A 144,179-nucleotide genomic window follows, 5' to 3' on the forward strand; every position below is an offset into this window, starting at 1 on the left:
TCAGCAAAGCACAGGAAACGACTACATGGCAGACAGGACTAGCCTTCCTGGTATGCTAATTCAGAACAGGGAAAATAAAACAGCTCAGTGCCGAGGTATAGAGGGAGAAGAGGAGCGGACCCAGGAAGGAGCCCTGTGGAATCCCCACAGACAGTCGGCAGGTTGATGAGGAGAATCTTCTGAATGACGCACTGAAGGAGGGACTGGAGAGTATTGGGTATTTTACGACATCAGCGTAGTCCCACTGAACTCCATGGAACTGCCCAAATGTTCAAAGAGAAGCATATGCCAAAGTGTTTCTAGGATGAGGGCCTCAATTTGCACCAAGATGAACTCTCGCCTGGGATTCCTTCTTTTTGGTGCTGCTTGTTAAAGAGATGGTAAGTATGGTAGGTGGGGAATTGAAGGAGACAAGGAAAGGAGATAGTTGGTTGCAAGTAGGTAGCAGTGATAGGAGCCTGGCACAAGGGAAGGTTGATCAAAGCAGACTTTGACTCTCTCAGGGAACTGATGGGCAGGATCCCTTGGGAGTATAACATGAGGGGGAAAGGAGTCCAGGAGAGCTGGCTGTATTTTAAAGAATCCTTATTGAGGTCAAAGGGACAAATCATCCCAATGTGTAGAAAGAATAGTAAATATGGCAGGCGACCAGCTTGGCTTAACAGTGAAATCCTTGCTGATCTTAAACACAGAAAAGAAGCTTACAAGAAGTGGAAGACTGGACAAATGACCAGGGAAGAGTATAAAAATACTGCTTGGGGATGCAGGAGTGAAATCGGGAAGGCCAAATCACACCTGGAGTTGCAGCTAGCAAGAGATGTTAAGAGTAACAAGAAGGGTTTCTTCAGGTATGTTAGTAACAAGAAGAAAGTCAAAGAAAGTGTGGGCCCCTTACTGAATGAGGGAGGCAACGTAGCGACAGAGGATGTGGAAAAAGCTAAGGTACTCAATGCTTTTTTTGCCTCTGTCTTCACAAAGAAGGTCAGCTCCCAGACTACTGCACTGGGCAGCACAGCATGGGGAGGAGGTGGCCAGCCCTCTGTGGAGAAAGAAGTGGTTCGGGACTATTTAGAAAAGCTGGACGAGCACAAGTCCATGAGACCGGATGCGCTGCATCCGAGAGTGCTAAAGGAATTGGCGGATGTGATTGCAAAGCCATTGGCCATTATCTTTGAAAACTCATGGCGATCGGGGGAAGTCCCGGACGACTGGAAAAAGGCTAATGTAATGCCCATCTTTAAAAAAGGGAAGAAGGAGGATCCAGGGAACTACAGGCCACTCAGCCTCACCTCAGTCCCTGGAAAAATCATGGAGCAGCTCCTCAAGGAATCAATTCTGAAGCACTTAGAGGAGAGGAAAGTGATCAGGAACAGTCAGCATGGATTCACCAAGGGCAAGTCATGCCTGACTAATCTAATTGCCTTCTATGATGAGATAACTGGCTCTGTGGATGAGGGGAAAGCAGTGGATGTGTTGTTCTTTGACTTTAGCAAAGCTTTTGACACTGTCTCCCACAGTATTCTTGCCAGCAAGTTAAAGAAGTATGGGCTGGATGAATGGACTATAAGGTGGATAGAAAGTTGGCTAGATTGTCAGGCTCAACGGGTAGTTATCAATGGCTCCATGTCTAGTTGGCAGCCGGTATCAAGTGGAGTGCCCCAAGGGTCGGTCCTGGGGCCGGTTTTGTTCAATATCTTCATAAATGATCTAGAAGATGGTGTGGATTGCACCCTCAGCAAGTTTGCAGATGACACTAAACTGGGAGGAAAGATAGATACGCTGGAGGGTAGGGATAGGATACAGAGGGCCCTAGACAAATGAGAGGATTGGGCCAAAAGAAATCTAGTGAGGTTCAACAAGGACAAGTGCAGGGTCCTGCACTTAGGATGGAAGAATCCCATGCACCGCTATAGACTAGGGACCAAATGGCTCGGCAGCAGTTCTGCAGTAAAGGACCTAGGGGTTACAGTGGACGAGAAGCTGGATATGAGTCAACAGTGTGCCCTTGTTGCCAAGAAGGCCAATGGCATTTTGGGATGTATAAGTAGGGGCATTGCCAGCAGATCGAGGGACGTGATCGTTCCCCTCTATTCGACATTGGTGAGGCCTCATCTGCATTACTCTTTCCAGTTTTGGGCCCCACACTACAAGAAGGATGTGGAAAAATTGGAATGAGTCCAGCGGAGGGTAACAAAAATTATTAGGGGACTGGAACACATGACTTATGAGGAGAGGCTGAGGGAACTGGGATTGTTTAGTCTGCGGAAGAGAAGAATGTGGGGGATTTGATAGCTGCTTTCAATTACCTGAAAGGGGGTTCCAAAGAGGGTGGATCTAGTCTGTTCTCAGTGGTAGCTGATGACAGAACAAGGAGTAATGGTCTGAAGTTGCAGTGGGGGAGGTTTAGGTTGGATAGTAGGAAAAACTTTTTCACTAGGAGGGTGGTGAAACACTGGAATGCATTACCTAGGGAGGTGGTGGAATCTCCTTCCTTAGATATTTTTAAGGTCAGGCTTGACAAAGCCCTGGCTGGGATGATTTAGTTGGGGATTGGTCCTGCTTTGAGCAGGGGGTTGGACTCGATGTCCTCCTGAGGTCCCTTCCAACCCTGATGTTCTATGATTCTGTGATTCTATGAGAGGGAAGAGGACTGAGTCGCAAAAGCTAAGAGAGGACAAGATTTCGAGAAGAGCCTGTACAACAAACGGCTTGAGGAGGTTGTGCAGTTAGTACTATTTGCTCTCAAAATGGAGCAAAATCTGCAATCTATTTTTTTGTCCTTATGTGAGTGTAATTCAGCCTAGTGTGCAGGGCCAATACAAGGCCTGCTAAACTATTTAAGCCCCAAAGCAGGGGAGGTGCTGGCAGAGTGGCCAGGGAGGAGGCCTGTGGAGTGAGACTCTGACTCAGCCTTGCGTGGATGGCAAAGCAAGTATCTGCTTTTCAGTACATCCCATAGCTATAGCAGTATGGTTTTTCACTTCCCTTTTTTTCTGTATTAGGCTGTCCTGTAACTGGGACAGAGAGCTTAATTTATTCAATTTAATTACCTCCAGGTCTACAGTATTTATAATTTCTGCTCCAAAACCTAGTATGGTGTCTGCTACCTGAGGATGTTTCCCTGCAGTATTCAATACACAACAGTACTAACAACAAGACAAACAACACAAGACAAAACAGAGAACACAAAACACAATTTCGATTGTGACAGTAGATTCATGGTATTCTGGGTTGCTCTTCAGCTGGTATCAGCTTTTCTGAAAGACAGAAAGAACATGTTTCTACCCCTTTTGGGGTGGCAGATTATTACTTAAAATATCCATTTCTTTTACAAATACCCTTGCTGATTGCAGGCAAAACAGAGGAATTACCCGCATACTTTCCTGTGCTTATTCTATAGGCAGGCCAGGTTTCAATGGCTTCTACCTTTTAAGGGTTATGGAGAAATTATCCCACTGTTTAGTCATTAAATCCATGAGGTGGGGTACTTCAGTTTCCCTTTGTATACAGCAGACCAAGTTATAATGTTTTTCCTGCTGTGTTAAGCTTTAAGTTTCTTTACAGGTAATAGCTGAGAAGCATCATTACCATATGACCTTAAAGGATTTTTTTGTTTGTTTTTCAAAAATCATACACACTACACATTGTTACAGGGGTACTTATTAACATCACATTTACTTCAATGTTTAATATTAACAATAACATAAGCATGAAATCTATTAAAGGTATCTTGTTATACCATGCCTTTTATTTAGACAATTTGTTTGCTGACCAGGTATGTCCTTTATCGGCAGCTCCTTTGTGCTGTGAAAAATGCACATTCCTTCTGGCATGGGATGGCAGCACCTGAGACACAAGAGAGGGGCCGCAGAGTGAGAGAGCGAGACGACAGCCTGGGGAAGTGCAAGAAGAGGGTGTTAGGCTGAAGGAGCTAATCCTCAGAGCAGCCAGGAGGAGGCACCACCTGCGGTGAGGAGAGGTCCCTGGGACACTGTGCCCCACCTCTTTAGAGTGTAAACACTTAGGAGTAGGGACTGATTCCTCGTATGTGTGTGTACAGTGCCTAGCACAATGGGGCTCTGAATCTTAACTGGGACTTCAAGGTGTCATGGGTATAAAAATACTAATCTATGCACTTGATTTCAGTGTCAGTTCTTTCTGAAGTTCTGCCCGCAATGAATAATCTTCACCGGTACATCCTCCAGTTCCACTTCCAGAGTGACAAAGAAGAAATAATGAGCTCTAAAATATAAGCAGCAGTTCCTGGAGGAAATATAGGATGGGACAAATGGAGATGAAATGTGTGACCCTGTGGTTTGAATTGCTTCCCTAGGCTGAGCGCATTGCACACACCAGTGGGTCCTTGCATTCCTCCATTCCTTTCCATAAGCCACCCTCCTATCCCCCTCTAGTTCAGGACCACTGCAAACCCTCATTCTTCTCTCCTCTCCAGGCCAGAGGGCTGGGGCTCCCTGTCCCCCATTCTCCCCTCCCCTGCTACCAGGGTCCGCCATTCTCCTTCCCTCTACCTAGGATTAGCAACTTTGAAATGCAAAAAAAAATGGCACCTCCGTCCCCAAGACAAGCTCACTGCAATCCCAAATACAAGGCAATTCTGCAAAGCTCCTGCCCCCTTCAACAGCCAGTATAGGATCTAGAGAGATAACACATGTAGATAAGACTGATAACATTGCATGGTCGGCTTCACTCTTATATGACTCAAACCCTCTCAGATACACGTGTGGTGCACTTGCGTGTTGGTGGGCAGACAGCTGCTGTATTTTCAACAGTTTTGATCTGTTATCACTTAAACTGCAGAAGTGGGAACACTGCAGCATCTTTAGCTGGACACAGAAACAGTTAACATTAGATATCCCAGTGTATTGTTATTTTGTCCATTGGAAATGGGTGTCCCTCTTTATCTTAGCTGCTACAGACATTCTGTTTCCAGCTTGCTGATTCATTTTCCTCCCTATTCCTGTCATCCAAGAAATAAGACCTCATCCATCTCCAATGACTCATGTCAAGCCTGGCCTACAATGCTACACAGACATTACAAGACAGGAAGATAATTTAAAACACTGTAAATTCTTAATCCCCCATTTGATGCTACTGCAGTATTTGATTTATCTTGCCCTGAACACTTTCAAGTGTTACAAAAGAGAATACAGAGGGACCTAGACAAATTGGAGGATTGGGCCAAAAGAAATCTGATGTGGTTCAACAAGGATAAGTGCAGGGTCCTGCACTTAGGATGGAAGAATCCAATGCACTGCTACAGACTAGGGACCGAATGGCTAGGCACCAGTTCTGCGAAAAAGGACCTAGGGGTGACAGTGGACGAGAAGTTGGATATGAGTCAACAGTGTGCCCTTGTTGCCAAGAAGGCCAATGGCATTTTGGGATGTATAAGTAGGGGCATTGCCAGCAGATCGAGGGACGTGATCGTTCCCCTCTATTCAACACTGGTGAGGCCTCATCTGGAGTACTGTGTCCAGTTTTGGGCCCCACACTACAAGAAGGGTGTGGATAAATTGGAGAGAGTCCAGCGAAGGGCAACAAAAATGATTAGGGGTCTGGAACACATGACTTATGAGGAGAGGCTGAGGGAACTGGGATTGTTTAGTCTGCAGAAGAGAAGAATGTGGGGGGATTTGATAGCTGCTTTCAACTACCTGAGAGGTGGTTCCAAAGAGGATGGTTCTAGACTATTCTCAGTGGTAGAAGATGACAGGACAAGGAGTAATGGTCAGAAGTTGCAGTGGGGGAGGTTTAGGTTTGATATTAGGAAAAACTTTTTCACTAGGAGGGTGGTGAAACACTGGAATGCGTTACCTAGGGAGGTGGTAGAATCTCCTTCCTTAGAAGTTTTTAAGGTCAGGCGTGACAAAGCCCTGGCTGGGATGATTTAATTGGGGATTGGTCCTGCTTTGAGCAGGGGGTTGGACTAGATGACCTCCTGAGGTCCCTTCCAACCCTGATATTCTATGATTCTATGATTTGAGCTAAAGGTTATGCTCCAGTTGAGCTCTGAGATTATTTGGCAGTGCCATTTCCTCATTATATCCAAGGTAGCCTCTGGTTCTCTTCCACTGCCAAACCAGCTCTGGGGTTGCCAGCCTTTCGAAAAATAGCACGGCTTTTCCCATGGCCTTTTTGAAAAGCATGTGTGCACCTTCTGTGCACACACACGACTCTAATGGTGTCCAAAGCAAACGCAGCCTGTGGAAGCAAACATTAGTTATTAGTCTGGCTTTGCTCCTCACTCCCCTTTGCTGTGCACCCCCTTTTCCGACCTGCAAGCTGTGGAAATGAAGTGAATAACTAGGCTGACTCTGCTGCACCCACATCCTTGTAGATGCCTTTAGTCCACCAGCAGCCTGCTAGCGCTGCACCTTTGATTTATTCTCTCCTTTCCATTATGTGGTAAGATCAGCTCCCTGCCAGCACCCACACGCCCACGAGTCATATGCCGTGTAGGAATCATTTGAAAACATCTCACCACGTCAAGCTCAACCCAAGACTGGGAAAGAGTCCGTGGGAATGGAATTCCAGAACTGAGGAAAAAACATGTTAGCACTGTTGACACGGATACGACAAATTGAACAATAACTGCTTGTCCTTGTCATTACCCAGACTGTGAAAATCAGGCCCCTGGTGACTGCTGAAAATTAAGTCCCTATGGTTTCTTGGCATAAAATATATATATAAAGAAAGAAATAAGGATTATTCTGTGTGAAAGAAGTTAAGGGACTTAACTAATGTATCCAAACTCGAGAAGAGTACAGAGAGAACTGCTCAGACCTTCCTTTATGCCCTGTCCCATGACATGGTAAGAAGAGGTCAGCTGGTAACATTGATGGCCAATAAATTCTGAAATAAATAAAAGGAAATCCATGGAATCACAGTAGCAATACCACAGAGAAGGTTGCATGAAATATTCCATTCTATTTGTTATCCCTTTCCCAGCATTTGCAAATTCCTTTTGGCTTAAAATTTCTCAAACTATCTCCTGTCAGAAATGAGTGAGAAAGTGAAAGCTTCGAAGCACTATAATGTTGATTTTGATGCTGTAGAAGAAGTAGTCACTGATGCTGTACTGAAATTTTTAAATGAAAATTGCCTGCAACAGCCCAGATGTGGCCATGATAGTCATAGGCAGGCTGGCCGCGGAGCAGCATGTTGTTTAGTCTCTATTATTGGGATTTTGAAGGTCTCATATTCATTCTTTTAAGATCTCACAACAATGGGTGACACGTAAGCTATTGTTGTACAAATGCTGAATAAGAGCTGTGACGTAACTGACATAAACTGTGACCGTAGAGATCACTGTTGCAACCAGGGTCCCATGGTTCCACCAGTTCTTGTACAGAGGAGGCCAAGTGGCGTGTCGATGGAAAGGTTGTAGTTTGCTGGTTATGATTATGCTGTCTGTCTGTCTCATTTTTGTATTTGAAGTTATGAATATTGGCTATGCATTTGTTTGATTCTAAGTAGCCTCAGTGAAGCATTTGGTCAGCTTCTTGAGAAAGGACTATTCTCAGTAAGTGCCCAATCAAGAAACACTTCACTGACAATGGACTTTGGGAGACGCCACTCCACACCTGAGCTTTCCTAGACCCATTCAAACTAACGTGTAAACAATGGCGTTGGACTGCAAAAAGCTGAATAGTTCATAGACATGTGACCCATGCAAAGGAGATCAGCCCCTGAAGTCCTTTTCCACAGCTCACCATCAGATGACAGGGTAGAGCTCATTCTGACGCTGCTTACGTCAAGGAAAAAAACCACACCCCCATAAAACTCCAATCAGGTTGCACACCAGCTGTAAAGAAAGTATTCTCCTGTTTCTAGGAGTGAGTATCAGTCTTGTTTATTCAAGTGGAAGGCAGGAGTGTGGGCTTGTGTCTTGGAGCAGCAGAAATAGAGCAGAGAAGGTAAATATTATTTTTTTATATATTACTAAAACATCTCCATCAGTAAATCTGTGAATGAATTGAATATCCTATGAGCTTCAGCAGTCAACTGTATGCAGTGGAAATATTTTCCATCGCTGTTCGTTGGCAATAAGCTGAGTGGCATGGGAATCTGATCCTCAAATGCTTTTTTTGGTGTGGTTATCCAACAAAGAAGTCACAACACCAGTGTGTGTTAAAGAGTTGACTGGTGAAAGTAAATGTAATCTAAGCCATCGTTTGTTTTACAGTATCAGCATGACGATGAAGCTTTCAACTGGCAATGGGTAGTTCCTGCTGTGTCAGCAGAGGTGGGTGGAAAAGTTAAGGGAGAAATGGGTTTGTGTAGGAGTACAACTGTTGCACCTGGCTGGCCTGATTCCATTCTACACATCAGTGCTGGAATTTGAGATTTGTAGAAAGGTTATAACTCCTGTACTCCTGCATATGAGTGACCACCCTAGACCAGCCCTTTTGCAGTGTCCATCAAGCTGAAAACTTCTGTAGAGCTTGTAGTGCAGCCTGAAGGGTAAAAGGAAGTTGAATTTTTTTAAAAATTGAAAAAAAGAATGCAAGTAATAAAGTCAGCAGGGGGGCTGATTGCATTCAGAAAGCAGGAAAGGGCAGAATCTTCAAGGTGACTGCAGCCCTGCTGGGTGAGAGCATCTCATTATTTGAGAGCATTTCTAATTTATATAGGAGACTGAGGTTTGTTTGATCTTAGGACCCAACTATTTTATCACATGGTGCTCTTCCATAGACACATCTACCTGTAAAAAAATATTATTCCTCAATATGATTTAAAAGCTCCATTATGAAACATGGAGATTAGCAGATTCATTGGGCAAAACCAAAAATGTAGTATTAAATTGAACATTTTATGGGGTCCCCAAGAGAAAGGATTCTCTGGGCACTGCGCATTGGTATGGCTCTGCCCCTAGTGTGCACTTAGGAAGCAAAATGATGAACTCCCCAAGACTGGTTCTTGCACGAGTAGATGAAGCTGGTCGCTCCCCAGATCTTCTTGCTGCTCACCTTTTGCTTTCTCAGCTTGACAGCTTTGGGCTGAGTTTAAAGAGATACAATAACAGCTTTGCTATCTGGAGTGTTGGGGGAGTGGGGGGTGCCGGAAAGTCAAACATTCTGGTTCACGAAGAGGGAGGGAGTTTGGGTGCAGGAGGGGGCAGAGGGGTGGGGGTTGAGGTGTGAGGGAGGGCTCTCCTTCCCTGAGAGTTTCATCCTCCTCAACAGCACAGAAGCTGTCAGACCAGGGGTGGGACTATTCTTCTGTGTCCCGGAAAGTCTCATCTATGTACTTCTCTGTCTCCCTTAGCTCCTCCAGCTGAGTCACCGTGGTCTCCAGAGTCCATACACTGTCTCTGAGGGCCAGGAGCTCCTTGCACTGAATGCATACATACGCCACCTGCCCACAGGGCAGGTAATCATACGTGCTGCATTGGGTGCAATAAACTGGGTAGCCCCCACTCTGTTGCTTGGCTTCTGCCTGCATTCTCTTTTTACTCCTGCAGCTTGTTCCTTTGTTGTTGTTTTGTTTTTAACTGAGCTGGTGTTTTTTGCCTTACGTTGAAAGAAGTTTAAGGAATGGTACGTGGATGTAACCCACCCCCACACCGCCCCCCCCCACACACACCAGGTAACTTAATCGACTTCTCAGGCCCTCATCAACTCTATCAGGGCTGGTGTGGGGTGCACACCCCATCACAAAGTTGTAACGATGCTGGCACTGGTGGGACCCAACTGAGAGTGTCAATTAAGGACAAACTGCTTAAAGCAGGGCAGTTACAGCCCAAGCTGGGGTTCCTTTGCACACCAAGGAAAACCAAAGCAGCCAAACAAAGAAGACTTTGCTTTTACCCCACTGGCTAACCATAAGTCACACAAACAATTCCCTTAGACACTCCAGTTTCCCAGTATCACCACCAGGGCCACTCGTTACGGGGACAAATGGTTATGAAAACCAATACCCCAGTCAAAGAAAAAGGTTCTCTCAATCCCAAAGGACCAAGCCCCAGACCCAGGTCAATATACAAGTTACAATATACAAATTACGCTGTTGCCAGTCCTTTAGAATCTAAAATCTAAAGGTTTATTCATAAAAGGAAAAAGAGAGAAATGAGAGGAGAGCTAGAATTGGTTAAATGGAATGTATTACATACAGTAATGGCAAAGTTCTTGGTTCAGGCTTGCAGCAGTGGTGGAATAAACTGCAGGTTCAAATCAAGTCTCAGGAGTACATCCACAGCTGGGATGGGTCAAGCAGTCCTTTGTTCAGAGCTTCAGGTTGTAGCAAAGTCCCTCCAGAGGCAAGAAGCATAGCACAAGTTTGAGATACAGACGGTATAGAGCCAATAACTATGACTTTAAATACAGAAATGAGACATGCATACCGATGGCATAATCATAACCAGCAAACCATAACCTTGGTTTAGACACTTTACTTGAACCCCCTTTATACAAGATTTGGTGCCATTACAGGTCCTTGGCAGCAAGATTCATCTATATGGTCCCAGTTCATATAATAATGTCACAAAAGTCATACAGGAGATGTCTTGTTTTCTCATTGGATGATGAGAAGGGACACGACTCATCTCCTGGTTGGACTCTTTGCCAGAACTACAGGCAGAGGTGAAAGTAAGCCGGTACGGTCCAGTACGGGTTACTGGCAAGAGCCAGTACACAGCTGACCTTACCCGTGGGCCGGATTAAGACCTTTAGAGGCCCTAAGCACTGAAAAGATTATGGCGCTCCCCCATATGTAATTCAAAATAAAAAGAATACTATACCGTAAAATAAAATTTTATTTTTCGAAATGACACAAAACTTACATGTATGCTGAAATTAAAACAGCTTCTTTCTAGATTTTCTGACTGCAAAATCTGATCGCAAAATTCTGGATAAGTTCATCGAAGCTGACTCGATGAACCATGTCTGCTTCCGTACACAATAGGGAAAGTGAATCAAGTCTGTCCTGACACATTGTTGTTCTCCGAGGGGTTTTTATTCTTTTCAGCTGAGAAAAAGAGCGTTCTGCGGAGCAGTTAGTAATCATCAATGTTAGAAAAATACGTAGTGCGATCTCTACGTTTGGAAATACACATCGTATTCCGTCTTTCAGTGTTGTGTCATGAAGATCAATGTGACTGAATTTCATTTTTCCTGTTTCATTAAACTTTGCACGCATATAACAGTGGAACTGCCGTACTTCTCCACAGAGATTCATGTTCAAGTCAACAGGGTGTGAGTCAACTAGCTGTTGGGAACCTTGTGAATATTGTTCGTCAGATAAGTCCATATCGTTTAGAAAAGAAAATCTCCTTGATACTTCTTTGTACACTTCACCTCTCCTCTTCATATTAGCTTCCAGTGTATCAATTATAGCATAGTAAGTAGATACATGAAATTTGTCTCTAGGATTCAATGCTGTTTCTGTTGCACAGCTACCATTTGCTTGTTTTTTCCTGATTCCCTTGCGGGACTGGGCTTCTTTGTAATTAGTATCAGGCAAGATACCTTTTGATATGTCTTCAAATCTTTCAAAATCATTCCTCAAAGTGGTCTGCTAATGATTGACAGTGGTCTGCACATGTTTTCAAATCCAATTCTTTTTCTTGGGGAGCTTGACTTGTGTGGTCAAAGTGTTGTAAAATTTCATTCCACATGATCAACATGAATACAAACTCCAGTTCTTGCATCTTGTTTGCAATGTTTTCTGCCTCTCGTACAGTTTCTCCCTTCTGTGATTGGTCTTCAGCTAGACTTTCTAATGCATCCACAATCTTTGAGTAGGACTCCAGAACTGCACTTGTTGCCACTGCATGTGCCTCTCAGCGAGTATTAGAAAGAGATTTAAACACACGATCATTGCCCAAATATGTTTTAAGGACTGCCCATTGGTGTGTTGAGGCAGAGAAAAATGTATAAAGTAACTGGACTGTTGAGAAAAAACTTACTGCCACCGGACAAGAATCAACAGCACTGCGGCCAACAAGATTGAGAGAGTGGGCAGTACCTGGTATGAATATGGCATATTTCTTCTGTTCTAAAAGCTTCTTCTGCATTCCTTGATAACGCCCTGACGTGTTGGCCGTGTTGTCATAAGATTGACCTCTGCACTTTGAGAAATCTATTTTGCAAACTTGGCACAGATAATGCAGTACTTGATTTGCCATTTCTTCACCAGTGTGGCTTTTCAAATTGAGGAATGTTATAAATCGTTCAACTGGTTTTCCATCTGTGGGAGACACATATCTTTGTACAATACTCAATTGATCAATATCTGAAAGATCAGGAGGAGAGTCGACAGATAAACTGAAGTACCCAGCAGTATTTATTTCATCCACAATAGCTCAACGAACTTAATGAGACCACTCATGAGACCAATGAGTTCATCACATATTGTCTTGGATAAGTGTGATGGGTTACCTTTGCCAGCCTTCCCATATTTTGAGATATGGCCTGCCAAATATGGGTCAAACTGAGCCACAAGCTCCAACAATCCCAAGAAATTTCCATTCTGCAATGACCAAATGTGTCATTTGATCCCTGGAAAGGCAGACCACGTTCAGCTAATGTTTGAATAACAGCTATAACACACTGCAAGATATGTTGCCAGTATTCACGCTCCCCTTTAATTTGTTCTTCCACTTTTTGCGTCAGTCCAAAGCCCTGTCTTCGATTTAAATATGTCAACATTGAATCTCTGTGAGTAGTGCTATTTTCATGTTGTTCAATTAAAACAGTATTCCACCAGTCACTAAATCCATCTGCAGCAAACCGGGATGTTGAAGTTTTATGTGCAAAAAGTTTGCAAACAAAACAGTACACAGACCCTGTTGATGGTGAATACAGTAGCCATTCTCGAGTGTATTTCTCACCATTTGCTTTCATGCTGAAAAATATCTTTTGTGGACAATATCTTGCTTGTTTGTCACAGATAAAAGTCCGACGTGATTTCTCAAATGGCCCAGTGTGGTGTTGCCAGTCATTTGGTCCACGATCTACCCAGTAAGCTACATCATCGGTACTGAAATCAACCCACATATCATGATCTTTTCTCCTATTATTTACAGCATGAGCAGTTCAGTCTCTGACACATCCACCCCTTCTAGAACAATGTCTGTTTTACCACCAGGAGTAGGATGATCAGTTACAGTCTTTGACACATCCACATGTTCTGGAATGGTGTTTGTTTCACCAATAGAAGAAGGGTCAGTCTCTGAAACACCTACAGGTTTTGGAACGATGTCTGTGCTACTGAGAGAAGATGTTGCTTCTGATGGATTTGCTTTGAAAAATGATGTCAGCTTTGGAAGATTTTGGAAAATTTCACTAGTTTTTGTTTTTTTCTTCTGCTAGATTATGTTTCTGTTCTCCACTCAGCTGGTTACGTTTCATCCTGCCCCTTATCTCAGTTATCTGAACTTAAAAAAAAAAAGAAATTACACAACATACACTACTTTTATATATATATATATATATATATATATATATATATATATATATATATATATATATATATATATATATATATATATAAGAAAGAAAAAAGCGAATCAAGTACGTATAACTCAGAAGAATATATCAATAATAAACCATAAATTTATTACAATACATGACAGAATCTGATTTCCTCGCATTATTTTGATGCCTCCCTGGTTTAGGTGGGGATAAGTAATAAAAAGAGAACAGAAAAATGGGGGAAGAGTGTGGAGTGGAGTGTAAGGAATCTAACAAAGTTCTGATTTTTCCAATGATGACTACTTTGATGCGTTTTCTGAAATATCAAATATCAAATTTTTTCCAAAAATAAAATCTCTTATTTTTGGTCCCCCACGCTTTGCTAGTGCCCTAAGCACCTGCTTAGTCTGACAATTGGGTAATCCAGCCCTGGGCAGGGGCAGCTTCCCCAGATCAGTAATTTATAAGGGCTCTGGGCTCGTGGCAGTGGCCAGAGCCCCTGGCCCTTTAAGTCGCTGCCAGAGCCCGGCTGTCAGAGCCCTGGGGTAGCGGCGGCAGCCAGGAGCCTGGGGCCTTTAAATCACCACTGGAGCCCCACTGCTGGAGCCCTAGGTTACCAGTGGCGATTTAAAGGGCATGGGGATTTATAGGCCACGCCCCTTCCGCCTGAGGCCCCATCCCTTCTGGTTGAGTCCCCCCTGTCCCTGCTCAGGACCCCAGCTCTGCATACCAGAAAGTCCCTTAAGTTACTTTCACCCCTGAGTGCAGGTCACTTTCGGATTGGGCTGCATCAGCTTTGCCAAGAAGAACCAGGTCACCCCATCCACCAGCAAATGTATAAAACACCCAGTGTTGTTCAACTTGCTGCTCCTTGAAGCTGAAACAGCTGGATGAGAGAGATTGTGAGCAGGACTGTAATCTCCTGGCCAGTGACTGCACCTCCTGCTTGGTAACAACTAAGGCCATGACCACGCGGCAAACTTACGTCGATATACCACCACTGCAGTAATTGCTGCACTTTTTTTATGTCCCCACTACCCTCCTTCTGTCTGTGGGGCACGTCCTTACCAGGAGAACTTGCTCTAAGTTAAGAGGGGGAGTGTGGAGGTTTGAGAGCACCGGACTCTCAGCTCCAGAGGGAGCTCCCTGCTGGGAACCCGTCTGCCGCCAAAGTTCCCAGATCCCCACTCCAAGGACAGCTGCTTCCCAGGCTCCCAGCTCCCTGCTCCAAGCCCAGCTGCTGCCTAGACTCCTTGCTCCTCGCTGGCTGCCATCTGGGGAACAGGGAGCCAGGAGCCCAGGGAGCAGAGCACCGAGGGCCCAGACAGCAGCTGGGCTCCCAGTGTGGAGTCAGGAGCCTGGGTGGCAGCCTGGCCAGGAGCAGGGAGTTAGGAGCCCGGGTGGCAGCCTGGGTCAGTGTGGGGAGCAGGGAACCCGGGCAGCAGCCTGGTTCAGAGCGAGGAGCCCAGGTGACAGCTGGGCTCCAGCTGAAGCCCCACACCTGCCGTGGGGTGACAGCCTAAGTTGTGAGCTGGGCGTTGGATTTACCGCAAGGAGCCTACCAGCCTTTCTTGTCAAAGCTGTCAGATTGACAAGAATGACAGCCAACAGCGGATGTAAGGAACACAGTGCTACACAGACTCTGCATCGCCCTAGCGACACCAACATAAGCCCTGCGCCTCTCCTGGAGGTGGAGTTATGAGGTCAGTGTAGTAGGGCACTTACGCTGGTGGGAGCAAGGCTGTCGTCTGTACACTGACAGAATTAGTTTGCCATACGCTCATAGGCGCCAATTCCGTGGGTGCTCTGGGGCTGGAGCACCCATGGAAAAAAATATAGCCTCTGCATAAGCCGCCTTACGTGGAGTCTAAGTCTGTCGTGTAGGCCAGGCCTAAGTCATGTCACTGACCTTGCATGTGCAATTACTCTTATTGAGCCTTGTATGCTGTCTAATGACACTAACAAGGGCTTTTTCCCCACACACCAACTCGTCTTTGTTAGTTGTATACCACAAAAAAGGCATCTTTTATTGGAAAGCCTTAAAGAGAGAGACCTGGGTATCAATTCACTTATTCTGATAAACTATGAGGTGAAATCCTCTAGACGGTCATTTTACACCAATTTCATTGTCTCTCTACTCTCTGTTGGAAGGACGTAGCCAATGTGCTCCACTGGCACGTATGTGGCATGATGTCACTGATTGACAGGTTAGGGACCTTATAAAATATAATGGCCAAAAATAAAATTATCAAAGAAAACTCTTGAGAGGAAAGAAATTTCCTCTCCCTCCCTCCAATTTTCCTGAACTTATGTTCCTAGACAAGAAGGGACTGGGAGAAACATATTGAACAGGGAAATATGAGAGAGAGAATCAGAAATAATAAGATGGTGTGAACAAAATTCCAGACACAAAATTAACTGGAATGCAGCCTTGTTCCTCTGGTTGTGCACAAGGACTAAGTCATCGCTCATAGAAAGCACTGAACTTCATGGTGAGCTCCTTGAGTAGCTCGAACTTTAAGTGCCCATTGACATGGATTCTCTGGCGTTAGATAATTCATGAAAGCAATATTGGTGCCTGACAATACCAGACACTTTGTACAAGTAAAGAACCCAAAGACAACGTATTACACAGCACTTTTACCTGCCAAAGATATTCTGTTCTCATGCCAGTCCCTAAAAGTGCCATTTCTATGCTGTCATTCAGTTTGCTGTTTTTCTTAATATACATTTTGCTATCAAAAAGGGATCTGTTTTGTTTATGTTGTCCTGAAAGTTTTGTCCTGAAGGATAGATAACACTAAAATAAAAAGGATATAAAATTATATTTTCTAACCTGCAGATTCTTGACATATGAGTGAAACGGAGTTAACAATGGAGCCATCAGAAGAATTTTTGTTCAAACATAAAGGAATTTATTTCCAACCACACCTTGCTACACCTGAATACATAGATTCACTGGAGGATTTTGAAATCAGAGACAGTGATGTATTTGTAGTTACTTATCCAAAATCAGGTAAGACTGATTGCTCGATTCCCTTTAGGAAAATCATATCTGATTTTTGTCTGAAACCTTTATTGACCCTCCCCGCCTCTTCCGCCGAGCTTATTGACCACCATTATGACCTATTTTTGGTGGTAGCAGTGTAAAATCTAATAACTGCCAATAGTTTATTGGAGACATTATCTCAGTTTCATCCCTATGTTTAAGCAATGGCAGAAAGTTAAAGCTTCAGAGGTAATCTGCAAAGTATATTTGAACTGGGCAAATATTGCCCAAAGCTATGCACAAATATGTATTACAATAAACTGCATCTATTTCTTTCTGTAGTCGACCAATATTTTTATTCTCCTTTGTGTGTAAACATTTATGTCAGCAATATTTTGGAAACAATAAGTTCATGGAAAGGGAAGGTGGTGTGAGTGCTCAGACTAATGAATTTAGACACAAATACAAAACCTCAGACTCCCCTGAGACAGCTATCTTCTAAACACCCCCGCCGCCCCAGATTGATCCCAGGCCTGTCACAGAGTATTCAAGGTGAACTACCAACTACCTGTACTCAGGTGATCAGCATTTTTGTTCTCAGACTTTGCAGTGATCTATTTTCTTCAAACAAGAATAGCACCTCTTCCAGCCTATGAGGTTTGAGAATTACTTGCAGCTGAAGAGTTATAATATAGCAGAACCAACTCCTCTGTGAGGAGCTCAGAGAGAAGGACTCTTTACCCCATTGGATACTAAACATTGTAACACAGCTTTTGGCATGTCCAGTTCTGGTCACTAAAGTACCCTTGGCCCTTCTTAGTAGAGAATTCCTTGTATCGCTGACAGGTCATGTAACATGCACAGACAGGACAGACCAGTGTGAGCCTTCTGCATGAGCCCTAAAGTAGCACTGATGCTCTTCCACTGCGGGAGTGGAATAGGGGAACTTAAAAACTCTCAGAACAACAGTATACAGGGTGCTTTGGATAGGGCCAGTGAATCCACTGGTTATTACTGGAATGGACAGTCGTGCTGCAGCACTGAGGCTACATCAGAGGGAGAAAAACTGTGTGTCGTAATCACCGTTTCCATGGGGAACCTGAATAACCTAGGTAAAAATATTTGAAGATTTAGTTATTGACCAGCACATAGATAGATACAGGATTTTTTATACTAAAATGTACAAAAATATAATGCCATTTGGATTCCCATCCCTGCTGCATTAATGGATTCCCTTTAAGACAAATTTTTGTACTTCATTTATAAAGTAAAATGAGACACAGCTTTGACGAGATTGTGATTATGGCAGATTATTACGTGACATTACAAATCAAATTAGCATCAAAGCTGTTTCAAAGAAGGCTATTTTCTTTCCCAGGGACTGTGTGGACTCAGAATATTTTGAGCTTGATTTATCATGAAGGCCATCGAGATGGAACAGAAAATATGGAAATAATAGACAGAGTCCCATGGCTGGAGTATAACATACATAATATCGATAATGTCCATCGTCCATCACCTCGTCTCTTTGCTACTCACCTGCCTTACTATTTAGTTCCAAGAGATCTGAGGAACAGAAGAGCAAAAGTAGGTGATACTGTTTTTATAATTTAATTAACATTATCCAGAAAAACTTGTAGCTTTCACGAATAAATCAGTCTAAATCCTCTGGGCCAGACTGTCTGCCCTCCCCACAATCACCCTTCCAAAAGCAAATTTCCCCTGCATGGAGATGGGGCTCACTTCCTCCAAAGCCCCATTCCATGTCCTTAGACCTAGCCAAAGGGGGGAAAACAAGTTCAATCAAGACCTCAGGACTTCAGTGTCCAGTTTCAGTGGAGATCCCATTTTTCATGGAACTGCTGTGCTTGACCTCTGGGCCAAGAAACGGAGCTGCTTCTTCCTCATCATGACAGCTCACCCTAAAAGGGGCATTATTGATGGGTTAGGATCATTACAGTCTGCATTTTATATTGTACATTACAGTGGTTTTGTTGTGATGTATGTAGCTATGGAACTGTATGCTCTTATGTTATCCATGTAATTGTAGAGAAAGTGTGAGAACTCCCTTGTGGGAGCGATGCCAATCTCTTACACTGCTACCTGGATCTCCCATGAAAGGTGGCATGTGCCGTGCACCCACTTCCCCATGAGACTCCCTTCACAATCACCCTTGCAGCTTCCTTCTCTCTGTTGCAGTAACACCTATAATAAGACGAGCAGATGCACGGTGCAGAGCTTGCACCACATGAGCTCCATCACTGCAACCTCTCAATCCATAGGAACCTTCCTCCTGATTGGCTTTTTAGCTCAGCCCCGTTTCCCATGCAGAAAGACTCCTTAAAGTTACAGGGACGGTAAAAGTAAATGGAACAAGAACATCTCCTAAGCTGCACAGAGCACAATTTTAACTACAGACATTGGGAAATCTAGTATTGCTTATGTATATTTTACAGGGCTTATGAAGGTTTTCACAATTTTAAGACCATGTTGATGGTGCAGGGAGTTTTTCTCTTCATGGCTTCTGGCTGGCTGTTCTTCCGGTGCACCACCATATGGCTCAGCTGTCTGTGTGGTTTTCCAGAAATTCTCAGAAATTCTCAGCTCCAAATTGTTGGAGAAATTGGTTGTGCTGTTCAGCAATGCATTTTAGCATTGCTTTTTAAACATTGTATCCATTATAATTCTCTAAAAATATCTCCAGCTGCAATTTTTTTTGAAAGAGCAGTAAATTCATGCTTACTAGGATTCTAGTTGAAGTTTTCACTGAAATACTTTAGTAATATACCAAACACAATACACACAAATAGATATCTGTTTCTCACTTAACTGTGTTTGTATTAAAAAGGAAATCAAAATCAAATGTATTTATTCCAGTCTACATTCTTTTCAGATAGTACACTGCAACTGCACTCCCTGTTAATTTTTGTGCTGCTTATTGTCACATTTCCCATGATTTTTAAATGGTTTTGCTCCTCTCTTGCTGTGTGAAAGACCCATATAAATAACTGGACATAACGTGAAGACCTGATTCTAAGTACACTTACTCATGTGCATAACCTTACAACAGTGAGTAATCCCCTTGAGGTCAAGGGTATTATCATATGTAGACAGTTATGCATGTGTATGACGGTCTTTACAATTAAGGAAGCGCAATAACGCCACTGAATGTACAGGAAATGCTGGCAAAGACACAAAAAATCCCATTCATTTAAAGCAGGATAAACTACTTACTAAAGTACTTATTCTAGCCCTTTTCAGATATAATGATTTTAATGTTACTTGCAGCAATAGCAATTTTATAAAACCACCGATTTGTAGGTTAATGGTGTCCCTTTAATCTACCTGAGACTGTCACTCTTTTTACCTTGCAGGTTATTTATGTAGCCAGAAATCCAAAGGACGTTGTGGTTTCCTATTTTCATTTTTCCAGCCTTTCAGTCCTACTTGAGACAATACCAGATTTTAATATTTTTCTGGAGAGGTTTTTAGCTGGGAAAGGTAAGGTTTCATTTACTGCTAAAAGGCCAAACCCTGCTCACTGACCACAGCCTGAGTAACCTATGTGAGTGGTTTCAGAGTATCAGCCGTGTTAGTCTGTATCCACAAAAAAAAAAGGAGTACTTGTGGCACCTTAGAGACTAACAAATTTATTTGAGCATAAGCTTTCGTGAGCTACAGCTCACTTATGCTCAGATAAATTTGTTAGTCTCTAAGGTGCCACAAGTACTCCTTTTCTTCTATCTGAGTGGGTAAATTACTTAGACGGTGGAGCTGCTCAAAATCCTGGCCCCCACCTCACAACCTGGGGTCTAAGGTTGCAATAAATGCAGTATCATTCACAGCTCACAATAGAGATTTTGTGCAAAGGTAGTCCAGGGGGGCTGCATAGGCACATGCATTGCACCAATAAAGTGCAAGGAGCCTCGTGTATCACAGCTGGATGGTCACTCTGAAACGTATGAAGATTTCAACACATTTCAACTCCACTTAGACACTCAGATAACACCGGGGAGGAGATGAGGATAAGCGCTATACAGAGAACACACAGAAGTAGTTTTCTACAACTAATTTTCTGGTTTAGTAGTTTTCCACAATTATTATGCCTATTCCGCAATCCCAAACCACTATTTCTACCTTCCAAAGAGCCAAAAGACTCAGCTGTAACCTATCTAGCTCCTGGCATCTCTCTTAATATATCTGACAATGCAACATTCTCACTAAGGCAGCTTATGGCACACTGAAAATTTCAGTACATAGTAAAATATATTCTACACATTCTTCTATTATGGGAATTAGATCTGCATAGGAGCTTTTGGGCCTGAATCCAGCCTCTTCTGCCCTAAGCTTTCAATCCACTGCCTCTTTTGTCCTGTTTAGAATCACACTACAGATGATTTTCCCTACAACAGAGAGTAGTGTGACTCCTCTCCAGTTATTGCCGTCAGTGAGATCACCCTTTTTAGGTACTCTGCCAATGATTCCATGTTTTCACTTGTCAGGAGGGGTCTCTTCTCCCCAGAACTTGGAACCGTTCTGTCAGTTTTATTAGGGTAGTGGGGTCCAGTTCTTTTCGCTTTTCTGCTGTCATTTGATCATCTCCTGCCATTTTGTTGTTTTTCAGCTCCTTAATTGCAGCCTGTATTGCTGACATCTCTGTTGCATCAGTGTTAATGCCAAGTAGTTTAGGTTCACATGTTTCATCAATATCTGGGGCTGAGTCTGTTGACGACTTGTCTGACATGCTCTGCCCATGTGTCTTTCTGTTACACCTCAGTTATAAGCCTTTTTTCATCTTGGCTTTTTATTGGCCCATTTCCTGTATTGAAATGTCCGCACTTCTCACTGCTTTGTCTGCTTTCTTGTACTTTCCCTTTGCTTCTTCTAATATTTCATTTGTCTTAGCATTCAGGAGTTTTCCTTTCAGTGCTTTTCTTTCCTTGTTGAGATGAGAGGTCTCTTGGCTTATTCAGTCCTTGCTCTGTGTGTGTGCTGATACCAGGCTGTGACTGCTGCAGCTTGAATCACGTTGTCTCAGAGCACTGTGTGCATTTTTCTTCAGGTCCAATCTCTAGCTCACCTTCCTCTGCCTCTGTCAGCACTCCAAATCTGTTCCATAGTTCACGCTGGAATTTCTCAGAGCACATTTTTGTTTTCAGTTTTAGATTATTGATTTCTTTACCGCTTTCTGTTTAACGTTGGTCTTTCTCAGTTTTAATTTCAGTTTGGCAATGCAAAGGTTTTGGTTGCTGTTGTCATCTGTGGCTTGATGTGCCCTTGCATCTTGGACAGATGAGCTGAATCTCCAACTCATGCAGATGCAATTGTTTTCCTTTTTTGTTTTGCCATCTGTCAAATTTCATGGTTCCTTGTGTATGTCTCTAGAAGGGAACAGGGTGCTTGCAGGAACTAAGTCATACACCAAGCACAATTCAGTGAATTCCAGGTATCCTCCATCATTGATATCATTGACTTTCAAAAGGTATTTGACAGCCAGCATGGGCATGCATTGCGGAATATTCTTCAGTCCTGCGAAATTCCCTCTAAATCCATCAACACCATACCAGCCATGTACAGAGATGCAAGGTTGCTCTATCAGAGTGAACAACCTGACAAGAGAGTGGTTCATTGTGGACACTTATGTGAAACAGGGCCACATTTTATTTTTGCTCTTGTTTGGCATTGCCATAGAAAGGATAATGAAGAAGTGTGTTAGTAACAGAAAACCTGGTACCCAGATGGCAAAAGCTTAGAAGACCTAGACTGAGACACTACTGAGCAATACCCTGGAAAAGCTACAAAGAAAGAAAGACAACCTGGCAAAACCTGCAGGTCAAACAGGGCTCAGAATCACTTACAGACATCCTTGAAACTCAGATGTCAAGCGGTAATTTCATATTAGAAGGCAAATACATCAAGAAAGTGGAACAATCCATCAGCCTGGGCAGTACCATTCTAGTCAACAGGAACATCAAGAATAATGTGACAATAAGGTTAAGAAAATATCCACCTCATTCACTAAACTCCACAACACACGGACATCAAAGATATACGGCAACAACGCAAAACTGAGAATTTTCAACTAACCTCTTTGTGCTAACGTATGGCATTGATAGCTAAAGATCTACTAAAATGTTCAACAGAAAATCAGATGTCTTTGAAAATAGGCGCCTACAAAGATTCTGGACGTTGGATGGAGAGACGTCATCACCAAGAAATATAACCAAGAAATCACTGGCCAGCAGCTTATTTCCACTAGAATTAGAAGGAAGGACTGGACTATATGGGGCATGCACTTCAGATGCCAACACACAGAGTCGCACATGAAGTCGTCAAGAGGAAACAAGGGTGGGAAATGAGGGTGCCCAGGAGACCTTAAAAAGAACCCTTCACAGGGAGATGAGAATGGTTGATCATAACACCATCGAGTGGATGGAAGTAGTATCAAATGACAGAGAGGAATGGAAGAGATTAGTTTCACCCTGGGCATCAACACTGACATGATTATTTTGCCTCTGTATTTGGTACTGGTGTGACCACTGCTGGAATATCGTGTCCAGTTCTGATGCCCACAATTGAAGAAGGATGCAGATAAATTGGAGAGGGCTCAGAGAAGAGCCATGAGAATGATTAAGGGATTAGAAAATGTGCCTTCTAGCAAAAGATTCAAAGAGCTCAATCTGTTTATTTTAACAAAGAGAAGTTTAAGGGATGATTTGATTAGAGTCTGTAAGTACCTACATGGGGAACAATCTAGCAGAGAAAGGTATAATACAATTCAATGGCTGGCTGTTGAAGCGAGACAAATTTAAACTGGAAATAAGGCATAAATGTTTAACGGTGAGAGTAATTAACCACTGTAACAATTACCAAGGGTCATGGTAGATTCTCGATCAATGACAATTTTTAAATCAAGATTGGACGTTATTCTAAAAGATATGTTTAGGAGTTATTTGGGGGAAGTTTAATGGCCCGCGTTATACAGGAAGTCAGACTAGATGCCACAATGGTCCCTTCTGGCCAGAGAATCTATTAATCTAGGAATCTATCAATTTAATTCTAAGTTTGTGATCACTAATCCATCAAAAGCAATGGAAAATATTATCTATGGGTAAATAATCCAGGACAAAAAAGGGCAAATATGTTGTGCTGGGTGCAAGTACCATGCTATGGTGCCAGTGGATTCTAGAGGTAACAGTGCAATGTGTATTAGTTATCATGTAATGGTCTGTCTGTTTGTGGAAAAGACAAAACTTGGCCTCAGATCCCTAGATGAGAAGCTGGACTTGGCCTGTCCTTTATCTCATGTTTAAGGTGAAAGATAATCCAGAATAAGGCTGTGAATAAAAACAGGAACTGGAATTGTTATTCCAGTTACTCTGTGAGCCCAAATATCCCCCCAACAGCAGAGGGAAGAGAAGCTGAAAAATGGAAGTCTGCTCCATCGATTCTGCAGCCATGCTTGGGAGATTATTAGGATGCAAAAATGTCAATAATTGAACGGTTTTTCTGTTTGAGATCATTAACGTTTATTTCTGTAATTTTTCTCCTTCATAAGTACTGCCTGGCTCCTGGTTGGATCATGTCAGTGGCTGGTACACCCACAGGGATGACTTCAATATTCTCTTCCTCACCTATGAGGAGATGAAGAAGGTGAGACCAGTCAATCACTTTGTATCTGAAAGGTTTCAGAGTGGTAGCCATGTTAGTCTGTATCAGCAAAAAGAACGAGGAGTAGTTGTGGCACCTTAGAGACTAACAAATGTATTTGGGCATAAGCTTTCCTGGGCTAAAACCCACTTCATGAGATGCATGCAATGGAAAATACAGAAGGAAGATACATATAGAGAGAGAACATGAAAAAATGGGGTAGGGTATCTTCCTACTGTATTTTCCAATGCATGCATCTGATGAAGTGGGTTTTAGCCCACAAAAGCTTATGCCCAAATACATTTGTTAGTCTCTAAGGTGCCACCAGTACTCCTCGTTCTTTTTATATCTGAAAGAAACAGAAAATAAAATGCCTCCATTTTTCAGTGAGATTTTGCCACCTTTACCCTTTTTGAGCTGTACTTTACTCTGTGAAGAGTCTCGTTGATTTCACAGAGTAAGGTACATTGGTCTCATTGATTTCAATGTGAGTACTTGAAAAAGTACTTCTCAGTGTGAGTAAGGGTGGAAGAATCAGAACCATAGGGTGAGATGTTCAGAAGAACCATAGTAAGTTAGCCGCTTAACTCCCGTTAACGTTCAATAGCACATAGGAACCTAATTCACTTCGTCACAAGAGGTATCATTTGCTTCCCAGTGAAGAATATCTGCTGGATCTGAGTACACTTAGAAAAGATAATAATCTTGCTTTACTTCATTTCTTTTCCTGCATAGCAGGATGGCAGCTACACAACCCATCCCATGAGGCATCCTAAAGGGAAAGGAGAGGTTTTGTTACATATTAGAACATCTCAAACTGCTTTTAGAACAAAAGATGTTTTGTCAAAATGGCCTCTTTTTTTTTGCAAAACTGAAGATCTTCTTGTAATTTTTTGCGAAAAATGATATTTTATTGCAATATCTATTCAAAACTAGGTTTTTAGTAAATAAAATATTTTAAGAATTAGTTTGATGTTTTCAATTAAGATATCTATGTGAAATCTTTGAAAAGTACAGAACTCTTCAAAATTTCAATTTTTTTTAGAAACTAGTATTTTTCACTTTTCTACCAGCTCAGCTAGCTTTTGGCTCCTTAACAACTTCACCTAGCTTAGCAGAAGTCAGCTTTAAACTACTTTGAGTGTCCATACATGGGTTTGTTCTGGTTGAACTAAATCCATTTTAAACTGATTTTAATCACACTTTCTAAACAAGATCTGGAGTGTCTGAGTGCACCTCTTAGCTAAATAGGTAGAGATGCAGCAGCATCCCCTCTGCTGACTTCAGCAGGAAGCATGTTGCTAGTACCAGCAAGCCTGATTAACAAAGTGAGGAAAGACCCTTCCCATTAAGAGGTCCAAATCCTGATATATATATTCATAGATTCCAAGGCCAGAAGGGACCATTGTGATCATCTTATCTGACCTCCTGACCTCCAGACCGCAGAACTTCTCCAAAATAATTTCTAGAGCAGATCTTTTAGAAAAATATCCAATCTTGATTTAAAAGTTGTCAGTGATGGAGAATCCACCATGACCCCCTGGTATATAGTTTCAAAGGTTAATTACCCTCACTGTTAAAAATGTACACCTTATTTCCAGTCTGAAGTTGTTTAGCTTCAACTTTCAGCCTTTGGATTGTGTTATATTTTTCTTTGCTCGACTGAAGAGCCCATTAATAAAGATTGTTCCCCATGGAGGTAGTTGTAGACTGTAATCAAGTTACCTCTTAACCTTCTCTTTGTTAAATTAAAGAAGTACATAAGAACAACCATACTGGGTCAGACCACAGGTCCATCTATCCCAGCGTCCTGTCTTCTGACAGTGCCCCATGCCAGGTGCCACAGAGGGAATGTACAGAACAGGTAATCATCAAGTGATCCATTCCCTGTCACTCATTCCCAGCTTCTGGCAAACAGAGGCTAGGGACACCGTCCCTGCCCATCCTGGCTAATAGCCATTGATACACTGAGCTCTTTGAGTCTGTCACTGGAAGGCATGTTTTCTAAAGCTTTAAACATTCTTGTGACTACTCACTGAACCCTCTCCAGTTTATCAACTACCTTCTTGAATTGTGGACTCCAGAACTGGACACAACAGGGGTCCTTCTGCTTCCAAAATAGGTTGCCACAGACAGACCAAAATACAGATAGCCAGAAAATTATGACAAACTTTGTCTTACATGGTGCTAGCAGTTGTAATCACAGTCACAGAAATGAGCCTTTTCATTCTTCATTAGGCCACGAGGATGGGTTGGCTAATGACGAAGGAATTTGCAGTGGCTTAACTTGCTACTCACCTGTCAGTTTTTAATGCTCCTTTAGCCTCTTAGAGGGAATTAAAATCTTGCTTATGAAGTAGTGTAGTAAGACTGATGGTCCCAAATAAGAAGTCAACTTTATTCTTTAGTGCTATACCCCTATGCTGAGTTTCCCTTTCTTTAAGTATCCCATTATCCTTTACTCTATCGTTTTATTCAGTTAGTTCTTTTATTTTCCTTATTTGGGAAACTGTTACTTTGAAATAATGTTCATTTCAGGATCTCAGAAGCACTGTGCTGAAAATCTGCAGATTCTTAGGAAAGCAGCTAAATGAAAAAGAGCTGGACACTGTTGTGGAAAATGCTACATTTGATAAAATGAAAACTGATCCCAGGGCAAACTATAATTCCATGGAAGGCAATCTCCTGGAACGAGGCAAAGGGCACTTTCTTCGCAAAGGTAAGGCAGAAGCAGCCAAATCTAATAAATATTTAGTCCTGCAGATCCTGGCATAGGACGTGTTGAAGCTCGCTGCCTAGGACTTCCAATCACAACTTTCTGTCCCCAGGAAACAATTGGCTGTGGGGCACTAGGACTGCTGAGTGAGGGTGTATCGCTGTGTGACAATGCATCAGGCACCATTTCTCACAGATTAAAAGAGAGCTGCACTCCTTTGCTCAATGCAATGTCTTAAATGTTTGCTGAGCAAAGTAGTGCAGCTGTCTTTTGATCTGTGAGAAAACAGTGTCCATATATTTTAAAAATGAAAATGTTCAATAAGCTCTCGTGGAGGGTAACATTCATTTTGTGCCACTTGTAAAAGGGAAGGGTCGTCTTCGAGAAATTAAAACATGTGAACATTAGAGAAAACTGAAAGCATTTCTGTCTAGTGCTTCTGGGAAACTTCACACATGGTGAGTATTGGAACTGATTTTGTCTCTACAGCTTCCAGGGGTTATTTAGAGTATGAAATTAGCCAAAGAAATAAAATCTGTGGGTCAATTCTTGTGGCTGAGAGGAGAGAGGTATTTTTCATGTTGTAGCCCTTATACAGGAGAGTCGTGAATAGATGTCTGGGGTTTGTGGTCTTCTTATACTGCTGAATAGGAGGGGGACCCAGCTAGATGGTAGTGGGCACTGTGGTATGGAAAAGGGAGAGAACCACTGCAAGCTCTTAAGTACAAGCATTGCCTGAAAAGGATGTTCAGAGAAGCTCATATTTCTCTTAATAGTAACTACTTCCTTTTCTTCTAAAATTTGCAGTGAAATAAATCAGTACAGGAAGATGATAACTGAGATGTATAAAACCACTGGTTCCTCAAACAAAATTAGTGACATTGTCTAGAAATACTGGGTCAAACTAATTGCACTGCAGTCAAAGTTATTATTTGACCCACACCTTCAGGACTGGAAATGTTCCACCAAAGCCCTAGAGAGCTACGTTCTGGGGAGATGAGAGAGGAAGGAACTGAGGAGAGAGGGAACTGCACCCAACTAGCAGCATTCACAGCCTCTTACCCGCACAAGCGATATTCAAATTATAATCAAATGTCCAAGTGGCAGCAGAGCATCTAACCACCAATGCCTCTTCTGTGTCTCCTGCCCCAGGGACCGTTGGAGACTGGAAGAACACAATGACTGTGGCACAGAGCGAAAGGTTTGACAATGTTTTTAAGGAGAAAATGAAAGACCTGTCTTCCACGTTCACCTGGGATATTAATGACGACATATAGGCTGGTTTCCAGCTGGAAAGAGGTGAAAGTGCGCTAAAGAGAATGAAAATACGTTTTGTCTCCAGTATTCATAAAAATCCATCATTCTGTGCACATTAAAGATTTTAAACCTGCAATTTTTTTCCTTCTTACACATATTTGCACATCACCATAGTACCCCAGTTCTAAGATATGAAAAGGTGTTACAGACTGTCATGTTCTGGGGTGCAATCCAGGCCAGTCACGGCTTATGTCCTGACATGACCTATAAACCTGGGTGCCTTAACTGCCCTGAGGCTATGGCTGACAGCCTGGACACCAACAGTCAGCAGACATACAGTATCCTGAGTGTCTGCTCTGCAGCCTTCGTTAAGAGCTCTGACCCCAGCTGCCTGCCTACAACAGAACAGCCCCTCTCTAGTCTCAGTCACTCAATTACCCCATGCAGCGGTGACCCAAAAACACTCCCAGTCCTGAATTTTCCCCACACTGCATGCTTTCCAATATCTAGCCCTTTCCTGGACCATTCAGAGATATATCAAGATTCATTTGTTCTTTTAAAGATACACTACCCAGCAGCCTACCACATTAACTGGAGTTGATATTCACTTTAAATCAAACACAGCCAGGGTTGGGTTTGGATTAAAAGTAAAGCAAGTTTATTAACCAAAGGAGTTTGGATTTTAAGTGAGTTCAAGTACAAAGGATAGAGTTAGAAATGGTTAAAAGCAAAACGCTTTCTAGAGACTAAGACTTAACAAAACAACCTACAGCCTCTCTTCAGGATTAGATTCTTACAACACTACTTCCAGCAAGATGGCTGACCACCCTTCAGGTCAGGACCTCCCACAAAGTCCAGTGTGCTTGGTTCCTTTGCCTTCTTACATGAAACATAACTTGGGGTTCTTTGCTCCTTTCTTTTATAGTCCAGTGTACCTTTAATATGAATTCTTTTGAAGGTTACCCCGCAACATAAGTCGTAAAGTTTATTCAAACTATGAGGAATGTAACATGGAGTCTCCTGGCGAAGGAAATTCCATGCTGATTTCTTCCCCTGCTGGTATTTGCAAAATGCAAATTGATCTATTTCCTGCAATCTCCTCCTGCTGTAATGCTTGTGATTATCTTCTCCCTTTGTTGGCTTGATAGTCCTGTTCACCTTCTATGTAAATTGCATTCCCACTGTCTCTTAATGTACCTTCTGGGTGGCAGAACCACATTCCTTTGTCTAGGGTGGGGTAGCTTCAGCCCTGCACTGCCTGGCAGACACATTTTAATAACATAATTTCCAATATGTTTGTTATTTTGAATTTGTCCCCCGTATCCACATCACACAATAAAATCATTGATCAGTATATGTGATGGGGTGTACCAACCCTGCACTGGCCCACCAAGGGTTAACCATTCACTTTGGGCCCGGGAGGTCACGCCCTCTCATTCTTGCTGGGCATGCTCCAGGTGGAAGCAATATGTAAAGGGGTGCAGCTCAGTTCAGTCAGGGCTGGCAGATGGAGGAGAGTGGATGCATGTTACAGGCTCCTGTCAGGAATCCAATCGAGCCCCAGACTATCGAAGCTGCACACACGCAGAGGATGAGGGAGATGGAAAGCCACTTGCTCTGGAGGAGCTGCAGGATCCGGAATCAATGGTAGATAGGAAGCAGCCCAGACAACAGGACTATTGAGAAAGGAACCTGAACCCGAAACCAGCGCTACTGGTTCCCTAGGGACCTGGATCAGGACCTGGTGGAGTAGGGCAGTCTGAGGTCCCCCTACCACTCCCTGTGCCTAACACTAGGCCTCTCTGCCCTGAACACAAGAGCAGCTCCATAGACTCTGGCTGCTAGGCTTTGCTATCCTGAAGGCGAGGAGCTACATTGACTAAAAGGGGGTGTTTTTCCCTTTCTTTCTCCCCTGATGGCCTGATACCCAATGACAGTGTGTTATTAGCTTTTCATTGCTCTTACATGACACCGTCTAGCCACAGGTTATGACATTAGTGAGTTGGGGTCCATTCAGCTGGTCAGGCCAGTTGAAACTCACTACCACATACCAATGTAACCTTTGCTGTCTTGCACTGGGATGCTGTTAGGGTCACATATGCAAAACACTTAACTACACACAATGCCCACCCCTGCACCCCCGCCATCTCTACCCCTGATATGTAGAATAAGTGTTAACAAAACCCTGCTGGAATCGTAGTATCTCAGTGAAGTAGGATGTATTTTGGTAGGATTTATTTTAAGAGCTAAACAAAGTTATGAGACTTCTATAGACACATATTTCTTTTTTTTCATTGCAGTTGTATGTCTAATCCACCATGCATGGAACTTGAAATATACCCATTACTGTCATCTGAGTAGCTGGTGAAAGCCTTTGTTGGTATGACTTGCATATTGCAGATTTCAGCAGTCTTATCAGAGAATGCTGCACTTGTTTTTAAATACATGCCCATTGGTCTAAACTGTGAATTCTCGAAGTACCGTCATGGAAAATCATAATGGCCCAAATTCATCCTTGATCTAACTTTGACTGCAATGAGTATTTCTAAATAATTTCACCAATTCTGTTTTAGGCACCCGTAGTACCAGCTCAGGTCCTATCATCGTGTAGTGATTTTTTTCCATCACAAATGTTAGAGGGAAACCTGGGAGTAGGAAGTAGTTACTGTTAAAGGTAGTGTGAACTTCTCTGAACATCCTTTTCAGGCAATGCTCTATTTGATACAAGACAGTGGTTTTCCCCTTTTTCCTTTCCCCTTTCTTCAGTTTTTGCAGATTGTTTTGAATTTTAATCCTACCCTCCAAAGCACTCGTAACCCCACCCAGCTTGGTATCGTCTGCAAACTTTATAAGTGTACTCTCTATGCATTATCTAACCATTGATGAAGATATTGAACAGAACCGGACCCAGAACTGATCCCTGCGTTATGCCCTTCCTGCATGACCCCACTCGTTATGCCCTTCCTGCATGACTGTGAACCACTGGTAACTACTCTCTGGGAATGATTTTCCAACCAGTTATGCACCCACCTCATAGTAGCTCCATTTTCCATTTCTCCAAAATGATAATCAGACTTGAGAAATCACCAGACCTGGAGCATTTCCTGGAGAGGTTTTTATCTGAGAAGAGGAAGATTGCATTTTTTGTTTAAGCAAGCAGAGAAAGAATTACACTTTTTAAAAAGCTCTTTTTGTCATTTTATAAACCAGTAACACAGAAAATGGAATTAAATGCTTGTGTAAAGAAGCCTTAAAGTTTTCCAGGGTGCACATTCAGCAGTTTACATACTTACACTTTGGATGTGCCTTGTGTGGCCCAGTGTAGCCAATTGGTGCACATTGGGTGTAGACTGGAGTGTGTTGTTGCATTTATTAAATGGTTAAAAAACAACCCATCTAAAATATACTTGGCATTTATCTCAGAAAAAGTCTAAAAAGATATATAAAAACCAACAAAATATCAGAATACGTTTGAAATCCTTTTGTAATCTTAAATTTTCCAATTCCTCCTCCGTTTTCTCTCCTTCTTGCCCATCTTCTTGCCCATCTTTAGAATACCCTCCTCTCCCCTCGACTTCTTTCCCACACCCCCATCTTCAAACAATCATCATGCTGCCAATCTCCAACCTCTGAACAGATCATCACTGGTGCCTGTGATCAGGGCTGTGAAATAATAGCCTCTGCCACCAGCCCTGCTTCCCTCCGGTGTTGGTCAGGAGGCATCTCCAAGGAACAAGCAATGTTTGAGTGAGTCAGTTATTCTTTGTAGCCCCGAGAGGAGCACAGTCAGAAGGAGTAGCACTAGCTTCCCTTTTACGGACCTGGTTAATTTTCCTTGGTGGCCATGGCTGAAGTGGAGTGAAGTGGGGTGAAGTGGAGATATTGTTTGAAATCCTGCTTCAGAAAGGGGAAAAGAGGGGAAAGAAAGTGAGGATGGAAAAACAGAATGGGGGAAGAGACAGGGTAGGAGAGAAGGAGGGTGTGAAAGATGAATGGCAGAGCATTTCTGAATACATACAACATATTTTGTATTTTCATTTTTCCATGAACATTTACAGCAGGCTTGGGTGTAGCATTTTGTGATCTGAATGGGGAAAAGGTTTCATAATCCCAGCATGAGTGCAATTAAATTTGGAAAGGTAATTACATTAGCTGAAATCAGCCAATTAGTTCACAACTTCCAGCCAATCCAGTTTATAAACCCAAACATCCCACTAATAGCGCATGGAATAGGCAGTGGTCAGATTGTTTATGAACATCTGTTTCTGGGTTTGTTTCTCTAAGAGTTATGGGAAGCTTATGGTTTGACTATGTCAGAGGGCGGTACACACACTGGGATGACTTCAATATTCTCTTCCTTTCCTATGAAGAAATGATTAAGGTGAGGCTTGTCAATATCCTTACAGCTAATGTATGGAACCATAAACATGTCCAAGCAGATCATATCTAGTCACACCATAGAACTACACTGAGATGTGAAGTGCTGGCATCAATGGAAAGGAGCCTGGTCTTTCACAATATTAACTAGTCTCATGTGATATACAATAAATTAATTAAACCTAGGCAAAGCTTTCATAATTAAACCTGTAAACAGGACACACCTGCTCTTAGCTTTAGGTGGTTAGGGCAATCACTTAGCAAATGGGAAACTCAGGTTTGCAGGCCTGTGTTTTCCACAACCCATGTGTATGCCCAAAGTACCAGATGGGCTACTGGTTATGCTGGGGTTTCTCTCTCTCTCTCTCTCTCTCTCTCTCTCTCTCTCTCTCTCTCTCTCAGACACTTTTAATGAAAAATATTGAATATTCATTTCCTTTCCTCATTGGAATGGAAACAACATTTCAAAACCTTGACACTTTTTGTAAGATGGAATTGTTGCTTTCTGGCAGTCCCTAATGAGCATACACAGGTTTTACCTCTGTTACCCATTTTGTTCTGCACTCTTCTGAAAAATGACTGACATGGTGGCATTTTCTGCCCTTTGCATTCAATGCTGGATAGTCGTTCCTGTATGTGTGAGTCACAATAGTTCCATGTCCATGGTGCTGCTTCTGAGTGCCGTCTGCACAAAGGGGTTGTGTAAGTTTATTTTGTTTGCTCTCCTTCCTAAGTTAAGAATATCAATAAGCCTTTTTAGTAGTCTCTTGACTAGCTACTGGGCTTTTAATCTTTTTTAAGAGCATGCCATCTCAAATGCATTCTGGAAGGCCAGATCAAATTTTGATGGCTTCTTCTTCTCTAAAATCCTTTTAAAAAATGTCGGTTAATTTTCTGTTCCAAATGTGCTTGTTTTTACTGGATGCAAAGTCTCTGTTGCACTAGAAGGGGCACATTTCTAACACATACTTTGGCTTATTCTCTAAGCTTTTGACTGTGTGGGTGAAAACAAGCTCCACCATGGATAATACTTTGTTCAGGCACAAAGTAATCATTAAACTTCTGAAGGACTATCTCAAAGTCATTCATTTCTGCTCGCTTCTCAAACACACAAGCTCTGAAAATGTGTTCATCTTCTGTGGCATAAATGAGGGCTCACCTGGGTGGCACCTTCCCCCTCTTTGAATTTGATGGCAGACTGTTGTATCCATTTTGCCATTCTGTGGCCTCCTAAAGTTGAAAAACTCTGGGGCAACAAACTCAGGTATAGCTACGCTAGCAAGTTCTCTAGCTAGCCTTGTTCTCTCTCAGGTTTATGTCTGACACTAAGCCGTGATATATACAATCACAGTTCTTCTTAAACAAGAGATATTAAAGGAAACTTCTACGACTACAGACAAACAAACAAGTTTCCACAAAGGTTTAGTTCCAGTTTTCCCTGTTGTTTATCAGGGACTACACCCTATCTAGAACTCTGTACAGCACACAGAAACATCTAGCATATGTCTACACTGCAAAGAAAAACCCATGACACTAAATCTCAGAGCCCAGGTCAAGAGCAGTGTAGACATTCCTGTTTGGAAGCTGTGGCTCCGATAGGATACTTTCAAACCCCCACATTTTACGTGACCCTCCGAACACTCACCTGAGCCATCCGTCTCCTCTCACTATGATCAATCTTGCCTTGCGCCAGGCTCCTACCACTGCTACTCACTTGCAACCAACTATCTCCTTTCCTTGTCTCCTTCAATTCCCCACCTACCACACTTACCACATCTTTTACAAGCAGCACCAACAAGAAGGAATCTCAGGCGAGAGTTCATCTTGGTGCAAATTGAGGCCCTCATTCTTCAAACACTTTGGCATATGCTTCTCTTTAAACATTTGGGAAGTTCCATGGAGTTCAGTGGGACTAAGCTGATGTGCCAACATACCCAAGTGCCAGCTCTCCTAGCCTCATTCAGCAGCTGGGCCATTCCTAGAAAACGTAATTCTGAAAAAAGATCAAAATTCCATGTAGTTGTTCGAGGTTTAAAGTCTGGTGAATTTGATAAAATTTGGAAAAGAAGTAGTGCCAGTAGAATTGTCGAAAGGAGTACTGTGGGCCAATAAAAAAACATAAGCAGAAGGGAGATCAAACTTTCAACACTCTTTCTTATCAAGATTATACCCCACTGACCCCTCCAAGTACAGACCCTAATTCAGCAAAGCACAGGAAACGACTACATGGCAGACAGGACTAGCCTTCCTGGTATGCTAATTCAGAACAGGGAAAATAAAACAGCTCAGTGCCGAGGTATAGAGGGAGAAGAGGAGCGGACCCAGGAAGGAGCCCTGTGGAATCCCCACAGACAGTCGGCAGGTTGATGAGGAGAATCTTCTGAATGACGCACTGAAGGAGGGACTGGAGAGTATTGGGTATTTTACGACATCAGCGTAGTCCCACTGAACTCCATGGAACTGCCCAAATGTTCAAAGAGAAGCATATGCCAAAGTGTTTGTAGGATGAGGGCCTCAATTTGCACCAAGATGAACTCTCGCCTGAGATTCCTTCTTTTTGGTGCTGCTTGTTAAAGAGATGGTAAGTATGGTAGGTGGGGAATTGAAGGAGACAAGGAAAGGAGATAGTTGGTTGCAAGTAGGTAGCAGTGATAGGAGCCTGGCACAAGGGAAGGTTGATCAAAGCAGACTTTGACTCTCTCAGGGAACTGATGGGCAGGATCCCTTGGGAGTATAACATGAGGGGGAAAGGAGTCCAGGAGAGCTGGCTGTATTTTAAAGAATCCTTATTGAGGTCAAAGGGACAAATCATCCCAATGTGTAGAAAGAATAGTAAATATGGCAGGCGACCAGCTTGGCTTAACAGTGAAATCCTTGCTGATCTTAAACACAGAAAAGAAGCTTACAAGAAGTGGAAGACTGGACAAATGACCAGGGAAGAGTATAAAAATACTGCTTGGGGATGCAGGAGTGAAATCGGGAAGGCCAAATCACACCTGGAGTTGCAGCTAGCAAGAGATGTTAAGAGTAACAAGAAGGGTTTCTTCAGGTATGTTAGTAACAAGAAGAAAGTCAAAGAAAGTGTGGGCCCCTTACTGAATGAGGGAGGCAACGTAGCGACAGAGGATGTGGAAAAAGCTAAGGTACTCAATGCTTTTTTTGCCTCTGTCTTCACAAAGAAGGTCAGCTCCCAGACTACTGCACTGGGCAGCACTGCATGGGGAGGAGGTGGCCAGCCCTCTGTGGAGAAAGAAGTGGTTCGGGACTATTTAGAAAAGCTGGACGAGCACAAGTCCATGAGACCGGATGCGCTGCATCCGAGAGTGCTAAAGGAATTGGCGGATGTGATTGCAAAGCCATTGGCCATTATCTTTGAAAACTCATGGCGATCGGGGGAAGTCCCGGACGACTGGAAAAAGGCTAATGTAATGCCCATCTTTAAAAAAGGGAAGAAGGAGGATCCAGGGAACTACAGGCCACTCAGCCTCACCTCAGTCCCTGGAAAAATCATGGAGCAGCTCCTCAAGGAATCAATTCTGAAGCACTTAGAGGAGAGGAAAGTGATCAGGAACAGTCAGCATGGATTCACCAAGGGCAAGTCATGCCTGACTAATCTAATTGCCTTCTATGATGAGATAACTGGCTCTGTGGATGAGGGGAAAGCAGTGGATGTGTTGTTCTTTGACTTTAGCAAAGCTTTTGACACTGTCTCCCACAGTATTCTTGCCAGCAAGTTAAAGAAGTATGGGCTGGATGAATGGACTATAAGGTGGATAGAAAGTTGGCTAGATTGTCAGGCTCAACGGGTAGTTATCAATGGCTCCATGTCTAGTTGGCAGCCGGTATCAAGTGGAGTGCCCCAAGGGTCGGTCCTGGGGCCGGTTTTGTTCAATATCTTCATAAATGATCTAGAAGATGGTGTGGATTGCACCCTCAGCAAGTTTGCAGATGACACTAAACTGGGAGGAAAGATAGATACGCTGGAGGGTAGGGATAGGATACAGAGGGCCCTAGACAAATGAGAGGATTGGGCCAAAAGAAATCTAGTGAGGTTCAACAAGGACAAGTGCAGGGTCCTGCACTTAGGATGGAAGAATCCCATGCACCGCTATAGACTAGGGACCAAATGGCTCGGCAGCAGTTCTGCAGTAAAGGACCTAGGGGTTACAGTGGACGAGAAGCTGGATATGAGTCAACAGTGTGCCCTTGTTGCCAAGAAGGCCAATGGCATTTTGGGATGTATAAGTAGGGGCATTGCCAGCAGATCGAGGGACGTGATCGTTCCCCTCTATTCGACATTGGTGAGGCCTCATCTGCATTACTCTTTCCAGTTTTGGGCCCCACACTACAAGAAGGATGTGGAAAAATTGGAATGAGTCCAGCGGAGGGTAACAAAAATTATTAGGGGACTGGAACACATGACTTATGAGGAGAGGCTGAGGGAACTGGGATTGTTTAGTCTGCGGAAGAGAAGAATGTGGGGGATTTGATAGCTGCTTTCAATTACCTGAAAGGGGGTTCCAAAGAGGGTGGATCTAGTCTGTTCTCAGTGGTAGCTGATGACAGAACAAGGAGTAATGGTCTGAAGTTGCAGTGGGGGAGGTTTAGGTTGGATAGTAGGAAAAACTTTTTCACTAGGAGGGTGGTGAAACACTGGAATGCATTACCTAGGGAGGTGGTGGAATCTCCTTCCTTAGATATTTTTAAGGTCAGGCTTGACAAAGCCCTGGCTGGGATGATTTAGTTGGGGATTGGTCCTGCTTTGAGCAGGGGGTTGGACTCGATGTCCTCCTGAGGTCCCTTCCAACCCTGATGTTCTATGATTCTGTGATTCTATGAGAGGGAAGAGGACTGAGTCGCAAAAGCTAAGAGAGGACAAGATTTCGAGAAGAGCCTGTACAACAAACGGCTTGAGGAGGTTGTGCAGTTAGTACTATTTGCTCTCAAAATGGAGCAAAATCTGCAATCTATTTTTTTGTCCTTATGTGAGTGTAATTCAGCCTAGTGTGCAGGGCCAATACAAGGCCTGCTAAACTATTTAAGCCCCAAAGCAGGGGAGGTGCTGGCAGAGTGGCCAGGGAGGAGGCCTGTGGAGTGAGACTCTGACTCAGCCTTGCGTGGATGGCAAAGCAAGTATCTGCTTTTCAGTACATCCCATAGCTATAGCAGTATGGTTTTTCACTTCCCTTTTTTTCTGTATTAGGCTGTCCTGTAACTGGGACAGAGAGCTTAATTTATTCAATTTAATTACCTCCAGGTCTACAGTATTTATAATTTCTGCTCCAAAACCTAGTATGGTGTCTGCTACCTGAGGATGTTTCCCTGCAGTATTCAATACACAACAGTACTAACAACAAGACAAACAACACAAGACAAAACAGAGAACACAAAACACAATTTCGATTGTGACAGTAGATTCATGGTATTCTGGGTTGCTCTTCAGCTGGTATCAGCTTTTCTGAAAGACAGAAAGAACATGTTTCTACCCCTTTTGGGGTGGCAGATTATTACTTAAAATATCCATTTCTTTTACAAATACCCTTGCTGATTGCAGGCAAAACAGAGGAATTACCCGCATACTTTCCTGTGCTTATTCTATAGGCAGGCCAGGTTTCAATGGCTTCTACCTTTTAAGGGTTATGGAGAAATTATCCCACTGTTTAGTCATTAAATCCATGAGGTGGGGTACTTCAGTTTCCCTTCGTATACAGCAGACCAAGTTATAATGTTTTTCCTGCTGTGTTAAGCTTTAAGTTTCTTTACAGGTAATAGCTGAGAAGCATCATTACCATATGACCTTAAAGGATTTTTTTGTTTGTTTTTCAAAAATCATACACACTACACATTGTTACAGGGGTACTTATTAACATCACATTTACTTCAATGTTTAATATTAACAATAACATAAGCATGAAATCTATTAAAGGTATCTTGTTATACCATGCCTTTTATTTAGACAATTTGTTTGCTGACCAGGTATGTCCTTTATCGGCAGCTCCTTTGTGCTGTGAAAAATGCACATTCCTTCTGGCATGGGATGGCAGCACCTGAGACACAAAAGAGGGGCCGCAGAGTGAGAGAGCGAGACGACAGCCTGGGGAAGTGCAAGAAGAGGGTGTTAGGCTGAAGGAGCTAATCCTCAGAGCAGCCAGGAGGAGGCACCACCTGCGGTGAGGAGAGGTCCCTGGGACACTGTGCCCCACCTCTTTAGAGTGTAAACACTTAGGAGTAGGGACTGATTCCTCGTATGTGTGTGTACAGTGCCTAGCACAATGGGGCTCTGAATCTTAACTGGGACTTCAAGGTGTCATGGGTATAAAAATACTAATCTATGCACTTGATTTCAGTGTCAGTTCTTTCTGAAGTTCTGCCCGCAATGAATAATCTTCACCGGTACATCCTCCAGTTCCACTTCCAGAGTGACAAAGAAGAAATAATGAGCTCTAAAATATAAGCAGCAGTTCCTGGAGGAAATATAGGATGGGACAAATGGAGATGAAATGTGTGACCCTGTGGTTTGAATTGCTTCCCTAGGCTGAGCGCATTGCACACACCAGTGGGTCCTTGCATTCCTCCATTCCTTTCCATAAGCCACCCCCTATCCCCCTCTAGTTCAGGACCACTGTAAACCCTCATTCTTCTCTCCTCTCCAGGCCAGAGGGCTGGGGCTCCCTGTCCCCCATTCTCCCCTCCCCTGCTACCAGGGTCCGCCATTCTCCTTCCCTCTACCTAGGATTAGCAACTTTGAAATGCAAAAAAAAATGGCACCTCCGTCCCCAAGACAAGCTCACTGCAATCCCAAATACAAGGCAATTCTGCAAAGCTCCTGCCCCCTTCAACAGCCAGTATAGGATCTAGAGAGATAACACATGTAGATAAGACTGATAACATTGCATGGTCGGCTTCACTCTTATATGACTCAAACCCTCTCAGATACACGTGTGGTGCACTTGCGTGTTGGTGGGCAGACAGCTGCTGTATTTTCAACAGTTTTGATCTGTTATCACTTAAACTGCAGAAGTGGGAACACTGCAGCATCTTTAGCTGGACACAGAAACAGTTAACATTAGATATCCCAGTGTATTGTTATTTTGTCCATTGGAAATGGGTGTCCCTCTTTATCTTAGCTGCTACAGACATTCTGTTTCCAGCTTGCTGATTCATTTTCCTCCCTATTCCTGTCATCCAAGAAATAAGGCCTCATCCATCCCCAATGACTCATGTCAAGCCTGGCCTACAATGCTACACAGACATTACAAGACAGGAAGATAATTTAAAACACTGTAAATTCTTAATCCCCCATTTGATGCTACTGCAGTATTTGATTTATCTTGCCCTGAACACTTTCAAGTGTTACAAAAGAGAATACAGAGGGACCTAGACAAATTGGAGGATTGGGCCAAAAGAAATCTGATGTGGTTCAACAAGGATAAGTGCAGGGTCCTGCACTTAGGATGGAAGAATCCAATGCACTGCTACAGACTAGGGACCGAATGGCTAGGCAGCAGTTCTGCGGAAAAGGACCTAGGGGTGACAGTGGACGAGAAGCTGGATATGAGTCAACAGTGTGCCCTTGTTGCCAAGAAGGCCAATGGCATTTTGGGATGTATAAGTAGGGGCATTGCCAGCAGATCGAGGGACGTGATCGTTCCCCTCTATTCAACACTGGTGAGGCCTCATCTGGAGTACTGTGTCCAGTTTTGGGCCCCACACTACAAGAAGGGTGTGGATAAATTGGAGAGAGTCCAGCGAAGGGCAACAAAAATGATTAGGGGTCTGGAACACATGACTTATGAGGAGAGGCTGAGGGAACTGGGATTGTTTAGTCTGCAGAAGAGAAGAATGTGGGGGGATTTGATAGCTGCTTTCAACTACCTGAGAGGTGGTTCCAAAGAGGATGGTTCTAGACTATTCTCAGTGGTAGAAGATGACAGGACAAGGAGTAATGGTCAGAAGTTGCAGTGGGGGAGGTTTAGGTTGGATATTAGGAAAAACTTTTTCACTAGGAGGGTGGTGAAACACTGGAATGCGTTACCTAGGGAGGTGGTAGAATCTCCTTCCTTAGAAGTTTTTAAGGTCAGGCGTGACAAAGCCCTGGCTGGGATGATTTAATTGGGGATTGGTCCTGCTTTGAGCAGGGGGTTGGACTAGATGACCTCCTGAGGTCCCTTCCAACCCTGATATTCTATGATTCTATGATTTGAGCTAAAGGTTATGCTCCAGTTGAGCTCTGAGATTATTTGGCAGTGCCATTTCCTCATTATATCCAAGGTAGCCTCTGGTTCTCTTCCACTGCCAAACCAGCTCTGGGGTTGCCAGCCTTTCGAAAAATAGCACGGCTTTTCCCATGGCCTTTTTGAAAAGCATGTGTGCACCTTCTGTGCACACACACGACTCTAATGGTGTCCAAAGCAAACGCAGCCTGCGGAAGCAAACATTAGTTATTAGTCTGGCTTTGCTCCTCACTCCCCTTTGCTGTGCACCCCCTTTTCCGACCTGCAAGCTGTGGAAATGAAGTGAATAACTAGGCTGACTCTGCTGCACCCACATCCTTGTAGACGCCTTTAGTCCACCAGCAGCCTGCTAGCGCTGCACCTTTGATTTATTCTCTCCTTTCCATTATGTGGTAAGATCAGCTCCCTGCCAGCACCCACACGCCCACGAGTCATATGCCGTGTAGGAATCATTTGAAAACATCTCACCACGTCAAGCTCAACCCAAGACTGGGAAAGAGTCCGTGGGAATGGAATTCCAGAACTGAGGAAAAAACATGTTAGCACTGTTGACACGGATACGACAAATTGAACAATAACTGCTTGTCCTTGTCATTACCCAGACTGTGAAAATCAGGCCCCTGGTGACTGCTGAAAATTAAGTCCCTATGGTTTCTTGGCAATAAAATATATATATAAAGAAAGAAATAAGGATTATTCTGTGTGAAAGAAGTTAAGGGACTTAACTAATGTATCCAAACTCGAGAAGAGTACAGAGAGACAACTGCTCAGACCTTCCTTTATGCCCTGTCCCATGACATGGTAAGAAGAGGTCAGCTGGTAACATTGATGGCCAATAAATTCTGAAATAAATAAAAGGAAATCCATGGAATCACAGTAGCAATACCACAGAGAAGGTTGCATGAAATATTCCATTCTATTTGTTATCCCTTTCCCAGCATTTGCAAATTCCTTTTGGCTTAAAATTTCTCAAACTATCTCCTGTCAGAAATGAGTGAGAAAGTGAAAGCTTCGAAGCACTATAATGTTGATTTTGATGCTGTAGAAGAAGTAGTCACTGATGCTGTACTGAAATTTTTAAATGAAAATTGCCTGCAACAGCCCAGATGTGGCCATGATAGTCATAGGCAGGCTGGCCGCGGAGCAGCATGTTGTTTAGTCTCTATTATTGGGATTTTGAAGGTCTCATATTCATTCTTTTAAGATCTCACAACAATGGGTGACACGTAAGCTATTGTTGTACAAATGCTGAATAAGAGCTGTGACGTAACTGACATAAACTGTGACCGTAGAGATCACTGTTGCAACCAGGGTCCTATGGTTGCACCAGTTCTTGTACAGAGGAGGCCAAGTGGCGTGTCGATGGAAAGGTTGTAGTTTGCTGGTTATGATTATGCTGTCTGTCTGTCTCATTTTTGTATTTGAAGTTATGAATATTGGCTATGCATTTGTTTGATTCTAAGTAGCCTCAGTGAAGCATTTGGTCAGCTTCTTGAGAAAGGACTATTCTCAGTAAGTGCCCAATCAAGAAACACTTCACTGACAATGGACTTTGGGAGACGCCACTCCACACCTGAGCTTTCCTAGACCCATTCAAACTAACGTGTAAACAATGGCGTTGGACTGCAAAAAGCTGAATAGTTCATAGACATGTGAATTGCCAGGTGGCTGCAGACCATCCTGTTGCTGTGATTTTGCGGCAAGGAGAACAAAGGAGTTTCCGCTCACAAGAGGGGGAATATAAAAGGCCCTGGGAATCCCTCCATTTTGTCTTCAGCTGGCTCCACCCTGAAGAGATGCCTGAAAGAAACTGGAACAAAGGACAGTAACTACAGGGGTGTGAGTGATTGCTGGACCCAGAGTAGACAGGAGTCTAGTCTGTGAAAGAAGCTTATTGGAACATCTCTGAGGGTGAGATTTACCTGCATTTAGTTTCCTACTGTATTAGGCTTACCCTTGCATATAAGGGCGAGTCCCTCCGTCATAAAATGCCAAGTACAGTTCTACTGTTCTTGATTCACAGAACCAGGATAACAACACTTTATTACTCCTGCCCCAATAACAAAGAGACTGAGGATCCCGTGACCATTTGGGCAAGCAGTCCCATCATGCTAGGCAGGGTGGGTGTGACCCATGCAAAGGAGATCAGCCCCTGAAGTCCTTTTCCACAGCTCACCATCAGATGACAGGGTAGAGCTCATTCTGACGCTGCTTACGTCAAGGAAAAAAACCACACCCCCATAAAACTCCAATCAGGTTGCACACCAGCTGTAAAGAAAGTATTCTCCTGTTTCTAGGAGTGAGTATCAGTCTTGTTTATTCAAGTGGAAGGCAGGAGTGTGGGCTTGTGTCTTGGAGCAGCAGAAATAGAGCAGAGAAGGTAAATATTATTTTTTTATATATTACTAAAACATCTCCATCAGTAAATCTGTGAATGAATTGAATATCCTATGAGCTTCAGCAGTCAACTGTATGCAGTGGAAATATTTTCCATCGCTGTTTGTTGGCAATAAGCTGAGTGGCATGGGAATCTGATCCTCAAATGCTTTTTTTGGTGTGGTTATCCAACAAAGAAGTCACAACACCAGTGTGTGTTAAAGAGTTGACTGGTGAAAGTAAATGTAATCTAAGCCATCGTTTGTTTTACAGTATCAGCATGACGATGGAGCTTTCAACTGGCAATGGGTAGTTCCTGCTGTGTCAGCAGAGGTGGGTGGAAAAGTTAAGGGAGAAATGGGTTTGTGTAGGAGTACAACTGTTGCACCTGGCTGGCCTGATTCCATTCTACACATCAGTGCTGGAATTTGAGATTTGTAGAAAGGTTATAACTCCTGTACTCCTGCATATGAGTGACCACCCTAGACCAGCCCTTTTGCAGTGTCCATCAAGCTGAAAACTTCTGTAGAGCTTGTAGTGCAGCCTGAAGGGTAAAAGGAAGTTGATTTTTTTTAAAAATTGAAAAAAAGAATACAAGTAATAAAGTCAGCAGGGGGGCTGATTGCATTCAGAAAGCAGGAAGGGGCAGAATCTTCAAGGTGACTGCAGCCCTGCTGGGTGAGAGCATCTCATTATTTGAGAGCATTTCTAATTTATATAGGAGACTGAGGTTTGTTTGATCTTAGGACCCAACTATTTTATCACATGGTGCTCTTCCATAGACACATCTACCTGTAAAAAATATTATTCCTCAATATGATTTAAAAGCTCCATTATGAAACATGGAGATTAGCAGATTCATTGGGCAAAACCAAAAATGTAGTATTAAATTGAACATTTTATGGGGTCCCCAAGAGAAAGGATTCTCTGGGCACTGCGCATTGGTATGGCTCTGCCCCTAGTGTGCACTTAGGAAGCAAAATGATGAACTCCCCAAGACTGGTTCTTGCACGAGTAGATGAAGCTGGTCGCTCCCCAGATCTTCTTGCTGCTCACCTTTTGCTTTCTCAGCTTGACAGCTTTGGGCTGAGTTTAAAGAGATACAGTAACAGCTTTGCTATCTGGAGTGTTGGGGGAGTGGGGGGTGCCGGAAAGTCAAACATTCTGGTTCACGAAGAGGGAGGGAGTTTGGGTGCAGGAGGGGGCAGAGGGGTGGGGGTTGAGGTGTGAGGGAGGGCTCTCCTTCCCTGAGAGTTTCATCCTCCTCAACAGCACAGAAGCTGTCAGACCAGGGGTGGGACTATTCTTCTGTGTCCCGGAAAGTCTCATCTATGTACTTCTCTGTCTCCCTTAGCTCCTCCAGCTGAGTCACCGTGGTCTCCAGAGTCCATACACTGTCTCTGAGGGCCAGGAGCTCCTTGCACTGAATGCATACATACGCCACCTGCCCACAGGGCAGGTAATCATACGTGCTGCATTGGGTGCAATAAACTGGGTAGCCCCCACTCTGTTGCTGGGCTTCTGCCTGCATTCTCTTTTTACTCCTGCAGCTTGTTCCTTTGTTGTTGTTTTTGTTTTTAACTGAGCTGGTGTTTTTTGCCTTACGTTTAAAGAAGTTTAAGGAATGGTACGTGGATGTAACCCACCCCCACACCGCCCCCCCCCACACACACCAGGTAACTTAATCGACTTCTCAGGCCCTCATCAACTCTATCCTGTGGGGTGCACACCCCATCACAAAGTTGTAACGATGCTGGCATTGGTGGGACCCAACTGAGAGTGTCAATTAAGGACAAACTGCTTAAAGCAGGGCAGTTACAGCCCAAGCTGGGGTTCCTTTGCACACCAAGGAAAACCAAAGCAGCCAAACAAAGAAGACTTTGCTTTTACCCCACTGGCTAACCATAAGTCACACAAACAATTCCCTTAGACACTCCAGTTTCCCAGTATCACCACCAGGGCCACTCGTTACGGGGACAAATGGTTATGAAAACCAATACCCCAGTCAAAGAAAAAGGTTCTCTCAATCCCAAAGGACCAAGCCCCAGACCCAGGTCAATATACAAGTTACAATATACAAATTACGCTGTTGCCAGTCCTTTAGAATCTAAAATCTAAAGGTTTATTCATAAAAGGAAAAAGAGAGAAATGAGAGGAGAGCTAGAATTGGTTAAATGGAATGTATTACATACAGTAATGGCAAAGTTCTTGGTTCAGGCTTGCAGCAGTGGTGGAATAAACTGCAGGTTCAAATCAAGTCTCAGGAGTACATCCACAGCTGGGATGGGTCAAGCAGTCCTTTGTTCAGAGCTTCAGGTTGTAGCAAAGTCCCTCCAGAGGCAAGAAGCATAGCACAAGTTTGAGATACAGACGGTATAGAGCCAATAACTATGACTTTAAATACAGAAATGAGACATGCATACCGATGGCATAATCATAACCAGCAAACCATAACCTTGGTTTAGACACTTTACTTGAACCCCCTTTATACAAGATTTGGTGCCATTACAGGTCCTTGGTAGCAAGATTCATCTATATGGTCCCAGTTCATATAATAATGTCACAAAAGTCATACAGGAGATGTCTTGTTTTCTCATTGGATGATGAGAAGGGACACGACTCATCTCCTGGTTGGACTCTTTGCCAGAACTACAGGCAGAGGTGAAAGTAAGCCGGTACGGTCCAGTACGGGTTACTGGCAAGAGCCAGTACACAGCTGACCTTACCCGTGGGCCGGATTAAGACCTTTAGAGGCCCTAAGCACTGAAAAGATTATGGCGCTCCCCCATATGTAATTCAAAATAAAAAGAATACTATACCGTAAAATAAAATTTTATTTTTCGAAATGACACAAAACTTACATGTATGCTGAAATTAAAACAGCTTCTTTCTAGATTTTCTGACTGCAAAATCTGATCGCAAAATTCTGGATAAGTTCATCGAAGCTGACTCGATGAACCATGTCTGCTTCCGTACACAATAGGGAAAGTGAATCAAGTCTGTCCTGACACATTGTTGTTCTCCGAGGGGTTTTTATTCTTTTCAGCTGAGAAAAAGAGCGTTCTGCGGAGCAGTTAGTAATCATCAATGTTAGAAAAATACGTAGTGCGATCTCTACGTTTGGAAATACACATCGTATTCCGTCTTTCAGTGTTGTGTCATGAAGATCAATGTGACTGAATTTCATTTTTCCTGTTTCATTAAACTTTGCACGCATATAACAGTGGAACTGCCGTACTTCTCCACAGAGATTCATGTTCAAGTCAACAGGGTGTGAGTCAACTAGCTGTTGGGAACCTTGTGAATATTGTTCGTCAGATAAGTCCATATCGTTTAGAAAAGAAAATCTCCTTGATACTTCTTTGTACACTTCACCTCTCCTCTTCATATTAGCTTCCAGTGTATCAATTATAGCATAGTAAGTAGATACATGAAATTTGTCTCTAGGATTCAATGCTGTTTCTGTTGCACAGCTATCATTTGCTTGTTTTTTCCTGATTCCCTTGCGGGACTGGGCTTCTTTGTAATTAGTATCAGGCAAGATACCTTTTGATATGTCTTCAAATCTTTCAAAATCATTCCTCAAAGTGGTCTGCTAATGATTGACAGAGGTCTGCACATGTTTTCAAATCCAATTCTTTTTCTTGGGGAGCTTGACTTGCGTGGTCAAAGTGTTGTAAAATTTCATTCCACATGGTCAACATGAATACAAACTCCAGTTCTTGCATCTTGTTTGCAATGTTTTCTGCCTCTCGTACAGTTTCTCCCTTCTGTGATTGGTCTTCAGCTAGACTTTCTAACGCATCCACAATCTTTGAGTAGGACTCCAGAATTGCACTTGTTGCCACTGCATATGCCTCCCAGTGAGTATTAGAAAGAGATTTCAACACACGATCATTGCCCAAATATGTTTTAAGGACTACCCATCAGTGTGTTGAGGCAGAGAAAAATGTATAGAGTAACTGGACTGTTGAGAAAAAACTTACTGCCACCGGACAAGAATCAACAGCACTGCGGCCAACAAGATTGAGAGAGTGGGCAGCACCTGGTATGAATATGGCATATTTCTTCTGTTCTAAAAGCTTCTTCTGCATTCCTTGATAACGCCCTGACCTGTTGGCCGTGTTGTCATAAGATTGACCTCTGCACTTTGAGAAATCTATTTTGCAAACTTGGCACAGATAATGCAGTACTTGAATTGCCATTTCTTCACCAGTGTGGCTTTTCAAATTGAGGAATGTTATAAATCGTTCAACTGGTTTTCCATCTGTGGGAGACACATATCTTTGTACAATACTCAATTGATCAATATTTGAAAGATCAGAAGGAGAGTCGACAGATAAACTGAAGTACCCAGCAATATTTATTTCATCCACAATAGCTCAACGAACTTAATGAGACCACTCATGAGACCAATGAGTTCATCACATATTGTCTTGGATAAGTATGATGGGTTACCTTTGCCAGCATTCCCATATTTTGAGATATGGCCTGCTAAAAATGGGTCAAACTGAGCCACAAGCTCCAACAATCCCAAGAAATTTCCATTCTGCAATGACCAAATGTGTCATTTGATCCCCGGAAAGGCAGACCACATTCAGCTAATGTTTGAATAACAGCTATAACACACTGCAAGATATGTTGCCAGTATTCACGCTCCCCTTTAATTTGTTCTTCCAATTTTTGTGTCAATCCAAAGCCCTGTCTTCGATTTAAATATGTCAACATTGAATCTCTGTGAGTAGTGCTATTTTCATGTTGTTCAACTAAAACAGTATTCCGCCAGTCACTAAATCCATCTGCAGCAAACCGGGATGTTGAAGTTTTATGTGCAAAAAGTTTGCAAACAAAACAGTACACAGACCCTGTTGATGGTGAATACAGTAGCCATTCTCGAGTGTATTTCTCACCATTTGCTTTCATGCTGAAAAATATTTTTTGTGGACAATAACTTGTTTGTTTGTCATAGGTAAAACTCCAATGTGATTTCTCAAATGGCACAGTGTGGTGTTGCCAGTCATTTGGTCCACGATCTACCCAGTAAGCTACATCATTGGTACTGAAATCAACCCACATATCACGATCTTTTCTCCTATTATTTACAGCATGAGCAGTTCAGACTCTGACACATTCACACCTTCTAGAACAATGTCTGTTTTACCACCAGGAGTAGGATGATCAGTTACAGTCTTTGACACATCCACATGTTCTGGAATGGTGTTTGTTTCACCAATAGAAGAAGGGTCAGTCTCTGAAACACCTACAGGTTTTGGAACCTAACTCTGTCATGTAGGCCAGGCCTAAGTCATGTCACTGACTTCGCTTGTGCAATTACTCTTATTGAGCCTTGTATGCTGTCTAATGACACTAACAAGGGCTTTTTCCCCACACACCTACTTGTCTTTGTTAGTTGTTTACCACAAAAAAAGACATCTTTTATTGGAAAGCCTGAAAGAGAGAGACCTGGGTATCAATTCACTTATTCTGATAAACTACATGGAGATTTCTGTTCCAACTCAAATACTGTAAGAGACATATGAGGTGAAATCCTCTAGAAGGTCATTTTACTCCAATTTCTTTGTCTCTCTACTCTCTGTTGGAAGGACGTAGCCAATGTGCTCCACTGGCACGTATGTGGCATGATGTCACTGATTGACAGGTTAGGGACCTTATAAAATATAGTGGCCAAAAATAAAATTATCAAAGAAAACTCTTGAGAGGAAAGAAATTTCCTTTCCCTCCCTCCTATTTTGCTGAACTTATGTTACTAGACAGGAGGGACTGGGAGAAACATATTGAGCAGGGACATATGAGAGAGAGAATCAGAAATAATAAGATAGTGTGAACAAAATTCCAGACACAAACTTAACTGAAATGCAGCCTCGTTCCTCTGGTTGTGCAAAAGGATGAAGTCGTCGCTCATAGAAAGCACTGGACTTTGTGGCGAGCTCCTTGGGTAGCTCTGACTCTAACAATACCGGATACTTTGTACAAGTAAAGAACCCAAAGACAACGTATTACACAGCACTTTTACCAGCCAAAGATATTCTGTTCTCATGCCAGGCCCTAAAAGTGCCATTTCTATGCTGTTATTCAGTTTGCTGTTTTTGTTAATATACATTTTGCTATCAAAAAGGGATCTGTTTTGTTTATGTTGTCCTGAAAGTTTTGTCCTGAAGGATAGATAACATCAAAATAAAAAGGATATAAAATTATATTTTCTAACCTGCAGATTCTTGACATATGAGTGAAACGGAGTTAACAATGGAGCCATCAGAAGAATTTTTGTTCCAATATAAAGGAATTTATTTCCATCCAGACTTTGCTACACCTGAATACATAGATTCACTGGAGGATTTTGAAATCAGAGACAGTGATGTATTTGTAGCTACTTATCCAAAATCAGGTAAGACTGATTGCTTGATTCCCTTCAGGAAAATAATATCTGATTTTTGTCTGAAACCTTTATTGACCTTCCCCGCCTCTTCCGCCGAGCTTATTGACCACCATTATGACCTATTTTTGGTGGTAGCAGTGTAAAATCTATTAACTGCCAATAGTTTATTGGAGACATTATCTCAGTTTCATCCCTATGTTTAAGCAATGGCAGAAGGTTAAAGCTTCAGAGGTAATCTGCAAAGTATATTTGAACTGGGCAAATTTTGCCCAAAGCTATGCACAAATGTGTATTATAATAAACTGCAGCTATTTCTTTCTGTAGTCGACCACTATTTTTATCTCCTTTGTGTAAACATTTATGTCAGCAATATTTTGGAAACAATAAGTTCATGGAAAGGGAAGGTGGTGTGAGTGCTCAGACTAATGAATTTAGACACAAATACAAAACCTCAGACTTCCCTGAGACAGCCATCTCTACTGGAAAAAAATAAAGCACAATCTTCTAAACACCCTCCCTCCCCAGATTGATCCCAGGCCTGTCACAGAGTATTCAAGCTGAACTACCAACTACCTGTACTCAGGTGATCAGCATTTTTGTTCTCAGGCTTCGCAGTGATATATTTTCTTCAAACAAGAATAGCACCTCTTCCAGCCTATGAGGTTCGAGAATTACTTGCAGCTGAAGAGTTATAATATAGCAGAACCAACTCCTCTGTGAGGAGCTCAGAGAGAAGGACTCTTTACCCCATTGGATACTAAACATTGTAACACAACTTTTGGCATATCCAGTTCTGGTCACTAAAGTACCCTTGGCCCTTCTTAGTAGAGAATTCCTTGTATCGCTGACAGGTCATGTAAGATGCACAGACAGGACAGACCAGCGTGAGCCTTCTGCATGAGCCCTGAAGTAGCACTGATGCTCTTCCACTGCGGGAGTGGAGTAGGGGTACGTAAAAACTCTCAGAACAACAGTATACAGGGTGCTTTGGATAGGGCCAGTGAATCCACTGGTTATTACTGGAATGGACAGTCGTGCTGCAGCACTGAGGCTACATCAGAGGGAGAAAAACTGTGTGTCGTAATCACCGTTTCCATGGGGAACCTGAATAGCCTAGGTAAAAATATTTGAAGATTTAGTTATTGACCAGCACATAGATAGATACAGGATTTTTTATACTAAAATGTACAAAAATATAATGCTGTTTGGATTCCCACCCCTGCTGCATTAATGGATTCCCTTTAAGACACATTTTTGTACTTCATTTATAAAGTAAAATGAGACACAGTTTTGACGAGATTGTGATTACGGCAGATTATTACGTGACATTACAAATCAAATTAGCATCAAAGCTGTTTCAAAGAAGGCTATTTTCTTTCCCAGGGACTGTGTGGACTCAGAATATTTTGAGCTTGATTTATCATGAAGGCCATCGAGATGGAACAGAAAATATGGAAACAAAACTCAGAGTCCCATGGCTGGAGTATAACATACATAATATCGATAATGTCCATCGTCCATCACCTCGTCTCTTTACTACTCACCTGCCTTACTTTTTAGTTCCAAGAGATCTGAGGAACAGGAGAGGAAAAGTTAGGTGATACTGTTTTTATAATTTAATTAACATTATCGAGGAAAACTTGTAGCTTTCACCAATAAATCAGTCTAAATCCTCTGGGCCAGACTGTCTGCCCTCCCCACAATCACCCTTCCAAAAGCAAATCTCCCCTGCATGGAGATGGGGCTCACTTCCTCCAAAGCCCCATTCCATGTCCTTAGACCCAGCCAAAGGGGGGAAAACAAGTTCTATCAAGACCTCAGGACTTCAGTGTCCAGTTTCAGTGGAGATCCCATTTTTCATGGGACTGCTGTGCTTGACCTCTGGGCCAAGAAACGGAGCTGCTTCTTCCTCATCATGACAGCTCACCCTAAAAGGGGCTTTATTGATGGGTTAGGATCATTACAGTCTGCATATTATATTGTAAATTACAGTGATTTTGTTGTTCTGATGTATGTAGCTATGTAACTGTAAGCTCTTATGCTATCCATGTTTTATGTCTCCTGCATCTTTAAACGACAGGAAACTTCTTGCTAATGATAGGGGGCTGGACTGTGCCAGATGCAGCTCAAGAGGAAGGATCTCCCAGGGCCGGGGATTCACACTAAGCTCGCCTTCATGGAGATGGCTGCCCTGCCCTCCTGTGTTGCTTTCCTTAATCTAAACAGAGAGTCATTCACACTGAAGGTGTGCAGTGCTGGCCTGCCGTAATTTGAGAGAAAGTGTGAGAACTGCCTTGTGGGAGCGATGCCAATCTCTTACACTGCTACCTGGATCTCCCATGAAAGGTGGCATGTGCCGTTCACCCACTTCCCCATGAGACTCCCTTCACAGTCACCCTTGCAGCTTCCTTCTCTCTGTTGCAGTAACACCTATAATAAGATGAGCAGATGCACGGTGCAGAGCTTGCACCACATGAGCACCGTCACTGCAACCTCTCATTCCATAGGAACCTTCCTCCTGATTGGCTTTTTAGCTCAGCCCCATTTCCCATGCAGAAAGACTCCTTAAAGTTACAGGGACGGTAAAAGTAAATGGAACAAGAACATCTCCTAAGCTGAACAGAGCACAATTTTAACTACAGACATTGGGAAATCTAGTATTGCTTATGTATATTTTACAGGGCTCATGTAGGTTTTCACAATTTTAAGACCATGTTGATGGTGCAGGGAGTTTTTCTCTTCATGGCTTCTGGCTGGCTGTTCTTCTTGTGCACCACCATATGGCTCAGCTGTCTGTGTGGTTTTCCAGATATTCTCAGCTCCAAATTGTTGGAGAAATTGGTTGTGCTGTTCAGCAGTGCATTTTAGCATTACTTATTAAACATTGTATCCATTACAATTCTCTAAAAATATCTCCAGCTGCAATTTTTTTTGAAAGAGCAGTAGATTCATGCTTACTAGGATTCTACTCTAAGGATATGTTTTTCACTGAAATACTTTACCAATATACCAAACACAATACACACAAATAGATATCTGTTTCTCACTTAACTGTGTTTGTATTAAAAAGGAACTCAAAATCAAATGTATTTATTCAAGTTTACATTCTTTTCAGATAGTACACTGCAACTGCACTCCCTGTTAATTTTTGTGCTGCTTATTGTCACATTTCCCATGATTTTTAAATGGTTTTGCTCCTCTCTTGCTGTGTGAAAGACGCATATAAATAACTGGACATAACGTGAAGACCTGATTCTAAGTACACTTACTCATGTGCATAACCTTACAACAGTGAGTAATCCCCTTGAGGTCAAGGGTATTATCATATGTAGACAGTTATGCATGTGTATGACGGTCTTTACAATTAAGGAAGCGCAATAACGCCACTGAATGTACAGGAAATGCTGGCAAAGACACAAAAAATCCCATTCATTTAAAGCAGGATAAACTACTTACTAAAGTACTTATTCTAGCCCTTTTCAGATATAATGATTTTAATGTTACTTGCAGCAATAGCAATTTTATAAAACCACCGATCTGTAGGTTAATGGTGACCCTTTAATCTACCTGAGACTGTCACTCTTTTACCTTGCAGGTTATTTATGTAGCCAGAAATCCAAAGGACGTTGTGGTTTCCTATTTTCATTTTTCCAGCCTTTCAGTCCTACTTGAGACAATACCAGATTTTAATATTTTTCTGGAGAGGTTTTTAGCTGGGAAAGGTAAGGTTTCATTTACTGCTAAAAGGCCAAACCCTGCTCACTGACCACAGCCTGAGTAACCTATGTGAGTGGTTTCAGAGTATCAGCCGTGTTAGTCTGTATCCACAAAAAGAAAAGGAGGACTTGTGGCACCTTAGAGACTAACAAATTTATTTGAGCATAAGCTTTCGTGAGCTACAGCTCACTTATGCTCAGATAAATTTGTTAGTCTCTAAGGTGCCACAAGTACTCCTTTTCTTCTATCTGAGTGGGTAAATTACTTAGACGGTGGAGCTGCTCAAAATCCTGGCCCCCACCTCACAACCTGGGGTCTAAGGTTGCAATAAATGCAGTATCATTCACAGCTCACAATAGAGATTTTGTGCAAAGGTAGTCCAGGGGGGCTGCATAGGCACATGCATTGCACCAATAAAGTGCAAGGAGCCTCGTGTATCTCAGCTGGATGGTCACTCTGAAACGTATGAAGATTTCAGCAGATTTCAACTCCACTTAGGCGCTCAGATAACACAGGTGAGGAGATGAGGATGAGCGCTATACAGAGAACACACAGAAGTAGTTTTCCACAATTAATTTTCTGGTTTAGTAGTTTTCCACAATCATTATGCCTATCCCGCAATCCCAAACCACTACTTCTACCTTCCAAAGAGCCAAAAGACTCAGCTGTAACCTATAAGGTAGTGGGGTGAAGTTCTTTTCGCTTTTCTGCTGTGATTTGATCATCTCCTGCCATTTTGTTTTTTTTCAGCTTCTTAATTGCAGCCTGTATTGCTGACATCTCTGTTGCATCAGTGTCAATGCCAAGTAGATTAGGTTCACAAGTTTCATCAATATCTGGGGCTGAGTCTGTTGACGACTTGTCAGACATGCTCTGCCCACGTGTCTTTCTGTTACCTTTCAGTGCTTTTCTTTCCTTTTTGAGATGAGAGGTCTCTTGGCTTATTCAGTCCTTGCTCTGTGTGTGTGCTGATACCAGGCTGTGACTGCTGCAGCTTGAATCATGTTGTCTCAGAGCACTGTGCATTTTTCTTCAGGTCCAATCTCTAGCTCACCTTCCTCTACCTCTGTCAGCACCCCAAATCTGTTCCATAGTTCATGCTGGAATTTCTCAGAGCACACTTTTGTTTTCAGTTTTAGATTATTGATTTCTTTGCCTCGTTCTGTTTAAGGTTGGTCTTTCTCAGTTTTCATTTCAGTTTGGCAATGCAAAGGTTTTGGTTGCTCTTGTCCTCTGTGGCTTGATGTGCCCTTGTATCTTGGACAGATGAGCTGAATCTCCAACTCATGCAGATGCAATTGTTTTCTTTTTTGTTTTGCCATCTGTCAAATTCCATGGTTCCTTGTGTATGTCTCCAGAAGGGAACAGGGTGCTTGCAGGAACTAAGTCAGACACCAAGCACAATTCAGTGAATTCCAGGTATCCTTCATCATTGATATCATTGACTTTCAAAAGGTATTTGACAGCCAGCATGGGCATGCATTGCGGAATATTCTTCAGTCCTGCGAAATTCCCACTAAACCCATCAACACCATACCAGCCATGTACAGAGATGCAAGGTTGCTCTATCAGAGTGAACAACCTGACAAGAGAGTGGTTCATTGTGGACGCTTATGTGAAACAGGGCCTCATTTTATTTTTGCTCTTGTTTGGCATTGCCATAGACAGGATAATGAAGAAGTGTATTAGTAACACAAAAACTGGTACCCAGCTGGCAAAAGCCTAGAAGACCTAGACACATCCCTCAATCTGCTGGCAACGCCCTTACTTATACATCCCAAAATGCCATTGGCCTTCTTGGCAACAAGGGCACACTGTTGACTCGTATCCAGCTTCTCGTCCACTGTAACCCCTAGGTCCTTTTCTACAGAACTGCTGCCGAGCCATTTGGTCCCTAATCTGTAGCGGTCCATGGGATTCTTCGGTCCTAAGTGCAGGACTCTGCACTTGTCCTTGTTCAACCTCATCAGATTTCTTTTGGCCCAATCCTCTCATTTGTCTTAGGGCCCTCTGTATCCTATCTCTACCCTCCAGCGTATCTATCTTTCCTCCCAGTTTAGTGTCATCTGCAAACTTGCTGAGGGTACAATCCACACCATCCTCCAGATCATTTATGAAGATATTGAACAAAACCGGCCCCAGGACCGACCCTTGGGGCACTCCACTTGATACCAGCTGCCAGCTAGACATGGAGCCATTGATCACTACCCGTTGAGCCCGACAATCTAGCCAACTTTCTATCCACCTTATAGTCCATTTATCCAGCCCATACTTCTTTAACTTGCTGGCAAGAATACTGTGGGAGACAGTGTCAAAAGCTTTGCTAAAGTCAAGGAACAACACGTCCACCGCTTTCCCCTCATCCACAGAGCCAGTTATCTCGTCATAGAAGGCAATTAGATTAGTCAGGCATGACTTGCCCTTGGTGAATCCATGCTGACTGTTCCTGATCACTTTCCTCTCCTCTAAGTGCTTCAGAATTGATTCCTTGAGGAGCTGCTCCATGATTTTTCCAGGGACTGAGGTGAGGCTGAGTGGCCTGTAGTTCCCAGGATCCTCCTTCTTCCCTTTTTTAAAGATGGGCACTACATTAGCCTTTTTCCAGTCGTCCGGGACTTCCCCGGATTGCCATGAGTTTTCAAAGATAATGGCCAATGGCTCTGTAATCACATCCGCCAACTCCTTTGTGTGCAGCGCATCCGGCCCCATGGACTTGTGCTCGTCCAGCTTTTCTAAATAGTCCCGAACCACTTCTTTCTCCACAGAGGGCTGGTCACCTCCTCCCCATGCTGTGCTGCCCAGTGCAGTAGTCTGGGAGCTGACCTTGTTCGTGAAGACAGAGGCAAAAAAGCATTGAGTACATTAGCTTTTTCCACATCCTGTGTCACTAGGTTGCCTCCCTCATTCAGTAAGGGGCCCATACTTTCCTTGACTTTCTTCTTCTTGCTAACATACCTGAAGAAACCCTTCTTGTTACTCTTAACATCTCTTGCTAGCTGCAACTCCAGGTGTTATTTGGCCTTCCTGATTTCACTCCTGCATCCCCGAGCAATATTGTTATACTCCTATTGTTATACTGTTTAAGATCAGCAAGGATTTCACTGTTAAGCCAAGCTGGTTGCCTGCCATATTTACTATTCTTTCTACACATCGGGATGGTTTGTCCCTGTAACCTCAGTAAGGATTCTTTAAAATACAGCCAGCTCTCCTGTACTTCTTTCCCCCTCATGTTATTCTCCCAGGGGATCCTGCCCATCAGTTCCCTGAGGTTGTCAAAGTCTGCTTGTCTGAAGTCCAGGGTCCGTATTCTGCTGCTCTCCTTTCTTCCCTGTGTCAGGATCCTGAACTCGACCATCTCATGGTCACTGCCTCCCAGGTTCCCATCCACTTTTGCTTCCCCTACTAATTCTTCCCGGTTTGTGAGCAGCAGGTCAAGAAGGGCTCTGCCCCTAGTTGGTTCCTCTAGCATTTGCACCAGGAAGTTGTCCCCTACACTTTCCAAAAACTTCCTGGATTATCTGTGCACCGCTGTATTGCTCTCCCAGCAGATATCAGGGTGATTGAAGTCTCCCATGAGAACCAGGGCCTGCGATCTAGTCACTTCTGTGAGTTGCCGGAAGAAAGCCTCGTCCACCTCATCCCCCTGGTCTGGTAGTCTATAGCAGACTCCCACCACGACATCACCCTTGTTGCTCACACTTCTAAACTTAATCCAGGCTCTCAGGTTTTTCTGCAGTTTCATACCAGAGCTCTGAGCAGTCATACTGCTCCCTTACATACAATGCAACTCCCCCACCTTTTCTGCCCTGCCCGTTCTTCCTGAACAGTTTATATCCATCCATAACAGTACTCCAGTCATGTGAGTTATCCCACCAAGTCTCGGTTATTCCAATCACATCATAATTCCTTGACTGTGCCAGGACTTCCAGTTCTCCCTGCTTGTTTCTCAGGCTTCTTGCATTTGTGTATAGGCACTTGAGATAATTCGCTGATCGTCCCTCTTTCTCAGTATGAGGCAGGAGCCCTCCCCTCTCACGCGCTCCTGCTCGTGCTTCCTCCCGGGAACCCACTTCCCCACTTACCTCAGGGCTTTGGTCTCCTTCCCCCGGTGAACCTAGTTTAAAGCCCTCCTCACTAGGTTAGCCAGCCTGCTTGCGAAGATGCTCTTCCCTCTCTTCGTTAGGTGGAGCCCGTCTCTGCCTAGCACTCCTCCTTCTTGGAACACCATCCCATGGTCAAAGAATCCAAAGCCTTCTCTCCGACACCACCTGCGTAGCCATTCGTTGACTTCCACGATTTGACGGTCTCTACTCAGGCCTTTTCCTTCCACGGGGAGGATGGACAAGAACACCACTTGCACCTCAAACTCCTTTATCCTTCTTCGCAGAGCCACGTAGTCTGCAGTGATCTGCTCAAGGTCATTCTTGGCAGTATCATTGGTGCCCACGTGGAGAAGCAGGAAGGGGTAGCGATCCGAGGGCTTTATGAGTCTCGGCAGTCTCTCTGTCACATCGTGAATCCTAGGTCCTGGCAAGCAGCAGACTTCTCGGTTTTCCCGGTCAAGGCGGCAGATAGGTGACTCAGTCCCCCTGAGGAGAGAGTCCCCAGTCACCACCACCTGCCTCCTTCTCTTGGAAGTGGTGGTCGTGGAACCCCAAACCCTAGGACAGTGCATCTCATGCCTTCCAATCGGCGGAGTCTCCTTCTGTTCCCTTCCCTCAGATGTATCATCTAGTCCACTCTCCGCATTAGTACCTGTGGAGAGAACATGAAAACAGTTACTTACCTGTATCTAGAAAAAAGAAAAGGAGTACTTGTGGCACCTTAGAGACTAACCAGTTTATTTGAGCATGAGCTTTCATGAGCTACAGCTCACTGTATCTGCGTTGCTGGTACATGGATGCTCCCCTTTCTTCTTCTGGAGGTCACATGCTGCCAAATTTCTTCACCATCCTCCTTTCCCCGCAGTGCAGCCTGCTCTGAACCTTCAGAACGTTGTGTCCGTAGAAGCATATCCTGACGTCTGTCCAGGAAATCTTCAGTTTCTCTCATGCAACGCAGGATCGATACCTGTTGCTCCAGACCTTGAACCTTCTCTTCCAATATGGAGACCAGCTTGCACTTTGTACAGACAAAGTTGCTTCTGTCCTGTGGAAGAAAGACAAACTTGGCACATCCAGTGCAGGTCACAACAGCTGAACACTCCCCATTCATATTACCTTCCTTCTACGAGCTTCCGCAGGAGTTGTAGTAACTACTCAGAGAAGCTGGCAAGATGTAAGCCTCAGTGGGCTCTCCCCAGGTGAACTCCCAGGCAAACTCCCTCTGTTAGCCTCTCTGCTGTTTGCCACTCAGCTGATTCGCAGCTGACTGGCTTTTTATAACAGTCAGGCCCACTCAAGGCTCACCTGGAACAAAGTACTCCCAATTCACACTTTTCAAACAACCAATCAAGCACATGGTCAAACTGTCAAACTGTCTCCACAACAGACACTGAGATACTCACCAACACAGCCTCCTTAATGCATCCCTTAGCGTACCTCCTGTCAGGCAGATCCCAGGCAAATGCCCTCTGTTTTGATTGAAGAAGGATGCAGATAAATTGGAGAGGGCTCAGAGAAGAGCCATGAGAATGATTAAGGGATTAGAAAATGTGCCTTCTAGCAAAAGATTCAAAGAGCTCAATCTGTTTATTTTAACAAAGAGAAGTTTAAGGGATGACTTGATTAGAGTCTGTAAGTACCTACATGGGGAACAATCTAGCAGAGAAAGGTATAATACAATTCAATGGTTGGCCGTTGAAGCAGGACAAATTTAGACTGAAAATAAGGCATAAATGTTTAACGGTGAGAGTAATTAACCACTGCAACAATTTACCAAGGGTCATGGTAGATTCTCGATCAATGACAATTTTTAAATCAAGATTGGATGTTATTATAAAAGATATGTTTAGGAGTTATTTGGGGGAAGTTCAATGGCCCGCGTTATACAGGAAGTCAGACTAGATGACCACAATGGTCCTTTCTGGCCAGAGAATCTATTAATCTAGGAATCTATCAATTTAATTCTAAGTTTGTGATCACTAATCCATCAAAAGCAATGGAAAATATTATCTATGGGTAAATAATCCAGGACAAAAAAGGGCAAATATGTTGTGCTGGGTGCAAGTACCATTCTATGGTACCAGTGGATTCTAGAGGTAACAGTGCAATGTGTATTAGTTATCATGTAATGGTCTGTCTGTTTGTGGAAAAGACAAAACTTGGCCTCAGATCCCTAGATGAGAAGCTGGACTTGGCCTGTCCTTTATCTCATGTTTAAGGTGAAAGATAATCCAGAATAAGGCTGTGAATAAAAACAGGAACTGGAATAACATCTCTGTGAGCCCAAATATCCCCCCAACAGCAGAGGGAAGAGAAGCTGAAAAATGGAAGTCTGCTCCATCGATTCTGCAGCCGTGCTTGTGAGAGTATTAGGTTACAAAAATATCAATAATTGAACGGTTTTTCTGTTTGAGATCATTAACGTTTATTTCTATAATTTTTCTCCTTCATAAGTATTGGCTGGCTCCTGGTTCGATCACATCAGAGGCTGGTACACCCACAGGGATGACTTCAATATTCTCTTCCTCACCTATGAGGAGATGAAGAAGGTGAGACCAGTCAATCACTTTATATCTGAAAGGTTTCAGAGTGGTAGCCGTGTTAGTCTGTATCAGCAAAAAGAACGAGGAGTAGTTGTGGCACCTTAGAGACTAACAAATGTATTTGGGCATAAGCTTTCATGGGCTAAAACCCACTTCATGAGATGCATGCAATGGAAAATACAGAAGGAAGATATATATAGAGAGAGAACATGAAAAAATGGGGTAGGGTATCTTCCTACTGTATTTTCCAATGCATGCATCTGATGAAGTGGGTTTTAGCCCACAAAAGCTTATGCCCAAATACATTTGTTAGTCTCTAAGGTGCCACCAGTACTCCTCGTTCTTTTTATATCTGAAAGAAACAGAAAATAAAATGCCTCCATTTTTCAGTGAGATATTGCCCCTTTACTCTTATGGAGCTGTACTTTACTCTGTGAAGAGTCTCGTTGATTTCACAGAGTAAGGTACATTGGTCTCATTGATTTCAGTGTGAGTACTTGAAAAAGTACTTCTCAGTGTTAGTAAGGGTGAAAGAATCAGAACCATAGGGTGAGATGTTCAGAAGAACCAAAGTAAGTTAGCCGCTTAACTCCCATTGACATTCAATAGCACATAGGAGCCTAATTCACTTCGTCACAAGAGGTATCATTTGCTTCCCAGTGAAGAATATCTGCTGGATCTGAGTACTCTTAGAAAAGAGAATAATCTTGCTTTACTTCATTTCTTTTCCTGCATAGCAGGATGGCACCTACACAGCGCATCCCATGAGGCATCCTAAAGGGAAAGGAGAGGTTTTGTTACATTTTAGAACATCTCAAACTGCTTTTAGAACAAAAGATGTTTTGTCAAAATGGCCTTTTTTTTTTTGCAAAACTGAAGATCTTCTTGTAATTTTTTGTGAAAATGATACTTTATTGCAATATCTATTCAAAACTAGGTTTTTAGTAAATAAAATATTTTAAGAATTAGTTTGATGTTTTCAATTAAGATATTGATGTGAAATCTTTGAAAAGTACAGAACTCTTCAAAATTTCAATTTTTTTTAGAAACTAGTGTTTTTCACTTTTCTACCAGCTCAGCTAGCTTTTGGCTCCTTAACAACTTCACCTAGCTTCGCAGAGGTCAGGTTTAAACTACTTTGAGTGTCCATACATGGGTTTGTTCTGGTTGAACTAAATCCATTTTAAACTGATTTTAATCACACTTTCTAAACAAGGTCTGGAGTATCTGAGTGCACCTCTTAGCTAAATAGGTAGAGATGCAGCAGCATCCCCTCTGCTGACTTCAGCAGGAAGCATGTTGATAGTACCAGCAAGGCTGATTAACAAAGCGAGGAAAGACCCTTCCCATTAAGAGGTCCAGCTCCTGATATAAATATTCATAGATTCCAAAGCCAGAAGGGACCATTGTGATCATCTTATCTGACCTCCTGTATAACACAGACCGCAGAACTTCCCCAAAATAATTTGTAGAGCAGATCTTTTAGAAAAATATCCAATCTTGATTTAAAAGTTGTCAGTGGTGGAGAATCCACCATGACCTCCTGGTAAATAGTTTCAATGGTTAATTACCCTCACTGTTACAAATGTACATCTTATTTCCAGTCTGAATTTGTTTGTCTTCAACTTCCAGCCTTTGGATTGTGTTATATTTTTCTTTGCTAGACTGAAGAGCTCATTAATAAAGATTTGTTCCCCATGTAGGTAGTTGTAGACTATAATCAAGTCACCTCTTAACCTTCTCTTTGTTAAATTAAAGAAGTACATAAGAACAACCATACTGGATCAGACCACAGGTCCATCTATCCCAGCGTCCTGTCTTCTGACAGTGCCCCATGTCAGGTGCCGCAGAGGGAATGTACAGAACAAGTAATCATCAAGTGATCCATTCCCTGTCACTCATTCCCAGCTCTTGCCAAACAGAGGCTAAGGACACCGTCCCTGCACATCCTGGCTAACAGCCATTGATACACTGAGCTCTTTGAGTCTGTCACTGGAAGGCATGTTTTCTAAAGCTTTAAACATTCTTGTGACTACTCACTGAACCCTCTCCAGTTTATCAACTACCTTCTTGAATTGTGGACTCCAGAACTGGACACAACAGGGGTCCTTCTGCTTCCAAAATAGGTTGCCACAGACAGACCAAAATACAGATAGCCAGAAAATTATGACAACCTTTGTCTTACATGGTGCTAGCAGTTGTAATCACAGTCACAGAAATGAGCCTTTTCTCTCTTCATTAGGCCACGAGGATGGGTTGGCTAATGACGAAGGAATTTGCAGTGGCTTAACTTGCTACTCACCTGTCAGTTTTTAATGCTCCTTTAGCCTCTTAGAGGGAATTAAAATCTTGCTTATGAAGTAGTGTAGTAAGACTGATGGTCCCAAATAAGAAGCCAGCTTTATTCTTTAGTGCTATATCCCTATGCTCAGTTTCCCTTTCTTTAAGTATCCCATTACCCTTTACTCTATCGTTTTATTGAGTTAGTTCTTTTATTTTCCTTATTTGGGAAACTGTTACTTTGAAATAATGTTCATTTCAGGATCTCAGAGGAGCTGTTCTGAAAATCTGCAGATTCTTAGGAAAGCAGCTAAATGAAAAAGAGCTGGACACTGTTGTGGAAAATGCTACATTTGATAAAATGAAAACTGATCCCAGGGCAAACTATGAGTCCACGCTAGGCAATTTCCTGGAACAAGGCAAAGGACATTTTCTTCGCAAAGGTAAGGCAGAAGCAGCCAAATCTAATAAATATTTAGTCCTGCAGATCCTGGCACAGGACGTGTTGAAGCTCGCTGCCTAGGACTTCCAATCACAACTTTCTGTCCCCAGGAAACAATTGGCTTTGGGGCACTAGGACTGCTGAGTGAGGGTGTATCGCTGTGTGACAATGCATCAGGCACCATTTCTCACAGATTAAAAGAGAGCTGCACTCCTTTGCTCAATGCAATGTCTTAAATGTTTGCTGAGCAAAGTAGTGCAGCTGTCTTTTGATCTGTGAGAAAACAGTGTCCATATATTTTAAAAATGAAAATGTTCAATAAGCTCTCGTGGAGGGTAACATTCATTTTGTGCCACTTGTAAAAGGGAAGGGTCGTCTTCGAGAAATTAAAACATGTGAACATTAGAGAAAACTGAAAGCATTTCTGTCTAATGCTTCTGGGAAACTTCACACATGGTGAGTATCGGAACTGATTTTGTCTCTACAGCTTCCAGGGGTTATTTAGAGTATGAAATTAGCCAAAGAAATAAAATCTGTGGGTCAATTCTTGTGGCTGAGAGGAGAGGGGTATATTTCATGTTGTAGCCCTTATACAGGAGAGTCGTGAATAGATGTCTGGGGTTTGTGGTCTTCTTATACTGCTGAATAGGAGGGGGACCCAGCTAGATGGTAGTGGGCACTGTGGTATGGAAAAGGGAGAGAACCACTGCAAACTCTTAAGTACAAGCATTGCCTGAAAAGGATGTTCAGAGAAGCTCATATTTCTCTTAATAGTAACTACTTCCTTTTCTTCTAAAATTTGCAGTGAAATAAATCAGTACAGGAAGATGATAACTGAGATGTATAAAACCACTGGTTCCTCAAACAAAATTAGTGACATTGTCTAGAAATACTGGGTCAAACTAATTGCACTGCAGTCAAAGTTATTATTTGACCCACACCTTCAGGACTGGAAATGTTCCACCAAAGCCCTAGAGAGCTACGTTCTGGGGAGATGAGAGAGGAAGAAACTGAGGAGAGAGGGAACTGCACCCAACTAGCAGCATTCACAGCCTCTTACCCGCACAAGCGATATTCAAATTATAATCAAATGTCCAAGTGGCAGCAGAGCATCTAACCACCAATGCCTCTTCTGTGTCTCCTGCCCCAGGGACCGTTGGAGACTGGAAGAACACAATGACTGTGGCACAGAGCGAAAGGTTTGACAATGTTTTTAAGGAGAAAATGAAAGACCTGTCTTCCACGTTCACCTGGGATATTAATGATGACATATAGGCTGGTTTCCAGTTGGAAAGAGGTGAAAGTGCGCTAAAGAGAATGAAAATACATTTTGCCTCCAGTATTCATAAAAATCCATCATTCTGTGCACATTAAAGATTTTAAACCTGCAATTTTTTTCCTTCTTACACGTATTTGCACATCACCATAGTACCCCAGTTCTAAGATGTGAAAAGGTGTTACAGACTGTCATGTTCTGGGGTGCAATCCAGGCCAGTCAGGGGTTGTGTCTTCACATGACCTATAAACCTGGGTGCCTTAACTGCCCTGAGGCTGTGGCTGACAGCCTGGACACCAACAGTCAGCAGACAAACATATAGTATCCTGAGTGTCTGCTCTGCAGCCTTCGTTAAGAGCTCTGACCCCAGCTGCCAGCCTACAATAGAACAGCCCCACTCTAGTCTCAGTCACTCAATTACCCCATGCAGCGGTGACCCAAACACACTCCTAGTCCTGAATTTTCCCCAAACTGCATGCTTTCCAATACCTAGCCCTTTCCTGGACCATTCAGAGAGATATCAAGATTCATTTGTTTCTTTAAAGATAGACTACCCAGCAGCCTACCACATTGACTGGAGTTGATATTCACTTTAAATCAAACACAGCCAGGGGTGGGTTTGGATTAAAAGTAAAGCAAGTTTATTAACCAAAGGAGTTTGGATTTTAAGTGAGTTCAAGTACAAAGGATAGAGTTAGAAATGGTTAAAAGCAAAACGCTTTCTAGAGACTAAGAGTTAATAAAACAAGCTACAGCCCCTCTTCAGGGTCAGATTCTTTACAACACTACCTTCCAGCAAGATGGCTGACCACCCTTCAGGTCAGGACCTCCCACAAAGCCCAGTGTGCTTGGTTCCTTTGCCTTCTTACATGAAACATAACTGGGGTGTTCTTTGCTCCTTTCTTTTATAGTCCAGTGTACCTTTAATATGAATTCTTTTGAAGGTTACCCCGCAACATAAGTCGTAAAGTTTATTCAAACTATGAGGAATGTAACATGGAGTCTCCTGGCAAAGGAAATTCCATGCTGATTTCTTCCCCTGCTGGTATTTGCAAAATGCAAATTGATCTATTTCCTGCAATCTCCTTCTACTGTAATGCTGTGTGGTTATCTTCTCCCTTTGTTGGCTTGATGGTCCTGTTTACCTTCTATGTAAATTGCATTCCCATTGTCTCTTAATGTACCAGAACCACATTCCTTTGTCTAGGGTGGGGTAGCTTCAGCCCTGCACTGCCTGGCAGACACATTTTGATAACTTAATTTCCAATATGTTTGTTATTTTGAATTTGTCCCCCATATCCACATCACACAATAAAATCATTGATCAGTATATGTGATGGGGTGTACCAACCCTGCACTGACCCACCAAGGGTTAACCATTCACTTTGGGCCCGGGAGGTCACACCCTCTCATTCTTGCTGGGCATGCTCCAGGTGGAAGCAATATGTAAGGGGTGCAGCTCAGTTCAGTCGGGCTGGCTGATGGAGGACAGTGGATGCATGTTACAGGCTCCTGTCAGGAATCCAATCGAGCCCCAGACTATGGAGGCTGCACACCCGCAGAGGATGAGGGAGATGGAAAGCCATTTGCTCTGGAGGAGCTGCAGGATTCAGAATCAGTGGTAGATAGGAAGCAGCCCAGACAACAGGACTATTGAGAAAGGAACCTGAACCCGAAACCAGCGCTACTGGTTCCCTAGGGCCCTGGATCAGGACCTGGTGGAGTAGGGCAGTCTGAGTTCCCCCTACCACTCCCTGTGCCTAACACTAGGCCTCTCTGCCCTGAACACAAGAGCAGCTCCATAGACTCTGGCTGCTAGGCTTTGCTACCCTGAAGGCGAGGAGCTACATTGACTAAAAGGGGGTGTTTTTCCCTTTCTTTCTCCCCTGATGGCCTGATACCCCACGACAGTGTGTTATTAGCTTTTCATTGCTCTTACATGACACCGTCTAGCCACAGGTTATGACATTAGTGAGTTGGGGTCCATTCAGCTGGTCAGGCCAGTTGAAACTCACTACCACATACCAATGTAACCTTTGCTGTCTTGCACTGGGATGCTGTTGGGGTCACACAAGCAAAACACTTAACTACACACAATGCCCACCCCTGCACCCCCGCCATCTCTACCCCTGATATGTAGAATAAGTGTTAACAAACCCTGCTGGAATCGTAGTATCTCAGTGAAGTAGGATGTATTTTGGTAGGATTTATTTTAAGAGCTAAACAAAATTATGAGACTTCTATAGACACATATTTCTTTTTTTTCATTGCAGTTGTATGTCTAATCCACCATGCATGGAACTTGAAACATACCCATTACTGTCATCTGAGTAGCTGGTCAAAGCCTTTGTTGGTATGACTTGCATATTACAGATTTCAGCAGCCTTATCAGAGAATGCTGCACTTGTTTTTAAATACATGCCCATTGGTCTAAACTGTGAATTCTCGAAGTACCGTCATGGAAAATCATAATGGCCCAAATTCATCCTTGATCTAACTTTGACTGCAATGAGTATTTCTAAATAATTTCACCAATTCTGTTTTAGGCACCCGTAGTACCAGCTCAGGTCCTATCATCGTGTAGTGATTTTTTTCCATCACAAATGTTAGAGGGAAACCTGGGAGTAGGAAGTAGTTACTGTTAAAGGTAGTGTGAACTTCTCTGAACATCCTTTTCAGGCAATGCTCTATTTGATACAAGACAGTGGTTTTCCCCTTTTTCCTTTCCCCTTTCTTCAGTTTTTGCAGATTGTTTTGAATTTTAATCCTACCCTCCAAAGCACTCGTAACCCCACCCAGCTTGGTATCGTCTGCAAACTTTATAAGTGTACTCTCTATGCATTATCTAACCATTGATGAAGATATTGAACAGAACCGGACCCAGAACTGATCCCTGCGTTATGCCCTTCCTGCATGACCCCACTCGTTATGCCCTTCCTGCATGACTGTGAACCACTGGTAACTACTCTCTGGGAATGATTTTCCAACCAGTTATGCACCCACCTCATAGTAGCTCCATTTTCCATTTCTCCAAAATGATAATCAGACTTGAGAAATCACCAGACCTGGAGCATTTCCTGGAGAGGTTTTTATCTGGAAGAGGAAGATTGCATTTTTTGTTTAAGCAAGCAGAGAAAGAATTACACTTTTTAAAAAAGCTCTTTTTGTCATTTTATAAACCAGTAACACAGAAAATGGAATTAAATGCTTGCGTAAAGAAGCCTTAAAGTTTTCCAGGGTGCACATTCAGCAGTTTACATACTTACACTTTGGATGTGCCTTGTGTGGCCCAGTGTAGCCAATTGGTGCACATTGGGTGTAGACTGGAGTGTGTTGTTGCATTTATTAAATGGTTAAAAAACAACCCATCTAAAATATACTTGGCATTTATCTCAGAAAAAGTCTAAAAAGATATATAAAAACCAACAAAATATCAGAATACATTTGAAATCCTTTTGTAATCTTAAATTTTCCAATTCCTCCTCCGTTTTCTCTCCTTCTTGCCCATCTTTAGAATATCCTCTTCTCCCCTCGACTTCTTTCCCGCACCCCCATCTTCAAACAATCATCATGCTGCCAATCTTCAACCTCTGAACAGATCATCACTGGTGCCTGTGATCAGGGCTGTGAAATAATAGCCTCTGCCACCAGCCCTGCTTCCCTCCGGTGTTGGTCAGGAGGCATCTTCAAGGAACAAGCAATGTTTGCGTGAGTCAGTTATTCTTTGTAGCCCCGAGAGGAGCACAGTCAGAAGGAGTAGCACTAGCTTCCCTTTTACGGACCTGGTTAATTTTCCTTGGTGGCCATGGCAAAAGTGGAGTGAAGTGGGGTGAAGTGGAGATATTGTTTGAAATCCTGCTTCAGAAAGGGGAAAAGAGGGAAAAGAAAGTGAGGATGGAAAAACAGAATGGGGGAAGAGACAGGGTAGGAGAGAAGGAGGGTGTGAAAGATGAATGGCAGAGCATTTTTTAATACATACAACATATGTACAGGTTATGCTACTGGTTATGCTGGGGTTTCTCTCTCTCTCTCTCTCTCTCTCAGACACTTTTAATGAAAAATAGTGAATATTCATTTCCTTTCCTCATTGGAATGGAAACAACATTTCAAAACCTTGACACTTTTTGTAAGATGGAATTGTTGCTTTCTGGCAGTCCCTAATGAGCATACACAGGTTTTACTTCTGTTACCCATTTTGTTCTGCACTCTTCTGAAAAATGACTGACATGGTGGCATTTTCTGCCCTTTGCATTCAATGCTGGATAGTCGTTCCTGTATGTGTGAGTCACAATAGTTCCATGTCCATGGTGCTGCTTCTGAGTGCCGTCTGCACAAAGGGGTTGTGTAAGTTTATTTTGTTTGCTCTCCTTCCTAAGTTAAGAATATCAATAAGCCTTTTTAGTAGTCTCTTGACTAGCTACTGGGCTTTTAATCTTTTTTAAGAGCATGCCATCTCAAATGCATTCTGGAAGGCCAGATCAAATTTTGATGGCTTCTTCTTCTCTAAAATCCTTTTAAAAAATGTCGGTTAATTTTCTGTTCCAAATGTGCTTGTTTTTACTGGATGCAAAGTCTCTGTTGCACTAGAAGGGGCACATTTCTAACACATACTTTGGCTTATTCTCTAAGCTTTTGACTGTGTGGGTGAAAACAAGCTCCACCATGGATAATACTTTGTTCAGGCACAAAGTAATCATTAAACTTCTGAAGGACTATCTCAAAGTCATTCATTTCTGCTCGCTTCTCAAACACACAAGCTCTGAAAATGTGTTCATCTTCTGTGGCATAAATGAGGGCTCACCTGGGTGGCACCTTCCCCCTCTTTGAATTTGATGGCAGACTGTTGTATCCATTTTGCCATTCTGTGGCCTCCTAAAGTTGAAAAACTCTGGGGCAACAAACTCAGGTATAGCTACGCTAGCAAGTTCTCTAGCTAGCCTTGTTCTCTCTCAGGTTTATGTCTGACACTAAGCCGTGATATATACAATCACAGTTCTTCTTAAACAAGAGATATTAAAGGAAACTTCTACGACTACAGACAAACAAACAAGTTTCCACAAAGGTTTAGTTCCAGTTTTCCCTGTTGTTTATCAGGGACTACACCCTATCTAGAACTCTGTACAGCACACAGAAACATCTAGCATATGTCTACACTGCAAAGAAAAACCCATGACACTAAATCTCAGAGCCCAGGTCAAGAGCAGTGTAGACATTCCTGTTTGGAAGCTGTGGCTCCGATAGGATACTTTCAAACCCCCACATTTTACGTGACCCTCCGAACACTCACCTGAGCCATCCGTCTCCTCTCACTATGATCAATCTTGCCTTGCGCCAGGCTCCTACCACTGCTACTCACTTGCAACCAACTATCTCCTTTCCTTGTCTCCTTCAATTCCCCACCTACCACACCTACCACATCTTTTACAAGCAGCACCAACAAGAAGGAATCTCAGACGAGAGTTCATCTTGGTGCAAATTGAGGCCCTCATTCTTCAAACACTTTGGCATATGCTTCTCTTTAAACATTTGGGAAGTTCCATGGAGTTCAGTGGGACTAAGCTGATGTGCCAAAATACCCAAGTGCCAGCTCTCCTAGCCTCATTCAGCAGCTGGGCCATTCCTAGAAAACGTAATTCTGAAAAAAGATCAAAATTCCATGTAGTTGTTCGAGGTTTAAAGTCTGGTGAATTTGATAAAATTTGGAAAAGAAGTAGTGCCAGTAGAATTGTCGAAAGGAGTACTGTGGGCCAATAAAAAAACATAAGCAGAAGGGAGATCAAACTTTCAACACTCTTTCTTATCAAGATTATACCCCACTGACCCCTCCAAGTACAGACCCTAATTCAGCAAAGCACAGGAAACGACTACATGGCAGACAGGACTAGCCTTCCTGGTATGCTAATTCAGAACAGGGAAAATAAAACAGCTCAGTGCCGAGGTATAGAGGGAGAAGAGGAGCGGACCCAGGAAGGAGCCCTGTGGAATCCCCACAGACAGTCGGCAGGTTGATGAGGAGAATCTTCTGAATGACGCACTGAAGGAGGGACTGGAGAGTATTGGGTATTTTACGACATCAGCGTAGTCCCACTGAACTCCATGGAACTGCCTAAATGTTCAAAGAGAAGCATATGCCAAAGTGTTTCTAGGATGAGGGCCTCAATTTGCACCAAGATGAACTCTCGCCTGGGATTCCTTCTTTTTGGTGCTGCTTGTTAAAGAGATGGTAAGTATGGTAGGTGGGGAATTGAAGGAGACAAGGAAAGGAGATAGTTGGTTGCAAGTAGGTAGCAGTGATAGGAGCCTGGCACAAGGGAAGGTTGATCAAAGCAGACTTTGACTCTCTCAGGGAACTGATGGGCAGGATCCCTTGGGAGTATAACATGAGGGGGAAAGGAGTCCAGGAGAGCTGGCTGTATTTTAAAGAATCCTTATTGAGGTCAAAGGGACAAATCATCCCAATGTGTAGAAAGAATAGTAAATATGGCAGGCGACCAGCTTAGCTTAACAGTGAAATCCTTGCTGATCTTAAACACAGAAAAGAAGCTTACAAGATGTGGAAGACTGGACAAATGACCAGGGAAGAGTATAAAAATACTGCTTGGGGATGCAGGAGTGAAATCGGGAAGGCCAAATCACACCTGGAGTTGCAGCTAGCAAGAGATGTTAAGAGTAACAAGAAGGGTTTCTTCAGGTATGTTAGTAACAAGAAGAAAGTCAAAGAAAGTGTGGGCCCCTTACTGAATGAGGGAGGCAACCTAGTGACACAGGATGTGGAAAAAGCTAATGTACTCAATGCTTTTTTTGCCTCTGTCTTCACAAAGAAGGTCAGCTCCCAGACTACTGCACTGGGCAGCACTGCATGGGGAGGAGGTGGCCAGCCCTCTGTGGAGAAAGAAGTGGTTCGGGACTATTTAGAAAAGCTGGACGAGCACAAGTCCATGAGACCGAATGCGCTGCATCCGAGAGTGCTAAAGGAATTGGCGGATGTGATTGCAAAGCCATTGGCCATTATCTTTGAAAACTCATGGCGATCGGTGGAAGTCCCGGACGACTGGAAAAAGGCTAATGTAATGCCCATCTTTAAAAAAAGGAAGAAGGAGGATCCAGTGAACTACAGGCCACTCAGCCTCACCTCAGTCCCTGGAAAAATCATGGAGCAGCTCCTCAAGGAATCAATTCTGAAGCACTTAGAGGAGAGGAAAGTGATCAGGAACAGTCAGCATGGATTCACCAAGGGCAAGTCATGCCTGACTAATCTAATTGCCTTCTATGATGAGATAACTGGCTCTGTGGATGAGGGGAAAGCAGTGAATGTGTTGTTCTTTGACTTTAGCAAAGCTTTTGACACTGTCTCCCACAGTATTCTTGCCAGCAAGTTAAAGAAGTATGGGCTGGATGAATGGACTATAAGGTGGATAGAAAGTTGGCTAGATTGTCAGGCTCAACGGGTAGTTATCAATGGCTCCATGTCTAGTTGGCAGCCGGTATCAAGTGGAGTGCCCCAAGGGTCGGTCCTGGGGCCGGTTTTGTTCAATATCTTCATAAATGATCTAGAAGATGGTGTGGATTGCACCCTCAGCAAGTTTGCAGATGACACTAAACTGGGAGGAAAGATAGATACGCTGGAGGGTAGGGATAGGATACAGAGGGCCCTAGACAAATGAGAGGATTGGGCCAAAAGAAATCTAGTGAGGTTCAACAAGGACAAGTGCAGGGTGCTGCACTTAGGATGGAAGAATCCCATGCACCGCTATAGACTAGGGACCAAATGGCTCGGTAGCAGTTCTGCAGTAAAGGACCTAGGGGTTACAGTGGACGAGAAGCTGGATATGAGTCAACAGTGTGCCCTTGTTGCCAAGAAGGCCAATGGCATTTTGGGATGTATAAGTAGGGGCATTGCCAGCAGATCGAGGGACGTGATCGTTCCCCTCTATTTGACATTGGTGAGGCCTCATCTGCATTACTCTTTCCAGTTTTGGGCCCCACACTACAAGAAGGATGTGGAAAAATTGGAATGAGTCCAGCGGAGGGTAACAAAAATTATTAGGGGACTGGAACACATGACTTATGAGGAGAGGCTGAGGGAACTGGGATTGTTTAGTCTGCGGAAGAGAAGAATGTGGGGGATTTGATAGCTGCTTTCAATTACCTGAAAGGGGGTTCCAAAGAGGGTGGATCTAGTCTGTTCTCAGTGGTAGCTGATGACAGAACAAGGAGTAATGGTCTGAAGTTGCAGTGGGGGAGGTTTAGGTTGGATAGTAGGAAAAACTTTTTCACTAGGAGGGTGGTGAAACACTGGAATGCATTACCTAGGGAGGTGGTGGAATCTCCTTCCTTAGATATTTTTAAGGTCAGGCGTGACAAAGCCCTGGCTGGGATGATTTAGTTGGGGATTGGTCCTGCTTTGAGCAGGGGGTTGGACTCGATGTCCTCCTGAGGTCCCTTCCAACCCTGATGTTCTATGATTCTGTGATTCTATGAGAGGGAAGAGGACTGAGTCGCAAAAGCTAAGAGAGGACAAGATTTCGAGAAGAGCCTGGACAACAAACGGCTTGAGGAGGTTGTGCAGTTAGTACTATTTGCTCTCAAAATGGAGCAAAATCTGCAATCTATTTTTTTGTCCTTATGTGAGTGTAATTCAGCCTAGTGTGCAGGGCCAATACAAGGCCTGCTAAACTATTTAAGCCCCAAAGCAGGGGAGGTGCTGGCAGAGTGGCCAGGGAGGAGGCCTGTGGAGTGAGACTCTGACTCAGCCTTGCGTGGATGGCAAAGCAAGTATCTGCTTTTTAGTACATCCCATAGCTATAGCAGTATGGTTTTTCACTTCCCTTTTTTTCTGTATTAGGCTGTCCTGTAACTGGGACAGAGAGCTTAATTTATTCAATTTAATTACCTCCAGGTCTACAGTATTTATAATTTCTGCTCCAAAACCTAGTATGGTGTCTGCTACCTGAGGATGTTTCCCTGCAGTATTTAATACACAACAGTACTAACAACAAGACAAACAACACAAGACAAAACAGAGAACACAAAACACAATTTCGATTGTGACAGTAGATTCATGGTATTCTGGGTTGCTCTTCAGCTGGTATCAGCTTTTCCTGTTTTTCTGAAAGACAGAAAGAACATGTTTCTACCCCTTTTGGGGTGGCAGATTATTACTTAAAATATCCATTTCTTTTACAAATACCCTTGCTGATTGCAGGCAAAACAGAGGAATTACCCGCATACTTTCCTGTGCTTATTCTATAGGCAGGCCAGGTTTCAATGGCTTCTACCTTTTAAGGGTTATGGAGAAATTATCCCACTGTTTAGTCATTAAATCCATGAGGTGGGGTACTTCAGTTTCCCTTCGTATACAGCAGACCAAGTTATAATGTTTTTCCTGCTGTGTTAAGCTTTAAGTTTCTTTACAGGTAATAGCTGAGAAGCATCATTACCATATGACCTTAAAGGATTTTTTTGTTTGTTTTTCAAAAATCATACACACTACACATTGTTACAGGGGTACTTATTAACATCACATTTACTTCAATGTTTAATATTAACAATAACATAAGCATGAAATCTATTAAAGGTATCTTGTTATACCATGCCTTTTATTTAGACAATTTGTTTGCTGACCAGGTATGTCCTTTATCGGCAGCTCCTTTGTGCTGTGAAAAATGCACATTCCTTCTGGCATGGGATGGCAGCACCTGAGACACAAGAGAGGGGCCGCAGAGTGAGAGAGCGAGACGACAGCCTGGGGAAGTGCAAGAAGAGGGTGTTAGGCTGAAGGAGCTAATCCTCAGAGCAGCCAGGAGAAGGCACCACCTGCGGTGAGGAGAGGTCCCTGGGACACTGTGCCCCACCTCTTTAGAGTGTAAACACTTAGGAGTAGGGACTGATTCCTCGTATGTGTGTGTACAGTGCCTAGCACAATGGGGCTCTGAATCTTAACTGGGACTTCAAGGTGTCATGGGTATAAAAATACTAATCTATGCACTTGATTTCAGTGTCAGTTCTTTCTGAAGCTCTTCCTGCAATGAATAATCTTCACCGGTACAGCCTCCAGTTCCACTTCCAGAGCGACAAAGAAGAAATAATGAGCTCTAAAATATAAGCAGCAGTTCCTGGAGGAAATATAGGATGGGACAAATGGAGATGAAATGTGTGACCCTGTGGTTTGAATTGCTTCCCTAGGCTGAGCGCATTGCACACACCAGTGGGTCCTTGCATTCCTCCATTCCTTTCCATAAGCCACCCTCCTATCCCACTCTAGTTCAGGACCACTGCAAACCCTCATTCTTCTCTCCTCTCCAGGCCAGAGGGCTGGGGCTCCCTGTCCTCCATTCTCCCCTCCCCTGCTACCAGGGTCCGCCATTCTCCTTCCCTCTACCTAGGATTAGCAACTTTGAAATGCAAAAAAAAATGGCACCTCCGTCCCCAAGACAAGCTCACTGCAATCCCAAATACAAGGCAATTCTGCAAAGCTCCTGCCCCCTTCAACAGCCAGTATAGGATCTAGAGAGATAACACATGTAGATAAGACTGATAACATTGCATGGTCGGCTTCACTCTTATATGACTCAAACCCTCTCAGATACACGTGTGGTGCACTTGCGTGTTGGTGGGCAGACAGCTGCTGTATTTTCAACAGTTTTGATCTGTTATCACTTAAACTGCAGAAGTGGGAACACTGCAGCATCTTTAGCTGGACACAGAAACAGTTAACATTAGATATCCCAGTGTATTGTTATTTTGTCCATTGGAAATGGGTGTCCCTCTTTATCTTAGCTGCTACAGACATTCTGTTTCCAGCTTGCTGATTCATTTTCCTCCCTATTCCTGTCATCCAAGAAATAAGGCCTCATCCATCCCCAATGACTCATGTCAAGCCTGGCCTACAATGCTACACAGACATTACAAGACAGGAAGATAATTTAAAACACTGTAAATTCTTAATCCCCCATTTGATGCTACTGCAGTATTTGATTTATCTTGCCCTGAACACTTTCAAGTGTTACAAAAGAGAATACAGAGGGACCTAGACAAATTGGAGGATTGGGCCAAAAGAAATCTGATGTGGTTCAACAAGGATAAGTGCAGGGTCCTGCACTTAGGATGGAAGAATCCAATGCACTGCTACAGACTAGGGACCGAATGGCTAGGCACCAGTTCTGCGGAAAAGGACCTAGGGATGACAGTGGACGAGAAGCTGGATATGAGTCAACAGTGTGCCCTTGTTGCCAAGAAGGCCAATGGCATTTTGGGATGTATAAATAGGGGCATTGCCAGCAGATCGAGGGACGTGATCGTTCCCCTCTATTCAACACTGGTGAGGCCTCATCTGGAGTACTGTGTCCAGTTTTGGGCCCCACACTACAAGAAGGGTGTGGATAAGTTGGAGAGAGTCCAGCGAAGGGCAACAAAAATGATTAGGGGTCTGGAACACATGACTTATGAGGAGAGGCTGAGGGAACTGGGATTGTTTAGTCTGCAGAAGAGAAGAATGTGGGGGGATTTGATAGCTGCTTTCAACTACCTGAGAGGTGGTTCCAAAGAGGATGGTTCTAGACTATTCTCAGTGGTAGCTGATGACAGGACAAGGAGTAATGGTCAGAAGTTGCAGTGGGGGAGGTTTAGGTTGGATATTAGGAAAAACTTTTTCACTAGGAGGGTGGTGAAACACTGGAATGCGTTACCTAGGGAGGTGGTAGAATCTCCTTCCTTAGAAGTTTTTAAGGTCAGGCGTGACAAAGCCCTGGCTGGGATGATTTAATTGGGGATTGGTCCTGCTTTGAGCAGGGGGTTGGACTAGATGACCTCCTGAGGTCCCTTCCAACCCTGATATTCTATGATTCTATGATTTGAGCTAAAGGTTATGCTCCAGTTGAGCTCTGAGATTATTTGGCAGTGCCATTTCCTCATTATATCCAAGGTAGCCTCTGGTTCTCTTCCACTGCCAAACCAGCTCTGGGGTTGCCAGCCTTTTGAAAAATAGCACGGCTTTTCCCATGGCCTTTTTGAAAAGTATGTGTGCACCTTCTGTGCACACACACGACTCTAATGGTGTCCAAAGCAAACGCAGCCTGCGGAAGCAAACATTAGTTATTAGTCTGGCTTTGCTCCTCACTCCCCTTTGCTGTGCACCCCCTTTTCCGACCTGCAAGCTGTGGAAATGAAGTGAATAACTAGGCTGACTCTGCTGCACCCACATCCTTGTAGACGCCTTTAGTCCACCAGCAGCCTGCTAGCGCTGCACCTTTGATTTATTCTCTCCTTTCCATTATGTGGTAAGATCAGCTCCCTGCCAGCACCCACACGCCCACGAGTCATATGCCGTGTAGGAATCATTTGAAAACATCTCACCACGTCAAGCTCAACCCAAGACTGGGAAAGAGTCCGTGGGAATGGAATTCCAGAACTGAGGAAAAAACATGTTAGCACTGTTGACACGGATACGACAAATTGAACAATAACTGCTTGTCCTTGTCATTACCCAGACTGTGAAAATCAGGCCCCTGGTGACTGCTGAAAATTAAGTCCCTATGGTTTCTTGGCAATAAAATATATATATAAAGAAAGAAATAAGGATTATTCTGTGTGAAAGAAGTTAAGGGACTTAACTAATGTATCCAAACTCGAGAAGAGTACAGAGAGACAACTGCTCAGACCTTCCTTTATGCCCTGTCCCATGACATGGTAAGAAGAGGTCAGCTGGTAACATTGATGGCCAATAAATTCTGAAATAAATAAAAGGAAATCCATGGAATCACAGTAGCAATACCACAGAGAAGGTTGCATGAAATATTCCATTTTATTTGTTATCCCTTTCCCAGCATTTGCAAATTCCTTTTGGCTTAAAATTTCTCAAACTATCTCCTGTCAGAAATGAGTGAGAAAGTGAAAGCTTCGAAGCACTATAATGTTGATTTTGATGCTGTAGAAGAAGTAGTCACTGATGCTGTACTGAAATTTTTAAATGAAAATTGCCTGCAACAGCCCAGATGTGGCCATGATAGTCATAGGCAGGCTGGCCGCGGAGCAGCATGTTGTTTAGTCTCTATTATTGGGATTTTGAAGGTCTCATATTCATTCTTTTAAGATCTCACAACAATGGGTGACACGTAAGCTATTGTTGTACAAATGCTGAATAAGAGCTGTGACGTAACTGACATAAACTGTGACCGTAGAGATCACTGTTGCAACCAGGGTCCTATGGTTCCACCAGTTCTTGTACAGAGGAGGCCAAGTGGCGTGTCGATGGAAAGGTTGTAGTTTGCTGGTTATGATTATGCTGTCTGTCTGTCTCATTTTTGTATTTGAAGTTATGAATATTGGCTATGCATTTGTTTGATTCTAAGTAGCCTCAGTGAAGCATTTGGTCAGCTTCTTGAGAAAGGACTATTCTCAGTAAGTGCCCAATCAAGAAACACTTCACTGACAATGGACTTTGGGAGACGCCACTCCACACCTGAGCTTTCCTAGACCCATTCAAACTAACGTGTAAACAATGGCGTTGGACTGCAAAAAGCTGAATAGTTCATAGACATGTGACCCATGCAAAGGAGATCAGCCCCTGAAGTCCTTTTCCACAGCTCACCATCAGATGACAGGGTAGAGCTCATTCTGACGCTGCTTACGTCAAGGAAAAAAACCACACCCCCATAAAACTCCAATCAGGTTGCACACCAGCTGTAAAGAAAGTATTCTCCTGTTTCTAGGAGTGAGTATCAGTCTTGTTTATTCAAGTGGAAGGCAGGAGTGTGGGCTTGTGTCTTGGAGCAGCAGAAATAGAGCAGAGAAGGTAAATATTATTTTTTTATATATTACTAAAACATCTCCATCAGTAAATCTGTGAATGAATTGAATATCCTATGAGCTTCAGCAGTCAACTGTATGCAGTGGAAATATTTTCCATCGCTGTTCGTTGGCAATAAGCTGAGTGGCATGGGAATCTGATCCTCAAATGCTTTTTTTGGTGTGGTTATCCAACAAAGAAGTCACAACACCAGTGTGTGTTAAAGAGTTGACTGGTGAAAGTAAATGTAATCTAAGCCATCGTTTGTTTTACAGTATCAGCATGACGATGAAGCTTTCAACTGGCAATGGGTAGTTCCTGCTGTGTCAGCAGAGGTGGGTGGAAAAGTTAAGGGAGAAATGGGTTTGTGTAGGAGTACAACTGTTGCACCTGGCTGGCCTGATTCCATTCTACACATCAGTGCTGGAATATGAGATTTGTAGAAAAGTTATAACTCCTGTACTCCTGCATATGAGTGACCACCCTAGACCAGCCCTTTTGCAGTGTCCATCAAGCTGAAAACTTCTGTAGAGCTTGTAGTGCAGCCTGAAGGGTAAAAGGAAGTTGAATTTTTTTAAAAATTGAAAAAAAGAATGCAAGTAATAAAGTCAGCAGGGGGGCTGATTGCATTCAGAAAGCAGGAAGGGGCAGAATCTTCAAGGTGACTGCAGCCCTGCTGGGTGAGAGCATCTCATTATTTGAGAGCATTTCTAATTTATATAGGAGACTGAGGTTTGTTTGATCTTAGGACCCAACTATTTTATCACATGGTGCTCTTCCATAGACACATCTACCTGTAAAAAATATTATTCCTCAATATGATTTAAAAGCTCCATTATGAAACATGGAGATTAGCAGATTCATTGGGCAAAACCAAAAATGTAGTATTAAATTGAACATTTTATGGGGTCCCCAAGAGAAAGGATTCTCTGGGCACTGCGCATTGGTATGGCTCTGCCCCTAGTGTGCACTTAGGAAGCAAAATGATGAACTCCCCAAGACTGGTTCTTGCACGAGTAGATGAAGCTGGTCGCTCCCCAGATCTTCTTGCTGCTCACCTTTTGCTTTCTCAGCTTGACAGCTTTGGGCTGAGTTTAAAGAGATACAATAACAGCTTTGCTATCTGGAGTGTTGGGGGAGTGGGGGGTGCCGGAAAGTCAAACATTCTGGTTCACGAAGAGGGAGGGAGTTTGGGTGCAGGAGGGGGCAGAGGGGTGGGGGTTGAGGTGTGAGGGAGGGCTCTCCTTCCCTGAGAGTTTCATCCTCCTCAACAGCACAGAAGCTGTCAGACCAGGGGTGGGACTATTCTTCTGTGTCCCGGAAAGTCTCATCTATGTACTTCTCTGTCTCCCTTAACTCCTCCAGCTGAGTCACCGTGGTCTCCAGAGTCCATACACTGTCTCTGAGGGCCAGGAGCTCCTTGCACTGAATGCATACATACGCCACCTGCCCACAGGGCAGGTAATCATACGTGCTGCATTGGGTGCAATAAACTGGGTAGCCCCCAATCTGTTGCTGGGCTTCTGCCTGCATTCTCTTTTTACTCCTGCAGCTTGTTCCTTTGTTGTTGTTTTGTTTTTAACTGAGCTGGTGTTTTTTGCCTTACGTTTAAAGAAGTTTAAGGAATGGTACGTGGATGTAACCCACCCCCACACCGCCCCCCCCCCACACACACCAGGTAACTTAATCGACTTCTCAGGCCCTCATCAACTCTATCAGGGCTGGTGTGGGGTGCACACCCCATCACAAAGTTGTAACGATGCTGGCATTGGTGGGACCCAACTGAGAGTGTCAATTAAGGACAAACTGCTTAAAGCAGGGCAGTTACAGCCCAAGCTGGGGTTCCTTTGCACACCAAGGAAAACCAAAGCAGCCAAACAAAGAAGACTTTGCTTTTACCCCACTGGCTAACCATAAGTCACACAAACAATTCCCTTAGACACTCCAGTTTCCCAGTATCACCACCAGGGCCACTCGTTACGGGGACAAATGGTTATGAAAACCAATACCCCAGTCAAAGAAAAAGGTTCTCTCAATCCCAAAGGACCAAGCCCCAGACCCAGGTCAATATACAAGTTACAATATACAAATTACGCTGTTGCCAGTCCTTTAGAATCTAAAATCTAAAGGTTTATTCATAAAAGGAAAAAGAGAGAAATGAGAGGAGAGCTAGAATTGGTTAAATGGAATGTATTACATACAGTAATGGCAAAGTTCTTGGTTCAGGCTTGCAGCAGTGGTGGAATAAACTGCAGGTTCAAATCAAGTCTCAGGAGTACATCCACAGCTGGGATGGGTCAAGCAGTCCTTTGTTCAGAGCTTCAGGTTGTAGCAAAGTCCCTCCAGAAGCAAGAAGCATAGCACAAGTTTGAGATACAGACGGTATAGAGCCAAGAACTATGACTTTAAATACAGAAATGAGACATGCATACCGATGGCATAATCATAACCAGCAAACCATAACCTTGGTTTAGACACTTTACTTGAACCCCCTTTATACAAGATTTGGTGCCATTACAGGTCCTTGGTAGCAAGATTCATCTATATGGTCCCAGTTCATATAATAATGTCACAAAAGTCATACAGGAGATGTCTTGTTTCTCATTGGATGATGAGAAGGGACACGACTCATCTCCTGGTTGGACTCTTTGCCAGAACTACAGGCAGAGGTGAAAGTAAGCCGGTACGGTCCAGTACGGGTTACTGGCAAGAGCCAGTACACAGCTGACCTTACCCGTGGGCCGGATTAAGACCTTTAGAGGCCCTAAGCACTGAAAAGATTATGGCGCTCCCCCATATGTAATTCAAAATAAAAAGAATACTATACCGTAAAATAAAATTTTATTTTTCGAAATGACACAAAACTTACATGTATGCTGAAATTAAAACAGCTTCTTTCTAGATTTTCTGACTGCAAAATCTGATCGCAAAATTCTGGATAAGTTCATCGAAGCTGACTCGATGAACCATGTCTGCTTCCGTACACAATAGGGAAAGTGAATCAAGTCTGTCCTGACACATTGTTGTTCTCTGAGGGGTTTTTATTCTTTTCAGCTGAGAAAAAGAGCGTTCTGCGGAGCAGTTAGTAATCATCAATGTTAGAAAAATACGTAGTGCGATCTCTACGTTTGGAAATACACATCGTATTCCGTCTTTCAGTGTTGTGTCATGAAGATCAATGTGACTGAATTTCATTTTTCCTGTTTCATTAAACTTTGCACGCATATAACAGTGGAACTGCCGTACTTCTCCACAGAGATTCATGTTCAAGTCAACAGGGTGTGAGTCAACTAGCTGTTGGGAACCTTGTGAATATTGTTCGTCAGATAAGTCCATATCGTTTAGAAAAGAAAATCTCCTTGATACTTCTTTGTACACTTCACCTCTCCTCTTCATATTAGCTTCCAGTGTATCAATTATAGCATAGTAAGTAGATACATGAAATTTGTCTCTAGGATTCAATGCTGTTTCTGTTGCACAGCTATCATTTGCTTGTTTTTTCCTGATTCCCTTGCGGGACTGGGCTTCTTTGTAATTAGTATCAGGCAAGATACCTTTTGATATGTCTTCAAATCTTTCAAAATCATTCCTCAAAGTGGTCTGCTAATGATTGACAGAGGTCTGCACATGTTTTCAAATCCAATTCTTTTTCTTGGGGAGCTTGACTTGTGTGGTCAAAGTGTTGTAAAATTTCATTCCACATGATCAACATGAATACAAACTCCAGTTCTTGCATCTTGTTTGCAATGTTTTCTGCCTCTCGTACAGTTTCTCCCTTCTGTGATTGGTCTTCAGCTAGACTTTCTAACGCATCCACAATCTTTGAGTAGGACTCCAGAACTGCACTTGTTGCCACTGCATGTGCCTCTCAGCGAGTATTAGAAAGAGATTTAAACACACGATCATTGCCCAAATATGTTTTAAGGACTGCCCATTGGTGTGTTGAGGCAGAGAAAAATGTATAAAGTAACTGGACTGTTGAGAAAAAACTTACTGCCACCGGACAAGAATCAACAGCACTGCGGCCAACAAGATTGAGAGAGTGGGCAGTACCTGGTATGAATATGGCATATTTCTTCTGTTCTAAAAGCTTCTTCTGCATTCCTTGATAACGCCCTGACGTGTTGGCCGTGTTGTCATAAGATTGACCTCTGCACTTTGAGAAATCTATTTTGCAAACTTGGCACAGATAATGCAGTACTTGATTTGCCATTTCTTCACCAGTGTGGCTTTTCAAATTGAGGAATGTTATAAATCGTTCAACTGGTTTTCCATCTGTGGGAGACACATATCTTTGTACAATACTCAATTGATCAATATCTGAAAGATCAGGAGGAGAGTCGACAGATAAACTGAAGTACCCAGCAGTATTTATTTCATCCACAATAGCTCAACGAACTTAATGAGACCACTCATGAGACCAATGAGTTCATCACATATTGTCTTGGATAAGTGTGATGGGTTACCTTTGCCAGCATTCCCATATTTTGAGATATGGCCTGCTAAAAATGGGTCAAACTGAGCCACAAGCTCCAACAATCCCAAGAAATTTCCATTCTGCAATGACCAAATGTGTCATTTGATCCCTGGAAAGGCAGACCACGTTCAGCTAATGTTTGAATAACAGCTATAACACACTGCAAGATATGTTGCCAGTATTCACGCTCCCCTTTAATTTGTTCTTCCACTTTTTGTGTCAGTCCAAAGCCCTGTCTTCGATTTAAATATGTCAACATTGAATCTCTGTGAGTAGTGCTATTTTCATGTTGTTCAATTAAAACAGTATTCCACCAGTCACTAAATCCATCTGCAGCAAACCGGGATGTTGAAGTTTTATGTGCAAAAAGTTTGCAAACAAAACAGTACACAGACCCTGTTGATGGTGAATACAGTAGCCATTCTCGAGTGTATTTCTCACCATTTGCTTTCATGCTGAAAAATATCTTTTGTGGACAATATCTTGCTTGTTTGTCACAGATAAAAGTCCGACGTGATTTCTCAAATGGCCCAGTGTGGTGTTGCCAGTCATTTGGTCCACGATCTACCCAGTAAGCTACATCATCGGTACTGAAATCAACCCACATATCATGATCTTTTCTCCTATTATTTACAGCATGAGCAGTTCAGTCTCTGACACATCCACCCCTTCTAGAACAATGTCTGTTTTACCACCAGGAGTAGGATGATCAGTTACAGTCTTTGACACATCCACATGTTCTGGAATGGTGTTTGTTTCACCAATAGAAGAAGGGTCAGTCTCTGAAACACCTACAGGTTTTGGAACGATGTCTGTGCTACTGAGAGAAGATGTTGCTTCTGATGGATTTGCTTTGAAAAATGATGTCAGCTTTGGAAGATTTTGGAAAATTTCACTAGTTTTTGTTTTTTTCTTCTGCTAGATTATGTTTCTGTGCTCCACTCAGCTGGTTACGTTTCATCCTGCCCCTTATCTCAGTTATCTGAACTTAAAAAAAAAAAGAAATTACACAACATACACTACTTATATATATATATATATATATATATATATATATATATATATATATATATATATAAGAAAGAAAAAAGCGAATCAAGTACGTATAACTCAGAAGAATATATCAATAATAAACCATAAATTTATTACAATACATGACAGAATCTGATTTCCTCGCATTATTTTGATCTATGTTAGGAGGATGCCTCCGTGGTTTAGGTGGGGATAAGTAATAAAAAGAGAACAGAAAAATGGGGGAAGAGTGTGGAGTGGAGTGTAAGGAATCTAACAAAGTTCTGATTTTTCCAATGATGACTACTTTGATGCGTTTTCTGAAATATCAAATATCAAATTTTTTCCAAAAATAAAATCTCTTATTTTTGGTCCCCCACGCTTTGCTAGTGCCCTAAGCACCTGCTTAGTCTGACAATTGGGTAATCCAGCCCTGGGCAGGGGCAGCTTCCCCAGATCAGTAATTTATAAGGGCTCTGGGCTCGTGGCAGTGGCCAGAGCCCCTGGCCCTTTAAGTCGCTGCCAGAGCCCGGCTGTCAGAGTCCTGGGGTAGCGGCGGCAGCCAGGAGCCTGGGGCCTTTAAATCACCACTGGAGCCCCACTGCTGGAGCCCTAGGTTACCAGTGGCGATTTAAAGGGCATGGGGATTTATAGGCCACGCCCCTTCCGCCTGAGGCCCCATCCCTTCTGGTTGAGTCCCCCCTGTCCCTGCTCAGGACCCCAGCTCTGCATACCAGAAAGTCCCTTAAGTTACTTTCACCCCTGAGTGCAGGTCACTTTCGGATTGGGCTGCATCAGCTTTGCCAAGAAGAACCAGGTCACCCCATCCACCAGCAAATGTATAAAACACCCAGTGTTGTTCAACTTGCTGCTCCTTGAAGCTGAAACAGCTGGATGAGAGAGATTGTGAGCAGGACTGTAATCTCCTGGCCAGTGACTGCACCTCCTGCTTGGTAACAACTAAGGCCATGACCACGCGGCAAACTTACGTCGATATACCACCACTGCAGTAATTGCTGCACTTTTTTTATGTCCCCACTACCCTCCTTCTGTCTGTGGGGCACGTCCTTACCAGGAGAACTTGCTCTAAGTTAAGAGGGGGAGTGTGGAGGTTTGAGAGCACCGGACTCTCAGCTCCAGAGGGAGCTCCCTGCTGGGAACCCGTCTGCCGCCAAAGTTCCCAGATCCCCACTCCAAGGACAGCTGCTTCCCAGGCTCCCAGCTCCCTGCTCCAAGCCCAGCTGCTGCCTAGACTCCTTGCTCCTCGCTGGCTGCCATCTGGGGAACAGGGAGCCAGGAGCCCAGGGAGCAGAGCACCGAGGGCCCAGACAGCAGCTGGGCTCCCAGTGTGGAGTCAGGAGCCCGGGTGGCAGCCTGGGTCAGTGTGGGGAGCAGGGAACCCGGGCAGCAGCCTGGTTCAGAGCGGGGAGCCCAGGTGACAGCTGGGCTCCAGCTGAAGCCCCACACCTGCCGTGGGGTGACAGCCTAAGTTGTGAGCTGGGCGTTGGATTTACAGCAAGGAGCCTACCAGCCTTTCTTGTCAAAGCTGTCAGATTGACAAGAATGACAGCCAACAGCGGATGTAAGGAACACAGTGCTACACAGACTCTGCATCGCCCTAACGACACCAACATAAGCCCTGCGCCTCTCCTGGAGGTGGAGTTATGAGGTCAGTGGCGTAGGGCACTTACGCTGGTGGGAGCAAGGCTGTCGTCTGTACACTGACAGAATTAGTTTGACATACGCTCATAGGTGCCATTTCCGTGGGTGCTCCGGGGCTGGAGCACCCATGGAAAAAAATATAGCCTCTGCATAAGCCGCCTTACGTGGAGCCTAAGTCTGTCGTGCAGGCCAGGCCTAAGTCATGTCACTGACCTTGCACGTGCAATTACTCTTATTGAGCCTTGTATGCTGTCTAATGACACTAACAAGGGCTTTTTCCCCACACACCTACTCGTCTTTGTTAGTTGTATACCACAAAAAAGACATCTTTTATTGGAAAGCCTCAAAGAGAGAGACCTGGGTATCAATTCACTTATTCTGATAAACTATGAAGTGAAATCCTCTAGACGGTCATTTTACACCAATTTCATTGTCTCTCTACTCTCTGTTGGAAGGACGTAGCCAATGTGCTCCACTGGCACGTATGTGGCATGATGTCACTGATTGACAGGTTAGGGACCTTATAAAATATAATGGCCAAAAATAAAATTATCAAAGAAAACTCTTGAGAGGAAAGAAATTTCCTCTCCCTCCCTCCAATTTTCCTGAACTTATGTTACTAGACAAGAAGGGACTGGGAGAAACATATTGAACAGGGAAATATGAGAGAGAGAGAATCAGAAATAATAAGATGGTGTGAACAAAATTCCAGACACAAAATTAACTGGAATGCAGCCTTGTTCCTCTGGTTGTGCACAAGGACTAAGTCATCGCTCATAGAAAGCACTGAACTTCGTGGTGAGCTCCTTGAGTAGCTCGAACTTTAAGTGCCCATTGACATGGATTCTCTGGCATTAGATAATTCATGAAAGCAATATTGGTGCCTGACAATACCAGACACTTTGTACAAGTAAAGAACCCAAAGACAACATATTACACAGCACTTTTACCTGCCAAAGATATTCTGTTCTCATGCCAGTCCCTAAAAGTGCCATTTCTATGCTGTCATTCAGTTTGCTGTTTTTCTTAATATACATTTTGCTATCAAAAAGGGATCTGTTTTGTTTATGTTGTCCTGAAAGTTTTGTCCTGAAGGATAGATAACACTAAAATAAAAAGGATATAAAATTATATTTTCTAACCTGCAGATTCTTGACATATGAGTGAAACGGAGTTAACAATGGAGCCATCAGAAGAATTTTTGTTCAAACATAAAGGAATTTATTTCCAACCACACCTTGCTACACCTGAATACATAGATTCACTGGAGGATTTTGAAATCAGAGACAGTGATGTATTTGTAGTTACTTATCCAAAATCAGGTAAGACTGATTGCTCGATTCCCTTTAGGAAAATCATATCTGATTTTTGTCTGAAACCTTTATTGACCCTCCCCGCCTCTTCCGCCGAGCTTATTGACCACCATTATGACCTATTTTTGGTGGTAGCAGTGTAAAATCTATTAACTGCCAATAGTTTATTGGAGACATTATCTCAGTTTCATCCCTATGTTTAAGCAATGGCAGAAGGTTAAAGCTTCAGAGGTAATCTGCAAAGTATATTTGAACTGGGCAAATATTGCCCAAAGCTATGCACAAATATGTATTACAATAAACTGCATCTATTTCTTTCTGTAGTCGACCAATATTTTTATTCTCCTTTGTGTGTAAACATTTATGTCAGCAATATTTTGGAAACAATAAGTTCATGGAAAGGGAAGGTGGTGTGAGTGCTCAGACTAATGAATTTAGACACAAATACAAAACCTCAGACTCCCCTGAGACAGCTATCTTCTAAACACCCCCGCCGCCCCAGATTGATCCCAGGCCTGTCACAGAGTATTCAAGGTGAACTACCAACTACCTGTACTCAGGTGATCAGCATTTTTGTTCTCAGACTTTGCAGTGATATATTTTCTTCAAACAAGAATAGCACCTCTTCCAGCCTATGAGGTTTGAGAATTACTTGCAGCTGAAGAGTTATAATATAGCAGAACCAACTCCTCTGTGAGGAGCTCAGAGAGAAGGACTCTTTACCCCATTGGATACTAAACATTGTAACACAGCTTTTGGCATGTCCAGTTCTGGTCACTAAAGTACCCTTGGCCCTTCTTAGTAGAGAATTCCTTGTATCGCTGACAGGTCATGTAACATGCACAGACAGGACAGACCAGTGTGAGCCTTCTGCATGAGCCCTGAAGTAGCACTGATGCTCTTCCACTGCGGGAGTGGAATAGGGGAACTTAAAAACTCTCAGAACAATAGTATACAGGGTGCTTTGGGTAGGGCCAGTGAATCCACTGGTTATTACTGGAATGGACAGTCGTGCTGCAGCACTGAGGCTACATCAGAGGGAGAAAAACTGTGTGTCGTAATCACCGTTTCCATGGGGAACCTGAATAACCTAGGTAAAAATATTTGAAGATTTAGTTATTGACCAGCACATAGATAGATACAGGATTTTTTATACTAAAATGTACAAAAATATAATGCTGTTTGGATTCCCACCCCTGCTGCATTAATGGATTCCCTTTAAGACACATTTTTGTACTTCATTTATAAAGTAAAATGAGACACAGTTTTGACGAGATTGTGATTACGGCAGATTATTACGTGACATTACAAATCAAATTAGCATCAAAGCTGTTTCAAAGAAGGCTATTTTCTTTCCCAGGGACTGTGTGGACTCAGAATATTTTGAGCTTGATTTATCATGAAGGCCATCGAGATGGAACAGAAAATATGAAAATAATAGACAGAGTCCCATGGCTGGAGTATAACATACATAATATCGATAATGTCCATCGTCCATCACCTCGTCTCTTTGCTACTCACCTGCCTTACTATTTAGTTCCAAGAGATCTGAGGAACAGAAGAGCAAAAGTAGGTGATACTGTTTTTATAATTTAATTAACATTATCCAGAAAAACTTGTAGCTTTCACGAATAAATCAGTCTAAATCCTCTGGGCCAGACTGTCTGCCCTCCCCACAATCACCCTTCCAAAAGCAAATTTCCCCTGCATGGAGATGGGGCTCACTTCCTCCAAAGCCCCATTCCATGTCCTTAGACCTAGCCAAAGGGGGGAAAACAAGTTCAATCAAGACCTCAGGACTTCAGTGTCCAGTTTCAGTGGAGATCCCATTTTTCATGGAACTGTTGTGCTTGACCTCTGGGCCAAGAAACGGAGCTGCTTCTTCCTCATCATGACAGCTCACCCTAAAAGGGGCATTATTGATGGGTTAGGATCATTACAGTCTGCATTTTATATTGTACATTACAGTGGTTTTGTTGTGATGTATGTAGCTATGGAACTGTATGCTCTTATGTTATCCATGTAATTGTAGAGAAAGTGTGAGAACTGCCTTGTGGGAGCGATGCCAATCTCTTACACTGCTACCTGGATCTCCCATGAAAGGTGGCATGTGCCGTGCACCCACTTCCCCATGAGACTCCCTTCACAATCACCCTTGCAGCTTCCTTCTCTCTGTTGCAGTAACACCTATAATAAGACGAGCAGATGCACGGTGCAGAGCTTGCACCACATGAGCTCCATCACTGCAACCTCTCAATCCATAGGAACCTTCCTCCTGATTGGCTTTTTAGCTCAGCCCCGTTTCCCATGCAGAAAGACTCCTTAAAGTTACAGGGACGGTAAAAGTAAATGGAACAAGAACATCTCCTAAGCTGCACAGAGCACAATTTTAACTACAGACATTGGGAAATCTAGTATTGCTTATGTATATTTTACAGGGCTTATGAAGGTTTTCACAATTTTAAGACCATGTTGATGGTGCAGGGAGTTTTTCTCTTCATGGTTTCTGGCTGGCTGTTCTTCCTGTGCACCACCATATGGCTCAGCTGTCTGTGTGGTTTTCCAGAAATTCTCAGAAATTCTCAGCTCCAAATTGTTGGAGAAATTGGTTGTGCTGTTCAGCAATTTAGCATTGCTTTTTAAACATTGTATCCATTATAATTCTCTAAAAATATCTCCAGCTGCAATTTTTTTTGAAAGAGCAGTAAATTCATGCTTACTAGGATTCTAGTTGAAGTTTTCACTGAAATACTTTAGTAATATACCAAACACAATACACACAAATAGATATCTGTTTCTCACTTAACTGTGTTTGTATTAAAAAGGAACTCAAAATCAAATGTATTTATTCAAGTTTACATTCTTTTCAGATAGTACACTGCAACTGCACTCCCTGTTAATTTTTGTGCTGCTTATTGTCACATTTCCCATGATTTTTAAATGGTTTTGCTCCTCTCTTGCTGTGTGAAAGACCCATATAAATAACTGGACATAACTTGAAGACCTGATTCTAAGTACACTTACTCATGTGCATAACCTTACAACAGTGAGTAATCTCCTTGAGGTCAAGGGTATTATCATATGTAGACAGTTATGCATGTGTATGATGGTCTTTACAATTAAGGAAGAGCAATAACGCCACTGAATGTACAGGAAATGCTGGCAAAGACACATAAAATCCCATTCATTTAAAGCAGGATAAACTACTTACTAAAGTACTTATTCTAGCCCTTTTCAGATATAATGATTTTAATGTTACTTGCAGCAATAGCAATTTTATAAAACACTGATTTGTAGGTTAATGGTGTCCCTTTAATCTACCTGAGACTGTCACTCTTTTTACCTTGCAGGTTATTTATGTAGCCAGAAATCCAAAGGACGTTGTGGTTTCCTATTTTCATTTTTCCAGCCTTTCAGTCCTACTTGAGACAATACCAGATTTTAATATTTTTCTGGAGAGGTTTTTAGCTGGGAAAGGTAAGGTTTCATTTACTGCTAAAAGGCCAAACCCTGCTCACTGACCACAGCCTGAGTAACCTATGTGAGTGGTTTCAGAGTATCAGCCGTGTTAGTCTGTATCCACAAAAAGAAAAGGAGTACTCGTGGCACCTTAGAGACTAACAAATTTATTTGAGCATAAGCTTTCGTGAGCTACAGCTCACTTATGCTCAGATAAATTTGTTAGTCTCTAAGGTGCCACAAGTACTCCTTTTCTTCTATCTGAGTGGGTAAATTACTTAGACGGTGGAGCTGCTCAAAATCCTGGCCCCCACCTCACAACCTGGGGTCTAAGGTTGCAATAAATGCAGTATCATTCACAGCTCACAATAGAGATTTTGTGCAAAGGTAGTCCAGGGGGGCTGCATAGGCACATGCATTGCACCAATAAAGTGCAAGGAGCCTCGTGTATCTCAACTGGATGGTCACTCTGAAACGTATGACGATTTCAACACATTTCAACTCCACTTAGACACTCAAATAACACCGGGGAGGAGATGAGGATGAGCGCTATACAGAGAACACACAGAAGTAGTTTTCTATAATTAATTTTCTGGTTTAGTAGTTTTCCACAATTATTATGCCTATTCCGCAATCCCAAACCACTATTTCTAGCTTCCAAAGAGCCAAAAGACTCAGCTGTAACCTATCTAGCTCCTGGCATCTCTCTTAATATATCTGAAAATGCAACATTCTCACTAAGGCAGCTTATGGCACACTGAAAATTTCAGTACATAGTAAAATATATTCTACACATTCTTCTATTATGGGAATTAGTATGACTATCTGATCTGCATAGGAGCTTTTGGGCCTGAATCCAGCCTCTTCTGCCCTAAGCTTTCAATCCACTGCCTCTTTTGTCCTGTTTAGAATCACACTACAGATGATTTTCCCTACAACAGAGAGTAGTGTGACTCCTCTCCAGTTATTGCCGTCAGTGAGATCACCCTTTTTAGGTACTCTGCCAACGATTCCATGTTTTCACTTGTCAGGAGGGGTCTCTTCTCCCCAGAACTTGGAACCGTTCTGTCAGTTTTATTAGGGTAGTGGGGTCCAGTTCTTTTCGCTTTTCTGCTGTCATTTGATCATCTCCTGCCATTTTGTTGTTTTTCAGCTCCTTAATTGCAGCCTGTATTGCTGACATCTCTGTTGCATCAGTGTTAATGCCAAGTAGTTTAGGTTCACATGTTTCATCAATATCTGGGGCTGAGTCTGTTGACGACTTGTCTGACATGCTCTGCCCATGTGTCTTTCTGTTACACCTCAGTTATAAGCCTTTTTTCATCTTGGCTTTTTATTGGCCCATTTCCTGTATTGAAATGTCCGCACTTCTCACTGCTTTGTCTGCTTTCTTGTACTTTCCCTTTGCTTCTTCTAATATTTCATTTGTCTTAGCATTCAGGAGTTTTCCTTTCAGTGCTTTTCTTTCCTTGTTGAGATGAGAGGTCTCTTGGCTTATTCAGTCCTTGCTCTGTGTGTGTGCTGATACCAGGCTGTGACTGCTGCAGCTTGAATCACGTTGTCTCAGAGCACTGTGCATTTTTCTTCAGGTCCAATCTCTAGCTCACCTTCCTCTGCCTCTGTCAGCACCCCAAATCTGTTCCATAGTTCACGCTGGAATTTCTCAGAGCACATTTTTGTTTTCAGTTTTAGATTATTGATTTCTTTACCGCTTTCTGTTTAACGTTGGTCTTTCTCAGTTTTAATTTCAGTTTGGCAATGCAAAGGTTTTGGTTGCTGTTGTCATCTGTGGCTTGATGTGCCCTTGCATCTTGGACAGATGAGCTGAATCTCCAACTCATGCAGATGCAATTGTTTTCCTTTTTTGTTTTGCCATCTGTCAAATTCCATGGTTCCTTGTGTATGTCTCTAGAAGGGAACAGGGTGCTTGCAGGAACTAAGTCATACACCAAGCACAATTCAGTGAATTCCAGGTATCCTCCATCATTGATATCATTGACTTTCAAAAGGTATTTGACAGCCAGCATGGGCATGCATTGCGGAATATTCTTCAGTCCTGCGAAATTCCCTCTAAATCCATCAACACCATACCAGCCATGTACAGAGATGCAAGGTTGCTCTATCAGAGTGAACAACCTGACAAGAGAGTGGTTCATTGTGGACACTTATGTGAAACAGGGCCACATTTTATTTTTGCTCTTGTTTGGCATTGCCATAGAAAGGATAATGAAGAAGTGTGTTAGTAACAGAAAACCTGGTACCCAGATGGCAAAAGCTTAGAAGACCTAGACTGAGACACTACTGAGCAATACCCTGGAAAAGCTACAAAGAAAGAAAGACAACCTGGCAAAACCTGCAGGTCAAACAGGGCTCAGAATCACTTACAGACATCCTTGAAACTCAGATGTCAAGCGGTAATTTCATATTAGAAGGCAAATACATCAAGAAAGTGGAACAATCCATCAGCCTGGGCAGTACCATTCTAGTCAACAGGAACATCAAGAATAATGTGACAATAAGGTTAAGAAAATATCCACCTCATTCACTAAACTCCACAACACACGGACATCAAAGATATACGGCAACAACGCAAAACTGAGAATTTTCAACTAACCTCTTTGTGCTAACGTATGGCATTGATAGCTAAAGATCTACTAAAATGTTCAACAGAAAATCAGATGTCTTTGAAAATAGGCGCCTACAAAGATTCTGGACGTTGGATGGAGAGACGTCATCACCAAGAAATATAACCAAGAAATCACTGGCCAGCAGCTTATTTCCACTAGAATTAGAAGGAAGGACTGGACTATATGGGGCATGCACTTCAGATGCCAACACACAGAGTCGCACATGAAGTCGTCAAGAGGAAACAAGGGTGGGAAATGAGGGTGCCCAGGAGACCTTAAAAAGAACCCTTCACAGGGAGATGAGAATGGTTGATCATAACACCATCGAGTGGATGGAAGTAGTATCAAATGACAGAGAGGAATGGAAGAGATTAGTTTCACCCTGGGCATCAACACTGACATGATTATTTTGCCTCTGTATTTGGTACTGGTGTGACCACTGCTGGAATATCGTGTCCAGTTCTGATGCCCACAATTGAAGAAGGATGCAGATAAATTGGAGAGGGCTCAGAGAAGAGCCATGAGAATGATTAAGGGATTAGAAAATGTGCCTTCTAGCAAAAGATTCAAAGAGCTCAATCTGTTTATTTTAACAAAGAGAAGTTTAAGGGATGATTTGATTAGAGTCTGTAAGTACCTACATGGGGAACAATCTAGCAGAGAAAGGTATAATACAATTCAATGGCTGGCTGTTGAAGCGAGACAAATTTAAACTGGAAATAAGGCATAAATGTTAAACAGTGAGAGTAATTAACCACTGTAACAATTACCAAGGGTCATGGTAGATTCTCGATCAATGACAATTTTTAAATCAAGATTGGACGTTATTCTAAAAGATATGTTTAGGAGTTATTTGGGGGAAGTTTAATGGCCCGCGTTATACAGGAAGTCAGACTAGATGCCACAATGGTCCCTTCTGGCCAGAGAATCTATTAATCTAGGAATCTATCAATTTAATTCTAAGTTTGTGATCACTAATCCATCAAAAGCAATGGAAAATATTATCTATGGGTAAATAATCCAGGACAAAAAAGGGCAAATATGTTGTGCTGGGTGTAAGTACCATGCTATGGTGCAAGTGGATTCTAGAGGTAACAGTGCAATGTGTATTAGTTATCATGTAATGGTCTGTCTGTTTGTGGAAAAGACAAAACTTGGCCTCAGATCCCTAGATGAGAAGCTGGACTTGGCCTGTCCTTTATCTCATGTTTAAGGTGAAAGATAATCCAGAATAAGGCTGTGAATAAAAACAGGAACTGGAATAACATCTCTGTGAGCCCAGATATCCCCCCAACAGCAGAGGGAAGAGAAGCTGAAAAACGGAAGTCTGCTCCATCGATTCTGCAGCCATGCTTGGGAGATTATTAGGATGCAAAAATGTCAATAATTGAACGGTTTTTCTGTTTGAGATCATTAACGTTTATTTCTATAATTTTTCTCCTTCATAAGTATTGGCTGGCTCCTGGTTCGATCACATCAGAGGCTGGTACACCCACAGGGATGACTTCAATATTCTCTTCCTCACCTATGAGGAGATGAAGAAGGTGAGACCAGTCAATCACTTTATATCTGAAAGGTTTCAGAGTGGTAGCCGTGTTAGTCTGTATCAGCAAAAAGAACGAGGAGTAGTTGTGGCACCTTAGAGACTAACAAATGTATTTGGGCATAAGCTTTCATGGGCTAAAACCCGCTTCATGAGATGCATGCAATGGAAAATACAGAAGGAAGATACATATAGAGAGAGAACATGAAAAAATGGGGTAGGGTATCTTCCTACTGTATTTTCCAATGCATGCATCTGATGAAGTGGGTTTTAGCCCACAAAAGCTTATGCCCAAATACATTTGTTAGTCTCTAAGGTGCCACCAGTACTCCTCGTTCTTTTTATATCTGAAAGAAACAGAAAATAAAATGCCTCCATTTTTCAGTGAGATTTTGCCACCTTTACCCTTTTTGAGCTGTACTTTACTCTGTGAAGAGTCTCGTTGATTTCACAGAGTAAGGTACATTGGTCTCATTGATTTCAGTGTGAGTACTTGAAAAAGTACTTCTCAGTGTGAGTAAGGGTGGAAGAATCAGAACCATAGGGTGAGATGTTCAGAAGAACCATAGTAAGTTAGCCGCTTAACTCCCGTTGACATTCAATAGCACATAGGAACCTAATTCACTTCGTCACAAGAGGTATCATTTGCTTCCCAGTGAAGAATATCTGCTGGATCTGAGTACACTTAGAAAAGATAATAATCTTGCTTTACTTCATTTCTTTTCCTGCATAGCAGGATGGCAGCTACACAACCCATCCCATGAGGCATCCTAAAGGGAAAGGAGAGGTTTTGTTACATTTTAGAACATCTCAAACTGCTTTTAGAACAAAAGATGTTTTGTCAAAATGGCCTCTTTTTTTTTGCAAAACTGAAGATCTTCTTGTAATTTTTTGCGAAAAATGATATGTTATTGCAATATCTATTCAAAACTAGGTTTTTAGTAAATAAAATATTTTAAGAATTAGTTTGATGTTTTCAATTAAGATATTGATGTGAAATCTTTGAAAAGTACAGAACTCTTCAAAATTTCAATTTTTTTTAGAAACTAGTGTTTTTCACTTTTCTACCAGCTCAGCTAGCTTTTGGCTCCTTAACAACTTCACCTAGCTTCGCAGAGGTCAGGTTTAAACTACTTTGAGTGTCCATACATGGGTTTGTTCTGGTTGAACTAAATCCATTTTAAACTGATTTTAATCACACTTTCTAAACAAGGTCTGGAGTATCTGAGTGCACCTCTTAGCTAAATAGGTAGAGATGCAGCAGCATCCCCTCTGCTGACTTCAGCAGGAAGCATGTTGATAGTACCAGCAAGGCTGATTAACAAAGCGAGGAAAGACCCTTCCCATTAAGAGGTCCAGCTCCTGATATAAATATTCATAGATTCCAAAGCCAGAAGGGACCATTGTGATCATCTTATCTGACCTCCTGTATAACACAGACCGCAGAACTTCCCCAAAATAATTTGTAGAGCAGATCTTTTAGAAAAATATCCAATCTTGATTTAAAAGTTGTCAGTGGTGGAGAATCCACCATGACCTCCTGGTAAATAGTTTCAATGGTTAATTACCCTCACTGTTACAAATGTACATCTTATTTCCAGTCTGAATTTGTTTGTCTTCAACTTCCAGCCTTTGGATTGTGTTATATTTTTCTTTGCTAGACTGAAGAGCTCATTAATAAAGATTTGTTCCCCATGTAGGTAGTTGTAGACTATAATCAAGTCACCTCTTAACCTTCTCTTTGTTAAATTAAAGAAGTACATAAGAACAACCATACTGGATCAGACCACAGGTCCATCTATCCCAGCGTCCTGTCTTCTGACAGTGCCCCATGTCAGGTGCCGCAGAGGGAATGTACAGAACAAGTAATCATCAAGTGATCCATTCCCTGTCACTCATTCCCAGCTCTTGCCAAACAGAGGCTAAGGACACCGTCCCTGCACATCCTGGCTAACAGCCATTGATACACTGAGCTCTTTGAGTCTGTCACTGGAAGGCATGTTTTCTAAAGCTTTAAACATTCTTGTGACTACTCACTGAACCCTCTCCAGTTTATCAACTACCTTCTTGAATTGTGGACTCCAGAACTGGACACAACAGGGGTCCTTCTGCTTCCAAAATAGGTTGCCACAGACAGACCAAAATACAGATAGCCAGAAAATTATGACAACCTTTGTCTTACATGGTGCTAGCAGTTGTAATCACAGTCACAGAAATGAGCCTTTTCTCTCTTCATTAGGCCACGAGGATGGGTTGGCTAATGACGAAGGAATTTGCAGTGGCTTAACTTGCTACTCACCTGTCAGTTTTTAATGCTCCTTTAGCCTCTTAGAGGGAATTAAAATCTTGCTTATGAAGTAGTGTAGTAAGACTGATGGTCCCAAATAAGAAGCCAGCTTTATTCTTTAGTGCTATATCCCTATGCTCAGTTTCCCTTTCTTTAAGTATCCCATTACCCTTTACTCTATCGTTTTATTGAGTTAGTTCTTTTATTTTCCTTATTTGGGAAACTGTTACTTTGAAATAATGTTCATTTCAGGATCTCAGAGGAGCTGTTCTGAAAATCTGCAGATTCTTAGGAAAGCAGCTAAATGAAAAAGAGCTGGACACTGTTGTGGAAAATGCTACATTTGATAAAATGAAAACTGATCCCAGGGCAAACTATGAGTCCACGCTAGGCAATTTCCTGGAACAAGGCAAAGGACATTTTCTTCGCAAAGGTAAGGCAGAAGCAGCCAAATCTAATAAATATTTAGTCCTGCAGATCCTGGCACAGGACGTGTTGAAGCTCGCTGCCTAGGACTTCCAATCACAACTTTCTGTCCCCAGGAAACAATTGGCTTTGGGGCACTAGGACTGCTGAGTGAGGGTGTATCGCTGTGTGACAATGCATCAGGCACCATTTCTCACAGATTAAAAGAGAGCTGCACTCCTTTGCTCAATGCAATGTCTTAAATGTTTGCTGAGCAAAGTAGTGCAGCTGTCTTTTGATCTGTGAGAAAACAGTGTCCATATATTTTAAAAATGAAAATGTTCAATAAGCTCTCGTGGAGGGTAACATTCATTTTGTGCCACTTGTAAAAGGGAAGGGTCGTCTTCGAGAAATTAAAACATGTGAACATTAGAGAAAACTGAAAGCATTTCTGTCTAATGCTTCTGGGAAACTTCACACATGGTGAGTATCGGAACTGATTTTGTCTCTACAGCTTCCAGGGGTTATTTAGAGTATGAAATTAGCCAAAGAAATAAAATCTGTGGGTCAATTCTTGTGGCTGAGAGGAGAGGGGTATATTTCATGTTGTAGCCCTTATACAGGAGAGTCGTGAATAGATGTCTGGGGTTTGTGGTCTTCTTATACTGCTGAATAGGAGGGGGACCCAGCTAGATGGTAGTGGGCACTGTGGTATGGAAAAGGGAGAGAACCACTGCAAACTCTTAAGTACAAGCATTGCCTGAAAAGGATGTTCAGAGAAGCTCATATTTCTCTTAATAGTAACTACTTCCTTTTCTTCTAAAATTTGCAGTGAAATAAATCAGTACAGGAAGATGATAACTGAGATGTATAAAACCACTGGTTCCTCAAACAAAATTAGTGACATTGTCTAGAAATACTGGGTCAAACTAATTGCACTGCAGTCAAAGTTATTATTTGACCCACACCTTCAGGACTGGAAATGTTCCACCAAAGCCCTAGAGAGCTACGTTCTGGGGAGATGAGAGAGGAAGAAACTGAGGAGAGAGGGAACTGCACCCAACTAGCAGCATTCACAGCCTCTTACCCGCACAAGCGATATTCAAATTATAATCAAATGTCCAAGTGGCAGCAGAGCATCTAACCACCAATGCCTCTTCTGTGTCTCCTGCCCCAGGGACCGTTGGAGACTGGAAGAACACAATGACTGTGGCACAGAGCGAAAGGTTTGACAATGTTTTTAAGGAGAAAATGAAAGACCTGTCTTCCACGTTCACCTGGGATATTAATGATGACATATAGGCTGGTTTCCAGTTGGAAAGAGGTGAAAGTGCGCTAAAGAGAATGAAAATACATTTTGCCTCCAGTATTCATAAAAATCCATCATTCTGTGCACATTAAAGATTTTAAACCTGCAATTTTTTTCCTTCTTACACGTATTTGCACATCACCATAGTACCCCAGTTCTAAGATGTGAAAAGGTGTTACAGACTGTCATGTTCTGGGGTGCAATCCAGGCCAGTCAGGGGTTGTGTCTTCACATGACCTATAAACCTGGGTGCCTTAACTGCCCTGAGGCTGTGGCTGACAGCCTGGACACCAACAGTCAGCAGACAAACATATAGTATCCTGAGTGTCTGCTCTGCAGCCTTCGTTAAGAGCTCTGACCCCAGCTGCCAGCCTACAATAGAACAGCCCCACTCTAGTCTCAGTCACTCAATTACCCCATGCAGCGGTGACCCAAACACACTCCTAGTCCTGAATTTTCCCCAAACTGCATGCTTTCCAATACCTAGCCCTTTCCTGGACCATTCAGAGAGATATCAAGATTCATTTGTTTCTTTAAAGATAGACTACCCAGCAGCCTACCACATTGACTGGAGTTGATATTCACTTTAAATCAAACACAGCCAGGGGTGGGTTTGGATTAAAAGTAAAGCAAGTTTATTAACCAAAGGAGTTTGGATTTTAAGTGAGTTCAAGTACAAAGGATAGAGTTAGAAATGGTTAAAAGCAAAACGCTTTCTAGAGACTAAGAGTTAATAAAACAAGCTACAGCCCCTCTTCAGGGTCAGATTCTTTACAACACTACCTTCCAGCAAGATGGCTGACCACCCTTCAGGTCAGGACCTCCCACAAAGCCCAGTGTGCTTGGTTCCTTTGCCTTCTTACATGAAACATAACTGGGGTGTTCTTTGCTCCTTTCTTTTATAGTCCAGTGTACCTTTAATATGAATTCTTTTGAAGGTTACCCCGCAACATAAGTCGTAAAGTTTATTCAAACTATGAGGAATGTAACATGGAGTCTCCTGGCAAAGGAAATTCCATGCTGATTTCTTCCCCTGCTGGTATTTGCAAAATGCAAATTGATCTATTTCCTGCAATCTCCTTCTACTGTAATGCTGTGTGGTTATCTTCTCCCTTTGTTGGCTTGATGGTCCTGTTTACCTTCTATGTAAATTGCATTCCCATTGTCTCTTAATGTACCAGAACCACATTCCTTTGTCTAGGGTGGGGTAGCTTCAGCCCTGCACTGCCTGGCAGACACATTTTGATAACTTAATTTCCAATATGTTTGTTATTTTGAATTTGTCCCCCGTATCCACATCACACAATAAAATCATTGATCAGTATATGTGATGGGGTGTACCAACCCTGCACTGACCCACCAAGGGTTAACCATTCACTTTGGGCCCGGGAGGTCACACCCTCTCATTCTTGCTGGGCATGCTCCAGGTGGAAGCAATATGTAAGGGGTGCAGCTCAGTTCAGTCGGGCTGGCTGATGGAGGACAGTGGATGCATGTTACAGGCTCCTGTCAGGAATCCAATCGAGCCCCAGACTATGGAGGCTGCACACCCGCAGAGGATGAGGGAGATGGAAAGCCATTTGCTCTGGAGGAGCTGCAGGATCCGGAATCAGTGGTAGATAGGAAGCAGCCCAGACAACAGGACTATTGAGAAAGGAACCTGAACCCGAAACCAGCGCTACTGGTTCCCTAGGGCCCTGGATCAGGACCTGGTGGAGTAGGGCAGTCTGAGTTCCCCCTACCACTCCCTGTGCCTAACACTAGGCCTCTCTGCCCTGAACACAAGAGCAGCTCCATAGACTCTGGCTGCTAGGCTTTGCTACCCTGAAGGCGAGGAGCTACATTGACTAAAAGGGGGTGTTTTTCCCTTTCTTTCTCCCCTGATGGCCTGATACCCCACGACAGTGTGTTATTAGCTTTTCATTGCTCTTACATGACACCGTCTAGCCACAGGTTATGACATTAGTGAGTTGGGGTCCATTCAGCTGGCCAGGCCAGTTGAAACTCACTACCACATACCAATGTAACCTTTGCTGTCTTGCACTGGGATGCTGTTGGGGTCACACAAGCAAAACACTTAACTACACACAATGCCCACCCCTGCACCCCCGCCATCTCTACCCCTGATATGTAGAATAAGTGTTAACAAACCCTGCTGGAATCGTAGTATCTCAGTGAAGTAGGATGTATTTTGGTAGGATTTATTTTAAGAGCTAAACAAAATTATGAGACTTCTATAGACACATATTTCTTTTTTTTCATTGCAGTTGTATGTCTAATCCACCATGCATGGAACTTGAAACATACCCATTACTGTCATCTGAGTAGCTGGTCAAAGCCTTTGTTGGTATGACTTGCATATTACAGATTTCAGCAGCCTTATCAGAGAATGCTGCACTTGTTTTTAAATACATGCCATTGGTCTAAACTGTGAATTCTCGAAGTACCGTCATGGAAAATCATAATGGCCCAAATTCATCCTTGATCTAACTTTGACTGCAATGAGTATTTCTAAATAATTTCACCAATTCTGTTTTAGGCACCCGTAGTACCAGCTCAGGTCCTATCATCGTGTAGTGATTTTTTTCCATCACAAATGTTAGAGGGAAACCTGGGAGTAGGAAGTAGTTACTGTTAAAGGTAGCGTGAACTTCTCTGAACATCCTTTTCAGGCAATGCTCTATTTGATACAAGACAGTGGTTTTCCCCTTTTTCCTTTCCCCTTTCTTCAGTTTTTGCAGATTGTTTTGAATTTTAATCCTACCCTCCAAAGCACTCGTAACCCCACCCAGCTTGGTATCGTCTGCAAACTTTATAAGTGTACTCTCTATGCATTATCTAACCATTGATGAAGATATTGAACAGAACCGGACCCAGAACTGATCCCTGCGTTATGCCCTTCCTGCATGACCCCACTCGTTATGCCCTTCCTGCATGACTGTGAACCACTGGTAACTACTCTCTGGGAATGATTTTCCAACCAGTTATGCACCCACCTCATAGTAGCTCCATTTTCCATTTCTCCAAAATGATAATCAGACTTGAGAAATCACCAGACCTGGAGCATTTCCTGGAGAGGTTTTTATCTGGAAGAGGAAGATTGCATTTTTTGTTTAAGCAAGCAGAGAAAGAATTACACTTTTTAAAAAAGCTCTTTTTGTCATTTTATAAACCAGTAACACAGAAAATGGAATTAAATGCTTGTGTAAAGAAGCCTTAAAGTTTTCCAGGGTGCACATTCAGCAGTTTACATACTTACACTTTGGATGTGCCTTGTGTGGCCCAGTGTAGCCAATTGGTGCACATTGGGTGTAGACTGGAGTGTGTTGTTGCATTTATTAAATGGTTAAAAAACAACCCATCTAAAATATACTTGGCATTTATCTCAGAAAAAGTCTAAAAAGATATATAAAAACCAACAAAATATCAGAATACATTTGAAATCCTTTTGTAATCTTAAATTTTCCAATTCCTCCTCCGTTTTCTCTCCTTCTTGCCCATCTTTAGAATATCCTCTTCTCCCCTCGACTTCTTTCCCGCACCCCCATCTTCAAACAATCATCATGCTGCCAATCTTCAACCTCTGAACAGATCATCACTGGTGCCTGTGATCAGGGCTGTGAAATAATAGCCTCTGCCACCAGCCCTGCTTCCCTCCGGTGTTGGTCAGGAGGCATCTTCAAGGAACAAGCAATGTTTGCGTGAGTCAGTTATTCTTTGTAGCCCCGAGAGGAGCACAGTCAGAAGGAGTAGCACTAGCTTCCCTTTTACGGACCTGGTTAATTTTCCTTGGTGGCCATGGCAAAAGTGGAGTGAAGTGGGGTGAAGTGGAGATATTGTTTGAAATCCTGCTTCAGAAAGGGGAAAAGAGGGAAAAGAAAGTGAGGATGGAAAAACAGAATGGGGGAAGAGACAGGGTAGGAGAGAAGGAGGGTGTGAAAGATGAATGGCAGAGCATTTTTTAATACATACAACATATGTACAGGTTATGCTACTGGTTATGCTGGGGTTTCTCTCTCTCTCTCTCTCTCTCTCAGACACTTTTAATGAAAAATAGTGAATATTCATTTCCTTTCCTCATTGGAATGGAAACAACATTTCAAAACCTTGACACTTTTTGTAAGATGGAATTGTTGCTTTCTGGCAGTCCCTAATGAGCATACACAGGTTTTACTTCTGTTACCCATTTTGTTCTGCACTCTTCTGAAAAATGACTGACATGGTGGCATTTTCTGCCCTTTGCATTCAATGCTGGATAGTCGTTCCTGTATGTGTGAGTCACAATAGTTCCATGTCCATGGTGCTGCTTCTGAGTGCCGTCTGCACAAAGGGGTTGTGTAAGTTTATTTTGTTTGCTCTCCTTCCTAAGTTAAGAATATCAATAAGCCTTTTTAGTAGTCTCTTGACTAGCTACTGGGCTTTTAATCTTTTTTAAGAGCATGCCATCTCAAATGCATTCTGGAAGGCCAGATCAAATTTTGATGGCTTCTTCTTCTCTAAAATCCTTTTAAAAAATGTCGGTTAATTTTCTGTTCCAAATGTGCTTGTTTTTACTGGATGCAAAGTCTCTGTTGCACTAGAAGGGGCACATTTCTAACACATACTTTGGCTTATTCTCTAAGCTTTTGACTGTGTGGGTGAAAACAAGCTCCACCATGGATAATACTTTGTTCAGGCACAAAGTAATCATTAAACTTCTGAAGGACTATCTCAAAGTCATTCATTTCTGCTCGCTTCTCAAACACACAAGCTCTGAAAATGTGTTCATCTTCTGTGGCATAAATGAGGGCTCACCTGGGTGGCACCTTCCCCCTCTTTGAATTTGATGGCAGACTGTTGTATCCATTTTGCCATTCTGTGGCCTCCTAAAGTTGAAAAACTCTGGGGCAACAAACTCAGGTATAGCTACGCTAGCAAGTTCTCTAGCTAGCCTTGTTCTCTCTCAGGTTTATGTCTGACACTAAGCCGTGATATATACAATCACAGTTCTTCTTAAACAAGAGATATTAAAGGAAACTTCTACGACTACAGACAAACAAACAAGTTTCCACAAAGGTTTAGTTCCAGTTTTCCCTGTTGTTTATCAGGGACTACACCCTATCTAGAACTCTGTACAGCACACAGAAACATCTAGCATATGTCTACACTGCAAAGAAAAACCCATGACACTAAATCTCAGAGCCCAGGTCAAGAGCAGTGTAGACATTCCTGTTTGGAAGCTGTGGCTCCGATAGGATACTTTCAAACCCCCACATTTTACGTGACCCTCCGAACACTCACCTGAGCCATCCGTCTCCTCTCACTATGATCAATCTTGCCTTGCGCCAGGCTCCTACCACTGCTACTCACTTGCAACCAACTATCTCCTTTCCTTGTCTCCTTCAATTCCCCACCTACCACACCTACCACATCTTTTACAAGCAGCACCAACAAGAAGGAATCTCAGACGAGAGTTCATCTTGGTGCAAATTGAGGCCCTCATTCTTCAAACACTTTGGCATATGCTTCTCTTTAAACATTTGGGAAGTTCCATGGAGTTCAGTGGGACTAAGCTGATGTGCCAAAATACCCAAGTGCCAGCTCTCCTAGCCTCATTCAGCAGCTGGGCCATTCCTAGAAAACGTAATTCTGAAAAAAGATCAAAATTCCATGTAGTTGTTCGAGGTTTAAAGTCTGGTGAATTTGATAAAATTTGGAAAAGAAGTAGTGCCAGTAGAATTGTCGAAAGGAGTACTGTGGGCCAATAAAAAAACATAAGCAGAAGGGAGATCAAACTTTCAACACTCTTTCTTATCAAGATTATACCCCACTGACCCCTCCAAGTACAGACCCTAATTCAGCAAAGCACAGGAAACGACTACATGGCAGACAGGACTAGCCTTCCTGGTATGCTAATTCAGAACAGGGAAAATAAAACAGCTCAGTGCCGAGGTATAGAGGGAGAAGAGGAGCGGACCCAGGAAGGAGCCCTGTGGAATCCCCACAGACAGTCGGCAGGTTGATGAGGAGAATCTTCTGAATGACGCACTGAAGGAGGGACTGGAGAGTATTGGGTATTTTACGACATCAGCGTAGTCCCACTGAACTCCATGGAACTGCCCAAATGTTCAAAGAGAAGCATATGCCAAAGTGTTTCTAGGATGAGGGCCTCAATTTGCACCAAGATGAACTCTCGCCTGGGATTCCTTCTTTTTGGTGCTGCTTGTTAAAGAGATGGTAAGTATGGTAGGTGGGGAATTGAAGGAGACAAGGAAAGGAGATAGTTGGTTGCAAGTAGGTAGCAGTGATAGGAGCCTGGCACAAGGGAAGGTTGATCAAAGCAGACTTTGACTCTCTCAGGGAACTGATGGGCAGGATCCCTTGGGAGTATAACATGAGGGGGAAAGGAGTCCAGGAGAGCTGGCTGTATTTTAAAGAATCCTTATTGAGGTCAAAGGGACAAATCATCCCAATGTGTAGAAAGAATAGTAAATATGGCAGGCGACCAGCTTAGCTTAACAGTGAAATCCTTGCTGATCTTAAACACAGAAAAGAAGCTTACAAGATGTGGAAGACTGGACAAATGACCAGGGAAGAGTATAAAAATACTGCTTGGGGATGCAGGAGTGAAATCGGGAAGGCCAAATCACACCTGGAGTTGCAGCTAGCAAGAGATGTTAAGAGTAACAAGAAGGGTTTCTTCAGGTATGTTAGTAACAAGAAGAAAGTCAAAGAAAGTGTGGGCCCCTTACTGAATGAGGGAGGCAACCTAGTGACACAGGATGTGGAAAAAGCTAATGTACTCAATGCTTTTTTTGCCTCTGTCTTCACAAAGAAGGTCAGCTCCCAGACTACTGCACTGGGCAGCACTGCATGGGGAGGAGGTGGCCAGCCCTCTGTGGAGAAAGAAGTGGTTCGGGACTATTTAGAAAAGCTGGACGAGCACAAGTCCATGAGACCGAATGCGCTGCATCCGAGAGTGCTAAAGGAATTGGCGGATGTGATTGCAAAGCCATTGGCCATTATCTTTGAAAACTCATGGCGATCGGTGGAAGTCCCGGACGACTGGAAAAAGGCTAATGTAATGCCCATCTTTAAAAAAAGGAAGAAGGAGGATCCAGGGAACTACAGGCCACTCAGCCTCACCTCAGTCCCTGGAAAAATCATGGAGCAGCTCCTCAAGGAATCAATTCTGAAGCACTTAGAGGAGAGGAAAGTGATCAGGAACAGTCAGCATGGATTCACCAAGGGCAAGTCATGCCTGACTAATCTAATTGCCTTCTATGATGAGATAACTGGCTCTGTGGATGAGGGGAAAGCAGTGAATGTGTTGTTCTTTGACTTTAGCAAAGCTTTTGACACTGTCTCCCACAGTATTCTTGCCAGCAAGTTAAAGAAGTATGGGCTGGATGAATGGACTATAAGGTGGATAGAAAGTTGGCTAGATTGTCAGGCTCAACGGGTAGTTATCAATGGCTCCATGTCTAGTTGGCAGCCGGTATCAAGTGGAGTGCCCCAAGGGTCGGTCCTGGGGCCGGTTTTGTTCAATATCTTCATAAATGATCTAGAAGATGGTGTGGATTGCACCCTCAGCAAGTTTGCAGATGACACTAAACTGGGAGGAAAGATAGATACGCTGGAGGGTAGGGATAGGATACAGAGGGCCCTAGACAAATGAGAGGATTGGGCCAAAAGAAATCTAGTGAGGTTCAACAAGGACAAGTGCAGGGTGCTGCACTTAGGATGGAAGAATCCCATGCACCGCTATAGACTAGGGACCAAATGGCTCGGTAGCAGTTCTGCAGTAAAGGACCTAGGGGTTACAGTGGACGAGAAGCTGGATATGAGTCAACAGTGTGCCCTTGTTGCCAAGAAGGCCAATGGCATTTTGGGATGTATAAGTAGGGGCATTGCCAGCAGATCGAGGGACGTGATCGTTCCCCTCTATTTGACATTGGTGAGGCCTCATCTGCATTACTCTTTCCAGTTTTGGGCCCCACACTACAAGAAGGATGTGGAAAAATTGGAATGAGTCCAGCGGAGGGTAACAAAAATGATTAGGGGACTGGAACACATGACTTATGAGGAGAGGCTGAGGGAACTGGGATTGTTTAGTCTGCGGAAGAGAAGAATGTGGGGGATTTGATAGCTGCTTTCAATTACCTGAAAGGGGGTTCCAAAGAGGGTGGATCTAGTCTGTTCTCAGTGGTAGCTGATGACAGAACAAGGAGTAATGGTCTGAAGTTGCAGTGGGGGAGGTTTAGGTTGGATAGTAGGAAAAACTTTTTCACTAGGAGGGTGGTGAAACACTGGAATGCATTACCTAGGGAGGTGGTGGAATCTCCTTCCTTAGATATTTTTAAGGTCAGGCGTGACAAAGCCCTGGCTGGGATGATTTAGTTGGGGATTGGTCCTGCTTTGAGCAGGGGGTTGGACTCGATGTCCTCCTGAGGTCCCTTCCAACCCTGATGTTCTATGATTCTGTGATTCTATGAGAGGGAAGAGGACTGAGTCGCAAAAGCTAAGAGAGGACAAGATTTCGAGAAGAGCCTGGACAACAAACGGCTTGAGGAGGTTGTGCAGTTAGTACTATTTGCTCTCAAAATGGAGCAAAATCTGCAATCTATTTTTTTGTCCTTATGTGAGTGTAATTCAGCCTAGTGTGCAGGGCCAATACAAGGCCTGCTAAACTATTTAAGCCCCAAAGCAGGGGAGGTGCTGGCAGAGTGGCCAGGGAGGAGGCCTGTGGAGTGAGACTCTGACTCAGCCTTGCGTGGATGGCAAAGCAAGTATCTGCTTTTTAGTACATCCCATAGCTATAGCAGTATGGTTTTTCACTTCCCTTTTTTTCTGTATTAGGCTGTCCTGTAACTGGGACAGAGAGCTTAATTTATTCAATTTAATTACCTCCAGGTCTACAGTATTTATAATTTCTGCTCCAAAACCTAGTATGGTGTCTGCTACCTGAGGATGTTTCCCTGCAGTATTTAATACACAACAGTACTAACAACAAGACAAACAACACAAGACAAAACAGAGAACACAAAACACAATTTCGATTGTGACAGTAGATTCATGGTATTCTGGGTTGCTCTTCAGCTGGTATCAGCTTTTCCTGTTTTTCTGAAAGACAGAAAGAACATGTTTCTACCCCTTTTGGGGTGGCAGATTATTACTTAAAATATCCATTTCTTTTACAAATACCCTTGCTGATTGCAGGCAAAACAGAGGAATTACCCGCATACTTTCCTGTGCTTATTCTATAGGCAGGCCAGGTTTCAATGGCTTCTACCTTTTAAGGGTTATGGAGAAATTATCCCACTGTTTAGTCATTAAATCCATGAGGTGGGGTACTTCAGTTTCCCTTCGTATACAGCAGACCAAGTTATAATGTTTTTCCTGCTGTGTTAAGCTTTAAGTTTCTTTACAGGTAATAGCTGAGAAGCATCATTACCATATGACCTTAAAGGATTTTTTTGTTTGTTTTTCAAAAATCATACACACTACACATTGTTACAGGGGTACTTATTAACATCACATTTACTTCAATGTTTAATATTAACAATAACATAAGCATGAAATCTATTAAAGGTATCTTGTTATACCATGCCTTTTATTTAGACAATTTGTTTGCTGACCAGGTATGTCCTTTATCGGCAGCTCCTTTGTGCTGTGAAAAATGCACATTCCTTCTGGCATGGGATGGCAGCACCTGAGACACAAGAGAGGGGCCGCAGAGTGAGAGAGCGAGACGACAGCCTGGGGAAGTGCAAGAAGAGGGTGTTAGGCTGAAGGAGCTAATCCTCAGAGCAGCCAGGAGAAGGCACCACCTGCGGTGAGGAGAGGTCCCTGGGACACTGTGCCCCACCTCTTTAGAGTGTAAACACTTAGGAGTAGGGACTGATTCCTCGTATGTGTGTGTACAGTGCCTAGCACAATGGGGCTCTGAATCTTAACTGGGACTTCAAGGTGTCATGGGTATAAAAATACTAATCTATGCACTTGATTTCAGTGTCAGTTCTTTCTGAAGCTCTTCCTGCAATGAATAATCTTCACCGGTACAGCCTCCAGTTCCACTTCCAGAGCGACAAAGAAGAAATAATGAGCTCTAAAATATAAGCAGCAGTTCCTGGAGGAAATATAGGATGGGACAAATGGAGATGAAATGTGTGACCCTGTGGTTTGAATTGCTTCCCTAGGCTGAGCGCATTGCACACACCAGTGGGTCCTTGCATTCCTCCATTCCTTTCCATAAGCCACCCTCCTATCCCACTCTAGTTCAGGACCACTGCAAACCCTCATTCTTCTCTCCTCTCCAGGCCAGAGGGCTGGGGCTCCCTGTCCTCCATTCTCCCCTCCCCTGCTACCAGGGTCCGCCATTCTCCTTCCCTCTACCTAGGATTAGCAACTTTGAAATGCAAAAAAAAATGGCACCTCCGTCCCCAAGACAAGCTCACTGCAATCCCAAATACAAGGCAATTCTGCAAAGCTCCTGCCCCCTTCAACAGCCAGTATAGGATCTAGAGAGATAACACATGTAGATAAGACTGATAACATTGCATGGTCGGCTTCACTCTTATATGACTCAAACCCTCTCAGATACACGTGTGGTGCACTTGCGTGTTGGTGGGCAGACAGCTGCTGTATTTTCAACAGTTTTGATCTGTTATCACTTAAACTGCAGAAGTGGGAACACTGCAGCATCTTTAGCTGGACACAGAAACAGTTAACATTAGATATCCCAGTGTATTGTTATTTTGTCCATTGGAAATGGGTGTCCCTCTTTATCTTAGCTGCTACAGACATTCTGTTTCCAGCTTGCTGATTCATTTTCCTCCCTATTCCTGTCATCCAAGAAATAAGGCCTCATCCATCTCCAATGACTCATGTCAAGCCTGGCCTACAATGCTACACAGACATTACAAGACAGGAAGATAATTTAAAACACTGTAAATTCTTAATCCCCCATTTGATGCTACTGCAGTATTTGATTTATCTTGCCCTGAACACTTTCAAGTGTTACAAAAGAGAATACAGAGGGACCTAGACAAATTGGAGGATTGGGCCAAAAGAAATCTGATGTGGTTCAACAAGGATAAATGCAGGGTCCTGCACTTAGGATGGAAGAATCCAATGCACCGCTACAGACTAGGGACCGAATGGCTAGGCACCAGTTCTGCGGAAAAGGACCTAGGGGTGACAGTGGACGAGAAGCTGGATATGAGTCAACAGTGTGCCCTTGTTGCCAAGAAGGCCAATGGCATTTTGGGATGTATAAGTAGGGGCATTGCCAGCAGATCGAGGGACGTGATCGTTCCCCTCTATTCAACACTGGTGAGGCCTCATCTGGAGTACTGTGTCCAGTTTTGGGCCCCACACTACAAGAAGGGTGTGGATAAATTGGAGAGAGTCCAGCGAAGGGCAACAAAAATGATTAGGGGTCTGGAACACATGACTTATGAGGAGAGGCTGAGGGAACTGGGATTGTTTAGTCTGCAGAAGAGAAGAATGTGGGGGGATTTGATAGCTGCTTTCAACTACCTGAGAGGTGGTTCCAAAGAGGATGGCTCTAGACTATTCTCAGTGGTAGCTGATGACAGGACAAGGAGTAATGGTCAGAAGTTGCAGTGGGGGAGGTTTAGGTTGGATATTAGGAAAAACTTTTTCACTAGGAGGGTGGTGAAACACTGGAATGCGTTACCTAGGGAGGTGGTAGAATCTCCTTCCTTAGAAGTTTTTAAGGTCAGGCGTGACAAAGCCCTGGCTGGGATGATTTAATTGGGGATTGGTCCTGCTTTGAGCAGGGGGTTGGACTAGATGACCTCCTGAGGTCCCTTCCAACCCTGATATTCTATGATTCTATGATTTGAGCTAAAGGTTATGCTCCAGTTGAGCTCTGAGATTATTTGGCAGTGCCATTTCCTCATTATATCCAAGGTAGCCTCTGGTTCTCTTCCACTGCCAAACCAGCTCTGGGGTTGCCAGCCTTTTGAAAAATAGCACGGCTTTTCCCATGGCCTTTTTGAAAAGTATGTGTGCACCTTCTGTGCACACACATGACTCTAATGGTGTCCAAAGCAAACGCAGCCTGCGGAAGTAAACATTAGTTATTAGTCTGGCTTTGCTCCTCACTCCCCTTTGCTGTGCACCCCCTTTTCCAACCTGCAAGCTGTGGAAATGAAGTGAATAACTAGGCTGACTCTGCTGCACCCACATCCTTGTAGACGCCTTTAGTCCACCAGCAGCCTGCTAGCGCTGCACCTTTGATTTATTCTCTCCTTTCCATTATGTGGTAAGATCAGCTCCCTGCCAGCACCCACACGCCCACGAGTCATATGCCGTGTAGGAATCATTTGAAAACATCTCACCACGTCAAGCTCAACCCAAGACTGGGAAAGAGTCCGTGGGAATGGAATTCCAGAACTGAGGAAAAAACATGTTAGCACTGTTGACACGGATACGACAAATTGAACAATAACTGCTTGTCCTTGTCATTACCCAGACTGTGAAAATCAGGCCCCTGGTGACTGCTGAAAATTAAGTCCCTATGGTTTCTTGGCAATAAAATATATATATAAAGAAAGAAATAAGGATTATTCTGTGTGAAAGAAGTTAAGGGACTTAACTAATGTATCCAAACTCGAGAAGAGTACAGAGAGACAACTGCTCAGACCTTCCTTTATGCCCTGTCCCATGACATGGTAAGAAGAGGTCAGCTGGTAACATTGATGGCCAATAAATTCTGAAATAAATAAAAGGAAATCCATGGAATCACAGTAGCAATACCACAGAGAAGGTTGCATGAAATATTCCATTCTATTTGTTATCCCTTTCCCAGCATTTGCAAATTCCTTTTGGCTTAAAATTTCTCAAACTATCTCCTGTCAGAAATGAGTGAGAAAGTGAAAGCTTCGAAGCACTATAATGTTGATTTTGATGCTGTAGAAGAAGTAGTCACTGATGCTGTACTGAAATTTTTAAATGAAAATTGCCTGCAACAGCCCAGATGTGGCCATGATAGTCATAGGCAGGCTGGCCGCGGAGCAGCATGTTGTTTAGTCTCTATTATTGGGATTTTGAAGGTCTCATATTCATTCTTTTAAGATCTCACAACAATGGGTGACACGTAAGCTATTGTTGTACAAATGCTGAATAAGAGCTGTGACGTAACTGACATAAACTGTGACCGTAGAGATCACTGTTGCAACCAGGGTCCTATGGTTCCACCAGTTCTTGTGCAGAGGAGGCCAAGTGGCGTGTCAATGGAAAGGTTGTAGTTTGCTGGTTATGATTATGCTGTCTGTCTGTCTCATTTTTGTATTTGAAGTTATGAATATTGGCTATGCATTTGTTTGATTCTAAGTAGCCTCAGTGAAGCATTTGGTCAGCTTCTTGAGAAAGGACTATTCTCAGTAAGTGCCCAATCAAGAAACACTTCACTGACAATGGACTTTGGGAGACGCCACTCCACACCTGAGCTTTCCTAGACCCATTCAAACTAACGTGTAAACAATGGCGTTGGACTGCAAAAAGCTGAATAGTTCATAGACATGTGAATTGCCAGGTGGCTGCAGACCATCCTGTTGCTGTGATTTTGCGGCAAGGAGAACAAAGGAGTTTCCGCTCACAAGAGGGGGAATATAAAAGGCCCTGGGAATCCCTCCATTTTGTCTTCAGCTGGCTCCACCCTGAAGAGATGCCTGAAAGAAACTGGAACAAAGGACAGTAACTACAGGGGTGTGAGTGATTGCTGGACCCAGAGTAGACAGGAGTCTAGTCTGTGAAAGAAGCTTATTGGAACATCTCTGAGGGTGAGATTTACCTGCATTTAGTTTCCTACTGTATTAGGCTTACCCTTGCATATAAGGGCGAGTCCCTCCGTCATAAAATGCCAAGTACAGTTCTACTGTCCTTGATTCACAGAACCAGGATAACAACACTTTATTACTCCTGCCCCAATAACAAAGAGACTGAGGATCCCGTGACCATTTGGGCAAGCAGTCCCATCATGCTAGGCAGGGTGGGTGTGACCCATGCAAAGGAGATCAGCCCCTGAAGTCCTTTTCCACAGCTCACCATCAGATGACAGGGTAGAGCTCATTCTGACGCTGCTTACGTCAAGGAAAAAAACCACACCCCCATAAAACTCCAATCAGGTTGCACACCAGCTGTAAAGAAAGTATTCTCCTGTTTCTAGGAGTGAGTATCAGTCTTGTTTATTCAAGTGGAAGGCAGGAGTGTGGGCTTGTGTCTTGGAGCAGCAGAAATAGAGCAGAGAAGGTAAATATTATTTTTTTATATATTACTAAAACATCTCCATCAGTAAATCTGTGAATGAATTGAATATCCTATGAGCTTCAGCAGTCAACTGTATGCAGTGGAAATATTTTCCATCGCTGTTCGTTGGCAATAAGCTGAGTGGCATGGGAATCTGATCCTCAAATGCTTTTTTTGGTGTGGTTATCCAACAAAGAAGTCACAACACCAGTGTGTGTTAAAGAGTTGACTGGTGAAAGTAAATGTAATCTAAGCCATCGTTTGTTTTACAGTATCAGCATGACGATGAAGCTTTCAACTGGCAATGGGTAGTTCCTGCTGTGTCAGCAGAGGTGGGTGGAAAAGTTAAGGGAGAAATGGGTTTGTGTAGGAGTACAACTGTTGCACCTGGCTGGCCTGATTCCATTCTACACATCAGTGCTGGAATATGAGATTTGTAGAAAAGTTATAACTCCTGTACTCCTGCATATGAGTGACCACCCTAGACCAGCCCTTTTGCAGTGTCCATCAAGCTGAAAACTTCTGTAGAGCTTGTAGTGCAGCCTGAAGGGTAAAAGGAAGTTGATTTTTTTAAAAAATTGAAAAAAAGAATACAAGTAATAAAGTCAGCAGGGGGGCTGATTGCATTCAGAAAGCAGGAAGGGGCAGAATCTTCAAGGTGACTGCAGCCCTGCTGGGTGAGAGCATCTCATTATTTGAGAGCATTTCTAATTTATATAGGAGACTGAGGTTTGTTTGATCTTAGGACCCAACTATTTTATCACATGGTGCTCTTCCATAGACACATCTAGCTGTAAAAAATATTATTCCTCAATATGATTTAAAAGCTCCATTATGAAACATGGAGATTAGCAGATTCATTGGGCAAAACCAAAAATGTAGTATTAAATTGAACATTTTATGGGGTCCCCAAGAGAAAGGATTCTCTGGGCACTGCGCATTGGTATGGCTCTGCCCCTAGTGTGCACTTAGGAAGCAAAATGATGAACTCCCCAAGACTGGTTCTTGCACGAGTAGATGAAGCTGGTCGCTCCCCAGATCTTCTTGCTGCTCACCTTTTGCTTTCTCAGCTTGACAGCTTTGGGCTGAGTTTAAAGAGATACAGTAACAGCTTTGCTATCTGGAGTGTTGGGGGAGTGGGGGGTGCCGGAAAGTCAAACATTCTGGTTCACGAAGAGGGAGGGAGTTTGGGTGCAGGAGGGGGCAGAGGGGTGGGGGTTGAGGTGTGAGGGAGGGCTCTCCTTCCCTGAGAGTTTCATCCTCCTCAACAGCACAGAAGCTGTCAGACCAGGGGTGGGACTATTCTTCTGTGTCCCGGAAAGTCTCATCTATGTACTTCTCTGTCTCCCTTAGCTCCTCCAGCTGAGTCACCGTGGTCTCCAGAGTCCATACACTGTCTCTGAGGGCCAGGAGCTCCTTGCACTGAATGCATACATACGCCACCTGCCCACAGGGCAGGTAATCATACGTGCTGCATTGGGTGCAATAAACTGGGTAGCCCCCACTCTGTTGCTGGGCTTCTGCCTGCATTCTCTTTTTACTCCTGCAGCTTGTTCCTTTGTTGTTGTTTTTGTTTTTAACTGAGCTGGTGTTTTTTGCCTTACGTTTAAAGAAGTTTAAGGAATGGTACGTGGATGTAACCCACCCCCACACCGCCCCCCCCCCACACACACCAGGTAACTTAATCGACTTCTCAGGCCCTCATCAACTCTATCCTGTGGGGTGCACACCCCATCACAAAGTTGTAACGATGCTGGCATTGGTGGGACCCAACTGAGAGTGTCAATTAAGGACAAACTGCTTAAAGCAGGGCAGTTACAGCCCAAGCTGGGGTTCCTTTGCACACCAAGGAAAACCAAAGCAGCCAAACAAAGAAGACTTTGCTTTTACCCCACTGGCTAACCATAAGTCACACAAACAATTCCCTTAGACACTCCAGTTTCCCAGTATCACCACCAGGGCCACTCGTTACGGGGACAAATGGTTATGAAAACCAATACCCCAGTCAAAGAAAAAGGTTCTCTCAATCCCAAAGGACCAAGCCCCAGACCCAGGTCAATATACAAGTTACAATATACAAATTACGCTGTTGCCAGTCCTTTAGAATCTAAAATCTAAAGGTTTATTCATAAAAGGAAAAAGAGAGAAATGAGAGGAGAGCTAGAATTGGTTAAATGGAATGTATTACATACAGTAATGGCAAAGTTCTTGGTTCAGGCTTGCAGTAGTGGTGGAATAAACTGCAGGTTCAAATCAAGTCTCAGGAGTACATCCACAGCTGGGATGGGTCAAGCAGTCCTTTGTTCAGAGCTTCAGGTTGTAGCAAAGTCCCTCCAGAGGCAAGAAGCATAGCACAAGTTTGAGATACAGACGGTATAGAGCCAAGAACTATGACTTTAAATACAGAAATGAGACATGCATACCGATGGCATAATCATAACCAGCAAACCATAACCTTGGTTTAGACACTTTACTTGAACCCCCTTTATACAAGATTTGGTGCCATTACAGGTCCTTGGTAGCAAGATTCATCTATATGGTCCCAGTTCATATAATAATGTCACAAAAGTCATACAGGAGATGTCTTGTTTTCTCATTGGATGATGAGAAGGGACACGACTCATCTCCTGGTTGGACTCTTTGCCAGAACTACAGGCAGAGGTGAAAGTAAGCCGGTACGGTCCAGTACGGGTTACTGGCAAGAGCCAGTACACAGCTGACCTTACCCGTGGGCCGGATTAAGACCTTTAGAGGCCCTAAGCACTGAAAAGATTATGGCGCTCCCCCATATGTAATTCAAAATAAAAAGAATACTATACCGTAAAATAAAATTTTATTTTTCGAAATGACACAAAACTTACATGTATGCTGAAATTAAAACAGCTTCTTTCTAGATTTTCTGACTGCAAAATCTGATCGCAAAATTCTGGATAAGTTCATCGAAGCTGACTCGATGAACCATGTCTGCTTCCGTACACAATAGGGAAAGTGAATCAAGTCTGTCCTGACACATTGTTGTTCTCTGAGGGGTTTTTATTCTTTTCAGCTGAGAAAAAGAGCGTTCTGCGGAGCAGTTAGTAATCATCAATGTTAGAAAAATACGTAGTGCGATCTCTACGTTTGGAAATACACATCGTATTCCGTCTTTCAGTGTTGTGTCATGAAGATCAATGTGACTGAATTTCATTTTTCCTGTTTCATTAAACTTTGCACGCATATAACAGTGGAACTGCCGTACTTCTCCACAGAGATTCATGTTCAAGTCAACAGGGTGTGAGTCAACTAGCTGTTGGGAACCTTGTGAATATTGTTCGTCAGATAAGTCCATATCGTTTAGAAAAGAAAATCTCCTTGATACTTCTTTGTACACTTCACCTCTCCTCTTCATATTAGCTTCCAGTGTATCAATTATAGCATAGTAAGTAGATACATGAAATTTGTCTCTAGGATTCAATGCTGTTTCTGTTGCACAGCTATCATTTGCTTGTTTTTTCCTGATTCCCTTGCGGGACTGGGCTTCTTTGTAATTAGTATCAGGCAAGATACCTTTTGATATGTCTTCAAATCTTTCAAAATCATTCCTCAAAGTGGTCTGCTAATGATTGACAGAGGTCTGCACATGTTTTCAAATCCAATTCTTTTTCTTGGGGAGCTTGACTTGCGTGGTCAAAGTGTTGTAAAATTTCATTCCACATGGTCAACATGAATACAAACTCCAGTTCTTGCATCTTGTTTGCAATGTTTTCTGCCTCTCGTACAGTTTCTCCCTTCTGTGATTGGTCTTCAGCTAGACTTTCTAACGCATCCACAATCTTTGAGTAGGACTCCAGAATTGCACTTGTTGCCACTGCATGTGCCTCCCAGTGAGTATTAGAAAGAGATTTCAACACACGATCATTGCCCAAATATGTTTTAAGGACTACCCATCAGTGTGTTGAGGCAGAGAAAAATGTATAGAGTAACTGGACTGTTGAGAAAAAACTTACTGCCACCGGACAAGAATCAACAGCACTGCGGCCAACAAGATTGAGAGAGTGGGCAGCACCTGGTATGAATATGGCATATTTCTTCTGTTCTAAAAGCTTCTTCTGCATTCCTTGATAACGCCCTGACCTGTTGGCCGTGTTGTCATAAGATTGACCTCTGCACTTTGAGAAATCTATTTTGCAAACTTGGCACAGATAATGCAGTACTTGATTTGCCATTTCTTCACCAGTGTGGCTTTTCAAATTGAGGAATGTTATAAATCGTTCAACTGGTTTTCCATCTGTGGGAGACACATATCTTTGTACAATACTCAATTGATCAATATTTGAAAGATCAGAAGGAGAGTCGACAGATAAACTGAAGTACCCAGCAATATTTATTTCATCCACAATAGCTCAACGAACTTAATGAGACCACTCATGAGACCAATGAGTTCATCACATATTGTCTTGGATAAGTATGATGGGTTACCTTTGCCAGCATTCCCATATTTTGAGATATGGCCTGCTAAAAATGGGTCAAACTGAGCCACAAGCTCCAACAATCCCAAGAAATTTCCATTCTGCAATGACCAAATGTGTCATTTGATCCCCGGAAAGGCAGACCACATTCAGCTAATGTTTGAATAACAGCTATAACACACTGCAAGATATGTTGCCAGTATTCACGCTCCCCTTTAATTTGTTCTTCCAATTTTTGTGTCAATCCAAAGCCCTGTCTTCGATTTAAATATGTCAACATTGAATCTCTGTGAGTAGTGCTATTTTCATGTTGTTCAACTAAAACAGTATTCCGCCAGTCACTAAATCCATCTGCAGCAAACCGGGATGTTGAAGTTTTATGTGCAAAAAGTTTGCAAACAAAACAGTACACAGACCCTGTTGATGGTGAATACAGTAGCCATTCTCGAGTGTATTTCTCACCATTTGCTTTCATGCTGAAAAATATTTTTTGTGGACAATAACTTGTTTGTTTGTCATAGGTAAAACTCCAATGTGATTTCTCAAATGGCACAGTGTGGTGTTGCCAGTCATTTGGTCCACGATCTACCCAGTAAGCTACATCATTGGTACTGAAATCAACCCACATATCACGATCTTTTCTCCTATTATTTACAGCATGAGCAGTTCAGACTCTGACACATTCACACCTTCTAGAACAATGTCTGTTTTACCACCAGGAGTAGGATGATCAGTTACAGTCTTTGACACATCCACATGTTCTGGAATGGTGTTTGTTTCACCAATAGAAGAAGGGTCAGTCTCTGAAACACCTACAGGTTTTGGAACGATGTCTGTGCTACTGAGAGAAGATGTTGCTTCTGATGGATTTGCTTTGAAAAATGATGTCAGTTTTGGAAGATTTTGGAAAATTTCACTAGTTTTTGGTTTTTTCTTCTGCTAGATTATGTTTCTGTGCTCCACTCAGCTGTTACGTTTCATCCTGCCCCTTATCTCAGTTACCTGAACTTAAAAAAAAAATAAATTACACAACGTACACTTTTTTATCTATATATATAATACATATATAGATAAGAAAGAAAAAAGCGAATCAAGTACGTATAACTCAGAAGAATATATCAATAATAAACCATAAATTTATTGCAATACATGACAGGATCTGATTTCCTCGCATTATTTTGATCTATGTTAGGAGGATGCCTCCCTGGTTTAGGTGGGGATAAGTAATAAAAAGAGAACAGAAAAACGGGGGAAGAGTGTGGAGTGGAGTGTAAGGAATCTAACAAAGTTCTGATTTTTCCAATGATGACTACTTTGTTGCGTTTTCTGAAATATCAAATATCAAATTTTTTCCAAAAATAAAATCTCTTTTTTTAGTGCCTCCCGCTTTGTTGGTGCCCTAAGCACCTGCTTAGTCTGCCAATTGGGTAATCAGGCCCGGGCAGGGGGCAGCTTCCCCAGATCAGTAATTTATAAGGGCCCTGGGCTCCTGGCAGTGGCCAGAGCCCCTGGCCCTTTAAGTCGCTGCCAGAGCCCGGCTGTCAGAGCCCTGGGGTAGCGGCGGCAGCCAGGAGCCTGGGGCCTTTAAATCACCACTGGAGCCCTGCTGCTGGAGCCCTAGGGTGGCAGTGGCGATTTAAAGGGCAAGGGGATTTATAGGCCACGCCCCTTCCATGTGAGACCCCCATCCCCTCTGGTTGAGGGCCCTCACCCCTGCTCAGGACCCCAGCCCTGTGAACCAGAAAGTCCCTTAAGTTACTTTCACCCCTGAGTGCAGGTCACTTTCAGATTGGGCTGCATCAGCTTTGCCAAGAAGAAGAACCAGGTCACCCCATCCACCAGCAAATGTATAAAACACCCAGTGTTGTTCAACTTGCTGCTCCTTGAAGCTGAAACAGCTGGATGAGAGAGATTGTGAGCAGGACTGTCATCTCCTGGCCAGTGAGTGCACCTCCTGCTTGGTAACAACTTAGGCCATGACCACGCGGCAAACTTACGTCGATATACCACCACTGCAGTAATTGCTGCACTTTTTTTATATCCCCACTACCCTCCTTCTGTCTGTGGGGCACGTCCTTACCAGGAGAACTTGCACTAAGTTAAGAGGGGGAGTGTGGAGGTCTGAGAGCACCGGACTCTCAGCTCCAGAGGGAGCTCCCTGCTGGGAACCCGTCTGCCAGCCCAGTTCCCAGATCCCCACTTCAAGGACAGCTGCTGCCTAGACTCCTTGCTCCTCGCTGGCTGCCATCTGGGGAAGAGGGAGCCAGGAGCCCAGACAGCAGCTGGGCTCCCAGTGTGGAGTCAGGAGCCCGGGTGGCAGCCTGGGTCAGTGTGGGGAGCAAGAAACCCGGGCAGCAGCCTGGTTCAGAGCGGGGAGCCCAGGTGACAGCTGGGCTCCAGCTGAAGCCCCACACCTGCCGTGGGGTGACAGCCTAAGTTGTGAGCTGGGCGTTGGATTTACAGCAAGGAGCCTACCAGCCTTTCTTGTCAAAGCTGTCAGATTGACAAGAATGACAGCCAACAGCGGATGTAAGGAACACAGTGCTACACAGACTCTGCATCGCCCTAACGACACCAACATAAGCCCTGCGCCTCTCCTGGAGGTGGAGTTATGAGGTCAGTGGCGTAGGGCACTTACGCTGGTGGGAGCAAGGCTGTCGTCTGTACACTGACAGAATTAGTTTGACATACGCTCATAGGTGCCATTTCCGTGGGTGCTCCGGGGCTGGAGCACCCATGGAAAAAAATATAGCCTCTGCATAAGCCGCCTTACGTGGAGCCTAAGTCTGTCGTGTAGGCCAGGCCTAAGTCATGTCACTGACCTTGCACGTGCAATTACTCTTATTGAGCCTTGTATGCTGTCTAATGACACTAACAAGGGCTTTTTCCCCACACACCTACTCGTCTTTGTTAGTTGTTTACCACAAAAAAAGACATCTTTTATTGGAAAGCCTTAAAGAGAGAGACCTGGGTATCAATTCACTTATTCTGATAAACTACATGGAGATTTCTGTTCCAACTCAAATACTGTAAGAAACATATGAGGTGAAATCCTCTAGAAGGTCATTTTACTCCAATTTCTTTGTCTCTCTACTCTCTATTGGAAGGACGTAGCCAATGTGCTCCACTGGCACGTATGTGGCATGATGTCACTGATTGACAGGTTAGGGACCTTATAAAATATAGTGGCCAAAAATAAAATTATCAAAGAAAACTCTTGAGAGGAAAGAAATTTTCTCTCCCTCCCTCCTATTTTGCTGAACTTATGTTACTAGACAGGAGGGACTGGGAGAAACATATTAAACAGGGAAATATGAGAGAGAGAATCAGAAATAATAAGATAGTGTGAACAAAATTCCAGACACAAACTTAACTGAAATGCAGCCTCGTTCCTCTGGTTGTGCAAAAGGATGAAGTCGTCGCTCATAGAAAGCACTGGACTTTGTGGCGAGCTCCTTGGGTAGCTCTGACTCTAACAATACCGGATACTTTGTACAAGTAAAGAACCCAAAGACAACGTATTACACAGCACTTTTACCAGCCAAAGATATTCTGTTCTCATGCCAGTCCCTAAAAGTGCCATTTCTATGCTGTTATTCAGTTTGCTGTTTTTGTTAATATACATTTTGCTATCAAAAAGGGATCTGTTTTGTTTATGTTGTCCTGAAAGTTTTGTCCTGAAGGATAGATAACATCAAAATAAAAAGGATATAAAATTATATTTTCTAACCTGCAGATTCTTGACATATGAGTGAAACGGAGTTAACAATGGAGCCATCAGAAGAATTTTTGTTCAAATATAAAGGAATTTATTTCCATCCAGACTTTGCTACACCTGAATACATAGATTCACTGGAGGATTTTGAAATCAGAGACAGTGATGTATTTGTAGTTACTTATCCAAAATCAGGTAAGACTGATTGCTTGATTCCCTTCAGGAAAATAATATCTGATTTTTGTCTGAAACCTTTATTGACCTTCCCCGCCTCTTCCGCCGAGCTTATTGACCACCATTATGACCTATTTTTGGTGGTAGCAGTGTAAAATCTATTAACTGCCAATAGTTTATTGGAGACATTATCTCAGTTTCTTCCCTATGTTTAAGCAATGGCAGAAGGTTAAAGCTTTAGAGGTAATCTGCAAAGTATATTTGAACTGGGCAAATTTTGCCCAAAGCTATGCACAAATGTGTATTATAATAAACTGCAGCTATTTCTTTCTGTAGTCGACCACTATTTTTATCTCCTTTGTGTAAACATTTATGTCAGCAATATTTTGGAAACAATAAGTTCATGGAAAGGGAAGGTGGTGTGAGTGCTCAGACTAATGAATTTAGACACAAATACAAAACCTCAGACTTCCCTGAGACAGCCATCTCTACTGGAAAAAAATAAAGCACAATCTTCTAAACACCCTCCCTCCCCAGATTGATCCCAGGCCTGTCACAGAGTATTCAAGCTGAACTACCAACTACCTGTACTCAGGTGATCAGCATTTTTGTTCTCAGGCTTCGCAGTGATATATTTTCTTCAAACAAGAATAGCACCTCTTCCAGCCTATGAGGTTCGAGAATTACTTGCAGCTGAAGAGTTATAATATAGCAGAACCAACTCCTCTGTGAGGAGCTCAGAGAGAAGGACTCTTTACCCCATTGGATACTAAACATTGTAACACAACTTTTGGCATGTCCAGTTCTGGTCACTAAAGTACCCTTGGCCCTTCTTAGTAGAGAATTCCTTGTATCGCTGACAGGTCATGTAAGATGCACAGACAGGACAGACCAGCGTGAGCCTTCTGCATGAGCCCTGAAGTAGCACTGATGCTCTTCCACTGCGGGAGTGGAGTAGGGGTACGTAAAAACTCTCAGAACAACAGTATACAGGGTGCTTTGGATAGGGCCAGTGAATCCACTGGTTATTACTGGAATGGACAGTCGTGCTGCAGCACTGAGGCTACATCAGAGGGAGAAAAACTGTGTGTCGTAATCACCGTTTCCATGGGGAACCTGAATAGCCTAGGTAAAAATATTTGAAGATTTAGTTATTGACCAGCACATAGATAGATACAGGATTTTTTATACTAAAATGTACAAAAATATAATGCTGTTTGGATTCCCACCCCTGCTGCATTAATGGATTCCCTTTAAGACACATTTTTGTACTTCATTTATAAAGTAAAATGAGACACAGTTTTGACGAGATTGTGATTATGGCAGATTATTACGTGACATTACAAATCAAATTAGCATCAAAGCTGTTTCAAAGAAGGCTATTTTCTTTCCCAGGGACTGTGTGGACTCAGAATATTTTGAGCTTGATTTATCATGAAGGCCATCGAGATGGAACAGAAAATATGGAAACAAAACGCAGAGTCCCATGGCTGGAGTATAACATACATAATATCGATAATGTCCATCGTCCATCACCTCGTCTCTTTACTACTCACCTGCCTTACTTTTTAGTTCCAAGAGATCTGAGGAACAGGAGAGGAAAAGTTAGGTGATGCTGTTTTTATAATTTAATTAACATTATCGAGGAAAACTTGTAGCTTTCACCAATAAATCAGTCTAAATCCTCTGGGCCAGACTGTCTGCCCTCCCCACAATCACCCTTCCAAAAGCAAATTTCCCCTGCATGGAGATGGGGCTCACTTCCTCCAAAGCCCCATTCCATGTCCTTAGACCCAGCCAAAGGGGGGAAAACAAGTTCTATCAAGACCTCAGGACATCAGTGTCCAGTTTCAGTGGAGATCCCATTTTTCATGGGACTGCTGTGCTTGACCTCTGGGCCAAGAAACGGAGCTGCTTCTTCCTCATCATGACAGCTCACCCTAAAAGGGGCTTTATTGATGGGTTAGGATCATTACAGTCTGCATATTATATTGTAAATTACAGTGGTTTTGTTGTTCTGATGTATGTAGCTATGTAACTGTAAGCTCTTATGCTATCCATGTTTTATGTCTCCTGCATCTTCAAACGACAGGAAACTTCTTGCTAATGATAGGGGGCTGGACTGTGCCAGATGCAGCTCAAGAGGAAGGATCTCCCAGGGCCGGGGATTCACACTAAGCTCTCTCTCATGGAGATGGCTGCCCTGCCCTCCTGTGTTGCTTTCCTTAATCTAAACAGAGAGTCATTCACACTGAAGGTGTGCAGTGCTGGCCTGCCGTAATTTGAGAGAAAGTGTGAGAACTGCCTTGTGGGAGCGATGCCAATCTCTTACACTGCTACTTGGATCTCCCATGAAAGGTGGCATGTGCCGTGCACCCACTTCCCCATGAGACTCCCTTCACAGTCACCCTTGCAGCTTCCTTCTCTCTGTTGCAGTAACACCTATAATAAGATGAGCAGATGCATGGTGCAGAGCTTGCACCGCATGAGCGCCGTCACTGCAATCTCTCAATCCATAGGAACCCCGTTTCCCATGCAGAAAGACTCCTTAAAGTTACAGGGAGTTTTAAGTAAAAGTAAAATGGAACAACAACATCTCCTAAGCTGCACAGAGCACAATTTTAACTACAGACATTGGGAAATCTTGTATTGCTTATGTGTATTTTACAGGGCTCATGTAGGTTTTCACAATTTTAAGACCATGTTGATGGTACAGGGAGTATTTCTCTTCATGGCTTCTGGCTGGCTGTTCTTCCTGTGCACCACCATATGGCTCAGCTGTCTGTGTGGTTTTCCAGATATTCTCAGCTCCAAATTGTTGGAGAAATTGGTTGTGCTGTTCAGCAGTGCATTTTAGCATTACTTATTAAACATTGTATCCATTACAATTCTCTAAAAATATCTCCAGCTGCAATTTTTTTTTGCATGAGCAGTAAATTCATGCTTACTAGGATTCTAGTTGAATTTTTCACTGAAATACTTTAGTAATATACCGAACACAATACACACAAATAGATATCTGTTTCTCACTTAACTGTGTTTGTATTAAAAAGGAACTCAAAATCAAATGTATTTATTCAAGTTTACATTCTTTTCAGATAGTACACTGCAACTGCACTCCCTGTTAATTTTTGTGCTGCTTATTGTCACATTTCCCATGATTTTTAAATGATTTTGCTCCTCTCTTGCTGTGTGAAAGACGCATATAAATAACTGGACATAACGTGAAGACCTGATTCTAAGTACACTTACTCATGTGCTTAACCTTACAACAGTGAGTAATCCCCTTGAGGTCAAGGGTATTATCATATGTAGACAGTTATGCATGTGTATGATGGTCTTTACAATTAAGGAAGCGCAATAACGCCACTGAATGTACAGGAAATGCTGGCAAAGACACAAAAAATCCCATTCATTTAAAGCAGGATAAACTACTTACTAAAGTACTTATTCTAGCCCTTTTCAGATATAAATGATTTTAATGTTACTTGCAGCAATAGCAATTTTATAAAACCACCGATTTGTAGGTTAATGGTGACCCTTTAATCTACCTGAGACTGTCACTCTTTTACCTTGCAGGTTATTTATGTAGCCAGAAATCCAAAGGACGTTGCGGTTTCCTATTTTCATTTTTCCAACTTTTCAGTCAAATTTGAGACAATACCAGATTTTAATATTTTTCTGGAGAAGTTTTTAGCTGGGAAAGGTAAGGTTTCAGTTACTGCTAAAAGGCCAAACCCTGCTCACTGACCACAGCCTGAGTAACCGATCTGTGGTTTCAGAGTATCAGCCATGTTAGTCTGTATCCACAAAAAGAAAAGGAGTACTTGTGGCACCTTAGAGACTAACAAATTTATTTGAGCATAAGCTTTCGTGAGCTACAGCTCACTTATGCTCAGATAAATTTGTTAGTCTCTAAGGTGCCACAAGTACTCCTTTTCTTCTATCTGAGTGGGTAAATTACTTAGACGGTGGAGCTGGTCAAGATCCTGGCCCCCACCTCACTACCTGGGGTCTAAGGTTGCAATAAATGCAGTATCATTCACCGCTCACAATAGAGATTTTGTGCAAAGGTAGTCCAGGGGGGCTGCATAGGCACATGCATTGCACCAATAAAGTGCAAGGAGCCTCGTGTATCTCAACTGGATGGTCACTCTGAAACGTATGAAGATTTCAACACATTTCAACTCCACTTAGACACTCAAATAACACCAGGGAGGAGATGAGGATGAGTGCTATACAGAGAACACACAGAAGTAGTTTTCTACAATTAATTTTCTGGTTTAGTAGTTTTCCACAATCATTATGCCTATCCCGCAATCCCAAACCACTACTTCTACCTTCCAAAGAGCCAAAAGACTCAGCTGTAACCTATCTAGCTCCTGGCATCTCTCTTAATATATCTGACAATGCAACATTCTCACTAAGGCAGCTTATGGCACACTGAAAATTTCAGTACATAGTAAAATATATTCTACACATTCTTCTATTATGGGAATTAGTATGACTATCTGATCTGCATATGATCTTTTGGGCCTGAATCCAGCCTCTTCTGCCCTAAGCTTTGAATACACTTTCTCTTTTGTCCTGTTTAGAATCACACGGCAGATGATTTTCCCTACAACAGAGAGTAGTGTGACTCCTCTCCAGTTATTGCCGTCAGTGAGATCACCCTTTTTAGGTACTTTGCCAACGATTCCATGTTTTCACTTGTCAGGAGGGGTCTCGTCCCCCCGGAACTTGGAACAGTTCTGTCAGTTTTATTAGGGTAGTGGGGTCCAGTTCTTTTCGCTTTTCTGCTGTCATTTGATCATCTCCTGCCATTTTGTTGTTTTTCAGCTCCTTAATTGCAGCCTGTATTGCTGACATCTCTGTTGCATCAGTGTCAATGCCAAGTAGTTTAGGTTCACATGTTTCATCAATATCTGGGGCTGAGTCTGTTGAGGACTTGTCTGACATGACCTGGGAAAATCTTACACACACCTCTGGGAGAGTTCCAAGAGGCAATACTTCCCCTCTGGTAAGCACAGAGTCTTGGCGTAGCAGAGAATCTTTAATAACATGAGGTAGACGACATCAGCATTAAACTGGGAAAACACCATAACTAGGGTTCATCAACCAAACTATGAGCCAAGACCCACCCCAGCAAATCGGGCCATGTCCTTTCCCTCGGGTTCTTGAGTCCCACAACCCAAATGTCTCGAGTCCAGCAATCCAAAAATCACCCAAAGTCCAAAAAGTCCAACGACCCCAAAAATCCAGCCCCAGAGGTCAAAAGTTCATCTGCAGAGTGTTACTCCCCAGTCTGGGTAAAATGGGCATGCGGGGGGAGAAGAGGTAAGGGGCACCTTACGTGACCTGAAGCTGACTGCCCCACAGCTCCACAGGGCTTCACTCTGATCCGCTCCACAAGCCACTCCGCCAGCCATCTCAGAAACAGCTCCGCTCCACCAGCCATCCCACGAACGGCTCCACGCCACACAAGCAGCTCCCACCGTCCCATGAACTGCTCCACCATCCCATCTACAAATGATTCTGCTGAGCTCTAGATCTTCAGGCTCTCCATTACTTGACACAGTGTTCAGTGATTTCAGCTCTTAGTAATTTTAGCTCTTTAGTGATTTCAGCTTGTAGTAGTGGGAGCCTTAGTGCTGGTGCACCACAAGGCCAAAGTGAATTCAGCACAGTATCTGTAGCTAGACTCTTAATAGACCCAAAATTAGCTCTGACATTTCACAGTAGAGAGACAGAGGTGCAACTGATGCTTCCGGCCCTCACAAGAGGGCCCACACCTCCAGGTGCTAACACCTGTCTCAAACCGCTCTCAATTCACAGAGTTTTGGAACCCATGTCCCTTGCCTAGTGAGTGCTACTTAGTTGATGGTGAGTCCCTCCATCATAACAAAAGGCCAAGTACAGTTCCACTGTCCTTGATTCCCATAATCAGGGTAATAACAATTTATTCTTCCTGCCCCAATAACAGAGACACTGGGGATCCCACAGCAGCCAAAGTGACCATTTGGGCAGCTATGGCCTCATTCTAGGCAGGGTGGGTGTACCTATGCAAATGAGATCAGCCCCTGAAGTTCTTTTCCACAACTTGCCACACCTCACCACCAGATGTCAGGGTGGAGCTCATCCTGACTCTGCTTACATGTCTTTCTGTTACCTTTCAGTGCTTTTCTTTCCTTGTTGAGATGTGAGGTCTCTTGGCTTATTCAGTCCTTGCTCTTTGTGTGTGTGCTGATACCAGGCTGTGACTGCTGCAGCTTGAATCACGTTGTCTCAGAGCACTGTGCATTTTTCTTCGGGTCCAATCTCTATCTCACCTTCCTCTGCCTCTGTCAGCACGCCAAATCTGTTCCATAGTTCACGCTGGAATTTCTCAGAGCACACTTTTGTTTTCAGTTTTACATTATTAATTTCTTTGCCGCGTTCTGTTTAAGGTTGGTCTTTCTCAGTTTGGCAATGTAAAGGTTATGGTTGCTCCTGTCATCTGTGGCTTGTTGTGCCCTTGCATCTTGGACAGATGACCTGAATCTCCAACTCATGCAGATGCAATTGTTTTCCTTTTTTGTTTTGCCATCTGTCAAATTCCATGGTTCCTTGTGTATGTCTCCTGAAGGGAACAGGGTACTTCCAGGAACTAAGTCAGACATGTGACATCAAGGCTAGAAAAAGCATCCACCTCATTCACTAAACTCCACAACACACGGACATCAAAGATATACAACACTAAAGGAAAACTGAGAATTTTCAACTCAAGAGTCTCTGTGCTAACGTATGGCATTGATAGCTAAAGATCTACTAAAATGTTCAACAGAAAATCAGATGCCTTTGAAAATAGGTGCCTACAAAGATTCTGGACGTTGGATGGAGAGACGTCATCACCAATAGATATATCCAAGAAATCACCAGCCAGCAGCTTATTTCCACTAGAATTAGAAGGAAGGACTGGACTATATGGGGCATGCACTTCAGATGCCAACACACCAGAGTCCCACATGAAGCTGTCAAGAGGAAAGGAGGGTGGGGAATGAGGGTGCCTAAGAGACCTTAAAAAGAACCTTTCACAGGAAGATCAGAATAGTTGATCATAACACCATCGAGTGGATGGAAGTAGTATCAAATGACAGAGAGGAATGGAAGAGATTAGTTTCACCCTGGGCATCAACACTGACATGATTATTTTGCCTCTGTATTTGGTACTGGTGTGACCACTGCTGGAATACCGTGTTCAGTTCTGATGCCCACAATTGAAGAAGGATGCAGATAAATTGGAGAGGGCTCAGAGAAGAGCCATGAGAATGATTAAGGGATTAGAAAATGTGCCTTCTAGCAAAAGATTCAAAGAGCTCGATCTGTTTATTTTAACAAAGAGAAGTTTAAGGGATGACTTGATTAGAGTCTGTAAGTACCTACATGGGGAACAATCTAGCAGAGAAAGGTATAATACAATTCAATGGCTGGCCGTTGAAGCTAGACAAATTTAGACTGGAAATAAGGCATAAATGTTTAACTGTGACAGTAATTAACCACTGTAACAATTTACCACGGCTCATGGTAGATTCTCGATCAATGACAATTTTTAAATCAAGATTGGATGTTATTCTAAAAAGATATGTTTAGGAGTTATTGGGGGAAGTTTAATGGCCCGCGTTATACAGGAAGTCAGACTAGATGACCACAATGGTCCCAATCTATTAATCTAGGAATCTATCATTTTAATTCTAGGTTTGTGATCACTAATCCATCAAAAGCAAAGGAAAATATTATCTATGGGTAAATAATCCAGGACAAAAAAGTGCAAATATGTTGTGCTGGGTGCAAGTACCATTCTGTGGTGCTAGTGGATTCTAGAGATAACAGTGCAATGTGTATTCGTTATCATGTAATGGTCTGTTTGTGGAAAAAACAAAACTTGGCCTCAGATCCCTAGATGAGAAGCTGGACTTGGCCTGTCCTTTATCTCATGTTTAAGGTGAAAGATAATCCAGAATAAGGCTGTGAATAAAAACAGGAACTGGAGTATAGTCTCTGTGAGCCCAAATATCCCCCCAACAGCAGAGGGGAGAGAAGCTGAAAAACGGAAGTCTGCTCCATCGATTCTGCAGCCATGCTTGGGAGATTATTAGGATGCAAAAATGTCAATAATTGAACGGTTTTTCTGTTTGAGATCATTAACGTTTATTTCTATAATTTTTCTCCTTCATAAGTACTGCCTGGCTCCTGGTTGGATCATGTCAGTGGCTGGTACACCCACAGGGATGACTTCAATATTCTCTTCCTCACCTATGAGGAGATGAAGAAGGTGAGACCAGTCAATCACTTTATATCTGAAAGGTTTCAGAGTGGTAACCGTGTTAGTCTGTATCAGCAAAAAGAACGAGGAGTAGTTGTGGCACCTTAGAGACTAACAAAATGTATTTGGGCATAAGCTGTCACGAGCTAAAACCCACTTCATCAGATGCATGCAATGGAAAATACAGAAGGAAGATACATATAGAGAGAGAGAACATGAAAAAATGAGGTAGGATATCTTCCTACTGTATTTTCCATTCCATGCATCTGATGAAGTGGGTTTTAGCCCACGAAAGCTTATGCCTAAATACATTTGTTAGTCTCTAAGGTGCCACCAGTACTCCTCCTTCTTTTTATATCTGAAAGAAACAGAAAATAAAATGCCTCAATTTTTCAGTGTGATTTTGCCACCTTAACCCTTTTTGAGCTGTACTTTACTCTGTGAAGAGTCTCGTTGATTTCACAGAGTAAGGTACATTGGTCTCATTGATTTCAATATGAGTACTTGAAAAAGTACTTCTCACTGTGAGTAAGGGTGGAAGAATCAGAAACACAGGTTGAGATGTTCAGAAGAACCAAAGTAATTTAGCCGCTTAACTCCCATTGACATCCAAGAGCACATAGGAGCCTAATTCACTTCATCACAAGAGGTATCATTTGCTTCCCAGTGAAGAATATCTGCTGGATCTGAGTACACTTAGAAAAGATAATAATCTTGCTTTACTTCATTTCTTTTCCTGCATAGCAGCATGACAGCTACACAGCCATCCCATGAGGCATCCTAAAGGGAAAGGAGAGGTTTTGTTACATTTTAGAACATCTCAAACTGCTTTTAGAACAAAAGATGTTTTGTCAAAATGGCCTCTTTTTTTGAAAAAATGAAGATCTTCTTGTAATTTTTTGTGAAAATGATATTTTATTGCAATATCTATTCAAAACTAGGTTTTTAGTAAATAAAATATTTCAAGAATTAGTTTGATGTTTTCAATTAAGATATCAATGTGAAATCTTTGAAAAGTACAGAACTCTTCAAAATTTCAGGTTTTTTTATAGAAACTAGTATTTTTCCACTTTTCTACCAGCTCAGCTAGCTTTTGACTCCTTAACAACTTCACCTAGCTTAGCAGAAGTCAGGTTTAAACTACTTTGAGTGTCCATACATGGGTTTGTTCTGGTTGAACTAAATCCATTTTAAACTGATTTTAATCACACTTTCTAAACAAGGTCTGGAGTATCTGAATGAACCTCTTAGCTAAATAGGTAGAGATGCAGCAGCATCCCCTCTGCTGACTTCAGCAGGAAGCATGTTGCTAGTACCAGCAAGCCTGATTAACAAAGTGAGGAAAGACCCTTCCCATTAAGAGGTCCAACTCCTGATATATATATTCATAGATTTCAAGGCCAGAAGGGACCATTGTGATCATCTTATCTGACCTCCTGTATAACACAGACTGCAGAACTTCCCCAAAATAATTTGTAGAGCAGATCTTTTAGAAAAATATCTAATCTTGATTTAAAAGTTGTCAGTGATGGAGAATTCACTATGACCCCCTGGTATATAGTTTCAAAAGTTAATTACCCTCACTGTTAAAAATGTACACCTTATCTCCAGTCTGAATTTGTTTAGCTTCAACTTCCAGCCTTTGGATTGTGTTATATTTTTCTTTGCTAGACTGAAGAGCCCATTAAGAAAGATTTGTTCCCCATGGAGGTAATTATAGACTGTAATCAAGTCACCTCTTAACCTTCTCTTTGTTAAATTAAAGAAGTACATAAGAACGACCATACTGGATCAGACCACAGGTCCATCTAGCCCAGCGTCCTGTCTTCTGACAGTGCCGCATGCCAGATGCCACAGAGGGAATGTACAGAACAGGTAATCATCAAGTGATCCATTCCCTGTCACTCATTCCCAGCTCTTGGCAAACAGAGGCTAAGGGCACCGTCCCTGCCCATCCTGGCTAATAGCCATTGATACACTGAGCTCTTTGAGTCTGTCACTGGAAGGCATGTTTTCTAAAGCTTTAATCATTCTTGTGACTACTCACTGAACCCTCTCCAGTTTGTCAACAGCCTTCTTGAATTGTGGACTCCAGAACTGGACACAACAAGGGTCCTTCTGCTTCTAAAATAGGTTGCCATAGACAGACCAAAATACAGATAGCCAGAAAATTATGACAACCTTTGTCTTACATAGTGCTAGCAGTTGTAATCACAGTCACAGAAATGAGCCTTTTCTCTCTTCATTACACCGTGAGGATGGGTTGGCTAATGAAGAAGGAATTTGCAGTGGCTTAACTTGCTACTCACCTGTCAGTTTTTAATGCTGCTGTAGCCTCTTAGAGGGAATTAAAATCTTGCTTATGAAGTAGTGTAGCAAGACTGATGGTCCCAAATAAGAAGTCAACTTTATTCTTTAGTGCTATATCCCTATGCTCAGTTTCCCTTTCTTTAAGTATCCCATTACCCTTTACTCTATCGTTTTATTGAGTTAGTTCTTTTATTTTCCTTATTTGGGATACTGTTACTTTGAAATAATGTTCATTTCAGGATCTCAGAGGAGCTGTTCTGAAAATCTGCAGATTCTTAGGAAAGCAGCTAAATGAAAAAGAGCTGGACACTGTTGTGGAAAATGCTACATTTGATAAAATGAAAACTGATCCCAGGGCAAACTAGGAGTCCATGCTAGACGATCTCCTGGAACGAGGCAAAGGACATTTTCTTCGCAAAGGTAAGGCAGAAGCAGCCAAATCTAATAAATATTTAGTCCTGCAGATCCTGGCATAGGACGTGTTGAAGCTCGCTGCCTAGGACTTCCAATCACAACTTTCTGTCCCCAAGAAACAATTGGCTTTGGGGCACTAGGACTGCTGAGTGAGGGTCATCGCTGTGTGACAATGCATCAGGCACCATTTCTCACAGATCAAAAGACAGCTGCACTCCTTTGCTCAATGCAATGTCTTAAATGTTTGCTGAGCAAAGTAGTGCAGCTGTCTTTTGATCTGTGAGAAAACAGTGTGCAGATATATTAAAAATGAAAATGTTCAATAAGCTCTCGTGGAGGGTAACATTCATTTTGTGCCACTTGTAAAAGGGAAGGGTCGTCTTCGAGAAATTAAAACATGTGAACATTAGAGAAAACTGAAAGCATTTCTTTCTAGTGCTTCTGGGAAACTTCACACACAGTGAGTATCGGAACTGATTTTGTCTCTACAGCTTCCAGGGGTTGTCATAAATATAAAGGGAAGGGTAAACACCTTTAAAATCCCTCCTGGACAGAGGAAAAATCCTCTCACCTGTAAAGGGTTAAGAAGCTAAAGGTAACCTCGCTGGCACCTTACCAAAATGACCCATCAGGAGACAAGGTACTTTCAAATGCTGGGAGGAGGGAGAAAAACAAAGGGTCTGTGTCTGTATGATGCTTTTGCCGGGGACAGAACAGGAATGGAGTCTTAGAACTTAGTAAGTAATCTAGCTACGTATGTGTTAGAGTATGATTTCTTTAAATGGCTGAGAAAATAGCTGTGCTGAATAGAATGAATATTCCTGTCTGTGTGTCTTTTTGTAACTTAAGGTTTTGCCTAGAGGGATTCGCTATGTTTTGAATCTAATTACCCTGTAAGGTATCTACCATCCTGATTTTACAGAGGTGATTCTTTTTTACTTCTATTAAAAGTCTTCTTGTAAGAAAACTGAATGCTTTTTCTTTGTTCTAAGATCCAAGGGTTTGGGTCTGTGGTCACCTATGCAAATTGGTGAGGATTTTTACCAAACCTTCCCCAGGAAGTGGGGTGCAAGGGTTAGGAGGATTTTGAGGGGAAAGACGTGTCCAAACTACGTTTTTCCAATAAACCCAGATAAAGTTTGGTGGTGGCAGTGGAAGTCCAGGGGCAAAAGGTAAAATAGTTTGTACCTTGGGGAAGTTTTAACCTAAGCTGGTAAAAGTAAGCTTAGGAGGTTTTCATGCAGGTCCCCACATCTGTACCCTAGAGTTCAGAGTAGGGAAGGAACCTTGACAACCCTTGTGGCTGAGAGGAGCCAGGTATTTTTCATGTTGTAGCCCTTTTATGGGAGAGTTGTGAATAGATGTCTGGGGTTTGTGGTCTTCTGATACTGCTGAACAGGGCCAGATTAACCTTTTGTGGGCCCAGAGCCAAACATATTTGCGGGCCCCCCATGTAGTCATTGTTATGGGCCCCTTCCTCATGTGGGCCTGCTGTGGCGGTACCATTGGCGCCATGGTATACCTGGTAATGAATCTCTGAGACATTTTTCATTTTGAACATGCACCTCTGCAAGACTGTGTGTATTGCCATACACAGCTTTCTCAGACCCCAGTTTCTCTCACTGAGCTGTACCCATCAGGGCCGGCTCCAGGCACCAGCTTTCCAAGCAGGTGCTTAGGGCGGCATTTAGAATGGGGCAGCAGTCACTGTCCCGTGGCGGCAATTCAGCGACAGCTCCGCCACTGTTGTGGCGGTGGCAATTCAGCGGCGACTGCTTGGGGCGGCAAAATTGGTAGAGCCGCCCCTGGTACTCATGTGGGTTTACCAGTGTCCACGGTGAGCAGAACTTTCACAGTGAACAGGGAAGCTCCCCACAGATTTATCTCCTTCCTCATTCAGACATTCTATAGCCATGACTCCAGTACCACCCTATTTCACCAGTCACTCTATGTGGTCCTAGCCTCAGCTCAATAAAGTTCCACAGCCAGCAGATGCCTGATCAGTTCTGACAAATCCCTTGCCCAGCACCCTTCCTGCCATTTGAGCAAGCCACTTGCAAGCACCATTTCCCCAACCCTGGCTCAGTGAGCACTTAGCTCCTATGTACCTGAAGTCACCAGCCTTCTTTCTCCCTCTGCTCCCATCTACATGCTATTCCACTATGTGGTCACCACCACCTCTCCCCATGCTTGTTTCCCTTCTATCTTGGACTTGCTCTCCAGCCAGCAGGTCCTATTCTCCTCCTGCAAGCCCGACCTGCTTCCTCTTTCCCTGCTCCTCTTGACATTCCTTTCCTACTGCTGACCTCTGCTCCTTGAGGTTAACTCCAGTTGTCTGCTCCTAGCTTAATGGCCCCCTATAGTCAGAGAGCCACCTGTAGCTTCTCTGGCTCCAGCCATGGGACCAATTGCCAGAGGCCAGCCTTAGACAGCTGCACCTACTAGCTGTGGGAGGAGTGGCAATTCCAAGGCTGAGCATGCTTGAACCTTGCAACAGCAGCACTAAGGACTCTGTCTCAATTCTGAGTGCTGGCCCTAGGCAGCTGCAGACTCTGCAATAAAGAGCTTCCCTACTCTAGGCCATAGCTTTAAGTACCTGAGATGCCCATCAGCTGCAGCAGGGGCCCCCAATTCCCATGCACGCCTCAGCTAACAAATAGTCATGCAGAAGGTGCAGCCTGGATGATTTTGGAGGCTGGGGCACCAGAAGGTTTGACATCCCTGTGCAGCAGCTCTGCAACAAGTTCACAATGCCACCCTCTGCTGTGGGACCAGGATCCTATGAAGACAGTGGAGTTATACTGGGTATAACCAGTTCCACCCAAAGCCTGTTGAAGTCCATGTGAGTCTTTTCATTGTCTTAATATGCTGTGTATAGAAGCAAAGGACTTCATGCTGGACTCTAGGAGCACAGTGCATCCTAAAATTATGCTGCACTGGTTTACTAGTGTAAACAGGAGGGTCTCACATTACCTAGTGACTAATCAACACCTCCTGCAGCACGTAACTGTTTCTGAGAGACTTCCCACCCAATTACTAAATGTAAACCTGCTTAGCTTACAAGGTCTGAAAATATCCAGTGGTATGGTTACAAAAGCAAGGCACTTCTGAATTCAGTAGGAATTTTCAATGTGCACAGAATGCAGGACTGGTTCCCGCATGGTTACAGAACTGCAGTAAAGTTCTGTTTGTGTGACTGGAGGATATCTGGATCCATACTGTAAGCAGGGCCGGATTAACCTTTTGCGGGCCCGGCACCAAGCATATCTGTGGGCCCCCATGTAGGCAATGGAGCATGGCACGGGGAGGTCAGTCCCCAGAGCGAGGAGTCAGCCAGAGGTAATGGGGCATGGCATAAGAACATAAGAATGACCATACTGGGTCAGACCAAAGGTCCATCCAGCCCAGTATCCTATCTACTGACAGTGGCCAATGCCAGGTGCCCCAGAGGGAGTGAACCAAGTGATCTCTCTCCTGCCATCCATCTCCACCCTCTGACAAACAGAGGCTAGGGACACCATTCCTTACCCATCCTAGCCAATAGCCATTAATGGACTTAACCTCCAGGAATTTATCCAGTTCTCTTTTAAACCCTGTTATAGTCCTAGCCTTCATGGCATGGGTTGGGCATGGCAGGGGTGGCCCTGCTCCACCCAATGAGAAGGCACTATTTACAAACCGGCAGTTGCCAGATGCACAGTGGCCTGCCTGGCCCTGTGCTGGCAGCATGCCCTTCTCCCTCGGGTGCAGGCCCATGCCACACCCCCTAGCTCCCCCCCACCCAACACCCCCCAAATCCTTAAGTCGTGTGCCCCCCAGACCCACCCACAAATGCACAGTGCCCTGCACAACACCACTCCTGCCCACAGCCCCACCACAACTGCCCAGCACCCCCACAGAACCCCCACTCCCTAGTGCCCCAACACACACAGATTTTCCCCACCCCTTCACAGCCAAGCTCCCCGCCAGACTCCCCACACACACACCTGGCTGAGACTGGCCAGGCATCTGCACCAGTCCCAGGTGGCTCAGCTCCGAGGAGACAGGTGGGGCCCCCACAGGTGGTGGGAAGCAGAGACTGCCCAGAGCGGGAGGTGCACTGGGGTCTGAGAGGAGCAGGGGGTGGGGACAGGGGGTGGAGAGGAGTCCTCGTCCAGCCAAGAGGAGCAAGTGGTGGGTGGGGGGAGCCAGCGGGGTCTCAGAGCAGGCCGGGACCCCTTCTGAGCATGGGCCCGGTTCCATGGATCCACTGGAGCCATTGTAAACCCGGAACTGACTGTAAGACTGTCCCACATCATGAGGAAAAGTTAAGATGCCTTTGCTGTTCTTTTGTTCCACTCTTAGGATATGTCTACACAGCCAGTGTTAAAGTGCTCCCAATAATGATAGTAATGGCAGAAAATGAAGGTAATATTGCATTGGCAAATTCCCCACAGGAACTAAGGCCTTGTCTACATTGACACTTTACAGTGCTGAAACTTGCATCACTCTGGGGTGTGTTTTTTCACAGCCTGGAGTGAAGAAAATTTCAGTACTGTACGTGTCAATGTAGACAAGGCCTTAGTTCCTGTGGGGAACTTGCCAATGCAATATTACTGTCATTTTCTTTTTAAACAAACAAAAGAAAAATACAACCACCCAGGAATGGTTGTTGAAAATAGCAATTCCAGTCCTAGTTAGCAGGGAAGATGCTAGCATTAGTTGCTCAATTTGATCCTACTTTTTCCACAGCAAGTTACAGTGGATCAGCATTTGATTTGGGAGAAATGAAATAATAGAGAGCAGCCCAAACTGAACCTGAGCACTCCTGAATTTTGAGACTGTTCAGATCTGGAAGGCAGGTTCTAGATTCCCTTTCTGAATATTAGATAAATCTGGAAAGGAAAAGTCAATTTCTGTTCCCATGACTCAGATCCTCCTGCGTGCCTGGTACTATACCTAAAGTTGCCCAGGTCCTCTAGTAGAGCCTTCCCTATCATTCTAACTTCTCCTGGTGGGGGTCCACATACCTCCCTTGCTAGGCTTCAGATAGAGGTGCCCTGTCCATTCATTCCACCTAATTCCTTCTTTGGGAGCTGCCAGCAGAGTCATCCCTAAGCCAGTCTGGGGAAGTCTTCTGAGGATGATATCTGGGCCAAAGCCTTCTACTCCTTGGGCATACATGTTCCCCATTCACAGTGCCACCCCCTTCTAGCAGCCAGCTCCCAATTCACAGCAAGCCTGGTGTACAACAGGTCTCACCAACCCTGGCAGCTTCCCCCTCCCTTTCCCGTTGATAGCTGCCAACGGAACGTTGGAAAATTTAGTTCCTTCCCTGCTCCAGGGCTGGCTCTCCAGCCAGGGAGCTGGCCAAGGAACTACAGCTCCCAGGGTTCCTTGGGCTCTCGGCTCCCAGGCTGGATCCTTGCACCTGCGGGCAGAGGGTGAGAGCTGGAGCGTTGTTGCCTCTCTCTAGGTGCAGTGTGGGGGTTACACTGTACCAGGGCCCTGATACATTGTATCATATCCCGGGGAAGGGGGCTGTCTGTCTGTCTCAGGGGCTGGCCGGGCCTGAAGGGGACGGGGTAGGTGTTCTCTGGGGCTGGAGGCTGGGCGCTGTGGTAACCAGGATGCTGCTCCTCGCTCTCGGGGCCCCTCGCAGCACTGTGGGAGGGGAGGAAGCAGGTGTTATGGGCCCCTTCTGAGCATGGGACTGGCACCAGGGAGCCAGTGGCACCATGGTAAACCTGGTACTGCTGCTGAATAGGAGGGGGACCCAGCTAGATGGTAGTGAAAAGGTGGAGAATGACTGCAAACTGTTAAGTACAGCATTGCCTGAAAAGAATGTTCAAAGAAGCTCATATTTCTCTTAACAGTAACTATTTCCTGTTGCCAATTTTTCTTCTAAAATTTGCAATGAAGTAAATCAGTACAGGAAGATAACGGTGATGTATAAATCCACTGGTGCCTAAAACACAATTAGTGACATTGTCTAGAAATACTGGGTCAAATTAGTTACACTGCAGTCAAAGTTAGACCGAGAATGAATTTGGGCCATTATGGTTTTCCTAGGGGCACAGCTGCATTCCACAAAACGCAATCACAGTTTTTGCCAGTGGCATGTGTTTTATCAAAGGGGCAGCATTCTCTGATAAGGCTGCTGACATCTGTAACATGCAATTCACATGAACACCACATTTGCCCAGCTAATCAAATGAACACTAATGGGTACATTTCTAATGCCAGGAAGGATAGAGGAGATGTACACCTCCATATAACAAAACAGGAAGGTATTTTTTTATTGTATTTGACCCACACCTTCAAGACTAGAAATGTACCACCAAAGCCCTAGAGAGCTATGTTCTGGGGAGATGAGAGACGTAGGAACTGCGGAGAAAAGGAACTGCACCCAACTAGCAGCATTCACAGCCTCTTACCCGCACAAGCGATATTCAAATTATAATCAAATGTCCAAGTGGCAGCAGAGCATCTAACCACCAATGCCTCTTCTGTGTCTCCTGCCCCAGGGACCGTTGGAGACTGGAAGAACACAATGACTGTGGCACAGAGCGAAAGGTTTGACAATGTTTTTAAGGAGAAAATGAAAGACCTGTCTTCCACGTTCACCTGGGATATTAATGACGACATATAGGCTCGTTTCCAGTTGGAAAGAGGTGAAAGTGCGCTAAAGAGAATGAAAATACGTTTTTGTCTCCAGTATTCATGAAAATCCATCATTCTGTGCACATTAAAGATTTTAAACCTGCAAATTTTTTTCCTTCTTACACATATTTGCACATCACCATAGTACCCCAGTTCTAAGATATGAAAAGGTGTTACAAACTGTCATGTTCTGGGGTGCAATCCAGGCCAGTCAGGGGTTGTATCCCCACATGACCTATAAACCTGGGTGCCTTAACTGCCCTGAGGCTGTGGCTGACAGCCTGGACACCAACAGCCAGCAGACAAACATATAGTATCCTGAGTGTCTGCTCTGCAGCCCTTGTTCACTCCTCTGACCCTAGCTGCCTGCCTACAACAGAACAGCCCCACTCTAGTCTCAGTCACTCAATTACCCCCCATGCAGCGGTGACCCAAACACACTCCCAGTCCTGAATTTTCCCCAAACTGCATGCTTTCCAATATCTAGCCCTTTCCTGGACCATTCAGAAAGATACACTACCCAGCAGCTGACCACATTAACTGGAGTTGATATTCACTTTAAATCAAACACAGTCATGGGCTGATTTGGATTAAAAGTAAAGCAAGTTTATTAACCAAAGGAGTTTGGATTTTAAGTGAGTTCAAGTTCAAAGGAGAGAATTAGAAAGGGTTATAAGCAAATAAAAATGAAAAATGCTTTCTAGAGACTAAGACTTAACAAAACAAGCTGCAGCCTCTCTTTGGGATAAGATTCTTACAACACTACCTTCCAGCAAGATGGCTGACAACCCTTCAGGTCAGGATCTCCCACAAAGTCCAATGTGCTTAGTTCCTTTGCCTTCTTACATGAAACATAACTTGGGTGTTCTTTGCTCCTTTCCTTTATAAACCAGTGTACCTTTAATATGAATTGTTTTGAAGGTTACCCCTCAACGTAAGTCATACAGTTTATTCAAACTATGAGGAAGGTAATATAGAGTCTCCTGATGAAGGAAATTCCATGCTGATTTCTTCCCCTGCTGGTGTTTGCAAAATGATCTATTGCCTGCAATCTTCTGCTGCTGTAATGCTGTGTGGTTATCTTCCCCTTTGTTGGCTTGATGGTCCTGTTTACCTTCTGTGTAAATTGCATTCACATTGTCTCTTAATGTACCTTCTGGGTGGCAGAACCACATTCCTTTGTCTAGGATGGGGTAGCTTCAGCCCTGCACTGCCTGGCAGACACATTTTGGTAACATAATTTCCAAGGTGTTTGTAATTTTGAATTTGTCCTCTCTATCCACATCACACAATAATATTATTGATCAGTATATCTGATGGGGTGTACCAATGCCGCACTGGCCCACCAACGGTTAATTACTCACTTTGGGCCCGGGAGGCCATGCCCTCTTGTCCTTGCTGGGCATGCTCCAAGTGAAAGCAATATATAAAAGGGAGCAGCTCAGTTCAGTCAGGGCTGGCTGACGGAGGAGAGTGGATGCATGTTACAGGCTCCTGTCAGGAATCCAATCGAGCCCCAGATTATGGAGGCTGGGCACCCGCAGAGGATGAGGGAGATGGAAAGCCACTTGCTCTGGAGGAGCTGCAGGATCCAGAATCAATGGTAGATAGGAAGCAGCCCAGAGAACACGTCTATTGAGAGAGAAACCTGAAGCCAGAACCAGCGCTACTGGTTCCCTGGGGCCCTGGATCAGGACTTGGTGGAGTAGGGCAGGCCCAGGTCCCCCTACCCCTCCCTGTGCCTACCACTAGGCCTCTCTGCCCTGAATACAAGGGCAGCTGCATAGACTCTGGCTGCTAGGCCTCGCTTCGCTGAATGAGAGGAACCACATTGACTAAAAGGGGGTGTTTTCCCCCTTCTTTCTCCCCTGATGGCCTGATGCCCCGCACAGTATGTTGTTAGCTTTTCATTGCCATCTTACATGATACCTTCTAGACACAGGTTATGAAATTAGCGAATTGGGGTATTGTAACAGAGTGCCAACTCACCAGTGCAGCACCTCCTGCTGGTCATCCAGAAATTAGTTCAATTCCAGACTCGGAGCGCCTCCTGCTGGCTAGTGTCTCCCTGCTGGTATTCCTGTGAATCCCACCACTTGTAGCATTTCAGGACCCGCATCCCTTCTGGACCCCAGTGCCCCTTATCTTGGGGTGCTGCCCCACAGTAGTGCCCCCACACTCTCGGTCTCTACTCCCAGGGAACCCTTACTGCCTATACCCACCATGCCTCAGTGGATACTGCCATTCATCATCTAGCCCAGGGATCGGCAACCTTTGCATGCGGCCCATCAGGGAAAGCCGCTGGCAGGCTGCGATGGTTTGTTTACCTGCAGCGTCCGCAGGTTCAGCCGACCGCAACTCCCACTGGCCGCAGTTCACCGCTCCAGGCCAATGGGGGCTGCGGGAAGCAGCGGCCAGCACATCCCTCGGCCCACGCTGCTTCCCGCAGCCCCCATTGGCCTGGCATGGCGAACCGGGGCCAGTGGGAGCTGCACTGCTGCACACCTCGGGCAATTCCTCCAACAATTTGGAGCTGAGAATTTCTGGGAAACCACACAGACAGTTAAGCCATGCAATGGTTCATGCTCAGAACATCCAGCCACAAGGCATGAAAAGAAAAAATTCCCTACACTAATGTTTCTCAACAACCAGTCTGTGGTAGCCTCCTTGCCAGTCCCTGAGATTTCTCTGACACAGAATATTAAAAATGTACCTGTAAAGTGTTTTTTTTTGTACTTGCATTTTACATCACTGTATTAACTTATTTCAGAAATTTTGAAGAGTTCTGTATTTTTCAAAGATTTGAACTAGATATCTACTTAAAACATCAAAATAGTTATTAAAATATTTTATTTGCTGAAAACCTAGTTTTCAATTAATGAAAAACCACTGAAATTGCAATCAAATGTCATTTTTCACAAAAAGTTACAAAATGACCTTCAGTTTTATAAAAAGTCATTTTGATTAAAAAAAAAATCTTTAATTCTAAAAGCAGTTTGAGAAGCTCTAATATGTAGCTAAAATTCTCCTTTCCCTTTAAGATGCCTCGTGGGATGGGTTGTGTAGCTGCCAAACGGCTGTGCAGAAAAGGAAATGAAATAAAGCAAGATTATCATCTTTTCTCTCTGTGCTCAGATCCAGCAGATATTCTTCACTAGGAAGCAAATGACACCTGTTGTGACTAAGTGAATTAGGCTCCTATGTGCTATTGAATACCAATGGGAGTTAAAAGAAAAGGAATACTTGTGGCACCTTAGAGACTAACGAATTTATCTGAGCATAAGCTTTCATGAGCTACAGCTCACTTCATCAGATGCATTCAGTGGAAAATACAGTGGGGAGATTTATATACATAGAGAACATGAAACAATGGGTGTTACCATACCCACGGTAACCAGAGCGATCACTTAAGGTGAGCTATTACCAGCAGGAGAGCGGGGCGGGGGGGTGGAGGGGGGGGACCTTTTGTAGTGATAATCAAGGTGGGCCATTTCCAGCAGTTGACAAGAACGTCTGAGGAACAGTGGGGGGCGGAATAAACAAGGGGAAATAGTTTTACTTTGTGTAATGACACATCCACTCCCAGTCTCTATTCAAGCCTAAGTTAATTGTATCCAGTTTTCAAATTAATTCCAATTCAGCAGTCTCTCACTGGAGTATGTTTTTGAAGTTTTTTTGTTGAAGAATTGCAACTTTTAGGTCTGTAATCGAGTGACCAAAGAGATTGAAGTGTTCTCCGACTGGTTTTTGAATGTTATAATTCTTGACGTCTGATTTGTGTCCATTTATTCTTTTACGTAGAGACTGTCCAGTTTGACCAATGTACATGGCAGATGGGCATTGCTGGCACATGATGGCATATATCACATTGGTAGATGTGCAGGTGAACAAGCCTCTGATAGTGTGGCTGATGTGATTAGGCCCTATGATGGTGTCCCCTGAATAGATATGTGGGCTTTGTTGCAAGGATAAGTTCCTGGGTTAGTGGTTCTGTTGTGTGGTTGCTGGTGAGTATTTGCTTCAGGTTGGGGGCCTGTCTGTAAGCAAGGACTGGCCTGTCTCCCAAGATCTGTGAGAGTGATGGGTCATCCTTCAGGATAGGTTGTAGATCCTTGATGATGCATTGGAGAGGTTTTAGTTGGGGGCTGAAGGTGATGGCTAGTGGCGTCTGTTATTTTCTTTGTTGGGCCTGTTCTGTAGTAGGTGACTTCTGAGTACTCTTCTGGCTCTGTCAATCTGTTTCTTCACTTCAGCAGGTGGGTATTGTACTTGTAAGAATGCTTGATAGAGATCTTGTAGGTGTTTGTCTCTGTCTGAGGGGTTGGAGCAAATGCGGTTGTATCGTAGAGCTTGGCTGTAGACAATGGATCGTGTGGTGTGGTCTGGGTGAAAGCTGGAGGCATGTAGGTAGGAATAGCAGTCCGTAGGTTTCCGGTATAGGGTGGTGTTTATGTGACCATCGCTTATTAGCACCATAGTGTCCAGGAAGTGGATCTCTTTTGTGGACTGGTCCAGGCTGAGGTTGATGGCTGGGTGGAAATTGTTGAAATCATGGTGGAATTCCTCAAGGGCTTCTTTTCCATGGGTCCAGATGATGAAGATGTCATCAATGTAGCGCAAGTAGAGTAGGGGCGTTAGGGGACGAGAGCTGAGGAAGCGTTGTTCTAAGTCAGCCATAAAAATGTTGGCATACTGTGGGGCCATGCAGGTACCCATAGCAGTGCTGCTGATTTGAAGGTATACATTGTCCCCAAATGTGAAACAGTTATGGGTGAGGACAAAGTCACAAAGTTCAGCCACCAGGTTTGCCGTGACATTATCGGGGATACTGTTCCTGACGGCTTGTAGTCCATCTTTGTGTGGAATGTTGGTGTAGAGGGCTTCTACATCCATAGTGGCCAGGATGGTGTTTTCAGGAAGATCACCGATGGATTGTAGTTTCCTCAGTAAGTCAGTGGTGTCTCGAAGGTAGCTGGGAGTGCTGGTAGCGAAGGGCGTCTATATAGCCAGACAATCCTGCTGTCAGGGTGCCAATGCCTGAGATGATGGGGCGTCCAGGATTTCCAGGTTTATGGATCTTGGGTAGCAGATAGAATACCCCAGGTCGGGGTTCCAGGGGTGTGTCTGTGCGGATTTGTTCTTGTGCTTTTTCAGGGAGTTTCTTGAGCAAATGCTGTAGTTTCTTTTGGTAACCCTCAGTGGGATCAGAGGGCAATGCCTTGTAGAAAGTGGTGTTGGAGAGCTGCCGAGCAGCCTCTTGTTCATATTCCAACCTATTCATGACGACGACAGCACCTCCTTTGTCAGACTTTTTGATTATGATGTCAGAGTTGTTTCTGAGGCTGTGGATGGCATTGTGTTCTGCACGGCTGAGGTTATGGGGCAAGTGATGCTGCTTTTCCACAATTTCAGTCCGTGCACGTCGGAGGAAGCACTCTATGTAGAAGTCCATTCTGTTGTTTCGACCTTCAGGAGGAGTCCACCCAGAATCCTTCTTTTTGTAGTCTTGGTAGGAAGCTCTCTGTGGGTTAGTATGTTGTTCAGAGGGGTGTTGGAAATATTCCTTGAGTCTGAGACGTCGAAAATAGGATTTTAGGTCACCGCAGAACTGTATCATGTTCGTGGGGGTGGAGGGGCAGAAGGAGAGGCCCTGAGATAGGACAGATTCTTCTGCTGGGCTAAGAGTATAGTCGGATAGATTAACAATATTGTTGGGTGGGTTAAAGGAACCACTGTTGTGGCCCCTTGTGGCATGTAGTAGTTTAGAAAGTTTAGTGTCCTTTTTCTTTTGTAGAGAAGCAAAGTGTGTATTGTAAATGGCTTGTCTAGTTTTTGTAAAGTCCAGCCACGAGGAAGTTTGTGTGGAAAGTTGTTTTTTTATGAGAGTATCCAGTTTTGAGAGCTCATTCTTAATCTTTCCCTGTTTGCTGTAGAGGATGTTGATCAGGTGGTTCTGCAGTTTCTTTGAGAGTGTGTGACACAAGCTGTCAGCATAGTCTGTGTGGTATGTAGTTAAGTTAAGTGGCTAGCCTACTTTGGTGCTTTGGAACATCTCACCGTATGGTTCTGATTCTTCCACCCTTACTCACACTGAGAAGTACTTTTTCAAGTACTCATATTGAAATCAATGAGACCAATCTACCTTACTCTGTGAAATCAACAAGACTCCTCACAGAGTAAAGTACAGTTCAATGTGAGTAAGGGCGGCAAAATCAGACTGAAAAATAGCGGCGTTTTAGTTACCTTTTA

At 43.3% G+C, this 144,179-nt stretch overlaps 2 protein-coding genes and 2 pseudogenes across 2 annotated transcripts; all 4 read left to right on the forward strand.

Annotated features, from left to right (window-relative positions):
• Positions 1-7,871: 7,871 nt before the first annotated feature.
• LOC141983963 (amine sulfotransferase-like) lies at positions 7,872-28,175 on the forward strand. The gene is made up of 7 exons (XM_074946916.1): positions 7,872-7,937; positions 16,276-16,449; positions 17,801-18,009; positions 19,797-19,923; positions 23,981-24,075; positions 26,611-26,791; positions 27,941-28,175. The coding sequence occupies exons 2-7, from the start codon at positions 16,287-16,289 to the stop codon at positions 28,063-28,065; spliced, it is 900 nt and encodes a 299-aa protein (XP_074803017.1). The 5' UTR covers positions 7,872-7,937; positions 16,276-16,286; the 3' UTR covers positions 28,066-28,175.
• A 21,100-nt stretch (positions 28,176-49,275) lies between these two features.
• On the forward strand, positions 49,276-63,803 carry LOC141983964 (amine sulfotransferase-like). The gene is made up of 6 exons (XM_074946917.1): positions 49,276-49,438; positions 50,813-51,021; positions 53,025-53,151; positions 59,704-59,798; positions 62,335-62,515; positions 63,665-63,803. The coding sequence occupies exons 1-6, from the start codon at positions 49,276-49,278 to the stop codon at positions 63,787-63,789; spliced, it is 900 nt and encodes a 299-aa protein (XP_074803018.1). The 3' UTR covers positions 63,790-63,803.
• Positions 63,804-77,516: 13,713 nt separating this feature from the next.
• Positions 77,517-97,761, forward strand: LOC141984503 (amine sulfotransferase-like; annotated as a pseudogene).
• Positions 97,762-120,120: 22,359 nt separating this feature from the next.
• On the forward strand, positions 120,121-137,919 carry LOC141983965 (amine sulfotransferase-like; annotated as a pseudogene).
• Positions 137,920-144,179: the final 6,260 nt, after the last annotated feature.

The sequence above is a fragment of the Natator depressus genome, chromosome 3 (genome assembly GCF_965152275.1).
Source record: "Natator depressus isolate rNatDep1 chromosome 3, rNatDep2.hap1, whole genome shotgun sequence".
NCBI lineage: Eukaryota > Metazoa > Chordata > Testudines > Cheloniidae > Natator > Natator depressus.

Excerpts from the sequence above, each read along its gene's own strand:
- LOC141983964 (XM_074946917.1), top strand. The coding sequence starts at position 49,276 with ATGAGTGAAACGGAGTTAACAATGGAGCCATCAGAAGAATTTTTGTTC. Across the intron at positions 53,152-59,703 it reads GAGGTTTTTAGCTGGGAAAG|TATTGGCTGGCTCCTGGTTC; the intron begins GTAAGGTTTCAT and ends CTCCTTCATAAG. Across the intron at positions 59,799-62,334 it reads CCTATGAGGAGATGAAGAAG|GATCTCAGAGGAGCTGTTCT; the intron begins GTGAGACCAGTC and ends TGTTCATTTCAG.
- LOC141983963 (XM_074946916.1), top strand. The coding sequence starts at position 16,287 with ATGAGTGAAACGGAGTTAACAATGGAGCCATCAGAAGAATTTTTGTTC. Across the intron at positions 19,924-23,980 it reads GAGGTTTTTAGCTGGGAAAG|TACTGCCTGGCTCCTGGTTG; the intron begins GTAAGGTTTCAT and ends CTCCTTCATAAG. Across the intron at positions 26,792-27,940 it reads AGGGCACTTTCTTCGCAAAG|GGACCGTTGGAGACTGGAAG; the intron begins GTAAGGCAGAAG and ends CTCCTGCCCCAG.